Source organism: Tinamus guttatus, unplaced genomic scaffold (genome assembly GCF_059628265.1).
Source record: "Tinamus guttatus ecotype Peru unplaced genomic scaffold, ASM5962826v1 Tinamus_guttatus_pri_ptg000307l, whole genome shotgun sequence".
NCBI classification, from domain to species: domain Eukaryota; kingdom Metazoa; phylum Chordata; class Aves; order Tinamiformes; family Tinamidae; genus Tinamus; species Tinamus guttatus.
In genome coordinates, this window is record NW_028288841.1 from 56,100 (window position 1) to 164,516 (window position 108,417).

The 108,417-nt window shown below is 46.7% G+C and overlaps 1 protein-coding gene across 2 annotated transcripts; it reads left to right on the plus strand.

The window, feature by feature from the left end:
• The first annotated feature begins 2,863 nt into the window (after window positions 1-2,863).
• CHCHD6 (coiled-coil-helix-coiled-coil-helix domain containing 6) lies at window positions 2,864-101,682 on the plus strand. 2 transcript variants are annotated; one of them, XM_088528182.1, is made up of 9 exons: window positions 2,864-2,984; window positions 4,909-5,029; window positions 5,645-5,714; window positions 7,839-7,983; window positions 33,118-33,138; window positions 38,304-38,387; window positions 57,548-57,618; window positions 72,007-72,142; window positions 101,126-101,682. In XM_088528182.1, the coding sequence occupies exons 1-9, from the start codon at window positions 2,895-2,897 to the stop codon at window positions 101,147-101,149; spliced, it is 762 nt and encodes a 253-aa protein (XP_088384308.1). In that variant the 5' UTR covers window positions 2,864-2,894; the 3' UTR covers window positions 101,150-101,682. The 2 variants fall into 2 exon arrangements, with proteins under 2 accessions (XP_088384308.1, XP_088384309.1); XM_088528183.1 differs by lacking the exon at window positions 33,118-33,138.
• Window positions 101,683-108,417: the final 6,735 nt, after the last annotated feature.

The window sequence follows — 108,417 nt, forward strand, 5'->3', positions numbered from 1 at the left end:
ATGAATGGCCCTTTCTGGGGCCTAAAAGGAGCATTTGGAGTGTGTGGGAAGAAGAGAGGCATGAAGAGAACTGTTCAGTGTGCCCTGAGGCTGTTCTGGAGTAGACTGCTTAGCAGGTAGCAAACTGGGTATGACCTGTTAGAAGGACAGGCAGAACAGGGCTGACGAGCTGAGCTGAAGCAGGTGTGAAACAGTCGCTGCAGCCTGTGCTCTTGTGTGGCGGAACTCAGAACTGGACCTTGACTTGGTGTCCTGAGATTTCACTAAAATGTGTGAGGTGGGTGTGTTCCATGGGGGATCCTGCCCTGCGGATCTGGCAGGGTCTGCAGGGCCTGTGAAGGAGGAAGCTGACTCTGCAGATGAAGGCTCCGGTGTCTGAGGCAGAGCAGATGCCCATGATAAATCCCAGCTGCCAGCATCTAGTGACAGGGGAGCTCTCAAGCCCAGTGGAAGTGCAGGATTGAGCTGGTGGGTGTTCTTGGTAGCAGAGGGACGCTCTACTACTGCCTCTGGCAGTGTTCTTCTCCTGCGCTGCTGTTCAGGTGTCTGGATTTTGGCTGGCCTGAGTAGGCTTTATGGCTTGATGCATTGAAAGTGTTTCTGTGCATGTGAGGTTTCATTTGTAGACTACCTGGAACTTCCCATTATCCTTTTCTACTCTGGAGAGGACTGTTGTCTGGACTGCCTGCCAGTTCCAAGGCACTGTGGCCCAGTCCAGGGACTGTTCAGCTGGAAGCTGCACTAGACTGACTTTCTGGGACACCCTGGGCTCCATAGGCATAAAGAGGCTGATTCCTCTGAATTTGGGGGTGCTTTCTTACCTGAGTCCTCCAGGTGGGTGGAGATCTGCTATAACCAATGGCGGCTTTCCACTAGAGATGGCAGAATGAGGGAATATGGAACTTTTGGGGACTGTGCATTTCTTGCTTAACACTCTTCCTGAAGAGGAATAGAGGAAAGTTTGGGGGAAATATTTGTGGATGGTGCAGAGCAAGGATAGTTTGGATCATGCAAAGCACTGCTGCTGGGTAGTGGCATTTCCTACCAGGTATTTCTACTGCAAGGGAAGAAGCAGTTTGGGAAAGAGCACAAAGTGCACACTGGTTGCCAAAACTATGCAGGCCCTGTGCTTATCATCTTTGTTAATGAGCAGTGGAGCCTCTCTGTTCTGCTGCCTGTGGACTTCGCCCTGCAGGCTTCCAAGTAGCATTGACACCTTTAAAAAAAAAAAAAAAAAAAAAAAAAAAAAAACCTCTTCATCCTCCTCATTTTATTTTTTTTTATTTACTTCTAAGGAAAGAAAAAAAAGGCTTCCATTTGTCCATGTGCTTGAGCTGTGTTTATACCATGTGGTTCAGTGGCCTTTCACATTTCCCCTCCATGCAATAACTGTGTAAAAGGGTGCACAAGCAGCTGGCTGAGTGAGCTTTTTGCCACATCAGAAAAATGTTCATGTTCCCCCCATCACTTGCTGTGATTTGGCCTGAGCTGCCCTTACTCCTTGCTGTAAAGGGGGTGGGTGACATGGTGCCCAGGCTGCCCTGCTGCTGCTCCTGAGGCTGCTCCCAACACGGGCACGAGCTGCTGCTACGACCCGTGGGCCCGGGAGAGGGCCAAGAGATGTGAAAGTCTCGAGGCAGGTCAGGAACAGAGGAGCAGATTCTTTCCAGTCCCAAGGAGTCTTTGCTGCCTCTCCAACACCTTGAAGTTCAAAGGACTTAGCTGCCCTCCTAATGTGAGGAGCAGGTTATAAAATCACCTTTTCGTCAGCTGGATTCAGTGCTGAATCCCACCGAGGCAGGTGGTCGACGTGTCCATCCTCCTTTGCTGGCAGCACTCCAGCATCTCCTGGAGTGTCCCCCGTTCTGCTGCTGACGAGTTTCTGCACTAGGTTGCAGACTGACCTTCCTCCTGTTGTGTTATTGTGTATATAAATGCCTTGGGCCGTATTCACCATGGCTCTTGAGCAGACGTGTGTTATGTGTTTGGGGGGGGATGCAAAGACGCTTAAGTATAGAGTAAATGTATATTTTTGTTTGTAAAATAAAGAAATAAAATTAAATTTGGCATAAATAGTCATACTTTATTTCAAGTCACTCATGCTAAGGGGGAAAGTTTTCTTTTCTTTTTTTTTTTTTTTTTTTAAGAGGAAGGAAAAAAACCCACTTTGAACAGATATGCCACTAAAGGATAGTGATATGATACTAAGGGAAGGACAAAGCCAGAGACTTTTTGGCTCTTGGAAATATGTTCTTAGGACAGCAGGTGACTGCAGAGTGTGACCTCCAGGTCCAAATAATGAAATGGGTGAGTCTTCAGCTTTTCAGAGACCCTCACCTCTGGAGTCTTTGTTGGCTCAAATGAGTTAATTCTGCTCATGAAGCAGTGGCTGTAAAACTGATTATAATTCATAGTGAGCGAAACCCGAGTTTATTTTTATTCTTGGGGCGATGTGAGCTGAACTCTGGGCTCCCTCCACTGCTACAGAGAAACACGGGGACTTAAAGTGAGTGTGGATGTCTCAGGGGGGCAGCCAAGCCCGGCTCTACTGGGGTAGTAGGGGCAAAGGTGCAGTTAGGTTAAAAAGGGGAGGGCTGGGACAGCATGGAGGGGAAGAAGGAAACTGCAGAGGGGGCAAAAAGTGGCTCCGGGGTGTCTCCCCGGGGACATTTGGGACATTTGTCCCCTATGGAGCCCAGTGGCTCCAGGTGCCCCCCCCGCCGGGACTACAGCCCCCAGGCTGCACCGCGCTCGCCGCTCGCGCCGCGCTATTGGCTGCCGCGGAGCCGGGCGCCAATGAGGCGCGCGGATGTTGGCAGGTGACGTCGCGCGCAGCGGGCGCCGCTGTGGGCAGCGGCGCGCGGCGGGAGGCGCCCCCGGCTCGTGCCGCCGCTATGGGCGGCAGCGAGAGCAGCCAGGGCGGCAGGAGCGTCTCCTTCGGGCTGGACGAGCGGCAGCAAGTCCGCGTGCTGCAGGGCATCAGGGTGAGGCGGCGCGGGGAGAGGGGCCGGGCTGGGAGCAGAGGGAGCCGGAGGCCTTCGGGTCGCTCAGGGGCTGCTGCGTGGCGCAGGGGGAGCCCGGCTGAGGAAGGTGCTGGGGCAGAGCGGAGCAGGGAGGTCTGGACATGCGGGAATGGGGCTGGGGAAAAGGGAGAGCGGGGAAAAGCAGCCGGGGAGGAGGCGGCGGGAGGCAGCGCTGAAGGAGCGGGCAGCAGCGGCGGGCGCGGGCCCGGCTGCAGCGCTGAGCCCGCGGCCCCCTCGGCCCTGGAGCCCTCGGCCTCCTCCAGGCTCTGCTCTGTCCGTCTTCCCCTCCCTGCTGCTTCCCTGCGAGGTGGGGGCACTGCAGGGAGCAGCGGGGCACTGGGGATGCTGCTCCTCGGGCTGCCATGGGGCATCTATGTTTGTGCATCGTGAAAACAAGCTCCAGAAAGAGCTGGTCATTCTCCTTTCCTTGAGGTTTTTCCTCTCTTTTTAGCTATTTAATTCTTTTGCTTCAACTGTCATTTTCATCGTTGTTGTTTCTTTATGCTTCTATCTGCTTTTTCCCCCCTCGCAAAGATTCCTCTGAAATGGGTTTGTGGGATGAATTTTGCTGTGGTTCCTTATTTGTGCCCCATATTTTGACCAGTCACTTGGCAAACACTGATTAGGGTTGTGCTAAGGCTCCCTTGGCCACTTGTTTCAGGTGAAGTCAATTCTCGCCTGGTTGCTCTTTACCACTGGCAGGTGGGGCCACTTCAGGGCTTAACCCAACCTATCCTATAAGCAGCAGGACCAAATGTTTTAGCTTAGTTTAGTCCAGCTGCATCCTGGGGGCACTGGAGAAAAACCCAGGAAAAACCCCAGAAAAATGGGAGAGAAATGCGAATTCACTGCTTCAGGTCTCTGTTTGACCTGTAGGAGCTCCAAATGTGGAGGTCCCCATGTGTCTTGGGACAACTGATTATATTAAATGAGCTGTGGTGGTCTTAGGTCTCTCCGTTTGACTTCCAAAAGTAAAAGGTATTATTTGTTTTAGTTAGTTTTGGTTTTGTTCTGTGAAATAGAATAGTTGTTTCCCTTTTTAAGAGTACTCTAGGGATTGCTTGCTTGCTTTTTGAGGACGTGGACATAAAAAGCAGTTCCACTGAACCCTGCAGCTAATGAAGACTGACTTCCTACAGGTTTGTGTTTTTAAAGGCCTGTTCCCGTAGGTGCTTTCTTTCCATACTCTTTTGGGCATCTTTCCCTGGGTAAGAGGGACGGTGCAGTCGGACGATGCAGAGCGCTGTGTGTCAGTCCATATGTGCCTGTTGACCAAGTGCAGAGTGGCCTCAAGTTGAGCTATATCTGTGGTTGCTTCCATGGGGTGCTAATAATGAGCTCTGTCCTTCAGCCCACTGCTGATTTTCAAGACATCTGTAAAAAAAATGAATAATTTTTGTGGTATTTACATCTTTGAGGTTTAAATTCAGCAAATTCATTGTATATTATTATGAGACTGATTTTCCTTTGAAAATGAGATTAAACTTTTAAAATAAATAAGCACCCAGGCTTCAAATATGTGACAATTAGTACTGGGAATTCTCACTCCTCCCTTTCCCCTGGCACCCATCAGCCCCAGGAGAAGTAAAGGCACTTCTATAATTTTGTCCTTATCTTTAACAGACTTTCTTGCTGTCATGCAGTTTCTCTTGGGGACCTTACTGCTTACTGATATGTGTGGGGATTTTTTTTGTGTTTTGTTTGTCTGGCTTATTATTATTATTTGTGAAGTCAGTGTACAGATCATGACTACATGGATTCAAAAGAATTTGGTATTAAAATGACTTAACCTGTCATTTTGCAGGTCTATGAAAACTTGCCAAGTATGGAACTTTTATAGTGAAACATGCACAGATTAACATAAACTGGTTAATTTCTCTTTCAGCTCTCTGAAGATGTCGTGAACCGAATGAAACAAGACAAAAGGGACCCGCAGAGACTGCCCCACTCCCCCAATGGCACCGCGTCGTCACCAGCTGCAGAAGGGACACCCAAACCTCCTACAGGTGCCAGCAGCCCCTGTCGCATCTCCTGCCTAGAGTTAGACACTGTTCTCAGCAGCACTGCCGCTTGGGTGCTATAGGGCATGCCCGTATCTCTTCAAGACTACCTTCCTATGAAAGGAGCTCTTTAATTAATCTTTGACATGTTTATGTAGGTAGATATCACTGTCATTGAGAGCCTTGAATGTTGCAGTCCTAGGACGTGCTTTTTATCTGCTCGCAAGAGGCAGTGGTGTCATGTGGCAGTCGGGATCTTCTGGTTCTGTCCCTGTCTCTGTGTGGCCTTCAGTAAGATCACTGGTTTTTTTTAGGTCCTCCATTTGTGAAATGCTAATGCCAGCCTTTCCAGGTACACTAATAAAGTTTGGTGACTATGTGAAGATCTCCTTAGGCTTTCAGACAAGCATGTGATAAGAAAGGCTAATTTATTTATTTATTTTCATGAATTCTATCTGCATCCACAGAATTTTAATTTTCTTGAAACTTTTCTAAGTGTATTGGATTTTCTCTTGGTGGGATAATCACTTTTGAAATGCTCATGTCTTCCCAAATAGTCTATGATATGATGAGATGGTGTCATCTGCTACAGTAGTCACGTGCTTCTGTTCTTCTTTCTAGGAACCCAACCACCAACAGCAAGTAACTCTGATCAGAAGTCTTCTACAGCAGAGCAGGAACTATACAGGAGGTGAGGTGAAATTTTGCATAAAGAAGATGCAGCTTAGCTCCTTTTAGACCATGTATGTGTGTCTGAGAGCAGTGGCTGTAGGGTTTAATACCCCCAGAATCCCTTCTGAAGCCTGTTAGCTCAGTTTAGGGATATGGAGCATTCCTTGTAGCACAAGTCTGTGCCTTAGCCAAAGGAACAGGCAGGGAGATGTGAGCAATTGGAAGAGAATGCTAAGGTCAGGAGTTGGTAGATACAGAAAATTGTTCATTTTAAGACCAATGAAGCATAAATTTGAGTACAGTTCCCTTTTCTGAGACCAACTGAAGAAGTCTGATACTCAGGGATTTTGGAATCTCAAGTGTGGTGTTGGTTTAACTCAGTTTATACCTAAAATAATTAGATGTAATTTTGTGTGGTTCCTTTTGTACTTCTCCTCTTAATTAGACTTAGTGACTACCAGCCCATTCTAGAGTGGTATGAATCTTCCATTCAAGGGTCTTTTTAAAGATATAAATACCTTTAAGATGGTGGTGAGGATGAGAAACCCTGTTGAAGAAATTGTCTGCTTCTCTTTATCCCAACCTCAGGAGTCTTCTCCCAGTTTTAGGTGTTGCAGGGCAGTAAGAACTTAATTTTGCTGCAGCTCACTGGCCTGTCGTCTTGTGTGCTCTTAAAGCTACTTTGGAGATCTGTCTTTTCATCATCTTTCTTTTGCTGCTCTGATGGCTTCTTTACTGTGCCTGTACTTTTCTGGCAAAGGGTCTGTGTTGGTTACTACAGAAATGGGTCTTTTTTTTCAGTATTGCTGTTGACTGACCAAACCTGTGAAGACCTGATGCATTAATCATGCTATCCCTGGTTGCATCTCTGGCTTTCCTAGGGGAATCTCAATACATCTGGTTCATTTTTTTTAGAAACTGAAATCAAAATTGATGGCAGTTTTCAGAACAGCATCCAGCGTTCTTGGTCTGGAAAAGGGGAGGGAGGGACAGAAATGCAGAGGAAAGGCAGGCAGGGAAGACTTGTGTGCACCTCGCACAGTCCTGGAATGGGCAGCAGGCCTGGACGAGGTGAAAGGCCACTCGGGTGGCTTTGTGGATGACTCCAACTTGGACAGGGCAGTCAATGTGCTAGAGTGCAGTGCTGCCGCTCAGAGGGACCTTGACAAGCTGGAGAAATGGGAAAAGAGAAGCTGAGAGAACTACACTGGTTTAGCCTGGAGAAAAGAAGACCAAAAAGGCATGAATTGTTGTCTTCAGCTGTGTAAAATAGTGTTATGGAGGAGAGAGTGCAAGACCCTGGTTGGAGATGAACACTGAGAGGGCAAGCAGTGGACACAAATTGGAGCAAGGGAGGCTTTGCCTGCATATAAGGAGAAAGCTGTCACAGTAAGAGCAGCAAAGCACTGAAACAAGTTGTGCAGAGAGGATATAGAGCCTGTGCCCTTGGGGATAATCAAAGTCAATTGGACAGGGCCCTGAGGATCTTGATCTAACATTGAAGTTAGTTCTGCTTTCGTAGATAATTTAGGTCAGAAGGGACCTTTGAAGATTATTCTGTGATTCACCTCATTTTAATCTCTCTCTACTTGCATGCAGGATTCCCACAGCTCAGGTTGCACTAAGTTTCCTTCATGGCAATCCTCAATATTCAGGTGTCTGCTCTATGGATGTGACAAAGCTGCTTTTTTTTCAGCTGTGTTATTACACGTGTTCTGAAAGACTCTCCTCCCTTGTAGAGCAGCAAAATGGAGATGTCAGATAGGCCAGCTCTTTTTTGTAACGTGTCCCTTGATCTTTTTTTTCCCCCAAAGCAACATCTGTGTCTAGTTAACTGCTCTCTCTTTAGCTATTTTCAGGTGTTTCTTAAGTGCTTGGGGTCAGAAGTAACTGAAGCATAAGCTTGTGTACGTGCAATGTCTACTGACATTGCCTGAACTCTACCTCCCTGAACTTGCAGGTCATGCTAAAGTTTGTTGGATTGAATTCCTGCTGATATGCAGAGACAGTGAACATTCTGTGTGCCAAACAGATTATGCACTAGTGTCTTGGTTCTGGCCAGGGATTGTCCATGCTGAGTCATGACCCTGCTGTCAGAGTCTGCTGATCACCTCCTCTCTGTTTGTGGTTGGCACTCTTGTAGATACGAGCAAGAACAGGCGCTGGTCCAGGAGGAGCTGCTCCGGCTGGCCAAGAGGGAAAGGGAAGCAGCCAGTGAGGCCTTGAACACTGCCCTTCAGCGGGAAAGGGACAGCGCTAACGAGGAGAGGCAGAGGGCAGCCCAGCTGGTGAGTACCAGGAAAAAAATGCAGGACAGACTTAAAATCTCTCTGCTTGAAGGAATTAATTATTACTTGTGTAATGAGTTTAGAAATTGTGTTCTAGGCTGAAGTACTCATTACCTCCTAATTTACTCCTGGCTTGTAGCGTAGCTGGCACAACCTTTGCCGTGTGGTGATTCGAAGGCCAAGGCTGTAGGGAAGGGCACAAGCAGTGTCTGTGTTGGGGACAGCCCTTCGCGGGGCAGGAGCGGTGGCTGCCAGGTCGGTGCTGTGTGTGCATGGGGGGCTGCAGCCTGAGCAGGGAGAGCTCTGTGAACTGCCGAGTGTAGGAAACGGGTGTTTCACTACAGGTAAGATCAGGTTCTGCTGACCCTACCCGTCCTTAAACCTGTCTCTGTTTAAGCTATCCAGAGTATAACTATGCAAATATCAAAATTAGTAATAAATAAATAAAAATAAAAAAAATACCAGTGCGTTCTGTTGTTTAAAACTTTGCTGATGCTAATAACAGAAGAATTGTTATAAAACTATTGAGTGTTGCAATATTTTTGAAGATCTAAGTGGTTTTTCTTTCTTTTTTTTTTTTTTTTTAAAGAAAAGAATCAAGGATCTTAAACTCTTCTACTTCATTGACTCCCAAACCTAATTCTTGCTGAGTAGGCAAATTTATTTCAATTTATTTTCAGGGACTTCTTCCAGCTGTTGTCTTTACTGTTAGTCACATCGGGGTTGCTGAGATCAATATTGCTATTGTTTAAAAAACCAACAAAAAAACCCCAACACAACGTCATTCTATTCAGTTTCATCCCCCTGTATTTCCATGTTTCTGCCTCCATCCGTGCTCCTCACTCTCTCTTTTTTTTTATTTTTTAACAATAGTAATATTGATGCCCAATACTCTCATGGCATCATTTTGAGTTGTATTCATTTAAGTACTAGTGTTAATATGACACTGGTGGCCAGTAAACAGGATGGAGTCTTAGTCCGGAGCGGCAGCAGCGTGACAGGCTGTGGCGGTGCGGTGGGGCTGCCCGTCCCCGGTGAGAGGGATCTGCCTGCTCACTGTGATGCTCAAAGGGTTTGAGGGGAGTGATCCTCTCCTAATGCACGTTGGAAGGACAGTTAGGGAGAGAATAGACTTCGGTCATGACCTTGAGTAATAACCTCTGACAGGAGGTTTCATTTTCACTGTGTGATTAACAGTCCTTGATGGACTTTTCTGTGAATTGGTCTGGTTTTGGAGCCATTTATGCTCTTGGCTCCTCAATGTCCTATTGCGTGCGCTTGGGTTAGTGTTGGGAACTTGTCGGTGCACTGGGAATGGGAAGTCTGTGTGAGGACACATCGGGAGCGATGCCCGAGGCAGGTGTCCGCTGTTCCTCTGGGTAGGAGGCCAGGGCAGCAGGCACAATATTAGCTCTGTTTCCCACTAGAAAGAATATTCTTCTTGTGAATGCAATTTATGGACCTTTGTAAAAGGCAGAAGAGGGGAGGCAGTTAGTGGATTTAATTTAGCCTCAGATTAAAAGATGTTGCCCTGCTTAGAAATAGAGGCCTGCCCTTCGCCAGCAAGATACAGAGTCGGTGGAGGAATGTGGCCAGCAGTTCAGGCAATATTAATGAAATATAAAGAGGACACCTCTAAAATGAGTTGAGATCCGACCCCAAGCAGACAAAGTCTCTTCTATTATCTGAATTACCTTTTAATGCTGCAGTGTCACATTCCCAGATATTGCATAGTTGATGTTCTGCAAAAATCTGCTTAGCCTCTTTTAGTGTAATGCATAAAAGATAAATGGTGATTGTGGAGTGTTAGCCCTGGGTGTTGAGCAAGAATGGAGAAACTGATAATTTTTACTGCTCTTCAGCTATCTCTTGATCAGTCATAAATTTAAGACCCTTGAAAATAGAATAGTCTAGCCAGCCCTTTCGAAAATGAGGTTAAGACTGTTGCCTGTTGGTTTCAGGGTGTCTTCCTGAGAAGGAGCTGTTTTTGCCAGTTTCTGACATTATTGGGATCCTTATCAGACTTTATCTGAGCTATGCTTTCTTTTCAGGCATGGACATCTTATTCCACTTCTTCAATCGTAAACAAATTGTGCTTGTCCTTTGTCTTCTAGTCCCTTTTGCTCCTTTATTTGGCATAGAACTTGACTATTTCTTGCTTACTTTTCTGTTTTGTAGTCCTAAAATGAGGCAAATGATGAGTGTGAACTGCTCCTTCATACCTTTCCCCTACGTATCTCCTCCTGCGGGCAGAAGGGTGCAGTGGAACTAGATACCTAGCGATCCTCTAAGTGTGGATGCATTATGGAATCGGGAAATTACCTGCTTGAACTTGTAGGGGGGGGAAAAACTTTCAAGTTTTTTCTCGTGAACCATTGGGGAAGAATTGAGGAAGCTTCTGTGAAGAGAAGAATCAGCCTTTAGCAGCCCTAATTTTAGTAGGATTTTATGTATTTATTTATTTTGGACTTGCAATAAGGTGTGTGTGTGTGTGTTTTTTTTTTTTTTTTTTTTTTTTTTTTTTTTAAACTGCCTTGTGCCCTCAGCATCTCAATAATTAGGTCATTAATAGTCTTTGTTGGTACAGTTGTCTCTGGTAATGCTGCAGTATTCTCCATTAGCCTTAGCATTTGTAGGCCATATATTGAAATATATAGCTGTATTTTGAAATGTCTTAATTTTGATTGTGCTGAAAGTCATTTGGCATTTAATCTGTATTCTTCATGATTTTTATTCACTGAATTTTATTAATAATAGTGTCTTTATGAAGAGAATCTTTAGCCTTATTATGTAGTCCACCTTCCTGAGGAGACTGCAAGTAACTGTTGATAAGGGACTGGCTCTCAGCGCTTGAGTACAGTTACCTCATCACTTATGGGGTAAGACACAATTTAAAATTGTCTGATTTAATAATAAATAACAATAATAACTTCAAATTGAGAACCTGGCTCCTGTTCTATTTTTTTCTATAACTTTGAACAAGTTACTCAGCTTGTAGATATGTTAGACTTTGAGTAAAACAGCTTGAAGCTTTAAAAAGCTCTGTAAGGAGGAACTTTAAAGTATTCACTTTTATTCTTTGAGCAAATATAGCATTTGAGTGACCATATGGGGGCTTGGATGGAAGTAATCTGTTAAGCTGCTGTAGAAGAGCTCACCCATTTTTATGGAGAGGAAATGTGTTATATGTTTGTATAGAGAAGAAATGTGTTATATGTTTGTACAGTTTCTACCACTGCAGGATCCTGGTGCTGACTGGACCCTCTAAATAATTTAATGTTGTGAGTGCTCAGAATACAGCACGGATTATATATATAACACTTTGCAACAGGGTTTGTGATGCTTAATGCTTGTAGCATTCCTTGTGTCTCATATGACTTATTCAAGAATTAATCTAGCTATTTTTTTCAATTTAAATTCTAGCATTAGGAACCTCCCAAGTTGTCATAAACAAGTTATTTAATTGCTGGCTTGCATTATGAATAGTCTTGCCTCTTCCTAAATCAGAGATCTTTTCTTTTTCACTTCTGAAAAGTCAAACCTCTTCTTTCGGCTGCTCAGATCCTGTGTGTGTGTGTTTCTTTTTTTTTAATCACCAGAAGAAACTTTGCAAGCAAAGCTGCTCTTTTCTGTCCTTTCTGCTTTTGTAATCTCCTCAGGTTGCACAGCATGTGCATCATGAGCCTTCCTCCTGGAGCAGCGGCTCCCAGGCTGCTGCTTTCCACCGAAACCTTGAACCAAATCAGTGTGGACCGGGGGAGGGAGAAAGCAGGAGTGTGTGTGGGGGGAATAAACACGATTAAGCAAAGACCATCTCATTACTACTCTGGAAAAGGAGGATTATAACCTATAAAATAGGAGGATCTCATTTAGGGGCCATGTGCGCCTGTGTTATCAGGACAGAGGGAGAGCAAATAGAATAAATGAAATTAATACTTTGAAAAGAAGCATTACCCGGATTTGAGAATTGAACTAATATGATTTGTGCAAAGCCCTGAAGTTCTTATCTCCCCGTTTAATACCTCCAGGATAATGGCTTTGTCAGAGTTACTGACCAAAAGTCTTCCGTTCCTTTCCACTTTGAAAGAACGAGCTAAGAAATGGGGTGATGGAAGGACAAACTTGGCACCGTAATTAGCTGCTTCAGGAAGGACTAGAGGGCATTAGTTGCTGTGTGAAAAATGGGGCAGGCACAAAAATGCTGAACTGCTGGGGAAGTTTTTCTGGAGCTGTCAATGCAGAGCTGCTTCCTCTTCCCAGCGCTCCCGCTTGTGCCCTGCTCGCTGGCTTGCTGCGTGGCAGTTCCTGCTTTCTGATGGCTATAGCATTATGCTGTTGGAACTGGACTGCCCTGGAATACGAGTCTGGAAGAAATCCCTGTGGGATGTGAGGGTCTGGCACATCTGTAGTTGCTCAGGCAACTGATTGTAGTTAGTCATAGGCCATAAGATTCCTTTCAAATTACCTTATTTTTTTCCGGGTGTAACCTGTTTGCTCTTTAGAGCCTCTCTCCATCCCTTGTTTCAGTAGAAAGGAGCTGAAATAAGAATGCAGAGGGGGAAAGGCTTTTGATGAAAACAAAGTGTGTATTTTTTTTTTTTTTTTAATATTGGTGTGCTCTTGTCAGTGGGGCATTCTGAACTCTTGAGTGTGTCCTGCTTCGAACACTCCTGTTACTGAGTTCCACTGTCAGGCTGCTCTGACATTTTAACCAGTGCATTTCTTTCCCCAGCTCAAAGGATGAATAGGTAAAACTGCTGGAAATGACATAGATGGGCATAGATGTAATGGAAAAACAGATTGAGAATTTGGGTGATACAGGGTGATGGTCAGATGGAGTAGTGTTGTCTTTGGTCTCAAAGAGAGGAGGGAATGATCTAGCTCATGAGTGGAAAGATTTCTGTCGGTTTCTGGTCACCTTATGAAGCTTTAAGCCAATCTTGCATACTTTGGTTTTTGCTGTAAATTCCCTAGTGTTTTTGACTGATACCAGTTTGACCAGCTAGTTGACTAGATATTGGTCACCTACCAGCTATAGCTGCGGTGCCCCTCATCCTGCAGATGATGCAGAAGTGGTGCTGGGCACAGCTGAGGAGCTTTCAACCCCTTTCTGTTAAGCCTGGGGTCAGCTCCCTCCTGGCTCGTGGGCATTCAGGGCTGCAGAGGCCCGTGACGCCCACGCTGTGACAAGCCGTGCAGCCCGGCGGGCGCCTGCAGCATCGCGGTGTTTCCTGCAGCTGCGGCGGTGCCGCAGGGAGGCTGCTGTCCCCACGGCGAGGCTGAGCCTCTCCTGCCCTGCCTTAGTCCCCCCGCAAATGAATCGGTTGAACGAGGCTCCTCATCAGACCCTTGTGTTGCCGTTTGGATGCCGCTCGCAGCCGGGCAGTTCTGCTGGTCCTCTTTACTCTGCAGTTATGTTGGGCTAAAACCCTTCCCCTTCTAAAGCTGTAAGTCTGTATGTAGGAAGCTGCTTGTTTAACGTGATGTTTTCATGGATGCTACAGTGAATAGAAGCAAGTACTTGCATGTGCTTTTAAAGGAACAACACCCTCTTCAGATATATATATATTTTTAATTACTGATGCACTTATTTATAAAACAAGAATTCTTACATAAAGTTTGCTTGGACAGTAGCAGTTGTGGGACAGGATCTCCTAATCAGTGTTATACCCTGAGATTTTTTTCCGCTTGCAGAATATTGTCATATTAGGTGTAAAACACTTACGTAGGATTAATGTCATGCAAGGAACTCCTTGAAGTGCGTTAGCGTGAATGAAGTTGTCTTTGGCTAGGTGCTGTGATGCACTTATTTCTGATTGCTTTCACTGCTTGACTAAATCTGTCCTTAAAATATGTTGATACAAAACGAAAGATTTGCTTTCGTATCAGTAATGATTTATTACAAAGATAATACCCATAGTTTGTCTGTTAAGGACATTTTTTGTGCCTTCTGTTTAAAACTGACAAATCTTAGCTCTCCAACAGAGCCATTCACAGCTGTTTCTCCCTGCAAGCAGTACCTGAACTGGGCTGGTGGAAGATGCTGCGACCCTGGAAGAGGCTCCTCCATTGCCAGAGCTGGTTCTGTTAGTTAGAGAGTAACTGCTGCTAGTTCAGTGCTTTTGACATATAGTAATATAGATATATATATAGGCTTGAATAGCTGAAATATTTTAACTGATCATAGGGATTCGGATTCTGGCCTGTGTTCTGTTTTAGATTAATTTTTAAATTGGTTTAATTTTTAAAAATTGCTTAGTAAAATTCTCAGTGGGGCAAAACATTGCAATTAACAGAAATGCAGCATTGCTTTGCCTTAACAAAAGGGTGGTTCAGCCTCTGAGTAGCTGTTTACTGTTAGGCAGGTGGTGTCTTGTGGTCTTCCTTTAGTGTCAGTGCTTCTAATTAGCAGGGAATGTGTCACTACGTGCAAAAGATCTATCTGAAGAGCAGACAGCCTTCACTTCTGCAAATTCTCTCTCTTTTTTTTTTTTTTAATTCATTATTATTTTTTGACCTGAAAAAGTTTAAGTACCAATAATGAGGGTATTTGTTCTGTTTGTGTGCATCTTTAATGTCTCACGTGGAGACTTTGTGCAGAGGAGGGTCGTAGGACACAGAGCGGTTCTGAATGTGCTCCCGCTGCTGGGGCGTCTGGGCTGGGTTACGTATCTGTGTTACAAGATACTGACAGGAGAGGTGAATAGGTTGGCTGAAGAGCCCCAGACTTGCTGCTTCTCTCTCATTCGTTCTGTGTGGGTTAAGAGAGATTTTTCCAGACTTTCTTTAAAGGAATGGATGTTAATCAGTGGAGTCTTTAAAGCTAGTGGCCTGTTTTTCCTGTGGTCTCTGGCCAGAACATCCCTCCTTTTCTTCCATGGTTGGTTTCTCTTTAGCTGGTGTCTTCTGTAACAGAATAGGGGGCATTTCTGCAGTTCTTCCTGTTAGGAAGCCATTAAACACTTAAGAGATCCCTGTAGGAAGTTAATCTTCAGTATTGAATGATGCACTTTGGAGAGGTTTGCATTAGACTTACACTTGGTATGGTTCTGTAAAGCATTTGCCTATCAGTTGTCTCCAGCAAACTAATAACTTCAGGCTTCATTAGTGCTCCACAGTCTGGAAGAAAGCAGCAAAGATGGGTCTAAATTTAACTCCAAAAATCTTTGGAGAAAATGTATTAAAATGAACTTAGAAGGGAAAAGTATTTGCTTCTTCCTGCACCACCCATCTTTCCTTTCCTTCCCTCTCGAGGGAAGGCAAAGGTGTTACCTGCGTTGGGGTAAGATGCTGCTTCTCTACTCCTTATTTTTCCTGCAGCTGTTATGTTCTGCCAGGCACTCATGGCATTCTTTTTTTGAACAACTTGCAGTTTCTACATCTCTAGCCTTTTATCTCCTGGCTCTGAAGGTTAGTTTTTGCAGGTTAGTTTGTTTGGAGAGTTTTTGCAGGTTTCAGCAGCAGATAGTGGTTTGCGAGTCGCTCATTTTTGTAGTCTCCGGGTCTAAGGGACCTTAGCACAAGATTGGCCTCTTCTTAATTCCTACATCTGCAAAAAATTGAAGATGTCTGTGGACCTACCTAGTTCTCCTGTCTTGGCTTCAGTTCCTTTTTTCCCATGTTTCTCACTTTTTTTTTTTTTTTTTTTTTCGGTCTGAACAATTCCCATACTCCAGAGACTTCTTCAAGAATCATTTGCTCTGGTTTTGGGTCACAACAAAGCTATTCTGTCATTTAAGAAGGGAAAGTTAAGATTGGGCCTCCTCTTTCTTTCTCTTAACTGATAAAGAAATAGAAAAATAGTATGTTGATAGTTCACCATGAATAGTGTTTTTTTTTCTTACCTTCTTTTCTCCTCCTGTGAGTCAGTACCAGTCAGATGTGGCATGACTTGAGCTATGAGGTTTATGGTGTTGGTTTCCTGTGTTTTGTGTATTGGGGATATTGAATACGTGTAGCCTCATACTTGGTTATAACTCTCCAGGGTGACAGTCATGTTTGAGTCCTAAATCGATGATCTTGGAAATAAGCTTGTAAATTTTCTGAAGATGTTTCAGAGTGAAAAGTGTTATTAAAAAGTGAGCAAGATCATGAATTTAAATAGCACATAATAGCTAGGGAGTGAGTTTGCAGGGACTGGAAAACTTAGACTGCTCTTGCACTCTGAGACCATGTGGGTGACCTGTCCCTGGGTGTCACTTCCTTCCTATTTCCTAAATGCATGAAAACCACCCATGGTGCTTCCCTCATCTTGCTGTGGCGCCTAAATACAGATTTTGAAGTGATTTTATGTGACAACATAGGGTACTACAGAGAAGAGCCCATCTGAGCTTCCTTGGCTCGCAGTAGAGATGAAGTTGAGTACATGTAGAGGGGAGCAGTCAATCTGAGCACTGAGAATATTTATTTAGTTTTTATTCTATGAAAGATTTAAAACAAGTTTGTATGAAAAGTAAATTTCACTTTTTTTTTTTTTTTTTTTTCTCCTCAGTTTAGTTCTATCCTCTACTAAAGCTGGACCCCCTAAAACCTGCTGTTATTTACTGACGAGGTTTATTCTCATTCTTCGCTTCCCTCCCTCGATCTCTTTGCCTGCCCCGCGCTGCAGGGCCGTCCTCGCTGGCGCGTTATCGGGCGCGCGTGCGGAGGGCCAGATTGCAGGCGCCTCTTCCCGGCTTTCGAAGGATCAGACAATGTTTTACACCGCGTCCCATTCTCTCGCTGCCTGGTTGGACATGATGTTGGTGCCTTATCTTCACGCTGACACACACCGGACATTAATAGAAATACATTGCTGAGGCACATGCGTGGAATTTCAAGCAGCTTTTCTCGCTGTGCTTTAGATAGTCCATTGTGTGCTTAACCTCCTTGCAGGAGGTTTTGATGAGGAGCGCCTCACGTTAACTCTTGGGCAGCTGGATGTGCTCTCTTGGAGGTTCTTATTACAGTCAGCATAATTTCTCCCTAATTGCACACCGCGTGGAGATTTGTGGAGTTTCAGCAGTTTTAAACCCATCTTTCCATGAGTGGCATTCCTGCTTCCTAATGTAAATTTATGGGGTGGAGAAATAGCTGTGTGTGGGGAGCCGCTAGGAAACGTGTCCTTGGGAGGGAGCCGGGCTGCCGGCACCGCGCTCGGCTCTGCTGAACTCTCCCCCTCTATCATTTTTGGCCTTCTGATTGCCTTATATCAGCCAAAAACATGATCTGGATGCAACTGCTGCTGTTTGCCAGGGATTCCTGCTGCCCATGCATCACCTCAGAGGCTCTGTTTCCTCTGTGCTATACATGTCCATTTTCTGTGCTTGTTCGTTATGGCTGCCTGCAATTAATCTGTGTTATTTATGAGTAGAGAGAAAAACATTGTGGAAAGGAGCTGCTTAAAAGGGACTGCACTTAAAGGAAATGAGCTTGTGACTTTCTCTTTTCCATATTTTTTTTTTATTTTTAAGACAACAAAAATAAGTGTCTGCAAAGCAGAGATAGGGCTGGAGAGAAGGAACTGGAGTTAGTTGCGTTTCTTTTCTTCCAGTTACGTGGGAAGTTTAGAGCCTTTTTATCCTGGAAGTCTTCAAGATAATTGGCAAACTTTAAGGATGATGCTGTAGGAGTCAAAAAGTGAAAAGTAATCAGGCAGATAGAGCAGCTCTGGGTATAATTACTGCTCAAAACAAAAAAGTTCAAGTTTAATAGTGGCTTGATTAGTGCATTAGATGCTCTTCATCCTGCGGTAGCTGTAATGGGTCCCGTCAAGCTTATTTGTACAGCTGAATGTGGGAAGGGGGAATCGGTGAGATTGTTTAAAACAACATCCTAATGTCAGCTGTAGTTAAACTGGCATATTTCTTAAATCCTCCTTCCTGATTTTTTTTTTCAGGGTAAAAGAATTCTATTTTGAATACGAACTTTGACAAAGCACAGGAGCCTTAAGCTGTGAAGTAAACTAAATTTTAGAACATAATGTTCATCAGCCTAGTCCGAAATATTGTCTTTTTTTAATATTTACAAAGTTGCTCATTCTGACCCTGCACCTCCACCCAATGTGTGCCATTCCCTGCGCAAGGCTCAGCCTTTTGTAGCCAGGTTATTTCTAAGCTTTTTGCACGTGAAGCTCATTGTACATTTGCTGCAGATCCGGTTGTCTGTGATTTGCCTCTCACCACCCGAGTGCTGCTAGAACCCGCTGCATCCGCCAGGCTCTTGGGTCGCTGTGCCCTTCTTCCAGGCCAAACCGAGCCTTGGTGGTGTTGCCAGCCACCTGCATTTTCTTCCCTTTACAATAGTTTAGAAGCAATTTACCAAATTCTACACGTCTGAGGTAAAAATGCATTGTCATTGTAATTGATTTAGGTGAAGTATCAGCTTGCACTCGGTTTAAGTGGGGCTTTTAGCAGTGCTACTGCTCCAGTAATGTCATTCTGCTGCAGCAGGCTTTTTTTTTTTTCCAAGGTTAATAAGGAATCTCTTAAAGCACCTGCAGGGAAAGGAGCTCTAATGCTCTTAGCTACCATTCTCTTGTGTGTGGATGGGACTTGGTGTATCTGGTAAATACCTCGCTGCCTCCGGCCTTTCACGTACTGGCTGCTCCCATAGGAAATCAAGGAGGTCAAGGGGTTCCTTGGGGATTCTTCAGATGGGATGAAGCAGCTGGACAGAGAAGATTTCCTGTACATTTTAGCCCATTTTAATTTCAGTGTTTTGCTGTCTAATATCTCAGAGGATAGGTAGGGATAGGTAATGGATTTTTCTGACTGTACTTGTGCATGCAAATACAAAATTTTGCCTTTATGTTGCTTGCACTGGTGTTTAGAAATTGGATCTGTTTTCTGGAGAAGAAGTACATCTTAGTCAGCTTTCCGAAACTACAGTGAAAATTCATAGCTTTGTTTTTAAAAAAAAAAAAAAAAAAAATCCATATAATGGAACCAACTTCATATTGGCCAGCAGATGTTGCTCTTGAGCTTGGTTACGCTTCCCTATAATGTTCGTTCAAGAACCCTAATACTGACTGATTTGGACCTAAATTTCCTGCTTGATAAGTCAGGTCATCTACTGCTCCACAGACTTTAGGTACGTTTTGTGTGTCTGTGTGCATAAATAACTGATATTAACCTTTTTTTGACCTTTGCATTTTTTATCTAGTTCATTCCTGACTCTGAGCTCTTATGAAAATTTATCCTTTATTTAGCAAGGAAATTTTATTTATTTATTTATTTGTAAGCGGTGTTGTTTATGGTGTTTATCTTATTTTTCAAGTGAGTGCTTGGAATGTGATGGTGCAAATGGAATCTAATAAGCCATAAACAGCCCATTTTATTCATCTTCCAGATTCAACAAATGAGACTGGTAGAGGGATATTAATAAAGTATTTGGGGTCAAAACCTGCTCAGCCCAGAGGCTGCCTCTGTGTATTATGTTGCAGCCTCTGTGATCTGCAGCTTTGTTCATTGGGGTGTAATTGTAGCTGAAGCATTCTTATTTTGGGATTAGAGTTTTCAATAAACACCTTGGTTGCACGCCAGTGACAATTCCTTCATTGAATTCCTCCCTCTGTCCCGTCCTTGGAGATTTGGAGCAGCCGCACGGACACAGTGAGTATTTCCAGAAGGTGGCAGTGAAGGAACACACCTCGGAGAGCCGACCAGGAACTGCTGAGCCCTCAAATTGTTTGCATACCAATGAAATATCTCTAAATTTTACTTATTTATTTTCTTTCTGACTCTATTGTCCCCAGTAGTTACCATAATATTTTGGGGGTGAATTTACCCCGTGTTTCTTGCTTGGAGTTGTGAGGCCATTGCGTAGTGACTTAACTTATAAACTGGAGATAAACCCTGAATCCACCTGCTTTTCTCTTTCCCTTTCTCCCCATGCTTCCTGTGGCTCGCTTTCCTGCTTAAATGAATGATCTAGCAGCCTGGGAAGTTGCTGTGCACTCAAGCTGCAGAGGGGCGAGCAACTTTTTGTGAAACCAGAGCTGGTTTCCATGGAAGGACATGGTATGGTAGCCACCTGAGTGTTCCCTTTGCTCTCCCACTCCAGTTCCAATAACACTCTTCTTTTGGGGCAGACAGCTGATGCCACCAGCAAGTTCAGTTCTGGAGGTGAAGGGAGGAGACAGCACGTGCCTCCTAATGGCACCTCATGCTTAGTATCAAGATGAATGTCACTGCATCCATCCTTGAGATTCTCTTCAGTCCCACTTTTGGCCTACATCCAGTCTTCCAATTAGATACTATCTACAAAACCTGCTTCTTTGTAAAAATAGGCTAGAATATGTGTCCCTCTGCTTATCAGCATTAAACTATCTAGACTGTCTCGGTAGTACTGTACTGTGAAGCTCTGAGTTTCTGTGAGAAGATGTTTGAGATGTATATGCTGCTCTTCCTTCTCACACATACCTCAGGTCAGTCCCAACTGAGACTGTGAATTTCTGATTAATTTGATTGATTTGGAATTTAAAGAAAAAATAGAGATGATCTAGATGGCCTTGGTCAAAATGAGTTATTGTTTTGAGAGCAGAAACTTCTCTCTTGAGAGAGTGAGAAGGTGGTGGTTGGCTTGAATTCCTGCAGATTTTTAGGGAAGAGATTTGTATCTTCTCATCTGTTTTCAAGAAGGAGAAACAAGAGTTATAAAAACCACTTAAAGGTTCAGTTAAGATTTATTCTGGCTGCATAACTGCCTCCCATAATAACTTTAATATGCATCATCCTGAAGCTCCTAATTGGCCTTGGTGTTGGCAGGGCTTTCAGACCCAGCAGAATCTCCAATGTTCAGCAGCTTTTAAGAAGGAAAGTAGCCAGAGAAGCACAAAAGATGAAATGGCTGCCTTATAAATTCTGACTGACCTTGAGAGTCCTCAGTTTAAGAAGCAGGAGGACTCTGAGAGCATCTAGATGAGAGCAGAGGCAGGAATGCGTGTAGGTGCATGATAAGGCAAGAGATACGGGAGGGAGGAGAGGGGAAACCTCAGGGGCTTGGTGAGAAGAAGTGATTTTGTGGTGGGCGATGGACCTGCTTACCCCATTGCTGCTTTTGGTTGGAGTCTGGACTGGCACCAATTAATAGTGGCATCGTGATAGTGGCCTAGGGGGTTATGGAAGATCTGTGGGTTGAATTAATTCATTAATTGTGTTGGAGCTGGTATCTTTGTTCTAGGAAGTTGTTCCCAATCATTTGTTCTTCTGCTCAGTGGCTGGTGTCTGTGTGGACAGTCATAGGACAGAAGAGACCGAATGGCCAGGAAAACTGAAATTCTCATTTGCTTTTCTTCCATTCCCCTTCATTCCTGGGTGGAAGCTTGTTGGGTTCCTGCCACTATCGTATCATGGTTGTGAGTGATGGAGGGCTGTTGTTTTCAGTCTCCTGGGGTGTTGGTTGTGTTCCTTCTGCAGACCTTAAATTCCTATTAAAACAAAATGTTTGGCTTTTATTCCATTAAGTAATTTCACTGCTAATGCATAATTATCTACAGCAGTGACACTCGTCTATGCTTTAATTATCGCAAAGCTGCACAGTTCCCCCTCCCCCTGCCGTGGAAGTTGTCACTTGTGCAGGGTGGTTTTGCAGAGATAAGTGTGTAATAACCTGGCAGTGCTTTGGGTCTTCCACAGTACTTGGGCGTTTGCTCACTGTTAAATTTGGACATTGGAAAAAGAAGGAATTTGGTCTCACGTTTCTATTAGTGGCTGTTACTAATATGGACTGAGATACTGGGAAGGAGAAGGCTCTTCAAAACTTCGTAGTACTGCTTTGAAGATAAAGATGTGAGCAAGTGCTGACTGCAAGCATGGAGTTTACCAGCCTTAGGAAAATTTGGAAGCACAAGTATTATTTTTTAACAAAGAAATCTAAGAAATGAAGCATCTGTGATTCTGGGCATCAGCACAGGAGCCCTGATTGTGTCTGAGGGATAGTCTTAATCTTTCTCTTTTCTCCAGCCTTCAAGCTTTGGTCCCAAATCCATTTTTCTGTAAACACCCTCTCGGAGTGCAGAAGAATCCAGTAAGATCTGGATGCAGCCGTTTGTGAGTAAATGCAACTGTGTAAAAGGTTGTTAATCCCTCAGTTGGGAAAGGATATGTGCTCAGGTGAAATACCTGGTGTTTCCTGACACCACCCTCCCTTGTCTGTTAAGGAGCAATTTTGTAAGTGAAAGACAAGGTCGGTCCTTTCTGAATAGAGGGTAAGGAGCAACCTCATACTTGGGGTGCAGGAAGGTGAAGGTCTGCTTAGAAACAAAATGTTCTTTAAGAGATTCCCCAAACTCTGCTCCATCTGCATGAAGAAAGAACTGGTGAGGACTCGTGGTTGTACTTGTGTAGTGCCACGGAGCTGAGGGAAGATGTGGTCAGGCTTGTGGGTGAAGGAAAGCCAGAGCATGTGTCAAAAAGATCACACATTGTGAGAGAGACCTCACAGAAATGAGGGCAATGTGAGGAAGAAAGGCTGTTTATCTTATTATAAGTGAAAAAGAGGCCATTTATTGGTGTTATCTCCTGGCAGAGTTTCTCTACTAACTATCTCTGTTTGGAACTGTGACCAAGACACGCAGCATGTATTTGTGTTCCAGTTTCCATCCTGACTTAATTCTTAGGGTTGAAATTACCCTCTTTCGTATCCAAGAGCACTGAATTATTTTCCTGTGTTCTGGTGGAAGCCAATTTTTGGCTGCTGAGTGGCAGGAATGGGGACAGGAGGACTGTGCAGCTTGTGTTGCAACAACTGTCCCCAGCCTCCCTGGGTCTGCTGCCCCTGGCGAGGAGCAGGGGTACCTGTTCAGGCCAACTTCTGTGGCCGGAGGCTTTCTGTAGGAATTCTTTGGCCTAAGGTCATGGTCTTGAATCTATCACTTGAAGACCTCACAGCTTGCTAAGCTCTAAATCTTTGCAGATATTTTTTTCTACAGTTCTTATCACCATATTATCTTACATAGTTTTGGGATAAAGTAGACTTGCCATGATAGAGTGGTCGGTGTGATGGCTTTCTTCTTGTCATGAAAAGATACTGGGTTAAGAAGTGCACATTTTTGCACTGGAGGATATAAACTCACCCCCTGGTAACTTGATTTCCAAGAACTCTTTTTTTTTTTTTTCCTGGAATGTAAACACTACTGCTTGACTTCCAGATGTCACTTCTCTAAGCACTATTGGTTGAAATTCCTACTATATCTGGCAGTTGATGTTCACATATAAAGATTATGAACGTGCAGAACTGATTCTAGAATAGGTGACTGTGGTGGGTGTGTATTTGTTTTTGTAGTATGCTCCTGTATAACCTAAAAAAAAATCATAGGAGCATTAAAGTTGATGTCTTTATGTATTTGTATTATATTAATTTTATTCTTCTTCTAAAAGGCACTTGCTGGGTTTTGTCATCTTAAAGATTTGTAATATACCTTCCATGCAGGGACAGAATGAGATGTTACACTTCAAAAGATAGTATGTTTGTGCAAGGACTGCAAGAACCCACCAGAGGAGATCTATGTACTGGAGGTGATGGAGCTCTTTGCCTCGGGTTTCTCGGCTGGCAGGGGAAGCTAAACCAGATTCTGTGCCCAAATGGCAAGGGGTTGACTGGACATCGTGGGGTTGAGGGATGAACCAGATGACTACGTGTATAGCCCATTGGAAGGGTGCCCAGGGCCTGGGGGAAGCCAGGGAATATGAAAGTGAAGTGGGGGAAAAGGGAGGATTGCATTGCCAGGCTCTGTGCGCGGATGCGATGTTCTTGCCTCCCGTGTGCTTGTTGGCAGGTGTGGAGAGAAAGAATCCCAGCCTGGCAAGTCAGCCGCCAGCGTGGCTGATGATTAATTGCTCTTTTTAAATTGCAATTATGTCACTTATAGAACCTGTGAATATTAATTCCTGATTTGCTGCTTGGGAGAGGGAGGAAAAAAAGAGAGAGCGATGACGAGACAGGTCCATTTTAGAGATGTCTCAGAAGTGGGTTAAGTGCTGCAGCTGAGAGGTGCTGCTGCCGGCAGACCCTGCTTGACTCCCTGCATTGTTTTGTCTGTCTCGCGGCTGCTCTTCAAGTGTCTCTGCTCCTTTCCTCAGAATCCCCTCGGTGCTCGTCGGGAATTTTCCCCACTCACAGTAGTAGGTGGCAGGCTGGCACCACGAGCTAATCCCTGCGCGCACTGTTAGTTAGCTGAATTTGGGGCACAGCTTTCCACCGTTCACTGCTGCTTCATGAGTCTTTTAAAGACCTGAGAGTTAAGTAGGGATTTCTTTCTTTGCTGTTTCAGCTATTTTCCCTTATCTCAAATATATGTAACTCTTTCTTCCCTTATAGTTGGATCTTTTGGGACATCTTGGAAGGATGTCAACCAGCAAGCGTCAGTAATCTGAGCAAATATATGCGATGGTGAAAACGCTAATTTCTTCTGCGATTTGGTATCTAGGGAACATTAATAAGTTGAATGCAAGAAGAATTTCAGCTGTGGTCCGGGCTAGTGTTTTCTGCACAAATCAAGACAAATTATTGCGTCTTTCCCCCCTGGCTGAAGTGGCACTCCTCCACTTTGCCCTTCTTGGTGTTTGTGTACGAGAGGGGGCCTTGCAAGATGGTTATATCTCATCCCATGAGATGATACCTTAATTTTAAGGCACATTAGTTTATTAATTTTGATCACTATGTTTAGTGCTTAGATTTATTAGATAATATTATTATAGTGCTGGTCAGATATGATTATAGTAACCCTGCAACTGAATTAAAGAAGTTGTTAGATACCTCTACAAAAGCTAAAGATTGGATACAAAGGCTCCAGGAGGCCAGTTCTTGTTCTGTGTTCAGATCATCAGGGACAGACTATAAGAAAGGAGGCTGCAGAGGAGAATAGGAGAAAAAAATACACATTCAATTTGTGCTTAGTGTTGTCCTTTCCTCGACAGTAAAGTTCATTTTGGGAGAGACAACTCGCTGACCTTGGAGGGGATTGAGAGCAGCCCGGCGACTGCTGTGTCCCTGCTTCATTAGATACTTTCTGGCTCTTAATGTTTTCCCTGTGTTCAGTGGTACAGTTCCACGGTAAATGCACTGGCTGTTTTGTCCCAAAATGCTCTGTAAACTTAGTGTTTCCATAGTTCTCAGCAGTGCATTTTACAAGCTCTCCCTACAAGATACTTCTGAAACCCTACCTGTTAACGTAGGAGCCCAACAGATGAGTCCGTAGCCTATTGCACAAGGTGGTAAGTTGTGTTCCCTCAATGTGTGTATTTGTACAAAGTGCAAATGGCAGCTCTTGGTCAAAAAGTGCCAAGGGAATGTTATGTTTAAAGGCCGTGCAGCCTCAGAGGGTTCTCTGGCTTCAAAAGCATGGCTGATCCTCCAGCAGATGGGAATGGTGGGATGCTCCAGTGGCTGCTTGGAAAAGGAGTGAGGTTGAGCAGATCTGGCCAGGAATTGTGGGTTCACACCCAGAAAGTCAGGGTGTTTTGAGACAACGGACGCTGACCATCGCCTAAAGTGTCAGTATCACTGGGGATTGAGAATGAAGACTGAAACTTCAAATGCATCTTTGTGGTGCTGTGAGAGGTTTTTTTTTGACTGTGTAATTTGACTTAAGATATCAGTGTTGTGGTTGACTGCCTGAAAGGCAGAGCACTTCTGTACTGAGATGGGCATGTGCTCACACACATAATTCACACTTCCTTATTTCGGTGCTTTTGGGAGTTGCTTGATTGCTTTTTAACATCGCAGGATGTCCTTCTCACCTGGCAATTCCTGAGCTCCTGGGAAGCTCCGGTTGCTTTTGGGGCTGTGCTCTGCAAAGGCTCCTGCGCTTTCTGCTCGAGCGCTGTGGTCAGCGCGAGGAGGAAGGTTGGGGCTTTCATGTTCCGTGTCTCTCATCTCTCTCAATGTAAAGAGTTTTACAGAGACAAGTAATACTTACAATTGAGTTTCTCTTTTAAAGACACTCTGATGCTAATGTTGATTTAATAAGGTTCTCTCATTTTCTCTCCTTGCTTAATTTGAAACGTCTAATTTTGTGCTTCACAGTTCTGAACGCAGAATTAGTGAGGGAAGAAGAGCCGGAGGCAGGGGGAGCAGAGCCACACCAGAAGTTGCCAGGGGAGATTGATTCAATAGAGTTGAGAAGGTGCAGAAGGTTATATGACCACAGGTCAGAGCAACGTGATGCTGGTACTAATGAGAGGAAAAGCTTGATCCTTTACAGTGTTTTAAGGTCTCTGTGGGTGTATGTTCCAACACAAAATGGAAAAATGGAGCACTGCAGCATTGGTTCTTTGAGTGTACTTTGCTTTTGATTTTATATGCATATAGTATATGTATTACATGACATAAGTGAGAAGGAAAATATTGGTCGATAAATAAGGCTTTAAAGTTTGGGGTTTTTTTTTATGCTTATTATTATTTTAAAAGGTTGTTTTGACAAGTCTGGTATTCATTTCCAAAAATGCTGAGGGGTTATGACAGTCTGAATTTGGCCTTGCTAATTTATTTTGTCTGTACCTGAGTGTTTTTTCCACAAGCATAAAATTGAAGGAGGAAAAAGTTACTGACATCGCTGGAAACTTTAATTCTTTTGTTGCACTGGGGATGAATGTAAACTTCTGAATACCACCATGAAACGTGATGATCTGCAAGAAATCAACAGTAATAATGCAAGCTTTTCCCTTCGCCTCCTGCTCTGTTGAAGTTTTCCTCTCTCCTGGAAAGCCATCGCGTGCAGCAGAGCTGGGTCCCAGGGCTGCCCCTTGCTGGCTGCAGTTGACTGCTGGTTCTTGGCACAACTCACTGGGCAGCGCCAACAAGCACGAGTTGTGTTTGGCCTGGTTGTGTAATAAACTGCCACCCCGTTTCACTTGGAACCTGGTAAAGCACCATTAAATCTGCAAGGGGAAAAACAGGCTGTCAAAGGGAATGCTTGATGTGTGAGGTTAGTGTTTTCCAGTGTGGGTCAGGGACATACCCCGCTCCTTGCTGTGGGAGCTCGTGGAAAGGTGCAGTGGCTCCCACTGCAGAGTTGCCAGGAACTCGTCCAGGGCCCTGTAAATTAACTGTGATCTCTGCCTCTCTTCCTTCCATCCCAAGGTCTTGGTTAAATATGAGAGCTCCATTCGTGTCTCAGACTCTTGTACAGCACCACATTCTTCCTTCCTCTTTCTTCCCATTCCCTGCTAGTAGGAGCTGAACTTCGGCTGGTTGTTTCCTCTGACTCTGTGTTCACTTGACCGAGCTGGTCTGCTTAGGGAATGAAATGAAGTTAAACTTTAAGGCAGTTGTTAGTATAGATTCCATTGCTTAAAAAACCCCAAACTCAACTTTTAGGCTTTCTTTTCCCTTCCTTTTGCTGACTTTAGTGACTGTTCTCCAGGAGTATTTGTCAAATCACTTTGCAGTCTGGCTATTTCTAGTCCGCTGCACTGGTCAACTTGTTTGATCAATAAATCAATCAACAGGTTCTTTAAAATTACTTTCATTGACTTGGAGGTGTAGTGTGCAAAGGGAGCTCACAGAAAGTGAATGATCGTGTGTGCCCCATCTATAATTATGGAGCAAACAGTGTGGAGATATGTTTGTAAATAGAATCCACTGAAATAAATGTGGCAATCTGTCTCTAGGGCTCTGCGATACTCTGGGCTGGATTGACTCTTCCAGTTTGCAGACTCATGAAGCATGAATCTTAGCTCTGTCAGGTCATCTAATTGCTATATTTAATGCCTGCAGTATTTTAAAGCTAGGTTTCAAGCTTTTTGCTTTTGATCACAAGGTCTAGGAGCAAATACTACTTAGCATTTGGCATCAGGTTTGAGCTCCAGGGGCTCCACTGGGACTTGACAGTGAAACAACAAGCGTTTTGGTTCCAAGGAAGACTCCTCACAGCTGCTTAAGTCTTCCCACTGTACCTGCTCCAACCTTCTTCCTCCGTGCAGCAGAACGCCCTGGTCTGTGTCCTGATGTCAGGCTAACAGTTTTTTAGAAGGAGAATGGATTTCACTCCCACAGATTTTTTCAAGCCTCCTGCCTTGAGCTCTTATGCTTCCTAGTGCACACAGGAGTGTGCTGCATTGCCCAGTAAATGGGCATTGAATCAGGATTGAGTCTGTGTAGCTCTTACAAGTGTTAAGCATTCGTACAACGTAGAAAACTGCTGTTTGCAAATTGTCCTATCAAATGGAAATCAAAATTTTGCTGGCGGTGACAGAGACTTGCAAGTTGCTCTGGTTGTGATTGTGCCCTAGAGATTGCAATGTAAAAATAAAGAACACAGCTTTACAGGAGCCTGACAGCCTTGTTGCTCAATCTACACCCTTTTTGCAGATGACTTCATTAGGATGTACTTGACCTTTGTTAAAAGACGCTACCTTGCAGCGTTCTCTCTGATCGTAGCCCTGTAAGGAGCGAGGAGTGCGTGTGCTTGAGAACCAGCACATCCGCTTCCCAAAATGCACAGTGGGAAACGAGTGCTCCGGAAGCAAGAATCGGTCTCTGGTGGGCGGTTTTTCTGTAGCTCAAAACCACAACTTAATTGGCAGCCTTTTCATAACGCTGACTGGGGCCTAGGATGTAGGGAGTGCTGCAGGCCAAGACTGAGGTACGTTTTCAGAAACGGTGGTAGGGAAATTCAGGGATGACTCTTGTCCCTGTTCAGTGATCATATAAAGGAGGGTGATTGCAGTGAAGTTTTTTTCTTTTTCTTTCTTTTTTGTCTCTTCCAGGCAGTTTCTGTTATCTTCCTGCATATTTTGCTTCCTCTTTACTCTGTGTAACACCTGGCTAAAAGCATTATAATGTATGTATATTAGCACATGCCACTTATTTAAACTTCCCCTCCTCCATGGCTCTTTGAGGTTCATTCAATAAGGCTTTGGAATGCACTTGATTTACATTAAACTTTAATTACTGTGCATCTTTCCCACATATATATCTTGCAAGCCAGTAGATAGGGTTCTGCTTCCAGAAAGGTGCAGTGCTGACCCTGCAGTGCTGAGTAAAGTGTTTTGCATCTGTCTGGGGTGAAAGACTAGAGAAGGCAGAAAAATTTTCACGTGGGTAAAAACATAAACTGTGATACTCGAAAGCCTATCTCATGTCTCCACCTGCAGAAGGAGTCAGAGAGAGACAGGCAGAGGAGATGCGTGACCATGACTTTGAAGGCTTTCAAGAATTTTCTTACTCAAGCATATAATTAAGAGTGTCTTTGCCTGTATTAAGAAGCGACCTCAAAGTCAACTGCATTTCTTTTAAACTGTGTAGTATTTGAGAAAAATCTTTCTTAAACAAAAAGAAATTAGATTTGTAATCTTGTAGCAGAAACTCTGGCTTCACTGCACTATATTAAACCTCTATCCTCTGGCTGCTGCTTACAGATGTTTGTTGCGTTGGTGCATGTGGGTTGATGATGTGTATCATCTTTTTAAAATTATTATTGTTGTTATTTTCAAAATATTGGTTGTGTTTGAACTAGTCTGCCTCATTTGGAAGCTAATATATCCCCGTTTTAAGAACCCGGCACAAGGAAAGCTGTGGCCCCAGTTGCACACACAGGAATGAGACTGGGGTGCAAACAGGTGAAACTGTTATTCCCCAGTTGGTTCTAGCCCTGGAAAGCCCCATACTGCTCTTAGGCCGGCATAATGGGAGCTGGGATTCTAGCTCTATGAGAAAACACCTCATTGACTCAGTGGGGTCAAAAAATATGTTTGAGGATAGACATAATTAATACTGAATTTCATACTGCCCTCTCTTGAGAACTCTTTTTTTGCTGAATTGGTCAGGGACTTGGAGGCTCTTGTGCCTGATATGCAAAGTAGTAATTTAAGCAAAGAGGTGAAAAGTTAGTGAGTTGTTGACTCACCTGCTATCAGAAATAAGCATCTTGAGCGCGCATCTCCGGAGAGCCTGCCCCCTCTGAAAGGATTCTGTAGACGTTGAATGCCTGGTCTGTGGGCAGCCTGCAAACTGCAGACCCGGTGTGTACGAATGGATAGAAACAGCGACGGGAGAAGGAGAGCGTTGGAATGGGCTGAAGTATTAAGCAATGAAAGCAGATGGCTTGCTTTGGATTTGATAAAATAGGTTTCTCTTTATTTTGTTTAAATGGGAACTATCAACTGTCAGCATTGCAAACCTATTTTCAGCAATGCCTGAGGTATTAGAAGTGCAGTTGTCCCTGAATCATAAAAAGGCAGGGGGTTTTACTGCAGCTTCCCCTCTTGGTGTTTCTAGAATTGTGTGTGCCCTGTGTACATTAGACTTGAGCAATTTCATCACAACCTTTCCTTAAAATTGATTGCTGTTCACTTGTGTCTCTTCCTGCTCCCTCTCCCTTGTCAGTTGGTTACATCTCTGACTCTTGTTACATTTAATATTGATGCTGCTTCAATTTTTTGGTAAACTGGAAGTTTAAGGGCTTGGCGTGGATACTGAATGCCTAGATGTATTCTTTAATTCTTATCATCGTGAAGAAGTTTGGAGTTGGATTACTGCCCTCAGGAGAAGGGACTCTTTGCTCATTCAGCGATGACGTCTGGTCATCAAGATGCTGGAATATGTGCTGCAGAGCTCTTCAGCTCCTGACACGAGCGCCAAAGTTGTTGCCAGCAGCTGTCTTGGGTTTGGGCACCTGCTGCTTCCCCTTTCGCACATCTCCCACTCTTATCTTCCACTCCTGAAGTTGGCAGTGCCTCTAAAAATACTCCCTATTGAGATCCTAAGGAGGAAACCTACCGAGTTAGTAGTCTGGATTCCTGAGTCGTTGGCCATGCTGCAGTGAGATTCATTATGTGGCGGTGGTGCTAATAACGACAAGGAGTTTAGCAGCTGGAGTGAACGCGGGCGCTGTGTGGATTGGGGAAGACGTGCTGAAGACTGTTCCGATGTAACTAGACTTTTCATGCAGGATTGCAGTGGAGACTGGACGTTTCCTGGATGCGGGTACAATTCCCTGCCCGCAGCTCCAGTGCTCCTGTGCAAAGTGTTCGGGAGTGCAGATGCGTTACCTGCACAGATCCCTGTCTGACCAGAGTGTTAACCCAATGGACCGTGTCTGTGTCCACGTGAATGCCTAGAACAGGGACCAGTTTGAATAACAGAACAGAAACTTCAAAAATATTAGTTGGGCACCTTTGTTTCTTTTATTATCAGTCAAAAGTGGTAAATACGGGTGTATTAAAAGGTCTTGGCATAGACTTACTAGGCAGCAAAACTTAACCCAGCAGCCCTTTTGAGTTTTCATTTTTATTATTATACTTTTTGCACTCTATAATTATTTTTCCCAACACAGGAATATGTCCTATTGCATTTAGATGGGTTTCAGTTTTCCTGATTCCATTCAATGGAGTATATCCATCTATTTTGGAGTAATAAGGCTTTTTCCCCCATATGACAAAGCCTTTGGCAGCAGAATAGATGCACTGTGTTAGCAACCTTATTTTCTCTCTTTAGCCTCTAGTTCTCCTCTTAGGCCTTATATCTTGCCTTGATGTAAAGGGGCAGTTTCCTGGCGATAGGGCAGCTTCCTTGCTCAGCAGCTCTGCGTTGATACCAGCTGTTCCTTTTGCCATGCAAGTGATTTTTCTGCTGGGGATGGACAGTTAGAGGCTTAGGTTACCCAGGAGTGATGGATACAGAATCAGTAAAGAGCTGCCTCTGTGTGGGAGCCATCTACTCTAATGCTGATAAACACCCTGAAGAGCCCCGTGTTCCTCGTGCCCATCTGCTGAGGATGGGCAGCCTTGCGATTGATAAAATGTAAAAAAGACAAAGCTAAGCACATCGCTCTTGACTGCCAAAGTCACCAGGAAGAAAAATTTTTCAAATGGGGCTTTTGTCAAGATGGGCCTGGGGGCACCGGTACCAGTGGCCCTGTGTTGCCTTGCTCGGCCAGCAGCTCAATGTTGCCATGTGGAGCTGACTGTGAAGAGGGGCACCGGCCTCCCTGTCCTGTCCGGAGGGTTGGCTTCACCCTCCCTTAGCGGTGGCGGCGTGTGACTGGTGCCACTTCATCCCTCAGGTCCCTGAGGTAGTTGCTGGGCGCCATAAAAATGATGGCAGATCCCCATAAACACGTTGCTCTCCCCTGTCTGCGCGCTCTGGCACTGAGCTATGACTGAGATGAGGAAAGTTCCTCCTGCCCTGTCATCCCCTGCAAATAAATAATCTTAATAAATAAAAATAATAAAAAAACCCAGCCCTCCTGTGAAGTTTCTGCTGTGCTGGTTGAACGTAGCCCCGTGAGGCTCGCAGGGCTGGACAGCAGCTGAGTGCTGTGGCTGCCTCCGGAGCGCCTTGGCTTCGGAAGGAGCCGGTGATGGGCACGGAGCGTTTATCATCTCGGACCTGCTCTGCTGCTGCAGCCTTCCTGCGTGAGGAAAAATCAGTAATAAGTAAATAAGAGGCGATACTGCAGCCTGCTTGATCTGCTTGTCTTCTCCCCGAAGCCCTTAAATTGGCTTGCTGACAAAGGGAAGGAGGCAACTGAAGGCAGCTCATCTTTGGCATTGCTGTTTGGGCCGTGAGCTAGAGACGTATCCACCTGCCTGCAACGGGGGATGTGGCTGGGAATCTCATCCATCATCCGGCTTTGCCAGGCAGCGCTCGGAGATGGTCCAACAAGGACAACGGCCGCTCCTCAGGACCCCTCGTGCGTTTAAAAATGCCCTGGCGCAGCTGCGTGTTCCATGTGGGCCGTTTGGAAGGCGCACGGCTGTTCACCTCCGTGCGAACGCTCCCGGCACTGCCCCGTTCCGTGGTGTGCTCTGGGTGTCCCTGCTGGAGCAGGGGTTGGACTGGATGATCTCTAGAGGTCCCTTCCAACCTCAACCAGCCTGTGGTTCTGTGTGTACGGAGCGGGTATCGCCTGGCTCCCTGACCCCGGCTGCTCCCAGCTGTCTGCCCTGCAGGAGCCTCTGTTTGTGGGGGGGATTTTGTTCTTATTCTTGCGGGGAGGGTGCGTGCGTTTGTTTTTATTTTGCTTTAATAACACAGTTCCCAACAGGGGACAGTGCTGCTCTATTTAAGATGCTTGTCATTTTTAAGGAACTTTTCTGAACTTGTCATCCTAAGAGCTATATTGTGCAGCAGCAGGCGGCCTCCATAAATCACTGATTTCTTTTTCTTCTCTTTCCTTTCCTTTCTCTCTTGCGCTCTCTTTATTCGAAGCCTGCGGATTTGGACGCCTGGGTAAGCTCTCTTTTTGTCTGCATCTTGCTTATTCTAAGTGTCATGTTGTTACTGTGCGTGTACAGATTGTTATTGCTGAGCACAGATGCAGGATTTTATTTTCTGTCATTACATTTTAAAAGGTGTTCAGCTAGAAAATTGCATATTATTTCCTCCATAAAGATTTTCACTGGTTCCTTTTGTGTAGCTTACAGCTGCCGAAACCAAACATGATCTGGTGGTGTGTGTAGCTGGCTAAGAGAGCAGCAGACACGAGAGGAAATGCAGGTTACACCAGGCTCTTTTTGAAGGCCATGAGACTGCACGAGGGGTTAAAAGAAAATGAGAACAGTCTCCTGCCTTCGGCGGAATGAGGGAAAGGACAAAAAGCGGATGATTTTGTAAGTCTCACGTGTCTGGAATGGTGGCTGCAGACAACCCCGCGTTGTCGATGGTGATGTTATTGCTGATGCAAGTGCAGGTTGAGTCAGTGCTCCCCCGTGGTTGCTCGTCTCGTGCAGCCCTCCCTGTAAAGTTTTGCTGTCGTTTTAGGCACGATGTGCTCGAGCTGCCTCGTAGTGTTTCGCGTTGGCCTTTCAGCTGTGCTGTTCCCTCTAGATGTGGTCAGGAACATGCCAGCTAGATAATTTTGGAGCTAGTTCTGGTCTTCAGTGCACTGCTGTCAATTCCTTCTTCTGGTCCTGAAGCTTTTAATAGCATTTTTTCCCCTGCCACCCAGACTGCTACCAGGATTGGAAAAGACTGCAGTTGTGCAGTGAGGCAAGCTGAGGTACCCGGCCAAAACCCCTCCGCTTGCTGCCGTGGAGAGGCTGCTGGAGACCTTTGGGGAAGCTGGTAGCTGCTCTCAGCAAAGACAGAATGATACAGAAACAAGGCATTTGATAGACTTAAATATCCTTCCTTTATCCTTTTAGCTTATTTCCCTGGGTTGCCTCTGACTGAATTGCTTTTCTAGGTATCATTTCACTATTTTTTCTGTGACTGGTGAATGTATTTGGCAATATTTTTGGAATAATCTTGCCAAGTGCTGTGACCTGTCTTTGGGAAGCGCTTCGTGGATCGTGATCTGGGCCTTTCCTTCTAGCTCTTTTTACCCTTTGCAGAGAAGGAGCTGGTTTTCTGTCCCCAGCAGGCTCTATTCCATGGCCTCTCCTAATCCCAGGAATGGGCAGCGGGAAGGCAGCCATCGGGCTCTGCTGTTGCTGCACTTCATTCCTGCCACTTCCCCCAGTGTCACTTGACCCTGCCAAGAAGCCTCCCTGGTTTTCGTGCCTAACAAGGTGATGAGAAGTGACTGTGGTTAAAAGCAGTAAAAAAAGCAGTGATGATATTTCACAGGGGTGAAAAACCAAAGCTGCTCTGTGAATGGGTGCAGCTAGGGGGGAGCCCAGTTTTAGATGCCCAGTCACGGGCTCACAAGCTCAATACCCTGGTTTCGGGTTGGGGTACAGCTAGGAGTGGATTTGGCTTTGTTCATGGACAGTCAAGCAGTATTATTTTGTTACTGCAGTTAAGCAAAACATTTTTATTTTGGCCTATCTGTCGTCTAGCTGGAATTGTTCTGTTTTACACTTCTGAATTCCGAGTTATGTTTGACATTGAAATGCTTTTGCAGCGCTCGCGCTGGGTTGCATGGCAAAGGGGGAGAAGGCAGGAGCTGCATGTGGCTGCCCAGGCTTTTGGTCGTGCTCCAAAGCAGCATCTAAATAACCAGGAAAAAATTTGGTCTGTGGAAAAATGTGTAAATATAATACGTAAGAAGAAATTGAGACAGCCCCCACCACCAGTCTGTGCCCCCATGGCCATGGAGGCAAAGCCACACTCCAGCCATGTACTTTTGCTGCCCTGTCCTAGGCAGGCAGTGCTCAGCTCCTGGTGCCCGCAGAGATTTATTGGGCGTTTTAAAGCATATCTTGTACCCCCTTCCTTGTAGAGAGAGGAAATTTCCTATTGCACATACATTATTACGAATACTTGCATGCCATATGTATGCTCTTTGTTTTTTATATACATATATATATGTAAAATGTCATATTGTATATATAAAATGCCATATATATATATATATAAAGAAAAATATCCCAAGTTTTGGGTTTGCTCGCATGTTCCACGTCTAACTGCTGTCCATCTCCCTTCCCTCCCTGCTTTGTTTCTCTGCTTCGTGCTCTCTGCTGCTTGTTTTTTCTCTTTGGTTTCTTAGCTGTCATCTGGACACTTTGGTCATCTTGTGCCTGATGTGTCCAAGCTCAGATGTAGCTTCTGCAGTATGAATGTTAAGTCTGACAATGTGATTTTTTTATTATTATTTTTTCATCTTTTGTTTTGTTTTTCCTCAAACCAGTGTGTTGTTATATGTGTGTTTCTGCTGCATCCGTTCCCTAGTCCTGGATGTCACTGTGTGAAGTTTGGCTGATGCTTTTGTTTGCCACCTGCAGCCTCAGTCCCCCGTGAAACTGTAGCCATCTCCATGGCAGCCGCTTCTGTCTGGGACATCACAGGCTTCTGACTTCAGATAGGGAATAAGCAGCAGGACTAGAGGAACTCTTAATAAATATCCTGTATTCATATAAAATTTCCCTTGTTGCCTAACCCAGTTTGGAGCAGTGAATATTTCAAAATGATACATGCTCTGACTGTACCATTCATACTTCAAACATCATCATGAAGTGTACCAAAGTTTTGAATAAAAACAGCTGGGGCTAGAGGGAAACAGAAAGCAACTTTCAAGTAGATCTGTCACTAAGCAGAATATCACTTCAGTGGTCTGAAACTGCAGCTCTCTAAAACAAGCAAGGCAGAGAAAATACGTCTGAGTTGTGCATTTAGTGGTGATAATGTGGGAGAAAATTATTTGGAAGAGTTGTGCTGATTAGCATGTGTACCAGGGCCATAATCTGCAGCTGGGAGATCTGTGTTTGGCTCTTGCTGCATGCGGGTTTCCCGGGCCAGACCCCTCAGGCAGCTTTGGCAGGGCAGGGAGCAGCGCGTGGAGGCACCTTCCGCTCTGGGTGTCCTGGGGCTGCTCGGGAATTCGGGCAGGTCAGCGCTCCTCTAACGCCTCAGCGTCCCGTCCGAGAGCCCAGGCGTTCGTGCTGCTGGGACACGGATAAACAGGGTGAAGTTCTTACTGGCGGAGGTCAGGCAAGTTCCTGGGATGCAAAGATGGATGCATGAGTCTGTATCTAGCCAGCAACAGACTACATGCTCTTGCGTGGCAAGACTGCTGCACGCACTGTTTTGTGTTCCAGGAATAGTCCTCCACGCCAGGAGAGTGGCACTGCTGTGTAATTCCTTGCTTACGTTAAGCAGGAACATTTTTGTGAATGATCTTTTGGCAGTTCCCATATTACACTTTCACCTGGATCACTTCTATGAGAGTTGTGCAGAGAGAGGTCAGTACTGTTACCTTTCTTTCTTTTCCATCCATCCATCCATACGTATTTTTCCCCTTATGCAAGACATGGGTTTGAGATGATTTTGTGGGTGTTATGCAGAAAACGAGCAGGGGAATCAAGGTGCTTTGGTTTCCCGCCAGGCCACCCTGCCTCCTCCTGCTGGTTTTATTTCTGTTGAAATGTGCTTGGGCGTCCTCCTCTTCATGGATATAGGACAGCTCATCAGCCCCATGCAGTCCTGTGCCAGCCCCTTTGCAGGGCAGAAAACAGACAGCAGCTTTAGTCAAACTGAAGCCAGATATTTTGCCATTAATCAAACATCTTTGGGAGTAAAAAGATTTAGACTGGGGGTCTGTGCTTATGCCTTAACCTGCTGTGTTGGCTGGGGTGGCGAACAGGGGAATGACAAAACCCTCCCTTCTCGCTCTGCTCCTGGGTTTCATGTGCTTTGAATTTATTTGCTTACTCATCAAGCATCCCTGGCTGCCTCGCTTAATCTTTTCTGCTTAGCCCTATTATACCAGGGTATTTCCATTACTAGGAGAATAGAAAGAAGGAAATGCACAGCAACTTACTTTCAGATGTAATTTTTCTCATTAACAATGGCTGATGGCCATAAAATGACAGGTCTGAGCCTATGGGGATGTCTCCGTCCCAGCTGCTTAATCATATTGGACCAGCCTTTCCATGACTGTACCAGCATCATTAAAAGTTAAGAGCAGTGATGCGGATCAGGAGGGTTTGTATTCCTGTTAAACGGGCTGATTGGGCTGGTTCCGCAAGGTCTTCCGCGGGACGATAGCCCGTGTGGCCGCAGGGATTCCTCTGGGGCTGGGATGGGGGAGAGACACAAGTGCTGCTCTTCTTGCTATTGTGTTTTTCGGCTTTAGAGAAGTTTATTTTAGTTGCATCAATGCCATGTTTACTTGTTGCTAGATCAGCTTGGGGGTGGGAATGATTTGGGGGTGGGAATGCAGAGAAATGCTGCCAGTTGTAAAGACCTAAAAGGGAAAAGCTGTTGCTGTAACCACAGAGACTATATATATATGTGTGTGTGTATATATATATATATTTCCTTGAACAATGTCTAGCTGATGAACTACTTCAAGCAAGTGTTTGCATACCAGGTTAGCTGTTTTGGAGGTGTCAAGCTTATACTTCAGAGAGAAGAAAAGGGGTTTTCTCATCCCTCTCCGCGCCGGTTGGAGTAGCAGCGCCCTGGGGTGTCGAGGGCATCTGTGCAGCGAGCGCACGGATCGGCACCGCGCTCGGAAGAACCGTAGCAAAGAAATACGTGTTTAGTGAGAATGCGTCTCTGTGTGTGTGCTAATATAGACCTGCATTCGAGATTTCCCTCGTGGTCACAGGGATGTGTTAAATCTGTAGGAACCTTCTGACCCTCCAAGAGGGAAGTGCTTGTGAAGGGAGGTCTTGGGGTGGTTTTTAAGGTGCCGTAAGCTTGGATAGTGCACAGTTCTGAGAAAGCACTAGGGAGGTGCAGAAGGGTTGTCTTCCTAGGACTAGTTTTTTTTTAATAAAAAGAAATAAAATGAGGTAATGCGTTTAAATATGACACTAATTGGAATAATTTATACTTGTGGAAGTAGACCAAAATGAACCAGAATGCTGAAGGTTTGGAGTTCTAATAGAGAAATCCCATAAACCAGTCTGGAGCAACCTGGATTTTCTGAGCTCCTTCCAGCGTGTTTCCCTGCCTTTACGCGTTTCATTCCTGCTTTTCCTGAGGCTCTCCCTTGCTTTTCTCCACAGGCTGCGGAGCTGCAAGGCCGGGAGGCCGAACTGAAGCGGCAAGAGGCCTTCTACAAAGAGCAGCTGGGCCGCATCGAGAGGAAGGTGAGAGCGACTTCCCCTGCACTCGTGGCCTCTGAGAGCCACTGGGATTGGACACATGGTCAAATGGATCAAATTTATCCTTCCCCCACCTCTGCATAGTTACAGGAAAAAGCTGTATGAGCCAAATATTTTAAACAATTCACACCTGAAAAATAGGTGGTTTTAATTGGATAGCATAAAAGAAATCTTTATCACTATGGAGTTTAGGTGAAAGCTAAGTTTGCCTTGTTTTTTATTCCTTTTGTTAAAATTCCTGTGCTAAATTTAAAACAAAAACATAAACCTGGCTATAAATATGGATTAAAGTTGTATTATGAATTTTTCTCTGGGGAGCCCAACAGTTCAAAGTCTGGAGCTGCACTGCACTGTCTGCTTCTTGCTGGATAAGCCTTTGAAATGAACGTGATTTAAAGAGACACCGTCAAGCATCTTTTAAGCCTGAAATGACCTTTAAAATCCATTTAGGGATTTGAATCTTTCCCCTAAACGTGGGATTTGCTTCTCTGTTTAATTGTTTACCATGATGAGTTTTTAAAAATTGATGCCATAAAAATAGGAGCAGCCATGCTGTTCCTTATGAACTAATGCGTTTTTCACTTCCTGGCAAAATGAAATAATGTTTTAAGTAGTCTTTATTTTTTAATAAATGTGGAGAATAATCTTCTCCAATTTGAAGCAATTACACCTCCTGACAGGGAACTGCGTACATCGGACTCGTAGTCGTGTTATGTGACTAAAAAGAAAAGAAAAGCTCTGAAAAAGGTAGATCATAAAGAGAGAAATCGGTCAGCTTTGCTGCCAAAGTGAAGCACAGTGGTGAATATGGAACACTGGAAAATTACAGCTTAGAAATGACAAGAAGCTCTTTGCACATCCCGTGCCCCTTTTCACTCTCTGCTACTCCATGCTTGTCCATGCAGCACTTTTTTTTTTCTTATTTTTTTTTTCCTCCAAACCATTGATGGTAGAACATGCCCATGAGCAATTTCACAAGATACAATTTTGCAAAACTTAATCCATACATTTCATTAAAAAATAAACTATTGAATCTACCACTCAATGTTGCGTTCAGATTTTAAATTCTATTTCTAGATAATGGGGATTGTTCAGTGAAATTGCAAACAATCTAGCAGCTATCGTTCTAATTATCACAGTTGTCCATATGTTCATACGCAAAGGGAATTTTTGCAATTTCTTGGTCTCATGCTGTGTGCTTCTATTATGTTCTTCTTTCCAGATTTAGTCTCATGAAGCGGAAACTGCAGGGAAAATTTGTATGTGTGTCTGTCCTCTATGGACATTGGGAGCAGTGTGACCAGGCAGCTTTATCCTCCTTTTAAAGTCTCCCGTTAAATTTTCTGCTTCCCCTTCCAGATCAGTGTTTCCTGCTGCGCAGTAACTTTTTCAACCATGTGGTGGATGTTTTAGTGCAGGATCCTCACTCAGGACACGGTGGCCAGCCTGCACCTCTATTCAAATGGTGATCACAGCACCTCTCTTCTAGTTCCTGTACAATAGTGAGCAGGCAACAAGGACAGGTTTTCTTTCCTCTCTTGAAACACTAGATACCTTCTGACCCTTAAACACTAGCATTTTGCTGGTAATAAAGAACCGTTAGTGTAGATTGGAGTGGGAGGTGGTGGGAGCTAGAAGGGAGAGGAGAGAAATGTACTTGAAACAGTGTAATAAAGCTTAATTGTATTAGTTTTGAAAAAGGTTTTCGATCTTCTCCGTGGATAATTTTATTCCTGTAATGGTTGGAAAGATGGGAAACACAGCACAGAACAATCTTTTTTATTAGCTGTTGCTTTTATATAATTCTGCTTTTATTTGTTGAATACGTGCAGACCTTGATATTTATTTATTTATTTTTTCTTCCACTGTGCTAAAACCTTCCAACTCAGGCTTTTTATATTTCCATATATATATATATATCCTTGAACATGTGTGTCAGTCTCTCTGTATATAAAGATACATGTGTGTATGTGTGTAAATATGCATATGTATATGAATGAAAGACATCTTTAAGGGCATGGGCTGGTGAGGAGCCCTGACGAAGAGGTTTTGCTTCCTTTTCTGCTTTCAGATGGGATGGTCACTTGGTGTAGGGTCACTTGGTTGTTTGTCAGCATTGGGTTGTGGATAAATTAAAATATTGACTCACTGTGGAGTTAAAAGTCCCAATATCTCCTCCTAAGGAACAAGCTGTTGGGAATTTCCCCTTCTTTGGTGCTTATTCATATCTTTGGTTAGACTTGGTCCCTATTTTTGCACGATAACAGCATTTGAAGGTAGGAGACTTACAAATTTGGTTTTGAAAGATGCTTCTTTGACTGTTGATGTAAAGAATTAAGTTCCTGCCTGGTAGGATGCTAAGAATAATTGTGTAACATCTGAGGATCATAATTCTTAGAACATAGTAGCTGCCTCAAGGGATCAAACAGACTGTCCTGTATCTTCTGAAAGTGGTCAGTTTTCAAAGACTTAAAAGGAAGATAAGATAGAAAGAAAAAGAAAAAAAAACTTTCAGAGAACAGCCTTGAAAAGTGTCTTTCTAAGAACTTTCAGTTAGAAGCTGACGCGGTTCTTCCTGCATGAGGATTTATCTCTTTTCAGTGTTTTCGTTCTCCGTCATGGAACTTGGGTTACTTTATCATAGAATAAATCATTCATCTAAATGTCATAGCCATTTTTTTCTGAAACCTGTTTACCTCTTTTCCTCAGTATCATGTAGCATTGGGTTCCATAGGTTAACTATAGAAACTGTCTTTTTTTTTTGGTTACTACTTTCAAATACTTGTTTTCATTTAATATCTCTTGTAGGAAAGGGATAAAAAGAATTCTGTTTGTTATAGGTTTCCTGTAGACTTCTACTCGGTTCCCTCTTTTATCTTTGCATTAAGCTAAGCACTCCTCACCTTTCCAGCCTCTGCTTGTATGAACGTTTTTCAGAGGTTTCTCATTCTGCTTGTTTGTCTTCGGGCCCTTTTCCCCTTGCTGCTCTGTCTTGAAATGTATTGACCACAATTGAACTCGGTAGTTCCCCTGAATGCAGCAGATTGTGTGAATACATTATCCCTTCATTTTGTAATCTCCGAAAGAGCGCTGTAATCTACTGGACAGAGCACACAAGTGGAAGCAGAAAACTTCTCATTTTCTAATAGCTGTTTCTCTTTTGGGAGTTCGAAACAATTACTTAGCCCATCTATCTCCGTTATTTCGTCTGTAAGATGGAATAGCTTATAGTGGGAGGGCAAGGTGTTGTGAAACAGCAAAGCTATAAAAATGCTAAAAGCATTTTGCCTTTAGTTTTACATGAGGTGAACTATGGGTACACCTTGTTTCCATACAGAGCTTAAACTCAGTTTCTGTATCATTCTCTTCTATTAATATTTTCATGGCAAAGGGTGTGTATTATAAAAATATTATCCATGTCTTGGCAGAAATATTCATCACTTGTGAGTTCAAGAAAGATGCTCTCCTCTTTCTTCCCCCATCCTTCCCGTGTGGATAACTTGGCTTTTGCATTTTGCAATTTTCTGCTAAGGCTTTGGAGGAGGCAGGCTGAGGGCAGCCATCCTTGGCACACCAAAGGCACCTGTAATTCCATGTCCTGGCTCCTGGCTGGCGGTGGGTGCCTGCTGCAAGCGCGAGGACACGTGAGTTGTGGCCCCAAGAGCTTTCCCAGCCCCGGGTCCCTCGGGGCTCTCGCACTTCCCGACATTGCTCTGCGCTTGCTAAGCAGGTTCCTTCCTCATCAGGTTGTCCACTCTTCTCTTGAGCTCAGACTGTAGCAGACAGGTCCTCACCTCAGCTATATGTTGTGTGAACAAACTTGTGTCTTTCTGCATGTTTTGAAATGGATTCCGCTGATTTCATTTGATGGTCCACGCTCCCATGAGGAAGGGGCAGTGACTGATAAGCCCTCATTTCCCCTCATGCCTCTTAAGGCTTTGGAGATCTCCATCACATCAGTGCTGTGTCCATCTCACTGAAAAGCCCTAGGTCACTTACCAGGCTTAGGTCATCCCTGCTGTCCATCTTTGAAACTTTTCCACATCTCTTCAGTCTTCTTTCAGAGGTGGGACCTGAACTTCACCAGCACTGTTCAGGATTTGGGTGAACCGAGCATTTACACGGTAGCCTTGAGGGAATTGCTCTCTGGTTCTTTCCTAGTAACATACATATGTTCCTCATCTTCCCTGTAATTAACATGTATTTGTCCCTCATTTTCCCTGCTTTCTTCTACTTGTTCATCATCTTGGACGGGGGGGGTTGGTCCTCAGGTTGCTTACAGCCTGAGCAACCTGCTTTGTTTTGGGATGTTGTGTTGGGCATCAGAAATTCCCAGGAAATAGGTCCTCTGAACTGTTAATTTCTTACATGACTACGTGTAACTGCAGGAGTCTGGCAGTGAGGATGCAGACGCTGCCTTCCAGGCCTGCGCTCCCAGCGTGACTCATCTCCGAGGAGGAATCCAGCATGGGACCTCAGGGACTTGTTGAATTAGTAGCAGTGCATTGAGCACAAAGCTAATCTAAGTAACCATGCATCTTATTCATGTAATTCTATGTATGTATATGTTTTTTCTTTTATTTTTTCCCCCTCTACCACAAAAAGCAGGTCTTGACTCAAGTGACGTTGAGCAGGGTTTGTAATCTGGGGAGATAGAATGAGCGTTGGGCCTGAGTTTCTGCAAGAAAACTGTAGAAACACCCGATTTGAAAAGCTTAAGCTGGTGCTCTGTGTTACAGAGAGGGGAAGGGGAGAGGGAGCTTGGTGCTGTAGTATATACATAGTTAACATATGTGCTCTTCAGAGCTGGGATTTGTATTAAGTATTTGTATTCTGTGTATGTGTCCTGCCTTTTCCAAATAGCAGGAACTTCCTTGCTGAAGAATAATAAGGAGGAAATGCAGCCTCTCCTGCAATCCTTCAGATGCCAGTGGATTTCACATAGCATATAAGTTGTCTACTTTCTCCCGAGTAAATATTTGCTTGATTCCTTCTGCTATTTGGCCTCTTTTCTTTGATCTAACCTGACAAAGGTTAAGGGCAGTGCTACACTATAGCAAAATATGGATAGCTCATTGGAAAAGTGTAAAAAGCAGCAGAGAGAGGCTGAAGGTAATCTTGGCAGCTGAAGTGAAACTCCTTGCTATAGATTGATTCTTTTCTTTGTTTGGATTTTCCTAAGCTCCAGCTCCCACGTTATCTTTTATTAGGCGGCCGCGGACTCCGGTGAGCGGTGGGTACATTAATATGCAACGTTTTCTGCTTGTAGTTGTTCAGAACAGTGAGGAGCGGAACAGGTATTCATAAGCCGTGGTGTATTTCTGCAAGTGGGAAAGGAATGCATTAAACAAATACCATTTTTTATTAATAAGATTGACTGCACCTTTTTCTCTGCTTAGCTTCCCAAATCTTGTAATTTTGTGTGTGGCATTCACCTTGTTTGGTTTGTTTAAATTAATCTCTTTTTGCCCTTGCACCTTCCATTTAATTGGTGTTTGTAAAGCATTTAGGATGTGTAAAGAATGGGAGAAAGGCGAACTTATTTTTGTTTGTTATTCTTATTGGTCTTGATCCTTGTTCCTGGAGCAGTCTCCCACTTGTGAAGCACCAAGGTCACCCCTGCATTTGAGTCCCTCGCCACCTCTGTGCTTTTGAGCAGTAACCATCTCAGCAAAAACTTACCAGAGGAAGTAAAAGCAGGCTGGAAAAAAATTGTAAAATATTACGTTCTCGTTGGGTCTTTGTGGTACGTTTTCAGCATGGTCTGTGAGGTTGAACAAAGTGATGCCCCTCGGCAAAGGCTGCAAGTGACTTTCATTGGAGAAGAACAAGCCAATGCCCTGGTTTGGGTGGCCGGGTGTCCACGAGAGCCGAGGGGCTCTGTCCCGACCCGGCTCCCTTTGGAATGAGGTGTTAGTCTTGGACCGAGCCCTGTGCCCGCTCGCTGGGAGCTAAAGCTTTGGTGGATGTGTCAGTGACACCGTTTCCTTCCCAGTAAAACGCCTGTAGCGTCTGCGGCTGTGGGCGCTGGCGCTGTGCAGGTGGCCGCTGTGCTGTTTGCCACCACTCACTAACTTACTGCTCCATAGAGCACTTGGATACTCTAAGGAAGGACAACCTGAAATGAACTTCTGTGCTTAAAAAATGTGTTTTCCTTCCAGAAGTATTCTTTGTCCCGGTCTTTGTTACTAGGCCTTACAATATTTCAATCCTTTTCCCGCACCTAATCCGCTGGATTCTCTCCTCTTTCCCCCTGCTGCTCCAGACCCTTCTTCCCGCGGAAGCTGCATCGCTTTGTGTCGATCTATAGCAGCTAAGATCCAAAGAAGCAGCTCGCCTTTCAGGCCAGTGGAGCAGCATAATGAAGCACCCAGTTCATCGAACTGCTGATTTAATCTTCTGAGCACAAGAAGAATAATCTCCAGTGCAGTTTTCTGCACCAGCCCGATAAGCCTCCCCCTAATCATGCAGATACGTCCCGGCGGCTCCGTGCGGCCGGTCCCGTCCAAGCACCGGGGAGTCTCGTGCAACGCGAAAGCTCCAGTTCTGCACCCTGCCAGAGCTAAATTTGTGAACAGGATCAAAATGAAAAAGGAACAAACCCAAAATGGTTATCTGAACAGCTCTGACCTCCCGTCCCCTTCCTCCTTTCAGCTGTTCACAGATGTCGAGTGCCACGCTGGGGTGGGGAAGGAGGAAGGAATCCTGTTTCCCTAATTTCTTCTCTGCGTTAGCATCCATGGGAGCAGCATCCGGAGGAGGCAGCTTTTCCAGGCTTTCTGGGAAGCGCCTGCCCTGCAGGGAGCTGTTCCCACGTTGCTGCCACTGGCCGCTTTGCAGACTAAATTTCAGTTCCATGTGCTCATACACGCATTTAATGGTTGTTTTGCTGAGAGCTTGTGAAGTTGAGTAGTTAATATATCCCACTACCCCAGCTTTCCGGGACCAGGTAAATTAATTGGTAATTTGATGAACTCAAAGAATGTTTATAATAGAGTAAATAAAACGTGCTGGCTCTGCAGCACGCGTGGTCCCTCTTGGTGCTGCTGACTGATGGGCACTGCGTTACTCCAATTACAGGGAGTTTCTATGCAAACAGCCACCAAGTGTCTGCGTCCCCCGGGTCCGCTCGCTTCGCGCGGGGATGGTTTGCGGTGCGCGTGCCGAAGGGCGAACAGGCAGAGCCTTTCCCGGGATTTTGTTTTCCTGGCATTTCGAGTACCTTTTCGGAGGGGGGAAGGAAATGATGCTTATGGGCTGCTACATCTTGGAGGAATCCATCCCCAGGCTCGACTTGTGAAATAAATGTGGCAATGTGTGGTTTGAACTTAGAGTCTTAACACTGAATTTAGCAGCTGAATTTAGATAGCAATCTGGTATCTGGTCTCATCAGTGTATCACTACGAAGACTTGTTAAAGGCAGAACAAGAAGACTTAGTGTGTGATCCTGTCTGTCTCTTAGAGCAGAAAACCAGAATGTTTGTCCAGTCCAAAGACAGCAAAGTGAGGGGTGCTTCTATTTCTTTTGAACGCTTCTTCTTTTAACTAATACTTCTGACTTTACCCTCTTCCTCCTCTTAAATTCATCCCAGTTTCTTTCATTCGGTTATTTTCTGATAGCCTGAGAGTTCAGACTTGCTTTCTCCCTTTTTGTGCTCTTCGTATGTTTGTTGGTAAACAGAGTGGTATTTATAAATGTGTGTCTATGCAGGTAGTGCTGTTCCCAGTAAAAGCAGCGCCGTTTTTTCCAGCGGAGTGCAGTGCACTCGTGCACATGCAGCCTCTACTCCATTTACTGCAGTGATGTTGTAGTTTGGCATCAGCCTGTTATTTCCATGTAATTGGCTGACCAGCGTACAATTAATTTTGGGCCCTGTTATTGCAGTATTGGCTATTTTATGAAACTGTAGAGAGTTAGCAGAGGGAATCGATTAAATATGTTCCAGACCTTAGGCTGGAGTCTGGGTCTGCAGGGATTTGGTTGATGGAAACTTGTGCTCGTCTTGGGGGACTGCAGATCTTGCAGGTCGTTGGAGGGAGACAGAACTTCCACGTGTGCGCGGGCTCCGCTTTGCTAAGACCTCTCTCTGCCTTTGGGAGTCTGAGCTTTCCGTTTCAGCCCTCCACATTTGGATGGAAAAAAGGGTCAACCTTGTGACTTAAAAATAGAACCAAGGTCTAGGCATAGTTAGAAGGTCCTTAGAGTTTTAGCTCTGTCCTTACAGAACACAGGTGTTGGTTTTATGAAAAAAATATGGCTTGGAATGACTCGGTAAATTGGGCTGGCTTCACAGAACTTCTCAAATTTGAGCTGAAATTAAGGACTTTGGGGACCAAACTTCATGAAGCGGCTGCTCTGCCTTTCCAGTGGCTGGAATGCTTGTGTGTGTGCGTGTGTTTTTCTAATAGAAGTAGTTTACTGAGGGTGTGGTAAATAAGTGTTTCAAGACAGCCTAGGGCTACCTCTGAAGGCTTTTCCCCATCCACCAGTCATTTTATAGGAACATATAAATAAACACTATTCCAATTTCTTGAACATATATTGCAGTATCCCAAGAGAGTAGAATGACTCAGAAGCAGCTTGTAAATAACACATCTAATGTTTTCAAATATACCTGTACCACCAGGTCCGGTGTGAGGTCCTAAACCCCTGCAAATGATTCTTGTTTCACCTGTGGCAAAACCTCCTGATCCCAGGATTGTGTGTGATGGTCCCTTTGCTTGCTTGGTTGTTCCAGGTTAGCTGGTTGTTTGGCTGCACGTTGTGCTGATCCTAATCTTGGTTTCCCATTGAACGCCTTGACTCTCATCAAGATGACACGACTTGCCCGTTCAGCCTAGGCCCATTACAAGTAAACACAAAATGACTAATCTGTTTTGCAGGCTTTTTTCTTTTTTAATGAGAATGATAAACATGCACCTTGTGCCCCAGACATGGCTGCCTTCTGCGGAGTCCAACCCTGGTAAATGCTGAGAAGAGCATTTTGTCCTGCGTTACGCACACGAATGCAGCGTATCTGAAGGTGTGTATGTATAGACACATATGGACTTGCACGTACATGAGGCCCCAGAGCCAGGGGCAGCAGCCTGGCCACCTACTCTGTGGCCATCCTTGCGGAGCAGGAGATGGGAGAAGGGAGTGCAGGCAATGAGATGAAATCTAAGCCTCTGATTCCAGAAGACTTGTAATAACTAGGATAGTTTAAGAGCAGAACTAGCTTTTCCTTCTCGATTACTGCGCTTCAGGTCTTTTCACAAGAGGAAAGGCTTAAATTTGTCTCTCCATCCTTCCCTCACTGCTCTGAATAAAGAACCACACTTTTGCTTTTATGTAATTTAAAGCTCACAAGTTTGCTGTGAGCTTGTGTGTCTGGGTCACTCCAGGAGCGCTGCATTTCTTTCCCCCTAGAGACGTCTTATGATGCACTGGGCATGACAGAAATCATCCCGTTTGTCCTGACGTGTCGCGAGCCCCAAGTTGGCTGGACCATAGTTCTTTGAAAGGGAGGGATCCCATCTGGGTGTGCAAAACCTCTCCCTTGTGTGCCTGCCTCAACACGTAAACGAGCTGGGAGCCTTCAGCTGCTCTCTCGAGTCATTATTATTTTTAACCTCAGTTCTCATAACACAGTTGCCTACCAAAATCACCTTTGGCAGTTCAGGGGATTAAGAGTGGTATGAGACCTCTCCCCTTTAGGTCATTCCTTCAGATGCAGCCTCTGTTAGGAGCAACAAAGAAGCCCTTCCTTGCTGATGGCTGGTCATTAATTTGTGTGCCGTGGAGAGGATAACTCTTCCTTCATTTGGATGCAGGAGTTTGTTGCAGCAAGAGCAACAACAACAAAATTGCATCCTTGCTGTCAGCTCCTGTGATAGGTAGAGAGCAGCCCAGTGAGGAATAAAGAGTTTGTCCTTGTAAGTTGAAAATGGGACAGGATGAGGTTATAAGTTTGTCCTACTGAGAGAGGATTTTGTTGCAGTTCTGCAGTGTTAAAATATATATTTTTCGTGTCATCCCCAGCAAAATTATGATTGCATCTCCTTGTTTGTGTTCCCATTATCTGATTTCTGAGCTCAGCAGTCCCCAGCTGAAGGGCTGGGAGGTTTTCATGGTCTTTTCCAGTACACATAGGTGAAAAAATGATTGTTCAAGAGGGCTAAGTAGGCTGGTTAAAACACTCTTAAACCTTTCTTGTCACACAGTCTATTAGCTACAGCAGCCCCCCACCGCAGGCAGTATTTTCATAGAAGCAGCTGTATTTCTTTTAGGAGTTTTAAGCCTACGTTTATTGCTTCTTCGTTTAGTCCTGTAGACAAGCTCTGGCTGTTTGCTTGGCAGCTCTGTTAGAGGTGATGCCCAGAGATGAAATTCTGGGAGGAGATTTGGCTTCTGCCAAGGATGCACCGTGCACGTGCTGCGCTTCCCTAGAGAAACCCTCCCTGCAAGGATTTACACGGATTTTCTGCCATCACTTCCTGATATGTTGTAATGGGCCAAAAGTGAGAAGGTGGTTTGTTCCCTCTCCTCCTCCTCTTGGATTTTATAATGAAATTATAATGTTAAGTTGGTAGGGCCCGGAGAGCCTTCAAGGCTGCATGAGGTGTTGTGTACCCCAGTTGAGGACAGTTTGGGCCAGAGAATAGAAGGGGAACACTTGTGTGGCTGCCTGCAATGCCTGCTAGTGTTTTTTTTAAAATATATATATAATTATTATTTTTTATATATCTATAATATACAAATACACTTGCTTCTCAATAACTGTGCTGTGAAAATGCCTCACTGGTGGTTCACGGTCCTGCTGCTGTGCCTGGTTTCTGTTTAGAGACTTTACAAGCTCTTTGCCAGCAACAAAGATGCATCTTGAGTGCCTTGTCCTCCTCAGAAGAAACAAAGCTACTCTATAAAGCCTGTGTGAAAGAAGATCACTAAAAGCAGAGAGTGAGACTGTCAAATGATGGAAAGGAAATTGCTTACAAGTATCTTCCGATTTCTTTCTCATCCTTTTTACCTTCTCTCTCCCTTTGTCCTCCTTGACTTTTTTATCTTAGGATAAATATCGTATTTATTTTCTCTTTACTGTGTGGAGAATTTCAATTCATTTTGAATGGGAAAAAAATAAATATGAAAAGATACTGAGGTTCTTTTCCTGGGAATAGCTGCTGCCTTGCAAGGGAGACAGAGGCTATGTGGTGAGGGCAATGCAGTCTGAATTAATTCATTTTCTTCTTATTGGTGTTTCATTTTGCACTTTAATTTCTCAGTAATAATCAGCATTTGGTAGTAGAATTAACTTAATAACTTTGTCAGTTGTGAAAACAAATAGAATCTTGGTCTACGATGGTTATCTAAGTGTTATTAATAAAGGAGAATGACATCAAATTATCTTTTAAGGCTACTTCTGAGCTGTTGAGCTGGGGATTTTTTTCCAGATATTTATTAACTGAAATTTCTAGTCACTGAAAGATAAGTGCACATTATCTCCATTTTAAAAATGAGACCCTAATGTTTCAGGTTAATATATATGTATTTATTGTCGTTTCTTCAGTGCTCGGTTGTCCTGGTCTGGCTTATGCCTTCAGGGGGGCTGATTACCCATGGCTTAGGTTGGAAGTTTTGAGTAACGAGCTCCCGAGCACCCGGAGGCAGCGCGGAGCCTGGATTTGTCTCTCCCGTCCCCGGGCACCGTGACCTGCAAAGTCACCGCAGCCTTGGTGGCCGTGGTCATTAAACCAAACTCTGCCACGGGAGGAAATGGGAAAAGCAGCCGCAAGCGCAGGGAGGGAACGCTGACTGGAAATACAAACATCTCCAGAAAAATGCCCTGGGTTTAATAATAATAAAGAAAAAGTACGGTGGCAAAATAAATTGCTGCTGATATGATTTTTCTTCTTCTCCCAAGTTTGCCTCTAGTATGGCAGTTTCTCTCACAGATAAATAAATGCAAAGATGAGAGTAGCTGCCAAAAACTGTCACATTTCTGGAACTTTCAGCCCCTGATTATTCACATTAGAGCTCCCTCCCCCAGCCCGCGGTGCGGCGCTCGGAATATGTACTCCCACCATTCTGTCAGATCCGAGCAGGCTGCGTCTGGTTCATCTTCTGTGTCTTTGATGTGCTCCATAACGTAGGCAAAGAGAGGTCTGATAGTCTCTCTAAAAACCTGACAGTTTGTGTGACAATCTGTCCGCGAATCCACAGGCTCCTTGTCAACCAAATGAGTCTTTGAATATCAGAGGGTTTCGGCACGGCGCTCGCAGCGCCGCATATGCGCGAAGGGGAGAGTACAACAGGCGGCGGCGTAACCCGAGAGATGTCTGCGGTTTCCTTAATCATTTCGGGGACATCTCATCATCGCTTGTTGGCTGGTTCTCAGCCCTGCGTATGTCGGGGTTATTTAGCAAAGCTTGATTTACTGGGAACTGCACATGGAGAATAACTTGCGATTGGGGTTAGAGGAAAAACCTTGGGACGGGGTGGAAGTTGCAGGCTTCGGTTTACTTCTGCTTTGTGTTTGTTTGTTTTTCCTGTCTTACAGTGACTCTCTCCCTTGCAATTCCCCCTTTCCATGAAGGGCATGGATGTGATGCATTTTTTTTTCCCCAGTGCTCTCCGATCCCCTGCATGTTCTGCTCCAGAATCCCTCCTGTTGGGCATTCCCCCTGGCCTCCCCGCAGCGCCGTCCTTGGCTCCCCGCTATGGAGAGGCCCTGCCGTTGCCGCTGCCGTCGCGCTGCTCCTCCCTGCGCCCGTCGGTGTCTCCGGGTCTCGTGGCGGATCCGCGGATGGGACAAGCAGGGAGGCCGCAGCTCCATCGTGTCCCCACATTCCCGCTGCCGCTTGGGCTTCCCAAAAGCTGGTGCTGAGCGGCCTGGGTGTTTAATCGCGGTCCCCGTTTCCCTGCCCTTGTTGGTGTAATCGATCTGTGAGTTCCTCACCCCGGACCTCGAGCTCCCCTGTGAAACCCTCGGTGAGGGGGGACGCAGGCAGAGCCTTCTGCAGTGTAATCCTTCATCTGGGCCTCTGCGCTGCCGGGTTTGTCTTTGCCAGGAAGCCTGGGGCTCCCGCCGGAGCTTTGTGGCCCTTCTGTTTGAAGGTGACTTTACTGTCCAGCATTTGTATTTAAAGAAGTGCTTTTGTTTTACTACAGCTTCTCAGCACGGTCTGCTTTAAAGCAACCTTGTATAAATAGTGTGCTGCTTTTCTTTTTTGGCCCCTCCTTCTTTGTCGTTGGCTGTTTTTCTGGCTCAAAAATAACATGAGGGTTTTCACACTTTCAGTGAGGCTCCTGTCAGAGTTTCTGATATCCTCCTCCTGTGGGACACGTGTGGCTCCTTCGCACCCAAGAGCGTAAGATCCATATTGTAGTTTTAACTGGACTCCTTCCAGGTGCCTTCCCAGAGACGCTCTGACTCTGGAGTGCAGTCTTGATCCACGATCGCAGCCCCTTTCCTAAGCACATGGAGTATCTGGAGCTGGGAGCTGCTCCGAGGAAGCCTTGGGCTACAGCCGTGTTGGATTCCGTGTGCGGTTTCAGGCAGGTAGGGCAGCCCTTTTGTGCCCAGCTTGTTACCCCCAGGGCAAACCCAGCCGTGGTCCTCTTCCCCTCATTCACCTCCCAGAAGTTGTGCAGAGGTCGGTATTTTGTGGGATTTTAGCTATGCAAAGCTGTCGAGATGTGCTTCAGCATTAATATCCTGCTTTCAACCCTGCGTAATATTGCAGGTCTGAAAAGATCTGTTCAAACAAGAATGTACTTTGGCCCGTGCCTGCTTTAACTTTCCCATGTTGTTCCTAGGGATGATGCTCTTTTTCTGGCTTTTCCGATTCTTAATCCAAAGTTTACAATCTCATCGGCTTTTGCCAAAGGAAAGAATAGGATGACACAAATTCGATGCTCTCTTTTTATTATTGGCCCCAGTGGGAAGAGTGGATGAACCCACATATGAACAGTGAACAGCAGAGCTGTGTTTAGGTGTTGGCTTTGGATAAAAATATTTTTTTCCCTATCAGCAACTTGTTTGTAGTTGCTTGCAGCTTCCTTCTGTTACCTTTTAAGAGAAAACATTAGAATTCCCATAAAAGCAGTTTAACCCCTGGCTTCGGGGCTCCCCATGATATGCACATCTCTTTCTTGTTAATCGGCTTTTATGCATTTGGTGGGAATGAGAAAACAGTAGCAATATCTTTTAGCCAAATAGAAGCTGATTCCAACAAGGAGGCCGAGCAGGAACTCGGGAGGGCTCTCGGCTGATGGAGAGGTTGCTCTTGCGTTGTGTCCTGAAATTCCCCAACTCCCTGTTTTGGACCAAAGTTGACAAAGTGATTGATTATGTGGGTTGATTTTTAACAGTTCCAAAGAGTCACCCAGTGTAAAAATTGGTTCAGCTCATCTGCCTCTGCGCGCATGGGAGGGGTGCGAGGAGATGGGGTGATTTTTCAGAGCTGTTAGGAGCCATTTGCATGAGGCTTGTGAGAGATCAGAACTAATGACCCGACTTGCCGTGCGTGTGAACCAGCAAAGTCCCTGGAGCCGGAGCGTTCCGGAGGCAGGAGCACGAGCCGGTGCGGTTCCCGCAGCCTCCCAACCGGGACCTTTTCCGTAGCTTTCTGTGCGTGGAGCGCGAGCAGCGGGTGTCCCGCAGGGCGTCAGCATCACGGGCAGCCTTATTTCCCCACTTCCCAATCAGCGGAAAACAGCAATGGGAGCATCGTCCAGTTGACGTTTAACGGAGGAGCAGTAGCTTCTGCCTCTCCTCCTCTCTTCTTGCCTGGCTTCGCGGTGTTTCCCGCTCCAGGTGCCCAAGTTTCCCCCTGTAGTGCGGCCCGGCCGCGCTCGGGTGAGGACATCGAGGGGACGCGGTGCAGGTGGCACCGTCTCGTCCCCGCCGCCGTCCGCAGCGCTCGTCAAGGCCCCCGGCCCGCTCCGTTCGCAGGGGTATCGCTAGCGCTCATCTAGGCTGCAGCGTTTCAGCAGCCCTTAATCCTCTTTGTATCTTTGAGCACTGTGGCCGCTGACAAGCTCCTGTACTCTGAGGTGTCCAGATATCTCAAGATAGTTGCGGTGATTTTTTTTTTTTTTTCTTCAAATCCAAATACCTTTTGATCTATTGACCCAGTCTTAACCTGATGGAGAAATCTCTGTTCCCATGACAGCTTTTTGCTGCTGCTGCTTAATGTCTGTGAAGAGTTTTGCCTAAAATTTGATTAATTTCTAGTTCCTCTTGCTCACGTTGCTCTGTGTCTGTTTTACATGTTGCTGCAAGTAGTCCGTGTTTCGCTGAAGTTGTAAGGAATGTGGTTTAATGTCAATGTGAGAATGAGCTGGCAGCAATTTCTCTTATGCTTCAATTACATTCCCTCCTGAAAGAGCCCTGAGAACTCCTTTCTTTGCTATGTGGTTTTCTTGCTTTCTTTGCCATCTCGTTTGGAAAGGACCTGAGCAGTGCAGAGAGTTGTAGCAATGCATCTAGGAGCTTGCGTGTGTGGTTGCAGCAAAGGGAAGCAATGAATTAAAATGGCCCCAAAAGTAGCTTTAAAAATGGTTAGCTTCGGAGCGAGAATTTTCAGTCCTGTCTTTACTGGGGAAGAATGGGGAGCAAGCATCAAATGCCCTGTAAAAACAACAGGGTCAAGGAAGGTGGTTCTGTTGGTCTTCCAGCTTTAGTTATGTATTTTTATAGTTTCTTGGGTTTTTATTATTTGCTATGAACCATCATTTAATAGCAGGGGAAAATCCTTCAAATGAATGTTTCTTTGTTTAGTTTTGTCCTCTGTGGAGAGCGCTGTCCCCATATGACAAACCTCTGATGTTCTGAAGTTGGCTCCCCTAAGGCTCAGCTTTATTGAGAGGAGTGAAACATTTTAGGTGCTTCATTCATTCTTTCTTTGTCTCTTGTTATTTGAGTCCTTATGGTGTCCTTTGGTCACATTTTTAAACTTATTTCTGCAACTAAGATTGCCAGGAGCTTTTTTTAGTAATAGCTGAGGTCTCATGTTCCACTTTTTCCTTTGTGTACTCTCATTTTTATCTCAAGCATCAAATATTGTGAGAGTGAATTAAAAGCAACATTGACACGTTGTAATTTTTATGTTGAATGTTCTGTGTTTGGCTGTGTGATTGAATATTGCAGGATAAAGTTCAGGTACTTTAGGAAGGTTTGGGGCAGATCAGTCTTTGTTTTAAACCCAAATGCCACGTCCTGGTCCAGCTGAGTAGCCTTTAGGTGAAGACCCTACTGAAGACCCTGGCAGGACATGCATGGGTTTTTGCTTGGTTCATCACTTGCAAGTCCTGAATTTTTGGAGGCTCTTGGAATATCCTGAGCCGTCAGAGCAAGAGGTTAATATTGAAATGAAGCAGCTTTGCAGCTAGCTCTGTATAGATGAGGCAGCTTGGAAATTTGCTCTCCCCAAGTGAAAGCCCCAAACCACAGGACCTGCCACGGCCGCGCTCGCGCGGAAGGGCCCGTCCTTGTCTGCTACCTGTTTAGCTCTTGTTTAGGTCAAAAGCAAGTGCTGCTTTCCCAAGGTAAGAAGAGGCCCAGAGGCCAAAGAAAACCTGTTTAACAAGCCTGCTTGTTGAGCCAACTCAGGTTTAAATGGTAAAACTCTATTATTTTTCTTTTTCTTGCTTCAGGGAACCTTGAAAATACTCATTCATGGCTTTGGAAATATTGCTGCTTTGACGTTTTAGATTTTGTTGTTTGGGAGGAGTGAAGAGCGATGAAAGAAGGGCTTGACTTAAAAACAAGAGGGACAACTGGATCGCGTGCCAAGACGTTTCCTTTCTGTTTCTAAAACTGAGCAATTTATATTTTTAAGCTGAACATTTTCTGAGCCCCTCCTTGATCTTCGCTTTCTGCTCTGTACCTTGTGGTTTCTTTGAGGCCTCGCACCCTGCTCCTTTCCCTCTCCCTTGCTGAGGTTTTGGCCTCTGCGTTCAGGTTTTCTCTTGCCCACATTTCATGCTTTTCATCCGCTTTAGGAGCCGCAGCCTTTGCATTCTGCTTCCCTTCCTGGCTATTTCTGGCCATGTTTGTGGCTGATGTTGGAGCTGGGGCCGTCCCTGGTATTGGGGGGTTGAACAGTCTCTCATAAACTAGACCAGGTCCTACCACAACCACCTCAACCAACAGAGAAACCAGCTAATGAATCTGTTGGCTCTGTTTTTCCTTTCTTTAGGGGGTTAAATGCCAGCCTCATGCTGGGTCTCACGTACAACATATTTGTTCCTGTTTTCTTCTCCTGCTGCTGTTTCACTGCAAAGTGCTGCAGGCTAACAGTATCTGACGGGGCCACTTCCTATTGCCTGAAAAATGTTTAATTTTACTGCTTTGCTTTCGCTCTTTCCCACTTTCTCTCATTTTGATCTCTCAAATCCTGTCCCTCTGAGAAATCAGACAGTATGAAATATGAAAATTGCTTGGGAAGTAATTGGAGAAACGGTGAGATTTAAGAAACCCATGGAGATAACGCTTACACCTACTTATTCATGTTATTTAATTTTTAATGGCAAATTTAATTAATGGAGCACAGGTCTTGTGGTTTCATGTGTGAATAAGTAACAGCAGGGAGCTGAAAGTCATGAGGTCTGTTTACATGACAGAAAAAAGCTCCATTAGAAGCTGAACTTTTCATTAGAGAAAGGAATAAAATGGGTTTAATAGCATAGAAGTTTGACCATTATGAAACAAGTAAGTAAATGAAAACATTAACGACAATTTGTTGGTAAAATGTGTTTTGAAGTGGTTATTCATCCGCGTTTTGTCAGTTTAAGCCTGTCTCTTAGGTCAAAGTTTAGAAAAGCAGAGTGTCTTCTGTGGCTTTTTTGGTGTATGACATAAATTGAGGCACCAGAGAGAAAATGCTGAAGTACAGCACCTTGAAGTCTGGGCTTTGAAAACCATAATAAACCTCCCAATTAGCTCAGCTTCACACAACGTGTGTGATACCGGCAGCTGTTATCCCTAGCTCGCAGATGGAAAATAGTGACTTGCCCAGGATTGCACAAGTGGCAAAACCACTAATAGACCTCGAGTTATATCTGTCGCTTCCTCTTTGCAGCCACCGAGCGGGACGTGTAGTCTCATCATGGGCAGGACCACAGCTGCATTCATGGGAAAATAAACGAAGAAAGGCAAGAATGGTGTTCTGCAGAAAATGACCAAGGCTGGGGAGAGGCAAGATAGCAGCTAGAACTGGCCCTGAATGAATAGCTGTCCTCTCTTTTGATACCGCTGTGTCACCTTTTTTGTATGATAGATGATTGCATATTTTTTGCAGGTGCTTTTCCAGCCTGAGGGCCTTGCAGATGAGCTTTGAAAGAGGCAACTGCAGCTTTTTTTTTCTCGTGTAAAGTCCGGAGGCTTTGCTTAAATCAGCTTTATCAGCACTTAGTGACACGAGACCTTGCAATGAAGGAGCTCTGGGTCCCTGGAGCCGGTCGTGCTTGACGGGACTGCAGGTTGAGCAGGGGAGGGGAATTGTGTGTCCCGCTCCATGAGAGGGGAATTGTGTGTCCCACTCCATGGGAAGGGCTGAGCACTGACCCTCTTTCTGTCCGAGCTCCGGAGGATTTAATGCAACCCTCTCTAGCCCTGAAGCCAGACACTCCAGACTCTCTTTGGCAGTGCCTTAACTGATATCTGATATGCCTTTCTCTATTGTTAAAAGGGAAACATGCTGCATAATTTTCTTTTAAGGAATAAGTAACGTAAGTAAAAGCAGTGAGATGTAAAATGAATTTTCCAGTGCTAGCAGCCAGTTTTGATACTTGTGCTTCAGTGACTCTCAAGATTCTGCACAGCAATTAAAATAAAACTCCCCAACACAAACAAAAACAGCTCTTCAAAATAACTTACTGCTGGAAACACCTCGCTCTTGTGGTTCCACGGAACAAATATCAAAATAATCAAAGCTGATAGTTGGCTCTTAGCGACCTTTTCTCCCTGCTTTCCCTTCGTGGAGGTGAAGTATATAACGTAGGGCACGTTGTGGCCTTGATGCAATCTATTAAAAAGTAAATAAACTCTTCAGTTTTGTCTTTTTGGATGTGTTTTGAGCTGAATTTGCTGTTTGTTGGCGGGGATCGTTACGAGTCGTGTGCGGGGCACGGCCGGAGCTGAGCGCTGCCTTCTCTCTTGCAGAACGCCGAGATCTACAGGCTCACGTCGGCGCAGTACCACGAGGCAGCCACGGGCGCAGAGAAGTCCATCAAGTGAGAAGCCTTTTTTGTCCTTTCCAGCAGCTCTGCTTGTGCTCCCGAGTGCTCTGTGTGTAGCCTCGGGATATTCCCTCGCGTGGAGCGCGAAACCGCCTCGTGCCAGGTAGTTAAGGGGACTGAGCAGTTGTAAAGGAGCCTCCTCCCTCTGCCTGTGCTCCCCTTGACCGAATTGAGGATAAAGTTGTTAGATTTGGCAAGGGGAAACACGTGGGATGGTGTGGGCTAGAGAATGCAGATGCATGCGAGAATGGTTTCCAGGATTCCAGGAAAATGGCAGTGCAACATGGTTAATTTCTTCAAATATTGGTCCAGTATATTGGCTCACACACTGAAGCACCGGGCTAGGGCATACGAGTATGAAAAAATCACTTTTAAAAAAATCACTTTTAAGGTTTCCATTGATTGGGGAGGAAAAGGGTAAATAGCATAGATCTTTTCTGTGTAATTATAATAAATGTTTTCCTAGAATGGGTGAAATGATTTTTCTGACCTTTTTCCTCAATTTGGTATAATTAGAGGACCTTTAGTGTTGGTCATTTTTTTTTTTTTTTTTTTTTTTTTTAACATCAGCATATTTAGTATCTAAATGCCACTTGTATTTACTAGTTGTGTTATATAGCTTATTGTTCCACATGCACTAACAGCTGTCCAAGAAAAAATATTTTCTATAATTCTTTAATATTAATGAGTCCAAAGCAATTACACAGTTAGGAGAAGCACACACATCTCTGTTGGGTAAACAGTTGGCCAACATGCAGTAAACTGGAGTAGCAACATATGTAGTCCAGTTGGATTTGGTCCAGGCTGTATGGTACTTAATTGCATAAATAGATAATATAATAGTAATGAATATGTTAGTGGGGTTGTGTATTGTATTGTTCTGTCTTTACTTAAAATTATGTCTGGCTGTCAAAGCATCGTATAACCTGCTGTAATTTCACATTTTTTGTTTGGACAGTCAAGCAGTAAGTTGCTAAAGAAGCCAAAGCAAAACGCAGCTGCCACATTGTGTGCGTTTTCATACAGTTTTCCGTACTATTAGTCTGTTTTCAATAAAATTTCAAAAATTTACAGGACATCAATCTTTGACAGTCTTCAACCATTTCAGTCTTCTCTGCATTTGCTTCTGTAGTTTTGTGGTCAGTTGTTGGGACTACCCGTAACTGATCTATGGGATCATGAAGGAAGAGGTTGTGACCTTGGTTATATTCTTTACTTGCTGTTACAGTTGTTACTAAGCTATTTTTGCTGTGGTAATCTTGAATTAGGTTCCTAAGATTTAATTTGGCCTTTTCTCTGTTCCTTATGAACGTGAAGACTCATAATGTAGGTTACCCTGTGGTAATGGAAATGCAGCTTTCTCAAAATGGTTAGTGACTGAGACCAGTGCAAATGTTAGTTAATGATTTTTCTTTTAAGATCCAGAATATGTGTTATAGAGTCTCTGAGGTCCTTTCTCCTTCTCTTTGAGTTTTTAACATCTGTTAGTCTCTGGCTCTGGCCTTATTGCACAGTCTTCTCCTATTTTGAGCCTGTATAAACATGAGTCATTAGAAACGGGCAAATTCCTGTGGTTGTCCTCCTTGGAGCCCAAACAGACACCCAGCACTGGAATTTTACTATGTAAAGAGCCTTCTCGGGGCCCTGGTGAGCCTTGAGAAGAGCCAAGCTGTGTGAGACTAGTGCGACTTTTTATTCACAGTAGAAATTATCAGGAATAACCAGTATTGCCCTGAGCTGTGTGCAAGAATGTGCAATTTGGGATTGATAATGTTGTCCTCCAATAATGCACATGCTGGAAAAATCGTTGTTCTTTTGGTTGTGGGTGTGCAGGGAGCTCTCATGTCGGCTCCCGATCCTCTTTGGGGCTGGACAACACGGCGCTCTCAGGGTGTCTGCCTTGAGCAAGGGGCAGCGCGTGGCTGGGGCAAAGCGAAGGGGACTTGCTTTTCACGTCGGCATTCTTGCTTGCTTGGTAGGACTTGAAGAGTTTGCGTGTTACGAGAACCTCTTATTAGGCTTTTTAAATTCAAGCCTTGCTACTGCTTGTTTATGGTAATAAATTACAAGATCCTGTGAATTCAGTGGAAAGAATAGTTTGTTCATGTTGTTTTGCGCTTTCATATTAGACAGACGAGCCCAGTAAGTGCTAAGCTGGCTAAGACTAATTTATGCAGATCTAGTAACTTGGATGGGAAGAGCTGAAACACAGAGTAACGTGGATGGGGTTTTGTCTAGCAGGTCTGTGTGCTCCCGGGGCGCTCCGGCGTGCCGGGCTATGGCGGCCCTTCTCCAGCTGGAGAGGAGAGCGCAGCTCCTTGATCCTTCCCTCGCGTCGCCTGTTCCCTTTGGACCATCCCCATTCCCCGCAGGCTCTCGGAGCTGCCTCTCCACCTCGGGAGACAGGTCCAGCCCGTGTTTGTCATCCACTGGGCGTCTGGGGAGGGAGAGGAGGATTGAGCCGGGGCTGCTTTCCAGAGACCGTGTTGCAGCAAAGATAAGAAATATCTGAAACAAAAAGAAGTATTTTCTTGGCATTTATTGACTTCCTTAATTCCTTTATCAAAACCTACAGCTCAGCACAACTGGTTAAGTGTTCTTCGAGCCATCTCCTCTCCTTAGTGATTATATAGCATTTCAGGACTTGAAAATATTGTGTGCGCTTTTTCCCGGTGACCCTTCCCAGCACGCCTGCGAGCTGGGCGCAGGTAAGCCTTTCTATCTCCATTTGTGCAGGAACAGAAGTGAAGTGCTTAGCGCTGAGCTTCGTCTTAAATCACTGACACGGGCATTAGCTCGTGGCTCCCGCTCAAAGCTGGGCGGCTGGGCTGCTCCGAATCCTGCACCCGGAGCCGGCGCGCTCCCGTCCCTGCGCTCCTCCCGCCACATCACCTCGTTCCTCCCTGTTCTGGGCTCTGTCCAACCTGTTCCTTCCTCCCGGGAGGAGATCCTAGCAACGAGGAGCCGCAGCGCGGAGCTTTCGGCACCTTGAGCAACTTGCCCTCGGTGCTTACATGCTGTTGTGAATTGGACCATTGCCATGGACATATTGTCTCTCTGATTGTATTGTAATTGGTGCATTATTATTTTTCCCTTTTGTTAACCGACAGAATTAAAGTCTGGGGACCTAGAACTCTTTTCTTCGTCCTTCCCTGTTTAGCAAACTGTGCACATCAGTAATCACCCACAAAAGAAGCAGCGTGTAAATAAAAAGCCGGTGCTCTCCGCCCTTCACTTCGTTCCACATCTTTTTCTCAGTGTTCAGAGAGCCATGACTCAGACTGGGTTTAGAGAAGACAACTTGCTAATCCCCTCCCTGCTACAGAGAATAAAATGGCATTTCATTCCAAGCTCTATTAATGTGCTCGCTCCGGGGATAAAGCAGCACTCCCAAAAGGCAGTGGTCAATTTTTTTCTGTTGCGTTGTCTTTGTCTTCTTTTGAGTGTTACATTTAGATTAGCTTCTGAGGATTAAATGTTATTACAGTTCCTGGATCTGTTAAGGGGAAAGGGAAAAAAAAAAAAACATCAGCAAAGAGGTTATGGCTTAGCGCAGGCACTCTTGATTTATCCTCAAAATGCTTTTTTTAAAAAATTAGATTTATTTTCTTTGTGAAGCTGGTTTTATCTTATTTTTATTTTATTTTTGTAGCTGCTAAATTCGGATGCAAGTATCGGCATGGGTGGGAGTGAGCGGTCGGCTCTTCAGAAGGTAAAGCGAGCGCTGAGGGGATTAGGAAGCTGCTAAAAGATAAAACTGTTCCGAGGCTGCATTTCCCTCTGCGATCTCCTCATGGTTTGCTGAACCCTCTCTGCTGCTGCTCACCAAGGCCTCGTTGGTCCGTGTGGAGGGCCGGGAGCGCATAACCAACGTCCCTGTCTTATCCTGCTGGAGATCAGCCTCGTATCTGCTGCCAAGGAGATTCGCTCCATGTGGGACTTGGTATCTGTGAGTTCCATTTAATGGTCCTAAGATCTTTAAGCCTGACGGGCATCAGTATTTAAGGTGATTATGCTAGAGAAACTGACGCGTTGTGAGTGTCCTCCCAGGCTGGAGGGGGAACAGAGAACCCAGCCGCCTCACTTTGCGCAGGGGTGAAATGTGCCTGGATGGGCTGTCTGAGGGGAACGGGGCGTTTCAGTACTCGTGGAAATGAAGATCTTAGGAAACTGCACAACATTTTGTGGAAATGAAGACCTTAGGGAACTGCACAACATTTTGGGGCATTGATGGGGCCTCAGTTAAAATGGCAGCAGTAACCAGAAGAGAGAGGAATGCCTCATTCCACCTCACCCCGCTTTGATTTTATTTTACTTCCCTGATTGAGTAGATCTGGGAAGTTTTTAAGCCAGTTACATGGTGATACTTGAGTTTATTAACCTTGAAATCTCTTGCAAGGCCCCAGCTACCGTGACTGCCGGCACTGTGCCCGGCAGTCGAGCTCTGAAATAGATGTTATGTGGACAGTGGGGAAGCCCAAGGAGACGCAGCGCAGAGACACAGTTTTGAAATAAAATTGCTTTGGGATTTCTCCTATTATTAGATTAGAGAGATGATTAATTCAGTGTTAAAATTAAGGGCCTCTGCAATAGGGATTTGAGAGTTTTCGAGCAGAAAAGACTACTACTGCTTGGAGCTCATCTGCAGCCTTATCTCGGCATAGCACTTTTGTACCCCGCAATGACGATGCCTTTGCAGGAGAAGGGTTTGGCTCTGTCCCAGTCCTGGCTTTCCCTCAGTGCTTGGTTTGTGTTAGTTATTCGTGTTCTTGTCTGTAGTGAGTCTGCTCCATGTAATCTTCAAATAAAAGGATTAGTTCAAGTTTTGCAGTTTCTTATGGTTACAAAATTGGTCCGTAGTGGGAAATCGATGAAATGGGCTGTACAGGATGAGTTTCCCCAGACTTGTTTCAAAAGCGAGTGAAAGAGTAGATGGGTCAGTTCTTACGTTCAGGAAGACCCATCATTAAGCAATATTTCTGCTGGTGCCTTGATTTCCAATCACTGTGTATTTCCCTACTGCTCTAGCAATATAGTGTATGGAAATGAAAGTCAAATATGTGGAATGGAGTAGTGTGAATGTTCCAGGTAGCTCAGATTAGCCTCTTCCATCTGATGAAGACTGATGAGCTACCACGCTGTGGCCACGCTGTCATGTCGTCTTCCTGAGGTTCAGTTTCTGGCGTTGACTAAGATGTTGCTTCTAAATAAAAGACTTTCTTTTTTGTCCAGTTAGTAAATGATGTTCTAAACTAATGTTCACAATACCATCTTTCTTGCCATGCATCAGGAGGGATAATCAATAAATCAGTCCAATGAGCCTAGATTGCAATTCTGTTAGAATTGAAAAATTGGTATAAAACGTTAATATATATTTTCAAAATTGCAAGAACCTTTTTTCAAAGGTACATTGATAGAACTAGGGAGCCTGTAAAATTAAGAGCTGAACAGCACAGACTGGAATAGCAGAGGAAGAGGTGCCAAAGACTCCATGTAGCCTATTAGGGATGTTTCTATTGCTATCGATTTTTGCATGGAAAGCACTTGTATTCTCTAGTAATGATGCCATTATGAAGCTCTTAGTTCGGGGTTTGTTGGCAGGGCAAATCCAGATTGTTTTCAAAAGTGTGGATATTTGTGCAGCCGATGCAACAAAACTCGAGTGTACTTGGCGTGGCAGAGTATGTGGAATGCTTTGGTCGAAGCCTTGTCGTAGAGAAAATAGTGAAAACAGAAGATTACCCGTCTTTAGTGTGGGAGCTGTGTGTTGCCCCGTGCACTGTGGTGGAAGCAGGATTGATTTGTCTGGGTTTCAAAGTATTTTCCTGTGGGTTTAGATGATGGATCCACAGCGAAATCAGGACCTGCTTGTGCCTTTGCTCCCTCCCTTCCCTTGGCTTCAGCTGGGAAAGATATCTGGAATATTACTTGGTGACCTGGCTGGGTTCTGTCCTGCTGGTGTTTGTGGCCCTCCTGCTGCCCCTGGGTGGGCTGGTGGCAGGGGCACGGGGCTGATTTGTAAGGGATTGAGGCTAAAGCCGTCTGGGCGAATGGTGAATTAAAGATGTCAGAAGCAATAATGCCTGAGAAACCACTTGTTACCAGTGAATTAATGATTTGTTTGCTAATTAGCTGCCTAAGGCAAAGTTGAGGTAACACTCCTTACAATCTGGTCATTAATTCAGCAGCAACTGATTTCAAGGGCAATGCTGCTAGTTTGAACAGTCATTGTGTTCCTGCTTATGGATCATATGCTCCGTGCAAAACGTCTGCGCCTTTGCGTTCGCACTCGGAGCGATGACGGAGCGGCCAAAGGCGAGTGTGGACGGAGGAAACCTGAGAACCGTAGGTGGGAGCCGCTGCGCCCGGTGCGTCCCCTCTCCGCCGCCGAGGAGCCCTGCGCGTGCGTGGCCTGTTCTGGGGCGAATGTTGGGTCTTTAGGGACGGCTTCTCGTCCTGGTTGTGGCCACCGCGAGCCGCTGAGCGGAGCAGCCTGAGGTGGGCGCTGGGTTCGCCAACTCACAGGAGATGTTTCGCGTAAATAATGTTCCATGGGTTTTTTTGAAGTCCATGAGGGCTTCTAGAGATGATGTTTACTTTAAAAAAAAAAAAAAAAAAAAAAAAAAAAAAAAAAAAAGAACTTCCCCATAGCCTTAAATAAATAAATGAAGTCTTTGCGTTTTTCCTCCTTGGAAGCAATATTATCCGTGTTCTCGTGGGGGTTGAGTAGCTCCTAATGGCAGTCTTGCCAAGTCAGTGCTCAGCAAACCGCACAGTGTGGTAGAAGGGGGCACTGTGCTTTGAACATCGGAACATGTGCACAGAAGCAAGGGGAGCTTCTAGTAAGATGAATATTTAGTTTCACATCCAACCAGAACTTCAATGATAGCAGCTTCTTTTGCCTTTGAAATTTTTCCTTGCATCTTTGGCAGGATAAGCTGCTCCATCAGTGGGAAATACATTGATGGAGTTTTTTCTGTGTTTGGTTTTGGTCCATCACTGTTGCCTCTTAGTGTAGTCTGACGTAGAGTGTAACTTAGGGACCTTGTATAGTGGACTTAAGCACTATACACGTTCCACTTAAAACGCACTTAAAACTTGTGGAGTTTTAACTACTTTAATAAGTGCTGAAGGTTTTCTTTCTGAAAGCACACTTTGCTAAAGCTCTGACAACATTACAGGATCTGCTCCCATAGGAAAAATGCACTGACCCTGTCTGTGTCTCGTGTCCCGTGGCTGCGTTAAGGCAGTGTATCAGCTCTTCAGTTATTTTCCTTACGGGTCCCTGGCTGACCTGCAGACGTTGCAGCACTGACTGCCTAGCTATTCCTCGGGCAGTAATGCATGCATTCTGTAGCCTGCATGCATTCCCTCCCGAGCCAAGTTCTTAATCAGTTTTTACATTTTTTTTATCTGAAGAAAGAAAAGTCCCTATTTGGGTCACTTGTTGGGCTGTGTGTTTTTTTCAGATGCAGTTATTGCTTGCTATATTGCTTTTCTGCCTTGTGGGAGCTGAGCCAGCTTCCTTTTCTGATTCAGAGAACTCCTTCCAGCAACGAGGTTCTGACTCATTCCTGCCTGGCTCCCAGAGATCGCTTTGCTGCTAACTTTAGGCTTTTCATCTTTGCTAGTCAACTTTTAGTAGCTTGGCATCTTTGGAAAGAATGGTGCACGGCTTTTTGGGCAGGAGATCCAGTTCTGTCAACTTCTGTATCTCTTGGCAAGTCATGGCAGAGGCTGTAGTTTTCCCTTCCTCTTCCAAACTGGCACAATTCCTCTTAACTCAATATTCTGCAATCATCATCAGCAAAGAATTTACATCCAAACCTACATTGGAATTATCTACTTGTGGGAAAAAGTCATTATTCTGAACCACTTGCCATCTGCCTCGCAGAATGTCAGTAGATAGGATTAGCAACTGGGTTTGCAGGTTCAGTGGGACAGGGACCGTGCCTTCTAATATGGTTTTGTGCAGTATTCTGTATATTGTCCCCTTCTACCTCTCCTCCCCTGGGCCCAAAATAAGTGTCCTAAGCCTTGGATAGGGATGCCTGTTAAATATGGTTGAGATGGCATCAAGGAAAGGCCAATGAGGAGACATATAGGGAGTCTTTCAGGTGACTTGACAGTTAAATGGGGAACGACTGCTCATGTTTCGGGCTAGAACAAGAAAAGGAGAGGATTTTCTGTGGTGTTTGGGGTAGGTCAGCTAGAGAGCTCATGCGCTTTGAGCAAATGATACAATCTCTGTATCAGTTTCATCACTGAAATGGAGAGGCTATGGGTTTTTTTAAAAGTTTTCCAAATTAAATGTTGTTAATGTTATATAAAACCACTAAGTGTTTGTTTTTGAAGAATTTTTGTTACTTCACGAAGAAAATGTGGTCGGCTTAGGCTGTTTTTGCTGAACATACTGCAGTGACAGAACAGGTTGCTGACACTATTGAGATTTGGACATTTGTGTTAACTTTTGTGCTCAGTGATGAGATCTAATTATTTAAATAGGAGAAAATTTTGGAACAGCTTCTGTGCATGATTGCAAGAAAAGGAGGTAGCTGTACTGGAAAGGACGGGGTGAAGAGAGTGCACAAATTGCAGCGGGGACGTGTGGCAGCTTCAACATGCTGTCAAAACAGGAGTGGGGATGGGAAGTATCCGAGTGATAGATTTATAGGATCGCAGAGTTGCACAGAAACTCGTGGTACTTTATAAACATGCATTCATTGGGCATTCCCACCAGCGAGGTAGTGGAAAAGGCAATCAGGTGGCTTCTTCCTGAAATGCAGCTGTCTAGGGAAAGGGGCGAAGGGGACACGTTGCAGCTGCAGCGTGCTGCAAGAGGGTGACACCCTGACGTATGGAAAAGCTTTAGACAGGAGCATGGCTACCCCATTCCAACCCCGGCTGAAACGTGGAGGTAATACCCTCATTCTCATGAAAATTGTTCCAAGCTTGCACTTTTCTTTTAATCCATCTCCTTTTATGCAGTATATTACTGCTAGCTCTGCATTCGGTGCAGATCAGTGGCAAAGCCTGCTGAGCAGTGCTTTGAATGCACGAGGCCGATCAGAAATATTCCTTCCTGATTGCATCAGTTTATCCTGATGAGGCATGCAGTTTGTTTACACTGTGCTACATTATGCAGTGTAAATACTACCAAATTTTTAGTAGACTCTTGGATATCTGCTGGGTTTCTTCCATTTCTCTTGCCAAGCAGCTGCAACATGACTCTTCCCCCTTTCATTCGAGCCACGTTCCTGAGCTGGCCGGGGTCAGGGAATCCCGTAGGCTACAGCGAGGCCGTGGTGTTTGCGTTGCGGTGGGTCGGCATCCTGGAGCCCGTGCTCCAAGTTAGCTGTCCTGGCTGCTTGCTCCGTGGTGATGAGCTTGTTCCGTGTGAATGAAATGCTTCAATTGTGTTTAATTTTCTGCTGTAAATGCCACGGATGCAATAATGAGAGAGGATGGAACCTTTCTATGCGCTGTGCGTTGCATCTGTCTGGAGTTATTTTTCTGACATGTTAAAGAGAAGCCATCAGCGAGAGCCAACTGCTACCCAAGGGAGAGTGCAGTTTTACAGGTCAGTTAACCACTTATTGGTCTTTGTGTATGTACAGTGCAACCCAGAATCTCCCTGCATTTGTGTGACACAACATCCCTGAGCTTCGCCTGCGATGCACATAACGCACCCTGCTTACCCCAACGGCTACCCAGCTGCACGCAGTCTGGTCGAGCAGCAGAGCAGTTTGTCCAGTTGTTGGTGGATCTTGCAGCCTACGAGGAATTTTGAGGAACCTGCAGGGAATCTGCTCTGTTTAATTTGCTGCCTGGGCCTCTCTACTGGAGCCAGCTCCTTTGAGGTTGGCTTGTACAAGGGATCCTGCATGTCTCTCTTCACTAGTGCATGTGCCTAAATGTGTAAGTTTAGATACCTGCAGTCTGTATGTTGAGTTCTTTTTCTGAGCCAAATAGTTTACCACAATAAAAGGTGAAAAAACGGATCTTGTTTTTAACTCCCTTTGGGATCACTGTTTTACCTGGTAAAGCCAAGTGACAGTGTGGGAATCATCGCAGAGCGATGGCTGTTTTTGCATTAAGGAGCTGCCAAACCCTATAGCATTAAAGGTGTATCTAAGCTTGGCTAGTTTATTTTTTTTCAGCCGGATGTAAGCAGTAGCAAACACATCCACATCTATCTTTTCTCCTTTACTTTCCAATCCTGAGTCCGTACTTCTCCTCCCAAAGAGGGAAGCTGCCAGCAGCAGCAGCAAGAACTCAGTAGCCTTCGTTGCGCTGTGTAACACACGTCATGCCTGCAGGGTCCGTATCCTCATGGTGTTGCCTTGGTTCTTGCAATAAATGTGCATATGTGCGTGTGAGAGCCGTGTTGCTCCTTGATTAATTGCTGCCTGTTTAGCCCAGTGCTCTTCCCACTAGCCCGGAAGTTTTGATGGAAACGCTCGGAGAACCTTGCCTTAACCTCCCAGATACTCAGCACTTCTTCATAGGGTTCGTATCCACCCAGAGATGAATTTGCCAAGACAAATGAATGCAGCTCTTGACCAGAGCAGCCGTTACCTGCCACTGTAGAGCAGCCAGGAGAGGGTTAAGAAGAAAACCTCTCATGAGCCGCTAGATTGGCCCTGACTAAGATGAATGTCTAATTCACTCCCAGCGTCCTCACTGCTGCCAGTAATAAAAAGCTTGCTTCACATATTCACCCCTCTGCAGACGTTTCTCTTAAATTAAATATCAAGAGGACATATAATAGCACGATTCCACGCCAAGCCAATATTATCAGATTGATGTCAGCAGTGATAATAGAAGAAGGATAAGTTGATGAGATTTCATTTATTAAATAAAGTAAAGGGAACACGCAGCGCTAGGGAGGATTTGGTAACTCTTGGTGTGTCGGAATGCAGCAGGATGCCCCTGGCTCCGCGCTTACCTGGCGGGAGAGCGGGGAGCGCCGCGGCCTTTGTTCCGTTGGAAAAACCTCTCCCTCTCTTCCAGACAAAGCCCTGGCTTAGGCTGCTCGCTGGGAGGGGGAGAGGCACATCCGAAATCCCGGATTTCCAGCCTGCGTAGCCTCCCTTCCCACTGGGCAGCAGAGAAGAAAAGGTCTCTTTCCCCCGTGTGAGACACGCTGCTAAAGGCTTTTTTTTTTTTTTTTTCTCCTTTCTTAATATGATCCTTTCCTCGTTGCTACCTGTCATCTCTCCCTCTTCCTTCAAACAGAGGAGGACGCGGGTTATCGGTTGGATCTCTCATCCCGTTTGTCCTGCGTTTCTTTGCGAGCTCTCCCGGCGCATCCCGGGGCTGGATTTGATCCCTGCCCCTCCCACCCCGGCCCCTCTCCTGCCTTTTCCCAGCTCCCGCTCCGTTTTGGTGGCACTGGTAGGAGTCGTTTCAGGAGGCTATTCTTAACTGCTGTCCTGCTTTATAAGAGCGGTCTCTATTTTAAGCTCATCCCTACTCCACCGCATTCCTTCCCTTCCTAAGAAATAATAAAGAAGCTTCAAGAAAAAAAAGACACATTTAGCAAGAGCAGTGCAGAGGAGGGTCCAGAGGATGAGTCTTTATGAGGGGTAGTTGTTGCCAGCAGCCTTGAGCTGGGCTGAGGCTGGGAGGTGAATAGGGCTGTATGTCCCCCCTTGTATGCAAATGCAGCAACCTGAAGGGTTTTTTTTATATATAATTTTTAAAAATTAATGTAAGCAGGGGCGTGCGGTAGGTGAGAGCTGCCGAATGGGCCGCGTGCCTGAGCGGGGCCCGGGCCCTCCCGGTGTCACCAGCCCCCCGTGCTGAAGGGAAATGGCATCCTCAGGAGGATTCAACTGGTTTTGTTGGATTTCCAGTTCCCTTGTGAAGGCATTCGTCACTTGGTTCTGTTGGTAATTGCCTTCACTGACTTTGCATTACATTGCTTAGCTTCTCTAAATCTGTTTCGAGAAGCTGGTGCATAAATGGAGCTTGAGATTTTATTTCGAAGAAACAACAACTTATTGATGTGGGGCCAGTATTTTTATTTATTTATTTTTAATGGTTCTGGGTACCTGGAATGCAGTTATCCAGTAAACCCTCTATGTTGTGGGACGCAGCATATACGGACTCCAGTATTTAGGGTGCTCACTGCGCAGTGGACATGTGTGGTGCAGGGGGTCCCGTCTTGTACGGGCTGATCCGTCGCAGCCACGGGTGCTCCATGGCCTCTCGCTTGGCACTGCCAGGCCCTTAAACAGCCCCTGAGGCTGAGTATTGAGGTGTCCCCTAAGTGAGAGCGCCCCAAACTCTGCACTACTCTCTAATAAGCCCGCAAGGAAGTCCTGGCTTTAGATTTACTCTGGGTGATGAAGACTGATGCCGTAGCGGGGTACACGGAAGGAGCAGGCAGAAAAAGAAAGGCTTAATTGGCTTTGCTGGCATGTGAGCTCTGGGAACCTCCAACGTCCTCCTAAATATTTCTCCAAGGTGTTTGAATGATATCGTTCAGTTCAGGTGAATATAAGCGTTTTGTGACAGGCTGTACCTTTTTCCTCTCCTGGTTTTCCGCATGAAAATTGCAAAACGTCCTTCAGTTTAATGTAGCTGGGTTAAAAAACCTAATTTTGAAAGTCTTAACTTTTTCAATGAATTGAGGGATTTGGTGGTATTTCCTGACCTGGTATTGTTTGGTATCGTTTCCACTGTCTCAGTGATTTGATTAGAGTGATATTAAAGTTAGTGACAGAGCAAAATGCCAACATTATGAGTTTCTGAAGCTCTCTCCGAGTTCTTCTCTATTTCAAATTTTGAAATGATTTTTTTTTAAATACAGACTTTTAAAGAGCCTTTTATGATGATATTCTATTGAAAATACAAAATTAAAAATGCACACTAGCCTCTAGGAACCATGTATGGAATATATACTTCTCCAAAAGGCTGAAAGATGAGGAAAGGAGCTGGAAAAAGAAGCCTACTTGGTGTTTTTGTTGATTGCTAATCCAAACATTTTGGATCAGAATGTTTTGTACAGTGGCTCTTGTGATGTTACTGTTAAATGCGTGGTCTGGCCGTGTATGTTGGTGGTGTAACTGAGGGCTGAAGAAGTGTCTTTTGGAGTTGGTCTCAAGCAAACTATTTTGAGGAAGCAACTGGGTTGCTGATTTGGAAAGGACAGAAGAGCTTTTCCTCTTTTGTCCTTTTCCCTCACCTTCTTGACCACCCTACAGAAATGATCATGGTTGGGAAACTGAAGTCTGAGCTCTCCAAGATCTTCCAGGAGATCTTGCCCGAAGACCTCAGTACTCCTAGAAATCGGTTTGTTTTCCCTGGTGGAAAGAAACCTGCCCCAGCAGCAGGTCGGGTCTCCTCCCTGGCTCCCTTTGAGGCTGCTGCTGCTGCGTGGGCCCTGCGTTCCTGGGGCAACGAGCAGATCATTGCGGGGCCTTGGTGCCTGCCTGCGGCACCAGCGCTTTGGCACGAAGAGCTGCTGAGGTTTGGGCACGGATCTGCCCCCAGCCTGGGGCAGCAAGCGCAGGGAATTACAGGGATTTTTGCTTTGGGAGGCTGCATCGGAGAAGCGCTCTCCCCAGGCCTGTGTTTGCTCTCCTTGTGTAGAATGCACCGTGGCAGCAGTGCTGCTAATCCTGCCCGTTGTGCCGCGGGTCTGCAGCTGGTGACACTGTTGTTGTGACACTGATGACACTGGCAGCATTTTGCAATGACCGTCCCGTTTACAGGTGCTGCTGATGTGCCATATGTACATGGACACATTACGGAGTATGTAGGAACATCCCTAGCTGTCCTTGGGTTGCTGTTGATGCCACTTACGGTGTATGGGTACTAATTACTTCAGAAATGCAAAGCAGGTATCTACTCTTCCTGTTATTCCTTGCTTTCCCTGCTCACTAGGAGGACTGCAGTGTTTCCAACCACGCTGGATCATCTGAAGTGCTTAAATAGATGAGAATTCAATAGGTGGAGGTGGCTCATTCAACAAGCCCGTTCAGTCGCTCGTCACACTGTTACAGATCTGCTGGCCCAGCCGGGATTCCGAAGTCCTGCCAAAGATTTCCAATGCGATTCAGGGAAATCGTTGAACCTCTTGGATCGATTTTTCCTAACTGTAGAGGAGAAGTGATGTTTTATCTAAGGATAAAGCACAACCTCCCTGCTCCCCTAACCTAGAAAGAGTATGCTCTTTCTTTCTGCTAAGTACTCTGTATTTCTGAGCTGAAAGGCACTGTTGGCCATTTGACCTGCTGCAAACAGTTCTCCCTGGTTTCTTCATTTGCTGGGACCAGGTGGCTCCAAGAAGTGGATATTTCTGTTGCTAGTAAAGCCATAGTAAGTAGGTGAGAACCCGTGTTCATGTCTCTTCTGTTCTTGTTTGCCTTGCAGGAGGAGGAGCACTGATCCTGTCTGCTCAAGGCTGCAGTCCGAGATTCTCAAGTGCTACCAAGAAAACAAACATGAAGTGCTCAGGTGCTCGGAGCTGGCTAAGGAGTATCAGCGCTGCGTTAGCGCGGCTCAAAAGGTAACAACCACAGCCCTGTTGTGCTCCCGGGCTCTGCTGTCTTGCTTTGCACGGTGTCCTCCTAGGAGAAATATCTGAGTGCTGTGATTTCTACTGGTCAAATTGAAGATTTCGTAGAAGACAGATTTTCCTCAAGATCCTCTTTCTTTGCTTTCTCATTTCCCGCTCACACTGTGGTATGTCCCAACATCCCTTCATCAGCAAGTGCCGATGTGCTGAGCTTGCACCAAAACAGTAGTTTGGGCACTCCAAGGTTTCAAAGTCAGTCACAACGTTTTCCCCCCATTTTGCTGTCCTGCAGACGGTAGGCGAGTTCATTTTTGGCAATGTCAGCAATATTTTAAAGGGACTCTGACCAACCCTGCTGCCATCATGGGACCTCGCATTTGGAAGATGCCCTTACGGCGCGAGGAGAGCGTCCGTCAGAGATGCAGAGCCTCAATTGTGGGCTGTTACCACTAGGATGGTCTTAAGGAAAGTGATAGGAAAGACATAAGCTGCAGTTTGTGATATCCAGAGCAGGAAGGATGCTGGTTCCTAAATGAGAATTTGCTTGGTCAGATGTTGCTCTCAGACTTTTTTTTAAGGGGGGCAGAAATTCTGCAGAGGGTCCTGAGACCGTGGTAGGGAAGATCTGGGGGAAGGATGAGACCTTCTGGGGATAGAAAGCCGAGACTCCTCTTGTGGGATTACTAATGTGGAAGGGGGGAAGGTGGAGATTTCACAGAAGCCGTCTCTCTCTGTCGCATTAGCGTTGTGAAGGAAAGCTGTATGCCTGATTTAAGTATAACATGAAACAAGCTGCCAGCCGGCTCCCAGAAGAAGCCCGACAGAAGGAGATGGGAAAATTGTCAGGATGTATTAGACCAAATGTTGTTGTTAGTCCTAGTGGAATTTTTTTCCTTCCTGTTTACAAAGAAGGGCTTTGTATGTCTGCCGATCAGCAAGGTTAAGGCTGCCAGGGAAAGGGCTTTTCTCTGATACCTCTGAAGCTCCCAGCCGTGCGGGTCCCTTTCCTGTCTCCGCGTTCAGGAAAGCCGCCCGCGCCGCCGTCCTGCGCGCGCAGCCCGGGCGCATCCAGCGCCGGCCCCGTTACCTGCCGCTCCCTCCTCGCCTCCTGCACGCCGGGCTGTATCTTTAGCAAATGCATTTACCAGTACGTCGTTATTGCATGCGGTGCGGGTGGAATGTGATTACCGAGGAGGACAGATTGCATTAAAGTTGAGCGTGTTTGCAGGCTGCGGCTCCGAGCCGCCGAGAAGGGCTGGGGAGCTGCCGGCACCGAGGAGCGCGCGGGAAGCTGCGTGGCTGGTGACAGCAGAGGGCAGTGAGAGATCCTGCAATCTTGGAGCTTTCTTGCGTTTGTGTAGCGAGGTGGCTTTTAGCATGTTCTCTTGATAAGGCAAAAATGGGGTCGTCTTGATTCCCAGAGTGTCCCGTGGACTTGGAAATATTTTTGCTGCTGTTTTAGAAACTTCCTGGAAGGATCAGTGCCTAGGACGCTGATTTGCTGTGTGCAGGAAAGGTGCACACAGCAAGGTGACCGAAAATCTCCTTGCTGTGTTTTAAAAGAGACTAGGAAATGGGTAACAGAGTCTTGCAGCTAGATAGAGGGCTGAAAAGATTCTGCAAGAGCAAATGCAAATAAAACTCACAGATAAGCCAGGATATCTACTGGGGTTTCTGTTATCCAAGGACAGCTCAAGCCCTGACAACTGCCTCACTGCTCTTACTGAGTGCTGTGACTCCTGAGATGCAGCCAGTGAATCTGAGCTGTTGTGTCTGTGTATTTTATTTTATTTTAATTAGCATCTTCTACAAAATTACTTTCAGTCTCAGGCATTCCTCATTCAGGAAATTCAGGTTGGATGAATTTGGTAAAGAAGGGACAGATTTTTTCCCCCTTTTTAAACACAGTTTGTTTTCTGGGACTGGAGGATGTTGTAATCAAAGCTGGCTGTGTGACTTCAGCTCACTTGCATGCGGGTGATTTGTTCTTCTGCTTTTCACTAAAGATTTTATAAGGCTTGGTGAATATTCTTTAATGAAGCATCTGGTTCTCTGCGAGTTTCTTTTGATGGCTGGTAAAAATGTCTCCAGGGTGCAATATACATTAGACTCAGAGAAAGAAAGCTCCAGATTTCTAAAATGAAAATTACAGCTCACAGCGGCTGACTGCAGCTCCTTGCATCTTCCCCCTTACTGTGCTGGTTGGAGACCGTTCCTTTGGGCACCCGATTCCCTTTGCCTTGTGCCGAGCTCGTCTCGGAGACGGGAAGTTGGATGCGTCCTCACTTGCTTCTGCCCCGCAGACGAATGCGTGGAGGAATCGTTGTGCGAATCCCGAAATTGGTGTCCTCCTGTCCTCCCCAGTGCAGGCCCCCTGTGACAGGGATGCCGTGACGGGGTTACGTGTCCTGTGCATTCGCTGATCACCACGGCTCTTTTTCCGTAGTCACCGGAGGGAAATAGGCAGCACCTAGAGCACATCTGATCCCAAAGCAGGCGTCTAAAGCAGGTCAGCTCAGCTGCTATCCACAAGCTCCTATTTTTCCCTCTCCGTAGGGAAGCGGCAGCGACCGGGCCCGCGGAGCTTCCCTCGTGCTGGCGTCCGCGGGCCCTGTGTCACTGCAGCGGCTGCTGCTTAATTTAGAGTGTTTTATCTTTCCTGGTGGCCTGTTTTCATGGCTCTGCAGAACTTCAGCTATGGCATAAAAATCGCTGGTTTTAAATCTAATAAAAGCGGGGATAATGGGACAGCCGTGGGAGGGGCAGCTCCCATTGTGTCTTTTCAAATTGCCGGTAGTTTATTGACTGCAAGTTTCACCAGAGCTACTGCTGCTACTGCTGCCGTCAGATAATGAGAATTGAAAATTGCTGCTGCTGTTTCCCCAAGGTTTTATCTGGTGCCAGTGAGAAGAGGGTATGGAAGGAAAAGGAGACTGGGCAATAGAAATGGGGTAATTTCTTACTTTCAGCCCAGATGGAGGGGAAAATACAAATGACGTTTTTTGGGGTATAAATATAAATATAAATGAGTAGTTTTCCTCCCCCTGTAAATGTGCGCTGACATTCAGGCTTTTTAGAACATTTGTGTGACCCTGCTGCTTCCTTTCCTTCCTATTCACACCCACAGGCAAGTCTGAATTTCCCTGGAGTTTTATTTGGGCAGTTTGTTGCGTACTCAGCGGTTATGCAAGGGGATCTCTGACCAGCTGCCACTTGGAAAAAAAAAAAAAATGTGGCCTCTGGTGACCACAGAGTAACGTGATTTGAGAATGGGAACATCCCTTCTGGTGGCACAGAAAGCCGTGTCCCAGCCAAGAGCCTGTGTCCCTGTTTTCCCAAGTGCTCCCTTAGGGTCTCTTTAGCTGCCTGTCTTCCATGGAGGGACCAAGCTGAAGTTGGAGCACTCTAGCTCCTGGCCAAACCCAGTTATAAAGAGCTGTGTACTCAGACACATGTATTCCCTTGTCAATAGGAGGTGTGTACATGGAGCTGGGAGCCATTCGTAATTCCGCAGCCTTTTCCTCTCCCTGTTCTACATCCAGCTTCTCCGGAGTCTGCTAGACATAACAGACAAATGTAAACCTGCTCCTGGGAAGGCTTTAGGGCTTGTCTGCGTAGGGAAATGATAGTGCAATTACAGAGGGAGTTTATTGTGCCGCAGCTTCTCTGGATGTGGCCGTTCCTGGTTAGTGAGGGAAGCGCAGGGGAACATTGCGCTCTCCTTTGCTGCGCGTCGCTGTGCAAACGGGCCCTGGCGAAACACTGCTCGGAGCGGGTCCCAGCGGAGCGGGGTTAGCGTAACCCGGAGCGTGCGGCGAGGGGGTGCGTTGAGAGCAGCGTCCCCAGCAGGTCCAGGGAGGGGATCCTGCCCCTCTGCTCAGCCCTGGTGAGGCCACATCTGGGATAATGTGTCCAGTTCTGGGCTGCACAGGACAAGAGGGATGTGGAGCTGCTGGAGAGAGTCCAGCGCAGGGCCACAAGGATGATCAGGGGCCTGGAACATCTGCCCTATGAGGAGAGGCTGAGGGAGCTGGGCCTGTTCAGCTGGAGAAGAGAAGGCTGAGAGGGGACCTGAGCAGTGTCCAGAAGTACCTCAAGGGAGGCAGTGAGGAGGATGGGGCTGGTCTCTTTTCACTGGTGGCCACTGACAGAACTAGAGGAAATGGCCACAAACTGAAACACCAAAAGTTCCACAGGAACTTAAGGAAAAATTTTTTAACAGTGGGGGTGCCAGAGCCCTGGAACAGGCTGCCCAGAGAGGTTGTGGAGTCTCCTTCTCTGGAGATCTTCAAACCCGCTTGGACGCAGCCCTGTGCCACGTGCTCTAGGTGACCCTGCGTGTGCAGGGGGTTGGACTAGATGACCTGGAGAGGTCCCTGCCAACCTTAAGCATTCTGCGATTCTATGATTCTACCCTTGACTGTAATAAAAGGTAATGTGATCAATCTACGGCTTCTAATTTTCCCAGTCATCCTTATGAAAGGCTGGTTTCTGTTTAACAGGGCAGAGCGGTGCAACTCTGCCTGAAGTTTGCCTGAAATCTGGATTATTGCTCCAAAGAGAAGCGTCAGATGCAGTCACACAGTGTCCCATCCTGACTGAGGAGCCTCAGTTGACCACCTTGGTTGCTGATGGGATATGTCCTGCTGGGAGCCCTCATTCCCACAGCTTCAGTCTCTCTCTCCTTACCAGGAACAGCTTTGGGATGCGCTGGATGCCGTGGGCTGCACCGCAGGTATCCGCGATCAGCAGGTCGTGTTAAGCTGGCTCTGCAGAGCTGCTTCCATTTTGATACGTTACAAAATGCTTTGCAGACTGTTTATATAGGTCCCGAGATAAAGATTAGTGGGCAGCGTGCACAACACGCGGCTGGGGGAAGGCAGCTTTAGCCAGGTATGGAGGAGAGTATCTGTGCTTGGGAAATGCCGGTGTGGTTTTGCTTTCTGGGTGTTTGTTTTTTTTTTTTCCTGAGATTCCGCAGAGGTAGATCTTAGCTGCTTGAGTTGCACTGAGAAGATATAAATATATCACACAGTATGCTGCTTGAAATGCAGTTTATCTGCCTTGGAAAGCTTTAGGGCTGTTTGAGCTTCTGAAATTCAACTTTGTGGCTGCAGATAAATCTGTGTATTTTGTATCTGGAGCAGGATGCTCAACCATCCTCTGTCAGGTGGGTACGTGCCCTAACTTCTGTCTGTCTGTCCCTGTTCAAAGCAAGTGTATCTGCAAAGAGTTTTTCTTGCCTTCTCGGTAAAGTCAATTCTATCTTTTAATCGTTCTTTCTTCCAACCTTTATTTGTGCAAACGCCATGGCGATAACACTATCGCAGGGGTTTATGACTCAATAAATGGCCCCCCTCGGGGAGTCGCCAGAGAGGCCGCGGGCGCCGGCGGCTGCTGTTTGCTTAGGCAGAACCGCAGAGGAGAGCGGCGCTGGATTAACCGTCCCCGAGCATCCCCGACCTGCTGTTTGCAAAGGTGAAGATGATCCACGCCTCGCTCCTAATTGCGAAGGATGGAAACGGTTATTGTTTTGATTTCAAAGCAGCAGCTCTTGATTCTGGCGGGTCTTTGGTGCATATTAAAACTGTTTTATATCCTCCGGAGTTCATCAGGGGATAAACCAAAAATACAGAGCTGCTGAAAGGATGTAAACCACCATCTTAATATATGAGGCATGTCCCAGAGTAAAACGCTGGCCTACTTAAAATGGAAATGGCTGCTGCATCCCCGCTGTATTTATGAAGCTGAAGGCATAAGTTCTTTATTTGCTCTGTATCGTAGCACTTCACAGAGCCCTGATGTTCCCCAAAGCCTCGCGGATCGTCGGCACTTACTAGCCCACGTGAACAACTCTCCTTCTCTGCCTGCTGCTTGCAGGCCACGTAAAGCCCAAATGTGGCACCTTCTGGGATTTGCCATTTTCAACTAAAAGAAGAGCATAAATAAACTTAAAACTTTTCTGTGCTGTTGGCTCTCCATTAAGGCTCCTCTTCCAGCGACGGTTAGTCTATGCCCTGCATCTCCTAGTCTGAAAGGAGGGCTTGATGAGCCCATTTCTCTTCTCCAAAACAGTCTACCACATGCATTTATGTTTGAATTTCTGTTTTTGTTTTGGGGTTTTTTTTTTTTGGCATTGTTTCAGTGAGGCAAAATTACTTTCAGCTCTAATTTCTCTCCTAATGGTTCCAGTCTCAGGTGTGCTGGCAGGTAAAGTTAACCTAATGCATAAGTACAAACAGATCATTTTGAAGCTAGCATGGCTAAAAGAGGAAAGAAAAAGTTCAGACACTGTTACTGTTCTTGAATTTGAACTCTTTGGTATTTTGCCACATTTTTTATTATGAACTGTGCTCTACCTCTGTTTGGTTTGAAGATTGGTTCACCTGAACCAGTATAAAAACAGTCTGATTTTTTTCTATAATTAAAATACTGAAAGAGCTAAGCACTTAAGAATAGGAAATCATAGCATTTGATTTTGTACTGTGATGTGGGCTTTGAGCAGGGGAATCTGAAAGGCTCCGGTTGAAGCCGAGTGTCAGAATTTCAGGCTTATAGGAAGGGACTCCCTTTCTTTCCGTGCTGTTACCAGGACTTCTTTATTCCCCTTTAAATGAGTAGGCATATACATGGATCTGCTCTTATCTCTCAGGCTTCCCTCGTTCTGTGCTCTCTATGTGGTGTGATGGTCAATGTTCTTCTGTATTTGATTGAGCTTATCTGGTATGGGACATAGTGGTTGGGAGTGAGAGTGTTGTGATATATCACGCTGTTTTAATACCATCTCTTTTTTCCAGGAAAGATTTGTAGCACTATGTTGGCAAGTTGGAAGTGAAAATTCTTACCCAGATTAATTCTGGGAGACTGATGACCAAGCAGTCTTGGACAGAAGGAAGTTGATTTTCAATTTTTAAGCTGTGTTTTGCTGCTGAAGTTAGATTGAAACAGATCCACAAAAATTGCTGTCGATAGCAACTGCTGGCTAGAAGCACAAGGTCAGTGGTCAAATGCCTTCACACTTCCAAGATGCTCCAGAGGAGTCCTGGCTTTCAGAACTTGGAGCTAATGTTACATCTATTCTCTGACAGCTTGGCTGTAATGTGGAAAATTATATCTGTGGTGTCGAAGTCCTCATGGCAAACAGGGGAAGGAAGGCTTGTTACATTCATTGCTGCTGGTAGGTCTGCCCAGGGTGGTTTCATGCTGCATGAGGTTTTCAGGTTTCACACACCATCCATCAGCTGGTTGTTTTAGTGTTGAGGCTGGGCAGCTTCAGGAGTAGGGGTAGGATTTAATGCCTTCCCAGTCAGTTGAATCTGCCTGTGTAGATGGCAGAGAGCAGAGCTATTCTGGTGGCACTGATCCTGCTCCGCTGGAAGAGCTGTTATCCCACAAATACAACCATTTTAACCAGCCTTTTTGCAGGGCCAAAGAGAGCTTGAGAGCTAATGAACTGCAGGATGAGCCCTCCGCTTTGTAGGAAGTTGCTGCCTTTCCTGGTCAGAGCTGGCTGGTGCTGGAGGAGAAGACATGGGGCTGTTGCCCTCACGCTGCGTGATGGTGTTCGCTCTCCCCACACAGTCTGTCCACGACCATGGAGCACTCACCTTTCACAAGATCTAAACTTTATGAGAGGACTTCTTTCTACCTGGTGCCTGCATCGATTGCTCATGGTTTTCACTGCTTTGTGGCACTGTCTTGTTCTCTGACACTGCTTCTTCCCTGGAGATGTTTCCTAGTGTGCTTGAAATGCTTCCTAAGCAATTCAGTACCATCAGTCCTGGCTGGATCTTCTCAAGCCATTTTAGGCAATCTTTCTGCACTTGAGTGCTCCAAAATAGGACCAAGATGTATTCTAGTCAGTGTGTCACAGTGATTTGAAGGTAGTGGCAAGTGTCAGCTCTCCTATGGATGCTTTCTGCTCTGCTAGCAGGAAACTTGATCTTTTTGTTATAGCATCTTTGTGGGGTGTTAAAGCTCTTTGTGAGGGCCTTTAAGAGCTGGTGAAGGCCTCTTTAAGACCTCTGGACTCACTAAGTATGTCCAGAAGAATGCCATATGCTGGAATTAGGATTTTGTTACCTTTGCAATAGGAAGGAGGTGGTTCCTGAGGGCTTGAGCTAGATTGGTGCTGCAGCATCGTGTGTGTCGGGTTGGTTCTGAAGTCGGGGAAGCTCATAGCTCTGCTGTGTTAAGCCAGAAGTGCAGACAAGATGGTTTGGACATCGTGTTTGCTCTTTATCCCTCCTGAATGCTGGTCTGTCCCATGCAGATGGATTTTGGGTTCAGCCAACTTCCAACTCTGAATTAGTCTAATAAGGTGTCATTGGTAGGGTTTAAAGGTGGTTTTGAGAGCAGCTGGCTCCCTGCATATATTAGGGGGAATGATTTTAAAAATAATGCTATTGGGAAGCTGTAGATTTAACTTTCCAAATATGTGTAGTCTGTAAAATCTCTGCTCCTCTGCCTATGTCCTTCAAGCTCTCTGCTTGCCCTCTGCCTGCTTATCTTTCTGTCATTTCTGATTACCTCCACCCATCTGCCTCTGCGTTTTATTCCACTCGGTTTATCGGTCTGCGTTTGCTGCCCACAAGGAGGGAGTTTATTTTCCTGAGCAGATCATCTGCTGGGTACTGCACTGAACTGCGTGTTAAAAAATGATAAGGGTTAGTTGGTTCTATCAGAAAGGCAGTGTTATCTTGCACTTTTATTGGGGTTCCGGGGGGCTTCGAGCAGCATCCAGTGCATCTGCAGGCATTTCACTTGCAGATACCTAGTTCCCATCTCAGAATGAATTCCAAGCTCGTAAAAGGAGGTGGTGAATGTTTTTCAACTCTTAACACAGATTAAAGGGTACACAGTGATCGTTCTAGCTTCCTCTGTGGAGTGTCTGCTTCAATCCTGACCTGATCTGAATGTTTCTTATGGAAAAAGAGTCCTTTTCTTCATTTCCTTGATGTTTGGATTCTTCTCTAAATTTGCCAGCAGGGGTTAAGATGGTTCCAAGTGCTGATCCTTGTGCTGTGGACACTGAAAAAACAGAGGGAGCAGCCACTCCATCCAGTACTTCCCACTGCAGCTACGTGCGCTGTGGGTATGGGGTCCTGGGCCTTTGAATTGCCTTTCCAATCACTTGAAGCTTGGTTGTATCCTTGGGATATTGGATATTTGAACTTGAAAATTAGGCAGCCCTGGTAGGGCTGTCGCCCTTAGGGCCAGGGACTGACACCGGGGTTGGCAAAGGGGTTGTCTGGATGCTTCAGAGCTGTAGGGAGGCTTAGACGTGACGTCTAAGAAAACGCATCTTCGTGGCCTGACTTCAGGAAAAACTTTTATTCTAATGCTAATACAGTCCTTTAAAATAATAATAAAAGAGTTTCCAAATATTAAGGAAGTGAAATTTCATCTTCTAGCTGGGAAGCAGTGCAAGTGATATACTGTGTCAATTATGGACTTTAACTTTTTATGAAAGTTCTTTGACAGAACAGGAGAATTTGTCACTGTAGAAAGATTTAAGATTAGATTACAGAGACTTGTTGATGTTTGCAAAGGAACTGGAAAGGAGATGGAATCACTGTTTGTCCCATCTTGAAGCCATATGAATCCCATATTTCAGCATGGGATTGGTTTCTTCTATTGGAGGAAGAAGGGAGAAAATGGGCAGTTGGTCTGAAGCACTGATCTTGGGTAAATGCAATATGTAGGTGAGCTGTAGGTGGCTGTAGTTGTCCTCCAGTCCTCCTGACACCCAACTGTGGTGTCTCCTCAGCAGCATCTTCTTACAGACTCTCATGTAAACTGTTGCATTTGAACATAGGCAATTCCTGCAGCCTTAGCAGCAACTGTTGAGAACTTTTCAATAGTGCTAAAAATGACCCAATTCTTAGAATTATTGTAACTTAATAAACTCCATAATATTCCCTAGGATGTTGGCAGTGCCCTTCATCCTTATTCTATTTGGTTGTTGGCACCATCAGAAAGTGTCCTGAAGTCTTGCAGAAATAGATAACTCTTCAAAAAGAGCTGAGACACGGTGATTTAGGTGATCTTTCCAGCTCTGCGTGCCTTGAGCTGAAGTGATGCAGGGCGTGTGGTAGGGCTGAGATGAAAGGAGAAATATTTGTGGGGAGCTTGCACTGGGCCACCTTATTGTTCTGCAAAAGCCAAGCTTGAAGCATGTGTACAGACTTCAAACTGACCTCCCTGGAGGAGAAGCACATGAGGTTCATTTACTGAAGATAGATGGGGTTTAATATTTCCCTTAAGTTAGGCTTTTTCCAGCTTTTACCAAAAAATCCGAAGCACTTGGGGCTCTGCGCTGTTCAGGAGGAACGAGTGCTTTGGAAGCTACTAAAGGAGAATCCCGTATTTTGTTGCAGCTTGTTCTGATGCGGGCAGTGTTTGCGTGTGCTCAGGGCTGGGACAGAGCCCCAGGCTGCTCCGGGCACCTCCTTGTTTCCCTGGGCTTTGGCATTTGCTACGATAGAGCCCCGTAAACCCTGGGAAGGTCTTTCCAATTATGCAGTTGTATTAGCAGGTTTTGTGTGCTGATGGATTAAAGCCAGACCGTGTCCAGTAAATGTGGATAAGTAAGAAGAGGTGAGATTGTGTGCAGTGATCCCAGGTCTGCTCCATCCAGCTGCTTCCCTGCGCCTGTTTGCAGGGAGCCTTTGCACGGCTCTGCTTGAGAGAACAAGCCGTGCTCTATTCTGTGATGTAGCCAGGGGTGGCTGACACGAAGCCAAAGGAGAGCTGCTCTCTCAGGGGCTGAAATGTCAACAGAGTCGTTGTACTGCCTTATCGGCCCTGACTTGCTTCTGTAGAAAAACCGAACAGATGTTGGAAGGTCGGGAGCTTTGTCACATGCAGAGCAGCCTCTGGAGAGCAGCGCAGAGCCTGCTCGAGTGCCGTGGGTAACGCTGGTCTGGATTTAACGTGCCTGCACGTGTCCTGAATGTGCATCTTACTGTTCTCTTCCCCCACTGACCCCGTCTGGGTTGTTATCCCGAGCAGGGCAGCGGGGATACGGAGCGTGTTGGGAGCCTTGGGGAGCCCCGTGTCTGTCCCGCTATCTGAACCTGCGATGCTCCTTGGCAGGCACAGAGGCTCTCAAGTAATAAGTTTCCGTGTGTCCTGTGGAAGCACAGGCAATTAGGTAGAGGAGAGGAACCTCAGCAGTGCTTTTGCAGGGGGAATGGGATCAACTTGCTCTTATTAGACATCAGTTTGGTCACACAACTTAACCTTGAGACATGAATCTGGAGGAATCCAAATGTCATCAGCTCTGCTGCCCATGGAATGGCTTGTTCCCACAGGGGGACTCTGTGACCCGCTTAAACGTTTGGAGGGTCCCTGATTTCCCTGCTGATTTGCAGTTACCACTAATGGGCTTCACTGGAGAGGCTCAACAAGGGTGACAGCGGAGCAATAAAGAAGAGAGTGAGCAGCTTTATTTTTAGGAATTGCCTTTGGAATGCACCTTCTCTTCTCTACCCAGCCATTAATTTGCTTCTGAGAAGCAGAGGGAAATCTCTTGTTGCAAGAGAGGGCTGCGTAGAGGTCCAGCCTTCAGAAGCTAATAGCTTGGTCCTTTAATACATGTTACCTCATTTTACTTTCTGGGCAACTTGAAAGGAGAAAGAAGCTTATATATTCAGGGTAGCTTGTGATCTTGATCCCTGCACCCCCTCTTTAAGTTGTCTGGTCAGGTATTTCACACTGGGGAAGGATAAGCTCTAGGGGCTGATTGCAGCTGGCCCGAGCACCTTCTCCTGCTCCAGGCAGGGTGTCCGGTAGCTGCCAGGCACTTCATGTGCCTCATTCTTATTTATTTAATATAAAGCTAACAGCATCTTAAAGATTTCAACCCGCATTTCCTGAGGTTAACTAATTGGAATCCTTTGTATAAGTTTAAAAACAGCAGAAACTTGCCATTCCTATTGGACTGGATCTTAAAACATGTAGCACTGCAGCCCGAAATCTTTTGGCCTATTGACACTGGAATCAAGTGCTGAAGGCCCTGTCAAGCTACTCTGTTCATGGTATTTTCAATTTCGTTTTTCTTAATCTTTTTGAGGAGTGCTTAAGATTTCTGGGTTTGCTGTCCTAGGTTTGGGGTGAGTTTCCATTAGTTCAGGACAGTGTCTAACAAATGTCCACCCTTACTGGCGAGGGTAACTTGTTCCGAGGCTTCTCTGCGGTGCCTTGGGATTGGGAATCGAACTGTGGGCAGCTCCTGCACTGGCTGTGGCTGCCCTGGAAATGACTGATACTACCCAGGACGACCTGCCTACCTGACCACTACCTGGGACTTCCTAGTGTGAGCGCTCTGCCCACCTGTACAATCCTTCCTGTTGGTATGTGCAAAAAAGCAAGACATAGGTTATTGCCTGTTCTTTTTCCACTGTCATCTCCTCCTCCTGCCTCTTTATTTACTCACCTCTTTCTAGAGTCTGTGCTCAGATTTTTTTCTTTCCCTCCTCCTTCATCTTGTTTCACCTGGTTCTTTGCAGCGTCCCCACAGCCTCTCCCTTCCTCCTCCCTCCTCTCCTCTGTCCCCTTTGCCTTCCTCTCCCTTGGAAATGGCTATTGGAGCTGACATCAGGCTGCCTGTTCCCTGCAGCCCTCAACTGGCGCTGCGGGAAGAAGAGGCTGCAGTTCCCTCAGGGGGCAAGACAGAGTTCAGTGGCTGTTTTATTTTAAATACTCATCCTCACGTGGCCGATCAGAGGAGCAGAGAAGACTTTGGGCTCTGGGTACTGGAGGCTCGTAAGGACACGGAGTAATCTGGGCGTTCCGCGGCGCTCCTCGCTGAACGTGGAAGTGTCTTGGCATGGGGCAGGGACTTCAGGAAACGGTAGGACTCGGAGCCCCTCGCGGAGGAGGGCAGGAAGGTGTGTGCTCCTGTAGCTGGACACCTTTATTTTTTTCTCTCTCTTTTTCCATCCTGTCACATTTATATCCTTCCTTTTTTTTGACCCGTTACTTAACTCTCCATCAGCCTTGCAGAATTCTGTTCGCCTTGGGCAAGTAGAAGATTGATCACTGATCGTGGTGCTGCTGCCGTCAGGGGCCAAGCTGTCGCATTCCTGTTTTATGTCCCTATCACAACGGGTGTCATGACAAGACACCACGGATGAAGTAGCCGCTTTCCCAGCACGAGGAGCCCCAGGACAGGCAGGTCGCTACCTCGGTGTCCAGCAGCTGAATCTCCTTGGTGGTTTTGCAGCGTAGCCAGAGCTGCCGGCATCTGTTCGGGCATCACTGCGACGTAGTCACATAAGGGGCAGGGAAAGGGGTTGCTGAACAGCTCACCAGCTCTCCAGCAGATGAGCATTGGAAGTGAAGGGGCGCGTATTGAGCCATAATTTTATTTTTTATGCAGTCATAGTTTTAGTTAAACCAAATATATGTAGTTGGGCAGAACACCAGGGTCCCAACTCCTGCAGAAATGTGTCGCAGGGTCCTTCAGGGCAATGGGAAGACCAAGGCCTTCATGCAAACCCCTCTGTGAGTCCTGCTGCCTCCTGTACCGCAGGCCGTGCGGTTTAGGTACAGACACCATGGAGGAACCTGCTCCGTTCTGCAGCGCGTTGGAAGTCGGCCGCACGTGGGTGCTTCACCAGGGTGCAGCGACAAGGGTGTATGAGGCGGGCAGGCTCCTGCCCTGCGTGTGCCCTTCTGGGGTGAGGGGAGTCCAAAGCATCAGAGGAGGTGCCTGACAGCATCTGGAGCCATTACCAACTGGACAGAACAGGAGTCATGGCCAGAACAGGTTAAACTATACCCTGTAGAGGAAAGAAGCATACACACTGAGCAAACTGCACAACCAGTTCTGCAGAAATGCTCTAATATTACAGCTGAAATGGCGAGTGCCTTTTGCTGGAGAATGTAAGTCGTCCTTTAGGTGGGCCATAGCGTATATCTGCCTTTTTCCTTTACTTAAAGTTAAGAAGTAGGAGTTAGACTTTCCAGTTGGAAACCCTTTTGCATTAGTAAATCATAAAGGCAACGAGAGAAGACTTGACCGGGGAGGAGCAGTGGCCTCCTGTTCCGATTCTGACTGTTTTTTGCTCAAGGTTCCCTGTGTTTTGACCCTGTGCGATAAGGAGTGTTGGCCTGTTGTCCTCGTGACAGTCTGCTCAGTTTGTTTGTGGAAGAGGTCGAGCATTTGCAGCGGAGGGGGAGGAGGGAGAGGAGCCGGCAGCTCTGCAGCGCTGCCCATTCAACTGTTCATTTTTCCTCCGCGTTTTGAAGATTTGGGGTTTGTTGTTTTAAAATAGCCACTGGAGGGAGGATTTATTGTCCATGAGAAGGAGAACCGGAGCCGGTGGCAGAAGGACCTTACCCAGCTCTGCTCCTTCAGATCCCTCCTGCCCCAAAGGCAGCAGCCCTGCGAGAGCTATGAGTCCTCTAAATGCGAATGTCACTGTCCCCTGCCCTGGTCACTGCTCGTAGCACTGTCCCAGCCTGGGCTCTCCTAGCACCCTGGTGCTCTTGCGCTGTGGTCCTATTCTTCCCACTTGAATTTTTCCTGAAAAGCCTGGCTGCTGCTTACAGACTGCAATTTTCTGAAAAAATTCCATGCCGGAGCAGGCTCGTGTACAGGGAGCTCTGGATAACGGGATAGGAAAACTGCCCGACTTCTGCCTGCTCCGGTTGCTGCATCCCGGTGACATTGCGGTAGGAGCTTCCCTAGGAAAGCCGCCGGGCCGTCACGTGGTGACCTTGCACAGCCTGGGCTGTGGAAACGTTTCCAAAAACGCAGCAGAAGGGGCACGACCAAAGTCACTTTCATGTAAAATGTGCAATAGTCAGGATTTGACCCTGGCTCTCCAGGGGTAAAGGGTTGCTGTGTTAACTCCACTGCTTCATCTCTTGCCAAGACTGAAAATCCAGGTACTTGAGAGGAGCTGCTACTTGTATGACCTTCATGCATGAAACGGTTTCTCTCTTAAAATGTTTTTTTCCCCTTTATCAGTTATTCATTGAAGAGTCTCTTTGCATCTGTGGGATTTTGAAGGGTAGCTATTATTTTACCATTTTAATTTTCCCAGCTGTTCAAATAATTGTTTTAACCTCTTAGTGCCTGGAAATGCTTTTCACATCCCGGTTGCTCTGCATTGTGCTCCTTCATTTTCATGCTTTAAATTACCAACAAACATTTTCCCCCCGTTCCAGATGGTTATTCTGGGAGTTTCTTCTGGATGCCTTTGCAAGGGTGGATTGCTTTGAAAACAGCCCCGGGAGCAAGAAACTCATGAACTTTCACGTTGTGATACTGGACTCACACCCTGGGGTTTTGGTTGGTTTTCTCCAAAGATTTTTCTTCTTCCATGTAACAAACATTGTCTTGTTAGAGCCTTTCCATAGGGACAGAGGTGGAGTTGGAAAATAAGTAATTATATTAGGGTATTTTGGACACATTGCTGTAGTTTCTCTCATGTTTTTCTCACGTGTTTGAGAAGTTCTGAAAAGTGATTTATATTTCATCAAAGTGAGTGTAAAATATTTGACTGCAAACCTATCAATCTGATCCCGTCTCTTTCTAGCCCTTTAATTAGGGAAGCCCTGCTGAAAAATGTACCCATCAGCTACAGAGAAATGGTGCATTCCTGGACCCTTGGTATAAATCTTGAGTTATCCAGGTGCCAAAATGCTGTCAGAACTGACAGATCCTAGAAAATACACCCACAGGCAGAACATTATCCATTATTCTAGCACTGAGCAGTGGGCAGTAAGGAAAAACCAGCAGCAAATGTGTCTTTATCAACTTTAATTGGCTTTTCCCGTTGATAAAAACCCAGCGTACGCAGCGAGGAAGGGAGCCTGCCTGGCAGCTTGATCTTTCCATCCGCCCTGGAAGGGTCCGTCCGTCTCCGCTCGGAGCAGCCCGGAGCGGGCGCTGCTGCCCTCGGTGAGTGACCGCGCTCACACGGGCCCCGGTTACGGATTGCTCCGGATAAACTGGATTTGGTGTCTGCTGCAGTTGCTTGAAATTTAATTCCGAGGGGAGCAAACTAAGTTAAACTTTTTGGGTCTGTGCTTGTTTGAACTGCTGTGTTATGACTGGCTGGGCTCTGAAATCGAGGAGCTGGGTAATGGGAATCCTGCTATGGAAGGAGACAGAGGATGAAGGAAGCCACAACTTTGCAAGAGCTACAAGAAGGGGCACTAGGACAAGCTGCTCTTGGGTCATGTAGCACTGCAGGGTTCTGTGCAGCTTTGCCTTGGAGAGAAGGGAGTCGGCATCTGCCTTGGATTTCTCCTGGGAAGGCAGCTCTGCAGCATCTTCCATTTCCTGAACTGTGTAAAATGCCTCCTTTTTTTCCCTGGTGCCACTTGCATCTATTGCTATTAGATTTATGGGAATTTTATTAGAGTAAATACTACAGTAAATATGATTGCAAATCTATTACTTCTAGTTTTATTCTGGTTGATTAAAGAGAACAGCTCATTCCCTTATTTATGATCAACCATTTGGCAATGTGTGTAGCACTTTTCTCGCTGAATTACTCGGGGCTTCTCAGCATGACTCTTTTTTTTTTTTTTTTTTTTAAAGTTTCTGTTCTGCTAGACTAAACTTGTCCATCCCATTTCCATAAATAATGGAAAACAGCAGTAAGTTGGTTTGAAAACGATAGCGAAGTGAGCGAGCCCTGTTGGAAAAGCTTCCTTGCCACAGTGCCTGGGCTGTAAAGATCTGACCCTCTCAGAGTTACAAGCCTATAAACATCAGTTTAACCCCAGCATTTAAAAATTGCTCTAAACGCAGCTCCTGAGCGTTTGTTATGGGTGGTGGATGGAGGCAGAGTCCTGTGTCCAAGCCTGCTGCACAGACGCTGGCACTTCCATGGGAGCGGACGGCGGGTGTCTCCGGAGCGGGTCTGCAGTGCTGGGGAGGCAGGAGCAGGGATCCTGGAAATGCTGCTTCACCTAGAAGGTGAAAACACCTAGAACATCTAGAACCGGCCACTGCAAAAGCCTGTAAAAACCCCATGGGTCCAGTGGAAGCAAGTGTTGGTCTCAGCTTTTTTCCCCCTCTCCTTTCTCCCCATCCTCCTCTCTTTTTTCCTCGCCATATGATAAGCGGTTACATAGTGACTTCTTGTGTTCAGGAGGTTCCCTCAGAAGCTTGCAGCGAGCGGGAGGGCAGGATAACAAAGTCCGGTCTGTTCCTCTTCCTCAATCTGCCTATTTACGAGCGCAGCCCGCGGGGATGTTGTCACCGCTCTTTGCGGCAAGAGAGGAGCTGAGGTTTTCAAAGGCTTGTGGAGAACGCGCACAAACGTGTGTGAACATCCCCAAACGTCGGAATTCCAATGGTTTCCATGGCCGCTGGCGTGGGGCCGTGCGGATGACGGTGCCGCGTTAGGTGGTTTTGTCGGGATGCAGCATTCCCGCCTGCCAGCGCGGAGCTCCGGCGCTGCTGCCGCCGGGTGCCTCCGTGCGCCGCGCTGGAAGGATATCGTGCACATTATAAAACAATAATTCCACAGAGGGCAAAACGGAGGGCATAAATCAGGGGTTGACTTCACACCTCCTGAGATGGCGAAATGCTGCGTTGGTGGCCGGGGGTTGTTGGAGGTGCTGCCTGCGGGTCCCCGAGCAGGTACCTCCCTCTCCACCCGCTCCTTCAGAACGAGGGCTGAGGGGTGTTGCTGCTGCTCCGAGCCCTGTGCGCGGACCGGGGCCGTCGCGGCTCCAGGTCACTGAAACCGGTGGGTGTTTTACTGGGGGGACGGTGGGCAGAGGGGCTGGGGTAGCTGCTTTCAGCATCACGTTGGCACATGCCAACATAACAGCTATTTATAGGTCAACTAGACCTATAAATAAAACTGGACTATAAATAAAATAAAACTAGACCTCTGTCGACTAGATTTTTAAATTAACATTTGCATACGGGGTTCGTTGCCTTTCATGGAAGCTCTCATTTGCGTTACTGCTCGGGCAGAAGTGCCGCTCTCGACGCTCCACGTGCGGCGGGTGGAAGTCTGTGGATTGCAGAGTGGATATGAGCCCATTCCTGATGCTCCTGCCTGCCGGATCCTCCCCTTTTTCCCATCTTTGTGTATCTCCTGGCTGGCAGGAAGGCTCCCCTGTGTTCCCAGATGTCCCCGGCTCATCACGAGGCTGATCTCGGTGCGCAAGAGACGAGCCGCGTGTCCGCGTTCGCGATTCCTGCTTCATCCCTGCCTCTCGGAGCAGCTTGAGCTGTTGATGGCTTGTGGGTAATTTAATAACTAAGACACAAACGGGATGTAGAGGTTGTAAAAACTCAGCCCAGATGCAGAATCCTCCATCCCTATTTGCGTCCGTTAAAGAACATTGATGCAAAGGCTTGACTTGCTTATTTTTCTGTGTGTTTTAGCACCGATGAAGCAGCATCAGGAGTCGCTGTTGGCCGGAGCCGTGTTGCTGCCAGCTCTGCACCTGGCTGCACGGTTTCAGTCTTGCGTGCGCGCACGCCGCTCGGAAGGGAAGAGTTCCCCGCTCGCTAACCGCACGGGGCCCTGTCTTGCCGTCCTTGCACGCCCTTGAACGGTTGTTTCGATGGTTGTATTCGCCAGGTATCGCTCCTGTGCCTTGGAGTGCTGAGGTTGAACCATGTCTAGGAAACGCTGCGGATGAAGAATGTCCCTGGAACGCAAGGTGCTCGTAGCAGCTTCTCACACAGCTGATGGGGTTCAGATTCCCCTGCCTGTTGCTGCGAAGCCGTTTGAACACTCGGGCTGGCTGGGACACTTGGGCTGCGGGGGAATTCGGAGGCAGTAACAAGAGCAGGGCCCTAAGGGCGGCATGTCCCCGCCGGAGCGCTCCCTTCCCAGCCCCAGCAAGGCTGCTGCTAGATCCCCTTATGCTGCTTTTGTTCCTACTAATCTGTCTTTGGCCTGTGAAGGGTCTAAGAGCATCTGTTTCTCTGACTGCTGCAGGCTTTCTGGGCACCTCATTTCTCTTTTTTTTGGAAGAAAACGTTGCAATCCTATTGCTCTATCCACAGAGAACAGGAGCTCGTCTCCCCAGGCCAGCCTGGTTACCACTAAAGCTGCAGCTTCGCAAGCGGTTTGCAATTTCCAGGTGCATGAGGCAGAAAGTTGTGAAATCATTCACCTCTCTTTTAAATTAATATATCTTTTTAAGATGACACAAGCCTCAATTTCCTCCTGCTTAAGATCCCTCTCTCCTTGGCTCCCAGGAGGCAGTTGTAGTTGGAAAGGGAGGAGGATCCAGGAAAGCTGGAAGCGGCTCCCTGGGACTCGACGTGCAGCAACTCGGCCTGTGCTCGTTCCTCCACTGCTACTTCAGCTGGCACTGAAGGCAGCACCTGATTTTGTATTTTAAGATCTCTCTCTCTCTATTTTTTCTCCTCCTGCCTTATGCTGATATTCAGGGGAGACTTAGATGTGGTTTTCTGCAGAATATCCATATCTCTTCCCAGAGCACTGACAATATAGGTGTGTTCCATGTATACGGGCTGCTGGGATTAGAAATTCTTACTCAGAAACATTGGCTGAAAGACAGACATTCCTCCTGCCACTGAGATACTGGCAGCACTCAGCGCTGCCAAGTCTTGAAGTATTTGGCATGTTTTCTATTGCCCTAGTTTTGTGGAGTTTGCTCCTGAAGTTTTGCAAGTATGTGAAAACCTTAGTTATGTTTTTTAATAATGAAAAAAGTATTAAAAAAAATAGTTCTTCTGCCTAGTGGTAGGTACAGAAATGTGACTCAAGTGTTTGAAAGAAGGTACAAGGCAAATGGAATGACCCCAGTGCACTTCTAAACAATTTACAAATGGACTTTGTGGGTTTGGGGGCGTTTCTGACTTCTGTCCTGCATTCCGACTAAGGGAAGAGCATGCAGCACTGCTCACCCTCGTGAGAGGGAATATCTGCAGCGCTGTAGGAGTTTGCACATCTGCAGAGTCCCCTGCAAGCAGTAACAAAGTAAGCGAAGCAGCCGTCTCCCCAAACTGCAAGGGGGCTACATTTTCACATCTCTTATCTTCCAATTTATGCATCTTTTAAGGTGGTTCCACTTTTTAACCTTCCCTTGCCAAGACGAGGATCAAGGTGTCCGTCGTATTAAACAGAAGCCAAGATTTATAGCAGGAGCCTGTTCCGAGGAGGTGACGCTCGGGCGTTTTCCCGGCTCCGTCGCTTTCCCGTTGGCGCAGGACCCGCTCTGCGCGGTGCCCTCGGCAGGTCCCTTGTCCCTGGTGCCCCCGGCACGTCCCGGTGCTGCCGCAGCCTGGGGAGCCCTCGTGCGTGTCCCGACGGCCCCGGCTCTGTCCTCTGCAGGCTGCGCGGCAGCCACGGGTCATAACGACACAGGATTAAAAGAGCCAACGTTATGGGGGTGTTTACAGCCCGCGGAGAGAGCGGAATCTCCACGAGGCCGAGCTGCGTCTCGAGCGATCCTGTGTTTTTGCTGCCTCATAAGGAAAGGATGGGCATCTCCAGAGAGCTGCCCACCGCGGCGCGGATGAGAGGGGGGCACGGGCTGCTCCGATGCTGCACGGAGAGGAGCAGGACCGAGGGCAGAGTCGCGGTGCCCTGGCGTGGCGGCGGCACGCGTGCCTGTGCGATTCCCAACGTCCCACTCAAGCCCTTGGTCGGAGTCTTCCAGGGCTGGCGGCTTTGGTGGCTCAGCAGATCCACCAGAACGGGCCGAGCGTGAGGCCGGAGCCGTTGGCGGGTCAGGGATAGGTGCTGAGGAGCAAAAGTCTCTCTGGGAACTTGCATCTCATGACGCAGTAAGTACAGAACTTCCTGCATGGAGGTCCTGGTGTTCAGTTGCACGGGGCGGACGGATCCCCGCACAGCTAAGTGTGCCGATCCCTGTCCTTCCCTTTCCCTACATGTCTTTCTCTTGGAAGTACAATTTCCATTAATGGTGGGGAGGAGTCTCAAGAGGTGTTGAGTGACGTGGAAATGGATGATGTGGAGGGGAGAAGGCTGTAGCCAACGCCGAGAGCAGTGATTTCTGCAGCAGAGGCACCGGCTCCAGCTCCCTCGTGTCTCTCGCACCTCCCTTTCCTCTCTCCCCCTCTGGGGCTGCTGTTTTAGGATGAGTTGGTTCCAAACCAGCAACGCTTTTCTAGCAGATAAATGGACACCTAGGCGGCTGGGCTGGTATCTGTTGTGAACAGACGTACTGCTCAGTGAGGGAAATTACAAGAGGGGACCAGCATCATTTGTCACATCCAAAACAAAACCAGAAAAATCCCAAACGGCTTCCGCTTGAGTGGTGTCAGCAAGGCAAACAAATGGTACATTTATAAAATATTGCTTTCTTTTCTGCTCTTGTATATTTTCAAAAGCTGCAGGTAAACATTCCTCCTGTAAAGGAGTCCTGCTCCTAAAAGGTGCATTTAGACGACCAGAAGCAGCCTCTGTCCTGACACAGGAGCAGAACCAAGTCACAGGGACTGATTCTGGTCACGGACATTTCAGCTTCTGCTTTTGCATCTATGTGATTGAGGTTGTCTCCCACTGAAAAATATTTTAATTTACCTATAGGCTCTTTAGCGTGATGCCAAACAGCCTTAGGGAGACATTTGCAAAAGCAGGTTGTATCCCACCCATATCTGTAAGCAGAGATGTGAATTTGCAGCCTGCCCCTGCCCTGTCTCTGCTGGGTTTTACCTCTTCTGCCAAGGGAAAAGGAGAGCAACATCCGCACCTACGAGGGTGAGATGAATACAGCTATCGCACAAATAAAATTACTGGCTGCCGAACAGCAACAACTTAATGAAAATGTGAGCTGTTAAACAAATAAAGCCAGGCAAGTTCATAGTGCTTCTGTGTGGAATTTCACTGTATCACTGAGCAGAAATAGAATCGGGCATGGGAAAAGGATACTGCAGAAGACGTCTGCCTTTTGTGCTTGGTGCTTGAAACTGGAATAAGCAGGAGTGAGCGATACCCTCGGTTGGCAGTGCTACCCCGACCTGAGAGCCTCCCTTCATCAGTGCTGGAGCCTCCTGAAATGAGGCAGAAAGGGGCAGGTTCATGTCCTAGGCTGCCCCTGACACCTGGATGGGAATGGTGCAGAAGGGGAGGGATCCCTTGAGTTTGCCATGAGTTTTGCATTTCTTTAACAACTTCTGCTGGTGAATGTGTGTGTGCTTGGCAAGTAGCACTATTCTTATGCACAGAAAGGGGATTTATCTCCAGCTTCGGGGTGAAGTCAGGAGAAATCTGGCACTGAAGTCTAGGAGTCCTGCTCATGCCCTGCAGACAGTGTTTACCTGTCCCGACCTCTTACAAAAACTGTGTGGTTTAGTAACGCTCACTAGTGGCAAACGAGATGAGAATTTAACAACCAAAACGTTGAGGTCCTCTCCTGAAAGGACATTGCCACCACTGAAGGGTGGAGAAGGGTTTTGAGCAGCTTTTTGCATTGTGTCTGGATGTAAGGACTAGAGTTCTTTGTGCCTTCATCTTCGTGGTAATTCCCAGAGTTGAAGCAATTGCTAGAGCTAGTGCAAGTTAATATCCTGTTCCAGGGTGGGATTTGCAACGTGTAAAACGGCATGTAAAGTTGTGATCAGCCTGTGGGCAAGGCATGGGGTCAAGATGCTGCTGGAGCTGCCTCCAAAACACCACGAGCCCCTCTCTTCCTCGCTTCTTCCGTCAGTGGGTGCCTGCCCGTGGGAAGCCCACGGTAACGGATGGGATGCGGTGATCCGTAGGAGTGCAGAGGACAGCAGGGATTGCTTTCGCTCTCCTTAGTTTTGTTTTCTTTCATTTGTTTTCCTTCTGATGCTTCACGTGACACCGAGGTGCCTCCTCTCCTTGTCTCGGGCCTTTGCGGAGCCACCGGCGCCGAAGGGGTAATGTGTCAAGGGCCCATGAAGCTTTAATGTGCTTGGAATTAGAAACGCTCTAGGAGTTCCTATTCACCACTTATTTTTCTGGGTGACCTTGGGAGATTTTCTTGCACTAGATCCCTAACTTTCTGTCTTGCTGCCTTCATGTATTTATTTTGTGTGCGTGTACGTTAGCGACGTCCCGTGAAGTGTAATTTGGCTGACAAGTGATGCCTATAAGAAGGATCCTGCTGGTAATCCGGGCACTGAGGCCCCGCGCGCGCAGCGCTCCAGGAGTAATTGCAGGCACAAGCCTCGGTCCGGAGGGATGCGCAGGAGGCTCTGCTCTTGCCCTGCTTTTTAACAGCAGGATTTGCTATTTCTGTTTTCAGACTGAAGCAGATTTAAGCAGAGCTCTGGCATTCAGGATTTACTCACCTGAGCAGCAGTGCTCATCGCTCAGCGTTGTTACAGGATCCTGTCTCTACCCCTGCTCTGTATTAGTTTTCCTTGGTAGTCTGCAGGGATCATTTGCCAGCTTGATTCAAATTCCTGCACTTTCCTGGCTTCTGGTTTTATAACATCTTGCATTACATACTTTCCATTTCTCTAATCCATTTAATCCAAAATACTGGGAGGTTGTTGCAGGTATTTATTGTTTCTTCCTTGTGGCAGGAGAGAACAGGTCATTTACACATCCTGGTCCAAAATCCTCCGGCTTCAGAGATGCCCCCACCCTTCTCGTCCTCCTCAGGTAGCAGTAGCAGGTACGAGAGCAGGGAGAAGCCTCCTCCGTGCGTATCCACTCTCGCGTTCAGCTTTGCTCTGAGCTTGGCTTGGCAGTTGAGCAGCTAAAAACCCCTGCAGCTCCAGAAGCTGATGTCCCCTGGCACAACGTTACTGCTGCTGGTCCCTCCTTGTAGCCTTTGGTTTCAGGTTTGAAAGAAGGAAATTCTGTTGCATCAGACAGTGGCTTTCCGTTCCTTTTGGCTCTGGAAATGGTAACTCACAGTTGGGTGAAGTTCATTTTAATCCTTGCAAAATTGGAGCTGAATTTGTACAAGTTGACACGGTTCTGCTTTGGATACATCGTGTCCCTCCTGCATCCCCTTGTCCCTCCCGAGCCCGACGCGCTAAACACGGGCTGATTCCGGTCGGGCATGGAGAGCATCCAGCGCTATCTCCTGCCCTCTTTAATTCCCTTCCCTTGGCGTTCCTCGGGACGGTGCGCTGTTGTCGGAGTTGTTTGCAGTTTATTCTTTCTGATGTGTAGAGATAGCGGGATGTAATTATCTTCCCCTGAGCTAAAATCATTATGTTGGCTGTAAAGAGAGGGTCACAGTCCTAATGGGAAGTGATTTTAAAGCAATCTTGACCAAGTCTAGTGGAGCCATTTCAAACCACTTAAAACTCAGCCAGTCCTTCCAAGCACTTGTGATGTGTCCTCATTATGTGCAGAGCGGCAGCGGGACCAGCACTTTGCAAGGGATAAAGAAAATCTCCCATAAACTGCAGCGCTGGCTCCAGCCAAGCATTGCACGGGGCCCTGGGGCACAGGAGGGCCGGGGCCCGGCCTGTGCTATCGTTCTCCATCCCGATCCATCCGGAAAAGGCGTTTTCCCGAGGAGAGAAGGCCGCGGTGGTGAAATCTGCCACCCTGGGCTCCGTGGGCTGCAGAAGCTGCCCCGGGGCTGCGTCCTGCTGACACCAAAGGAAGACTCCGCTGCTCCAAACAGGTGGCCGTGCAGATAGCGGCGCGGGCCCCACATCAAAGCCAAAGAGCTGGCGGATGCCCCGGTGTTTACTCTGGAAATTCGGGCTCCAAACGTGCACCGGGTGGCAGGGAAGGTTTGGTCAGAGGTTGTTTCCTAGCGGTTGCTGCTCCATGTTGAAAGAAACGGGCGTCGCTCAGACTGGGACGTAACGGGGAGCTTTTTGGCGGAGCTGCGGCCAGCAGCCGGTGAGAGAGGAAGGGGAGCAGGGAGCACCAATGCTCCGTGATTTTACTGGAAAGCAAACGTTGTTTGACTAATGAAACCCTCCCGATGACGTGGTGCAGCGATGCAGAGCGGGCAGGACGGGTTATTTCCTCTCCTTCCCCTCCTGCCTTTCCTCCCAAACGTGGGTGGAAGCTGCATGGCAGGGACCAGCACCATCAGCCTGGCCTGGTGGCTTTTCTTAACGGCAGGGACGAGATTAAATGCAATTAACGTTGATTGAGCAGGAAAACCTCCGCCGTGTGAAGGCCCATTAATTAACAGGCATCCTTGCAGGAGCGACCCTTTATGGGGCGCTGTTTGTTCCCCTGACCCCGTGCTTTTCTCGGGCACATCCCAAATGAAAAGCAGGGAGCGTTGCCTTCCCCGCTGTGCTGCGGTGTCTGGGGCCACCAGTTCAGCAGGAGATGGGTCCCCCCGACTGGGGTGATCTGGATGCTCCCCGGTGGCTGCGGGGCCGCTCGGCCGGTGACAAAGCGCGTCCCGCACAGCGCGGGGGACAGCGCATGGGACAGCGAAAACAACAGCCGGCTGGAGGTTGTTGTGTCCGTGGCTGTTGTGTCAATGTGTGAGCGAGCAGGAGGCGCTCGGGGCAGCGAGGAGTTAGTGCTGCTAGTGACTTCATGGCCCCATGTGGGGAAACAGCCAAGAAGTCGCTGGGTGAAGCCCTCTGCGTCGCGACGCTATTGACACCAGTGCACAGAAGAGGGAAAACAAAACTCTCTTCAAAGCTCTGTGAGTTAATGTTTGCTTTTGCTGCTGCCAGGCATACTCCTGCCCCTTCTTATTCCAAACCAAGGACAGCAACTCTTGGACTCCTGAAGGATGAGAGAGACGGAGAGGCTTTTCAGTGCAATAACTATATGGCACAGAAGTGCTGGGGTCCATTAGTCAGCACAGCTGCTCCACAAAATAGCCAATACCTGGAATGTAACAGAACAAATTGCACATAACCAAAAAATACCTCCAGCATACATCAAACCAAAGTGACTTAAATGTCCCTTGCAATGGTCTGGGGTGCTAATAAGCTCGCAACAAATACCTTACCCAGGAGAAAGGCCTTGGACACCCGTCTTAGGACTGGTCAGGAGTTTTTGTGTTTTGTTGGTGCCTCTTTCCAGGCCAACAGAGGTGACAAAGTTGTGCAGTTGTGTTACTGAGGCCTGCTGTGTGCAGGTGGTGTGTTTGGTGGTGAGGAGAAGGGCCCTGTCCCCTCGCATGAGCGTGCGGGGCAGTCTCCAGGGCTGCCCTGAGTGCTTCAGCAGTGGGCCGGGTACTTGTGATGGGTCACCAGACTTGAGCCTGCATTGGAGCATCCTACTGTATGGGAAGAGCTCGTCGTTGTCGGATGCATCCGCAAGGATCGGAGCGTGTGCTAGTTTCTTTCCTGGCTGTTTCTGCTCAAGGTATCACAGCAGCATGAGGGCGCCCTGCAGGGAGGGCTCTGCATTGGAAGGGACCAACAGGTAAGCTATTCTCTATCTGCACGACTGCAGTGGAAGCTGAAACACTGGTGCAAGGAGCTGGTTTAACAAAGAGCCGCTTTGGCCGCGCAGGCTCCTTCCACGCTCTGACCCCGCGTGTGGGGCTCCACATAGAGCGAGCTGTGCTTTTAAGTAGATGGCCACAGGTTAATAAGCGGATGGCCTAATGAGAACAGCCTCTGTGTATTTTACTAAGCATGTACACGTACGACGTGACCCAGACGTGAGGCCTGCGGAGCCTCCCCGCAGAGCCGCGGCTCTGCCCGCAGCGTCGAGGGCTGCGGTTTGCAAGAGCTGGCTTTAGCAGGCGGGATGGCAACGCTTTGCACTGGTTTGGCAAATGTTGGGAGATCCGGGTTGGCGTGAGCAGAAACACGGGCAGCAGCTGGGAAAGCCGCCCCTCTGCAGGGTTAGCTGTGCACGGAGAGCGCTCCGGGCCCGGGAAACGCCAGCCCTGTGACGATAAACGCCACGAGCACCACGTGCCTTTGCGAAGGGGAAATAAATGAGTCACTCGGGGCAGCACAGGTTGGCCCTGGGTGTAATTGTATTGGCCCGCGCTTCGGAGCAGCCTGATGCTATCGCTGCCGCATCCTTTGTGCATCAAACCTGCCCGGCGCGAGCGGCGCAGCAGGAAATTGGTGTCTGGCGCCGTCAGCTTTGGGCTCGGGGCTCGCGGCGCAGGAGACTGACGGGGTCGAGTTGTCCAAAGCGGGATGGAACGTGGGGTTTCACACAGGGGTGTTGGCGAGCGCTCGCCTCGACGCCTCCCTGCGTGCACAGGCTAGGCTGGAAGGGAGCGACCAAAGTTAAGTGCTGACTGTTGGCTTCTCCTTCCCCTGAAAGAAGTTTAAAGGTTGTTTTTTGAAAATAAAATTTTGTAACTATGATTTTTTTTTTAATTACCATAAAAATGTTATAACCTCTGGCATCAGGGTTAATCGCCGAGTGGCCACATCAGGATCTTTGTCACAGAATGTAGGATTCCTTGACACTTAACTGAAGTGTTACAGTGTGAACGCAGCAAATTATTGCGAAATTGATTGCGAGTTGTTGCTGCTTCCCTCATTACAATTTATGTGAGTGCTATTGGAGACTCCAGAATATATTGCTCAGTGCAGAACTTCTGAGCCCCTAATGATGAGAAAAATTACCTTGAAAATTAGAGTCGGTTGGGTAGTATTGACGGTTCATTTGTCAGGTTTCTGGATAAGCTTTGTCTAAATAATTCGGCAAACAATTTTCTCTCTCCTCAATCCTCTGAAGCCTCTGGAGAGGCTGCTCAGGGCAGGTGTGACGTGCTGACCCGGCGGGTGTTTGGTGCTGCATTGACCTGCTCTGCAAAAGTGACACCAGAGGTCCCCGTGAAGGGCCACCCGCCATGTTCTGACAGACACGGCCACGCTGGGCAGCAGGGTTGTTTTGTGAGGTCCCCGTTCTGATTCACTCACAAGGAACAACCGCTTCTCCCCCACGGAAAAACACTGTAGGAGGAACAGGGCTGGCTCAAACGCAGCCCTGGTCAGTTGGGTGACGGAAGCCGCTGGGCTGTGGCCGTGTTGTGCAGCGAGGTCCTCTGCACATCGCTTGGTGCGGAGCAGGAGGAAGGAGCAGCGTCGTGACCAGCTCAGGACGCGGGTCCTCGTCGTAACGATGCCACTGCCGATCAGAAGGGCTTTTGGAACAGGGTCCCGCATGGATGTCACGTGTCCCCGGCTGGAAAGGGAGTTGGAGCAGGTGCCAGCTGTGTCCTCACCCGCAGCTCATGGCGCTGCTGAACTGACTTGGGTTTTAACAGGGAGAAGATAAAAATAGAGAGAGGCCGTGGTAGACTCTGCAACTACCATCCAAAACGTGGCTAAATCCTCCTGTTTTGTATCTCTCCTTTTCTTTAGAGGTCTAAAGCTCCTACGTGGATGCCAGGAGGATCTGAGAATGTATCAGCAGCAAAACAGGAGGTTGTTCATGGTGGGGAAGAGGGGGCACAAACTTGATTTTTCTTAGATTCTGAGAAAGTTTGGAGCCTTTATATTAAAAGGCAAAGGCTCTCAAACATGTCAGGGGCCCAGGTGATATGCGAGTCCCTCTGTTTCTTCCTTTTCCCTCTCTGCGGCCGTTTCTTTTATGGGATCCCCTTCTGAGCGTTGGGATGAGCGAGTGTTGTGTGTGTGTTTGAAGGATTTGGGTTTCACCAGGTCATTCTCATCTGCTTGAAGGTGCTGTTACTGCATTGGGCACTGTTAAATGGATAAGGAATAAAGAAAGGCCTCGGGGTTCAACCTGATGAAGAGTGAGAATGCTTACTCTGGAATCGCAGACTGGAGGCTTCTATTTCTTGTGGTAATTTGTAAATCCTTTAAAGTGTTTCCCCTTCTCTCCCCTACCCGCTGTCCCTTAGCAGAGCACGTGGGCAGCGGTTGAGCTGGAGCTGAACACCGACTTTGGCTTCTTCACAGCATCAGTCTTGCCTTTGATATCGTGACCCGCTCGCCTCTACAATCCTCTGTGCTCTTGGGTATCTTGCAGTGTTTGCAGCAGGCAGTACCTGATGGTTTTTGTGAGGATTGTCTCGTAATCTCCCAGCCATGCCTGTGCTGCGCCTTCACTCCTGAAAGAACCAGTCTGATGCCTGCAGCTGAGGATCTAACTCGCTACCTTTTGCTTTGTCTCCCTTTTTCTCCAGGAGCTGTTAGTTAATTCTGGATAAACAGCAGCAGCCATCAAAGAGCAGAAAACAGGGACCACAGATGCCCTCGGAAGTCCCAGCATCCTTCTGGATAGACGCTGACCAAGACTGGTGCCTTCTGCCCATAGCGGTCCAAGACAACGGCGTGGTTCCTCTTCCCATTGCCTGCATGTATCAGCCTTGATGGGGGTTGCTGGAGTTGGCAGGAGGGTCCTGAGGGAGGGGGACGCTACTGCTTCCTTTTTCTATTGCGTTACAATATAAAGAATTCTTTTGACCACAAGTGCCCCTGGCACAGCTTGTAGTTTGGAGGCTCGCCTGAGGCAGGCCTGGTTCACCATGTACTAGCCTTGGTTTCACCCATCCCCATCTGAGTTTGTGGAGCTCTTGTCTTTGTCCTTGTGCTTCAAAGACAGGAGTCTGAAGTCCTGGGAAGTATCCCCGACTAGCTTGTTAGGATTAGCTGTTCCTAGCGTGCGCCCATCGGTTAGACCAGCAGGCAGGTTTCTTCCCTTCCAAGGTTCCCTCCTAACCAATAAAGTGTTTAATGGTCACTGTGTGCTGTGAGATGCCTTCAGTCCTGTGGGTTCGTATGTGGCTGTTTCCTGCCTCCTGGCCTTGCCAACACAAACTCCCAGCAAGTATGAGGAATAGAAATATTTCCAGTCACAGTTTATAAATCACAAAACTTGTTCATTTTGGTCCCAAGCTTGAATGAATTTTGGCTTCTTTAAAGTACTTGGAAGAGCGCAAAGCCCTGGCTGAAGGGAGCTGGTCTGGGTGAATCACACCAAGAAAGCCTTTTCCTGCTGCATCCAGCCCTGATTCTCTTTCTTTGTGCCAGCTCTTGTGTGCGGTTCCTGCTTTACCTGCTGCGAAGCCCCGTCCCTCCCGAGCGCTCTCCGTGTGCAGCCCCGGGGCATGGGGTGCTGTTCAGGGCTGCCGTTTCGTCCTCTTGTGAGAGGTGTGACGGGTTTGCGATCAGGAGAGCAGCTCCGTTTCTGTAACTCAATTCCCCTTCTCTGACCAAAGCCTCTGCTCCGGTCGGCAGCGTTTGCTCCCCGCGTCCTCCCCGGCTCGGCGTCTGGCAGCTTCTGAAGAATATGAACACGGATGTGTTTTTTTGGAGGTCATGTCGGAGTTTTGTGTAGTGTTTATGAAAATGGATGAGGGGGGCTGAGAGCTGTTTTCTGTGTTATGTTCTGCTTGGTCTCTTTCCTTTAGGCAGCCACTTCATGCTTTAGATCTTAGTTAAAGGGACAAAATCCCTTCCCTTCCTCCAGAGTGCTGATACCGCAGCCTTCTTCCTCCGCACAAGCACAGTGCTTCCTTATTCACTGCTCATTTTTGTTGGTCCCAGACCTTGTGAAATTTCTGTCTTTTATCACCATGCAGGTCAAACGTGTTGCCCCCAAAGGAGGAAGGGCAAGTTTCCAAGCTCGGGTAGGATACGTAGGGCCGCTGAACTTCTGATACTGCGTGTGGAAATTCAGAGCAGCAAGGTTTATCCCTGACTAGATTTTAAATTATTGTTGGTTGGAAGGGAAAAATACCTATTTTATCTCTTTCTTGTTTTCCTCTTGCCCCCATTCAGGGTCACCTTGGCACAGGTAATCTGCATTTCAGTATTTCAGCCACCCCAAACTGGGGGGGCCTGTGATGCCAGGACTGATTATCTGGTGGCACTGGACAATTTTCTCTGTTAGGCAACTGTAATATATTTCCATGTTCTTTTATAATGAGCTTTATTTACCAAATTGGCAATTCCTCTGTTGAGAAATAACTGATTACAGCATTCATGGAGTTGCTGTCATCTCAAGATACGCAGGTGTCTGTGGAACATAAACAGATGTGATCGTTCAGACGGTGAACTCAATTGATAGAGGGTGGGGGGAGAAAATCAGCCATAAAATCATAAATGTAGCATCTCCAGCTAATGCTGGCCAGGTGCACTGCGGCTGTCTGCAGCCCAGCAAGCACAAAGTGGCACTCTAGGGCCATCCAGATGAGGGGCTGCTTGGTTATTAGCTGGAAATGCACCTCTTGCACCTCATCCCCGTCAGCGCTGGCTTGTGTAACCCTCAGTCTCTGGTAGTTTCTGAAATTCCTTCATGTCGTAGCTGGGAAGTTGGGAGCTCCTCCGTGCTGCCACGCTGGTGGGACTGTGGCCTTCTCTGTGGATCTCGTGGTGATTCTGCATCCTGGGAATCCACAGAGCCCCGTTCCTGGGATGCAGGGCCGTGCCGGAGCAGAGCGCTTGCTCAGACCTGTCTGAGCTTGGAAAAAATGATGAGCAGAGGTGTTGACAGGAGGCTGCCAAGGACCAAATGGTGTTTGCAGAGCCTCGGATGCCAGTTAAGTAAGAAACACACAGGTTATGGGGCTGCTCTTAACTGTTAATGCAGGTTACACTGCATTTCTTTCTCCTCTTCACTGGTCCTGAGGCCCTTTCAAAGAGGGAAGAAACCCTGACTCTTCTGCTCTGCTTGTGTTTCTCCATGGCTTCTTGTTGGATGGTGAGTGTGATTTTTTCCATGCCAGACTGTGCCAGCAGGTGCCGGTTACGTCCCAGCGTGGCACCGATCATTATTCCCAGCGCCTGGTGTTGAATAGGTGGCCTCACCACACAACCAGTGGCACAGCTGGCATTAATGGGCAACCTGGATGGCGGGATAAACATGGTCTGGGCTTATTCTGGAGGCTGAATTTGAAGCGGTTTCCTCCAAGGCAAGTTTGAGGTGGGGTGGGAGAGCCGAAGTGCCGCTGTCCGTGCTGGATAAAACGGAGCTTTTGCTCCATCCAGAAACACTTTTGGATAATGACCTTTTTTCACTGGCTCCATCCCAATGCCAGGTGCAGTTCATCGCCGGTGCTCCGTGCAGCCCAACAGCCGCGTGGCCGTCCTGCCTGCCCAGCTACTGCGGTTCTGCGTGCAAATCGGGTAATCGTGGGTACAAATGCATCTGGAAATCTGCATCCCGTGTGCACAACTGTGATAACGTAATGTGAAAACACAGGCTTGCAGAGTGCCCGCTTCAGAAGTATGAACTCTTTTGAAACGGGCCAGATGAATGGAAGAAAAAACTTTTTATTTATGCATAAGTTCTTTGCATTACAGGAAGGAAAAAGAATGAAACAAAAAAGTTAAAGAAGAAACAGTCACAGAAATTTTTGAGTAGCTTCAATAGCTTTTTAAATGAAACGTTCACCAAGCGCTTTGAGGTTGCAGCATGCAAGGGCGTCTCAGGCTTTCTAAACACCAAATTTGTGATCTTGCATAAAAACACAACCCATTGCCTCCTGTTGTTAATATTTCACACTTGGCTTTGCAAGATGCTTTATGTAATATCCTCTGTGTATTCGGGCTTCTATCAGCTCTGCCTTGTCCACAACAGGAGAGGCTGGAGGAGGAAGGCAATTGCCAAGCATGTCTGTAATCTTTGTAGGAGGGTTTTGTGCAGCTGTAGGGAGAGAAGAGTAAGTCTCATTTCCTATTTTATAGTCTGTTGAATCCTGTGATCTCATGCTGTGTGCTGCTTTTCCAGGCAGAATTTTTCAATTTGTCTTTCAAGTTGTTGTTATATTTTATTTCTAAACTGGTTAAAAGTGTTTGTCTGTAGTTTGTTGCTAAACTGTTTGCGTCTGATTCCCTAAAACGCTTCACTGCCAGTCTGCTGTGCATCCCAGAACTGGGTTTTCCAGTCTGGCTGGTGACCTGCTCTTTGGGGACCAGCAGCAGGGACGCAAGGGCCGCCCGCGCGTTCCCTCTCATCCCCCCCAAGCAGTTGCTGTTGTTAAAATGCACCTGGTTAAAACAAATGGCACAACCGCTGCAGCCCTCTCGGGCACCCCAGGAGCAGCTGCCTGGGGGGGTTCACCAGCCTCCCCCCTCTTTTCAGCCCATGCAACATCAAGGGGGACCCACGGGAGCCTGAAGGGCCGGGCAGAGTCTGGGACATACGTGGTCCAGCACTCGCTCTCCATGCGTGGAGCCCTCCCTGCTTTTGGCCTTGGCGCACATGGATGGGATGGCTTTCGTTTGGTGGAGTTGGGTGTGCTGGCAGCAGCAGTTCCTCCCGTGCTGGCGAGAACGGCGCCCGTGTTTGAAGCCCCGCATTAACCTGTGATACTTTGGGGCAGGTTTGCTATTAGCGCGGCCCCAGCAAAGCCCCACCTGGCTGCCTTTGGAGGGCTGTGATCTGCTCACCTTTTTATGCATCTTTTAAGATATGATTCTGCTTTTAAAATCCTCCTTGGATACTAAGCTGTGGGCTCTGGTGCAGCAGTGTTTGGGTCACAGGTTTGGATCAATTCTGTGTTATTTTAGATCTTGGAACTACTTGAGCTGGTGTCTGTAACAGGCACCAGCTGAAGGATACAAGTGATGCTCCCTCAGAGAGCATCCGAAGGGGGCTGTATTTTCCATCCCATGACCTCTTGAGCATCCCTCCATATCTCCATATTATCTCAGTGATGGAATCCATCAGCACAGAGAGTTTGAGTTTTATTTTCTATGAATGGGGAGTGCCAATGTAAGTCGGGATTAGCTAAACATAACATTAAAAATAAAGCACAGCTATTAATTTAATGGGTTCCTCATTACAACATCATAAAACAAGTAAACAGGAACTCTGCCAGTGCTGCCACGCATTCCCCCTCTGAGCAGCTGAACCCCAGGAGAGATTTGAGTTTTTGCCATTTGATAAAGCAGTGTATGCAGCTTCTTAATTCATCCTTGCCTTTTCCTTCAGCAGGCTTTTAACTTCTGAGGAAGGTTAGATGGTTACTGCAACCAAGCCTCATTGTTTTTAATGAGCTGGGGGGGTGGAAACGCCAGTTCAAGATTTAGTTTAAATCGTATCAGCCAAAATGAAAGCTTACAAAAGGCAGAGAAATTGCTCTTTATGGGCTGCTTCAATGAAACAGCCTTCATAGCCCCTTTAATCCTTATTTCCTTATTTTTCTTCTGCAAGCCTCCTTTGTGTTGAAGGTTTTTCACTGTACTCCTTTAGCTTCCAGGTGGCTGTTGCCAACTAATAGCTTCCTCGGATTGCAGTTCATGGGATCGCATGGACGGGAGCTGCGCGGCGGCGCGCGCGGACGGAGCCCGGCGCCCCTCGCACCGCGGGATCCCGCAGCCACCCTTTGCCTGGTGATTTGTGCTGTTCCCCCGCACGGCTCCGCAGTCCCAGCTCTGGACGTGGCAGGAAGGGGACAGCAGAAGGCAGTCGTGGTGGCAGGAGCTCTGCCCAAACGTTGGGCACAGGCTGTGAGAGCAGTGGACTTACCTGCGGTCAGAGCTGCTTCCAACGCTAACCCACGTGCCTGTGCACTGCCACAGGGTCTGTAAGTTAAAGAAGGTACAAAAAGACACAATGTTCCTCTGCTGTTTCGCTACTAATAGTTCTGTGTTGCACCTTTGGGTACCCTGCGTGTGTGTTCCCAGGCTTGGGGGCAGTTTACAAAATGGAATGCCCACGGGAATGTTTTTACAATGCCGCACGGCTTCATTCCCAAATGTCCTGATGAAACCCAGCCATGAAACCTGCCTGCCAACAGTCGCTTCCACCCAGCCGCTGTTTGGCCTGACTTCATTGTCACCAAGAGAAATGCACGTTGCAGCCTGCGGAAAGGCTCCCAGATCAGTCTGGCCAAGCAGGGAAGAGCGATGAGGCTTCCCGGGCTGAGCTGATGGCCTCTTGGAAGCAGCCTTGGAGAATAGGGGCTGGTTCTCCCCGCACACCAAGTGCAAGTCCTCTCAGAGGCTGCGTTGCTTGTTCCTCATGTAGAACTGCAGCAGTGTTATTCAAGGCTGAGGTTTGGGGTACATGTATATAACTTACAAGAATCTGAGGGACAGGGTCCGAGTTGAGCGTGTTGTGGTCTGCATCACGAGGAAGGGCTACGTTGGCTTCCTCTGGGAGATGGAAACACTTCAAAACTCATTGGTGCTGTTGCCAGGTAAGAGCCTTTGTTCAGCAGCATAAGGAACTGCATGGAAAAGTGAGACTCATTTGCAAACACAATTTTAAGGCAATCTGCATCATCTTTCTGATATACAGTTACTTGGCATTGGTGTTTTCCCAGAGGGGTTGCCTGGGAGGCCCAGGCTCTTGGGAGAGCCTGTCCCCACATATCAACAGAGGAGGCCTTAATAACCCACACTTGAGAACTGTGCCCCGGATCCACCTCATCACACCTGGCACAATCCTCATCGCTGCTGCAAACCTTGTGGCGCTCCAGGGCAAGTGGATCCCAGTTTAGCAGTAACTACAGGAAAGCAGAATTCTGCCATGCTTGGGGGAAAAAGGTAGATCTTAATAAGGAGTAAAAGGCTAAAAAAAAAAAAAAAACCCAAAACCCTACCCAAGGGCTGCAAGAGAAGAGCCTTTGATCATGTTATGTCTTTGTCAAAAGAAAGGTATCCCCAGCCCACAGCTGAGTATTGCTCATGTTGAGTCTCGGGGTAGAGTAGTTCATGGGAGAGGAGGGGAAGGGCTGGTGGAAAAGGAGAGGTGGCAATGTACCTTCAGCTGTTAAATTTGGAGAAGAGTAACAGCCTTGTTTCTGGTTCCCTAAAACTCCTCCTGGTCCCAAGAACTTGAATTAGTAAATAATGGCAGGTGAGAATGTCAGAGTTGCCCGGGAAATTAATTTACCACATGGATTTTTCTTCCATACTCATGGCACTGTGTGCTGTGAATTAATTAGTGTGAAGGTGCCCTTAATTACACTAAGAACTTCTTAATTGCAAAGCCATTGATGATTTTGTAGGCCCCATGCAGCTGACAGTTGGTGGAGATACTCCATTACTCCAGGAGTTGGAAATGGGACTTTTGGAGACGGCTCCTGTAGTTCCTGCTCTTCCTAAAGCGCTTTGCAGATCCCAACTCTGAATTCCTGTGGTCCAAAGACCGGCATCCGCCAAGCGACTGCGGGAGGCCTAGAGTATCTGAGCGCATCTGTGCAAACTGGAGGGCAAAGTGGCTCTCCTACCCCGGCCTCCTTTTTATTTGCATAACTCAGGGCTTGTTTGCCTTTTATTAATGCCAGTAACTTCCTAGTTGGCGCAGTTAGTAAACAATTTGATATTTATATTTATTTGTAATATCCAGACTTTGTACTGTCTGGATTAATCCTCAGGCTCATCTGATGCTGAGCTATTATTGTGACAATTGAATACACAATTTGACATTCATGCCGTACCTTATGTGGCTAATTTATGTAACTCAATTTATAAATTACATAAATTGGTTACATAATTTACCACGTAGCTTGTACACTTCAGA

What these genes read in the sequence shown, in the direction of transcription:
- CHCHD6 (XM_088528182.1), top strand. Translation starts at nt 2,895, where the DNA reads ATGGGCGGCAGCGAGAGCAGCCAGGGCGGCAGGAGCGTCTCCTTCGGG. An exon ending in CTGCGGATTTGGACGCCTGG is followed by an intron (nt 33,139 to 38,303) that starts GTAAGCTCTCTT and finishes TTTTCTCCACAG; the next exon opens with GCTGCGGAGCTGCAAGGCCG. An exon ending in GCGTTAGCGCGGCTCAAAAG is followed by an intron (nt 72,143 to 101,125) that starts GTAACAACCACA and finishes CTTTTTCTCCAG; the next exon opens with GAGCTGTTAGTTAATTCTGG.